General features: G+C 48.4%; 1 long non-coding RNA gene across 1 annotated transcript; it reads left to right on the top strand.

Annotated features, from left to right (window-relative positions):
• Window positions 1-3,008: 3,008 nt before the first annotated feature.
• Window positions 3,009-82,310, top strand: LOC147688569 (uncharacterized). The gene is made up of 2 exons (XR_015300703.1): window positions 3,009-3,205; window positions 80,446-82,310. It is a non-coding gene; the product is annotated as an uncharacterized LOC147688569 (long non-coding RNA).
• Window positions 82,311-124,589: the final 42,279 nt, after the last annotated feature.

The following is a 124,589-nucleotide window of genomic DNA, read 5'->3' as shown; positions in this document are numbered from 1 at the left end:
ACACAATCAACTGCTGATGAAAGATCTGCAAAGGCAAGATTAAGCAATTTATATTCAATCCCCTGTTTCTATAGTCCCCACTCCTGGGCAAGAACAATACTGTAGCTCTGAAATAATTGTGTTCGAATCTGCCATTCGTAGAGCCCGTTTAAGATAGTCCAGCCCCCTATTTTCACTAATAAGTGAAGTAGAAATATCGGGCAGTAACACACAAGATTCTTATGGTCCCCTTTTTTTTTTATAGATGTTGACTATATTTGACTCTGCCCAAGTTGCTATGTCAGCAGTCGCTGAGAACCAAAGTTAACAAAGGACCCTACTGGAGATGGGGCGACTCTGGACCAGATGAGGTAATATTATCACTCCCTGCATGCTATCTTTGGTTCTCTGTCTCCCTCTGGTACACGTCTCAGCCTCAAGGAGGCCAGAGGATCCTTGACTGGATCCATGCCAGCTGGATCCCCCTCGGCGTCAGTGACGCCCACTGGATCCATAGGCTGATCCATGTTGGCTCTGGTGCACAGCCCTTCTGGGTACCCACCTGCGACACCAGTGTCTGATCAGCCTCTCTGACGTCTACTTCGCCAATTGATGCCACAATATCTCTCCTCTCCGATGCCAAGGCATTGCCAAATTGATGCGAGTTGGCATAGTTGACGGTGCAGTTAATACCTTCCTCTTCCTTCGGAGGAGCTCCCTACTGCTCCTCCTTCAGGAGACCAGTGTTTTGTTGGAGATGAAATGGGGTTTCTTCAAACCATGATTGACACAGCTCACCCTCCTCTGGAGGCTGATTGGATGTCTGATCTGGGGAGTTTAGTGGCCTTGAGACTTCCCCTTCCTCAGGCTTGTTTTCTCCTCCCAGCCTTGCTACTGAGGCTAGCTTTGCTTTCGCTGAGCTTCTGAGGAGGGTAGCTGTGGTTCTGGACCTGCAGTTCCCTTCTGTGGAGGTGGACATTGACCCCTTAATTGAGGTGCTTCATCCGGGCCAAACGAGGATTGAGCCTGTGCTCCCCTTCAGTGAATATTGATATTTGATATTTTGATGGGCTGTTGGGCTAGACCCGTTTTGGAGGCCCTGGTAGACTTGTCCATAGCTCATAGGCACCGTCTTGCTCCAGGAGACCCGCCTGCCACCTCCTTTAATATAGGTTCTCTATAAAGTCATATTATGCTACCTCTCATGAGAGAGTGCATTTTTGCTTATGTTGCTGCGTTTTTCTTCTTGTCCTAGAGGGACCTTTACTTGTTTGTTACTTTGCAATGGTTAACCCTTCCTCCTTTGTGGGTTCTACGTTTAATAGTCCCAGAGGACTCACTGCTTTTTGAAAGTGTTTCACTTGACCACGAATGGTCTATGCCCATATTGTTGTTTCCACTGCTTTTCTAAAGCATTGATTGGTGCTCTCTACATGGCTTGTTAATATGGCAAGGAGCTTTGACTCAGTGGTATTGGCTATTGTCCTTGGCCTTCAGTTAATGGTCTGGCTACTATTGAAGAAGCTATGTTGCAATATGGTTCTTGAAATGTCTTTTCCAGCACCTGCTTCATCCTTCTGCCATGGCTGTCTTCCCATATTTGTTCACGGACTTCAGTTCCGTACCGGTTTTCCACAGTATTTGTGGTGGGATTTCTTCTTCCTCACCCACTTTCCTGACAGTCCCTCCTCCCCTCCACTCTCCCTCCTCCCCTCCCCTTCCCTCCTCCCCTCCCCTCCCCTTCCCTTCCTCCCTTCCTCCCTTCCTCCCTTCCTCCCTTCCTCCCTTCCTTCCTCCTCCCTCCTCCCTCCTCTCTCTCTCCCCTCTCTCTCTCCTCTCTCTCTCCTCTCTCTCTCCTCTCTCTCTCCTCTCTCTCTCCCCTCTCTCTCTCTCCTCTCTCTCTCTCCTCTCTCTCTCTCTCTCTCTCCTCTCTCTCTCTCCTCTCTCTCTCTCCTCTCTCTCTCTCCTCTCTCTCTCTCCTCTCTCTCTCTCCTCTCTCTCCTCTCTCCTCTATGGGGTTTATTAGTAGGATCAGTTCGCAGACCCTCCTCCGGGGAAGGTGACGAGAGCTCCGATTGGCGGTTGCTCCTTTAGCCTCATGGCCCCCAATCTCTGGAATACCTTTTGGAGTAACCAAGCTCTTTATACATTTTCAATCAATTGCTTGGGTATCTAGTTCAAAGGTAAGGAATCTGCAGCTAGATGTGTATCAGATGAATAAGATACTTATCTGGAAGAGACAGGATCTAGCTGCAGATCCACCCCCCCATCCTCCCCACTCCGCAAACTGCTTTAACTTTTTGTGTACCAGATGCCTTTCTGAGCACTGTTGTGCCTTTCATTGGGTAAAAAAAAAGGAAAAATTTACAAAAATGTTTTTTGGGCACAATGTTTCCATAGTAGTTTCTATAAGTGGTTCCGTGATTTTTTTTAATGTGGAAAACAAGTCACAGAATAAACTGACATCAGCATGTCAAGGGAGGACTTGTATGGACTCTGTCGTCTTCATATCTGGTGGACGATGTCGCTATGGAGGCGCTCAACGCCTTCTACCAACGCGTAATGGTACTGCTGTAGAAAATCTTTTGGATTCACTCTGGTGCCTGGGGATAATTCTGAGGTAAGGAATCTGTGGGTAGATCATGTCTCTACCAGATATGCTGTTACCAAAGGTAAGTAACTTATTAGTTTTGGGTGAAGAACTTGCAAGGTTAGAGTTTTGTGTAATTTTTAAAGCAGAGTGACAAAAGGGCAACTTAGTGTGTCTTGTGAGGTGAACCCACCTCATGGAATAATTAAAGTAAAGAGGGAAGAGGAAGGGAGAATCGTAGAAATGTGATTACTGATAAGCATTCTGAATGTTCACAGAATACGACATCTCTACTTCAGTATAAAAATATGCTTTGCCTGGATTAGACCTTATGGGTAGCTGCCATTGTACTTGATTTCTAAAAATGTTGTTGACTGGGAGGAAAAGGCGAACGGAGTCAATAGTAGTCTGTAGTAACGGTTACCTTTTTCTTGTTTTAAGTATTGGACAGCGTCAGTTGGTGTGTCTATCACGTGCTCTCCTTCGTAAGACCAAAATCCTGGTTCTAGATGAAGCAACAGCAGCTGTAGATCTGGAAACCGATGACCTAATCCAGTCAACCATCAGAGTTCAATTTGAAGAATGCACAGTAATCACGATAGCACATCGTCTCAATACGATTATGGATTATACAAGGTAATGTAGAAATAAAACGATATTTAAGTATTGAATTTTTTTATCGAGAAGATGAAGGAATTAAAGTGCATGCTTATCTATTCATTTAGTTACATAGTCGTTCTGATAGTCGGGGATTTAAACAGTAAATACTCTGATCAGCTATCACTCTAAAGATCTTAAAACCCCACACCACTAAGCATCCTAATCTTAAACAAATATTCCAAGTTGTATCTTGGTAACTGTCAACATCAGGATTTTTTTTTTTACCATGGCTAAAAAAAAGTGTATCAAGTTACCTTTCAGTAGGAATTCTGAGGATAAAAACATCCTGCTACAATTTTATTTTGCTTGGGTGCCATGCCAAGCCATCAATAACACACATTTTTTTCCAAAGGTAAAAGAAAGGGGTTATGTTTCTGTAACACAACTTCTCCATAATGGGAATTTTCACTAAATATATAAAGAATCTATATTGCATCACCCCCTCCCCCCGGTGGGATCCTGGAACACTTAACAGGAGATAATAAATGTATTAAAATCATATCTGAACAGTACCTTTGTAAATATAGTGTTATTGATCCTTTCAGAAATTCCTCACCTTATGAATATTCTCAGGACCTAAACTGAAGCTGAAATGTATTGCAGCAATGTATTCCAGTACCACCAGTTAGCACAATGCTGTCTTAGCCACTAATCTATATCGCCTCTTGACATAAAGACATGGTACATTGAGGTTCCACTCTGAACTGTAATCAGTTCGTTTTTTTCTGCAACCTGACATCACAAATCCAGAGCTTCTCTTATTTTCGCAATTCCTCCACCAATTTATCTTTGGTACATAATCTCTTCAGATGTAATGGTTCTATCCATGTAAGATATCCCACAAACTCCTTTTTTACCTCATCGCCATGCAAGTCACACAAAAGAGAACAATTTCAGGAAAGCTCTTCCCAACATAACAAATATCGAAGCTTAAAGAGCGGCCCTATTCTATCTTTAGGAAAATGTCCCATTCTCAGATGTTCAGCTTGTCAATGAAGCCATTATTTAACTTCGGATTGTTGTCTTCTGTTTGGCCTTTAAAAGGGGATGTGAAGGCTTTTGTGTTCCTCCGGCAACCTACCTCCATCAGCCAAACACATTGTCATCGTCTGTTGAATAATTCTTCCAGAAGAGTGATCACTTTATGAATATCTCCAGGTGCCAGACTGGATCAAGTAGCTTGTTTCCCAGCAAAAACATGTCACCCTCACTAGGACTGCCATACAACTTAAACCCCGTTTCTCATATCCAATCCTATGTTAATCTTATCGGGATGTGACAACAATAAAGCAACACAATGCACCAACTGGCGTGCTGGTATCCATTGGTTTTTCCGTGTTCCATCAGCATGGGTGTGGGACTTCCAGGGTGTTTCACCAATTACATTTGTCAGCTTTGGACACCGATTTGGTCGAATATATAACCTCTGATGATGAAGCTTCTGAAGAGTTTAAGTCCACAGGCAAAGAGCAGAAGGCCTATCCATTTTTGTCCAAGGCCCACACAAGCAAATCTAGGGGGTTCCCCTTCTTCAGATAATTCTCTTGACACCAAACAATCTCCCAGGAGGTTTTTTCCCCCCTATAACGGCAGAAAAGAAGAACATCCTTTTCTTCCTCAAGGAAGCTCTTCCACTCCTGAGACTGTTAAGATCCTTGATTAGTTTCCTCAATGCTAGTCTCTTTTTTGTCATCTGAGCCTATTCTGAATTTGAACAAAGTGAAGCTGGAATTTACAATGCGATCAACTGACCCTGCACACTTTTAAGCCTTCCAGCAGGCCATGCGTAATATTTTCCAGACAGCCCTGTTAACCTCTTGGCCACTTCACAAGGTTTGGTCCACTGTGCTGGTTTGCCAATTCCAGAGACTTAAACCCCAAAGCACTAAACTCTGAACATCTGCAAACTCTGGCCTGAGCCTCCCTTCCAGTGAGATCATTGACCTCTATGGCACCAACCCCCATGTGTTTGGGCTGCCTGTGATGTGATCACTGGTACTACCCTTGGAGATTTAATCTCTGCTTCCACCTTCAAAAACAATATATACTATCCAAGAGGCAAAAGAAAAGGTATGTGCTAGTTTTGCTGATGAGTCTCTTTTAGAGCACCCTCAAGGGCCCAAAGATTCACCCAGGTGGAGGTAGTTTTTGGTTCAGATGCTTTTACCATTCCTTACAGACTATGGTCACATAGAGGATGATGATTCAGAGCTGGATAAGCTTCCATCTTAAAACTCATAGTCTGACCTCTGCGTGGAATTAGAAAATGCATGCAGCCTCAACACATTCCCAGAAGGGGACATTACATGCCCATCTGAGTCTCCTCACAGGATGTCTCTTCTTTCATGTAGGTGGTAGGGAAAGCAGCAAAATCACTGGAACTAACCGTGGCCACAACATACGCAAAATCTAAAAGTTTAACTGGGATCCTACATCCTTCCTCTACCATCACAATTTCTGTAATCCTTCAACAAGGCACTATTGTGCCTGTACTTGGCTGCTTGGGAGAAACTGTTCCTGGACCTGGCAGTGCACTCCTTGACACATAGCTAGTTGATGAATATTTTCATCTTGTGATCCGAAATGTTCACGGTCTCATCCCTCTGTAGAAAACCACGTGCCTGATTTAGAGTCTGGTGGATAGGACCTTGCGTCACAAAAATGACCGCTTTATTACAAGTACATTATCGCCATTAGCACTTGTAATATGGCAGACGGAATATCTACCATGTTCGTGATAGATTATCCACCTGCCAAACTCTGAATCTGACCCCTGATGGTCAAGCTTTCCTCTGCAGAATTGACCCAAAATGCATTTTCTACAGCTCCTTCTGTCCGAGTTTAAGAGACTGGCTCTGTGTTGTGATAAGTCTTTACTTCCGACAGCCTTGCCCTTTGGAGTGTGAAAACCTTGTCTCTTGTGGGTCACTATTTTCACACCCTGTGGAAGCTGGCAAAACTGACCATCATCTGTTTATCTGACCACATAAAAAAAAATATTCTCCAATCCGGTTGAGTATGGTGTGTACCCTTCCAAAAAGATCCAGAAGTGCATCCTGAATTCCAAAGACACCTATGTTCAATCAATGGACATCGGTGTCTCATTATATTGCCCCACTTTGTTGTGTTCTATAGGTTTCTCTGGAGCTATCCTGGCAATCCTTATAAGCTAGTTCCTCGATGGCCAGCACCTATTCAGAGAGAAGACATACTCCTCTCTGGAACACTTAAGAAACAGCAGGAACGTGATGTGTTGGCTGGTCCTAGCCTCTTCTGTAAAATACTTCCAACTGGCGTATATAACGTTTTGAGGCTACTCTAGGACAAAGAGGTCTTTGCAGTGCCATCCTCCTCAGCCAATTTAATCACCTCCAACAAATGTACTGGACCTTTTTAGGCAGTGGTGGATCAAGAGGACACCGCCATCATCACAATCAGCTCCATTAACTATCTTCCTCCTACTCTGGTCCCTCAGCACCTCATTCACCTGCCGCCTCTGAGCCTCCAGTGGTGTACTTGTCTCCCATATGGATTCCTACCTAGAACTTCCCTGCCTCAACTTTAGAAAAAAGTTAGGAATGACTGAGTAAAAGTCATTTTGATTGGGCCAAGAGTGTTGCTCCCAGATCTCTGGAGCACTCGCAATGCAATTTGGATACCCCTTCCAGAGAAATGTCTGCCTCAGCAACAGGAGTGATTGCTGCACCCAGATGTTCACAACCTACACATCTGTTCATTGACATTGAATGGCGACATCTGCGCTTATTTGATTTGCCATTGGGGGAAACAGACTTAATGCTTGCAGTCAGACGTCTTTCAGCCATTTTATCTATTCCAGAGGCTGGGAAACATTTGTGGCCTGGTGTAGGGACTATGATCTCAATCCTCTGTAGGCAAAACCTTCTGATGTGTTATTTGTAGGCATTCAGGTTACAGTTAAAAATGTTTGTAAGCGATGCAAACTTCACTGAAGGAAAAAAATAAAATTCCAGTAGAATCTGGGAAACGTGATTTTGCTGCACATGTATTGCTTTGGCACTCCCTGATGTTAAACAGTGCAAGTGCAGTCCCTACCTTTAAGCACTTTTCTGTGATGGATGTTCCTGGGGATAATACCCACATGGGCCATGGTTCACTTCACATACATTCAGTTCACTGCATGTTACTGTGCAGATTGACAACTGAGCTCTGATCAGTTTATCATTCCAGGGCAGGCGGCACCTCCACGATGCCATGCTCCTTCACTTATAAAAAGAAGTGTTTCCCTTTCTGAAAGCTCCGGTATCAGGGTTGTGATAACCGAGATCACTGTGCCCACAAATTTGCTACATTCAATGTCCTCCCATTGAACACTGCAACCAACACTCCTGTTCGTTAGTTTAGAGGACATCAAATCTTTGAGGAGCAAACATATTACCATCTATGCACACCCTAAAAGACTTTCCCTAAACCCCACTGAAACTTTTCATAACTCCTCATTGGAGCCTTAACTTGATTCTGGTATTCCTCCGCACTCCTTTTGAGCCAATGCGCTTGTTCATTGCTGCTTTTAACTATCAAGGCAGTGTTCCTCATTGCGTTAACCTCTGCGTGTTGGGTAAGTGAGCTGCAGGTGCTGCGATTTCAGCCTTCGTACACCACCACCTTTCCAGACAAACTGGTGCTGAGGACCTGTGCCTCCTTTCTACTTGATGTGACATTGTTCTTTCACATAGGACCGTTAACCACAGTACCAGCTTTTTCTCGCCATCTCATGCTTTGAAAGAAGAGGAACTTCTTCAACTTGACACCAAGTAAGCCTTAAGCTTTTCAGTTGAATGCACAAGGACCTTTTGGGTTGGTGAACAGCTCTTCATGACTTTGCTTATACTAAAAGGGGAAAGGCGATACAGAAGAGGCCTCTATCAAGATGCATTGTGGTGTTTGTGTGTGTGTGTGTTTGTGTGTGTGTGTGTGTGTGTGTGTGTGTGTGTGTGTGTGTCTGTGTATAACATTGTGTTATGCCCTGCCCAAGAAGGGTTACATGTTCAAAGAGCCCCCTGATGACTTATGGGCTCATTCAATGAAAGCTGAGGCTGCCACCAAGGCATTAGTGGGGGTGTTACTTTGTTAAACACTGGACAGGCTGCAACATGGGTGTAAGTGCACACATTCACCAAGCACTACTGCCTTGACCGCCAGGTCTGTAGAGGGGGACATTTTACCCATTTGATACTGCTGGCCTTTTGGTTATATATTTTCTCTTCTGACCGTCCACCTATTGGTAAGTATTGATTGTATATATATATTCTTAAGGTGAGAGGTCTGTGGTTAGAAGTATCCATCAGAAGAAGGTTGCGGTCAGAAACCCTTTCAGAGGGCCACCTCCATGCAGGGGGCTACTGGGCCCAACTGTTGTGGTTAGGGAGACCAACTGGCATAGGTGCAAATTCAGGACGGTGAGTGTAAAAATTCAGGACAAAGGGCCAAAATTCAGGACAAAGGGTCAAAATTCAGGACAAAACTTCAGGACAAAAGTTAAGTTTTACAGACACGTCAGAGGTAGTCGCGCAATAGTATATAAGTAAGTAAATAGACAACTATCTAAGTACAAGTCAAAATAGGGTTATATTAGGTTGAGAAAATCATGCACTACATGGTTTTTCAGTATGGCCTCAGCTTGCTGCCTTAGACAATTCAAAATTCGCATCTCGCTCCAGCAGGTACATTAGTCACCAGTCCATGGTGAACCACACCTGAATATAAGTGAGGCCGCTTTTATTGTTGATTGAAAACTATTGGACATACAAGGAACTCTGCAGTGCCAGCCCCCAGTAACCCCCCCCCCCTTCCAGCCCCCCAGGGAAACACCCGATGCCCGGTCCGGCCAGTCCTACCTTGCTTCCACCCTTCAATGGTGCTCCTCATCTTCACATAGACTGTCTCTCATGTGCATTTAATTTCTCTTCTAGTGTTACTCATCCCAATTATGTGGGGCAGGTTGTCAAAGTGCGTTACATCACACACATTATATAGAGCCAATGACTCATATTAACGTGAAAGTCATTGTATGGGAAATGTTACTTAAGACAATGGGTGCTACAAGGTGTAATCATTCTTTCATCCATTATTCAGTCTTTCACCATTCATTCTGTCCTTCCATCTATGTGCCCATTTATATCCAAACATATTCAACCATTTGTAAACCTATCCACTATATATCCTTCCATCCATCATTTCACTCATCCACCCTTTCACTCATCCATCCATTATTCATCTACCCACCCTTTCACCCCATCCATCCGTACAGTCATCCATCCACTTGTACCCATCCATTTATTCACTCATCCATCCATTTACCCATTCACCCATGCAGCCATTCATTCATCCATCCACCCAGTCACTTATCCTTCCACCCATTCACCCTTTCAGTCATTCATCCTCCCTTTCTCTCTCCATCCCCCTTTCACTTATTCATCCATCCATCCATCATCCACCCATCCCTCTACTCATCCATTCATTTATTCCATCGATCCTATTACTCATCCATCCTTTCACTCATCCATTCATCCGTTCTCTCATCCATCCACCCTTTCACTTCTTCACTCATCTATTCATCCTTTTGTCCATCTACCCCCTTTCACTCATCCATCCATTCACCCTTTCACTTATCAATTCAATCCATCCATCCTTTCACTCATCTATCCACCCATTCACTCGCCCATCATCTAAGCTTTCACTCATCCATCCTTTCATACGCCCATCCACCCTTTTACCCATCCATCTACCCTTCCACCCATCCATCTACCCTTCCACCCATACATCCATCTATTTACCTTTTCCCTCATCCATACCTCCACTCATCCATCCTTTCTTTTATCTTTCCATTCACCCTTTCATTCATCCAGTCATCCTTTCAGTCATCCATCCAGCCATTCACACATTCCTTCACTTATTTACTCACCTTTTCACATTATGAGCTGAGCCTTTGTCTGCAGAGTTGTAGACAGAAGAGGCCCATCGAGAACTTCACCTCGCTGTAGTTCCTAAAGCAAGGGGTGGTGGAGGGTTCACTATGCCACTGCACCTAGGCAGTCTGAAAACGTAGAAGTCATGAGTCATGCATGATGCACAGTGCCAGGATGTGAGGTGACTGACATGGTGTTGTTTCCAGGACTTTAAGTGGTTAAAAACTGGGGGGTCTCTTCAAAGGGGGTGTTCGGTGTAATTAATAATAATAATAATAATAATAAAACATTTGTAAAGCGCATGGCTGCACAGCTGTGTATCCCCGCGCTGATTGCTGAAAAAAACTCACAGAGAATCAAGAAGGGAATGGAATCACAGGTTTATTGAGGAAAGAGATGGGTTTTCAGTTTGGCTCTGAAAAGGGTTTCAGAAGGTTCCATTCTTAAATGAACCGGTAGGGCATTCCAATGTTTCACTCCAAGGTAGCGAAAGGAGCGGCCACCAATTTTTGCTCTGTGGACGCGGGGGAGTTTGAATAAAGACATTCCTGAGGACCTAAGGTCTCTGGTAGGGCGTAGTTTAAAACACCTAGGCTAAAAATCAGCGCTAGCATAGTGTTCCACCCGACTGGTATGTTGTTTGTCATTGCATCCAGATATATATATATAATACAGCAAGTATCATTACACCAACAAAAACCAGGACTATTGGCTTTGTCAATGGTTGTTAGTTGTTAAAATAAACAAGCAGCAACCATAGCTTTGTTGAATATAATATTGAAAATACTTCAGTTAAAAAATGAGACAGTGAAAGAACGATAACCCGTTCTTTTTAACTTATTTTATAGGCTTCTTTATATAAACTGTTTTCTAACGTTGCTGAAGTTGCAGCATTAGCATTTTACCATTTATTTTACAGAATTCCCTGGTGTACACTGAGGCAGGAGGCGGCCGCCACATGCTTTACCAGCCCAGACTGCCCCATTGTCACTCTGTATGTGGCAATCATCAGCCCCATACAGAATAACAATGGGCGGGAGGAGCTGCTCTTGTGCTCCAGGAGGAGCGCGAGGCGCCCCATCAGGAAGGTGAGACCTCTCTCAGGGGAGCAGTGCTGCTCCCTGTGATGGCCAAAATTATGGACAAAAGGCGTCCGTAAAAGATATCCTCACAGACAACGGACGTGAGGTCCAAATTACGGACTGTCTGTGAAATTTGCGGACGGTTGGTCACCCTAGTTGAGGTTGAAGCATTTTACTCCTGTTGTCCTTGTCCCCGACCTACTATGGCTTCTGAGCAACTGGGCCAAGTACCACTACTGCACTTGACTATCAGTGGCAGCTGTTGACGAGCAGTCAAAGGCTCCCTCAGGTGGGGAATTGTAGATACAGATCTGAAAAACACGTAGTGATAGATTCCTTACCTTCGAATAACCCCCTGGCGTCAGCCTAGATCTGGAAAGTTTTTGTCGCAGTACCCCTGCGCATCGGTAGGCGTCATTGGCACCGAGATGCCGTAGCTGGAGCTACTTAGACACGCCCACGCGCACTGACGTCCGTACTTTCTTTTTCCACTCCAGCAAGCGCAGATCCGGGAAGAGAAAGTACCCCCAGTCACTTTTTGACTGAGTTTTTTCGAGGCCTTTTTGTCTCAATTCTTTCGAGTCGATCGACTCCTGTTGTTGTAGGGATGCTCGGCTTCAAGATCTGCGGGGACTGTCCCAGCATGATGTTGAAGGACCCGCACCGCGTGTGTCTCTACTGCCTTGGGTGTGACCACGACTCCAAGTCGTGCCCCGACTGCCGGACTATGGCACCAAGGACTTTGGGGAAGGGGTCCCGAAAGTTGCCAGAAGTCCGGCAGTCTACTCCGCGCGGCTCTAGGTCCCGGTCCCGAGGGAGGTCGAGGTACTGGTCACAGAGACGTTGCCATCGTTCGTCTGGATCGAAGTCTTTGCACTCTCGCTCACTAAGTCGAAGCATTCCAAAAATAAGTCAAAGAAGTGTCGTCCCGCCTCACCCATCACAGCTAAGGGTGCGGGTGGTGCCACACCTGTGGCTGGGGCGGAGCCTGCAACGTCGCTGCTTGCCTACCCACCCTTCCCAGGACCGTCGGCGACGACTGCTCAGGTGCAAGAATGTCTTGCTGCCATGGCCTGACTCTTTAAGCCGTCTTGCCCCGCTGGTGTGCCTTTGGGCCCCGTGGGTCTGACTAGGGGGCCTTTTCTTCCATCGCCGCCGGCTTCGGCGCCGCCACCGGCTTCGGCGTCGCAGAAACCCCTTGGATCCTGGCTCGGATCCCTGGCAACACCAGTTGACCTCATGCCACCTCCACCGGTGTTGACCCCCTCCTCCGGCACCAACTCCGACATCGTCCGGTGCTACCGCTGACGTCGACTCAGATTTCAGCCCCAGCCGGACACGGCGCCAGAATGGTGTCACTCGACTCAGATTCCGACGCAGATGGGGCCTTTATACCCCTATGTCCGTCCTCCTTATTTTCAGCCTGTTTCACAGACTTCGGAGGAAGGGGAGGACTGGGAGGGGTCTGAGGACCCTATCACACAACAGTGTGGTTATGATCCGGACTGGGCACAGGATTTGGGGGATGCCAGTGGTCTTGACACCTCACCTGACTTTGGCATGCTGTCTCCTCCTTCCGTGGCTCCAGTGGAGGGAGCAAGTTACGCAGTGGTGTTGCTTACGACGACCGAGGCCCTCCACCTCCAACTCCCTACAGTAGCCGTCAGGACTAACCTGACAGAAGTGCTTCAGCCGGTGGCTACCTCTGCGGAGCCACTACTGCCTTTCAATGAGCCAATCCTGGCCTGGCCTGGCATGGCCTGACGCCATTGCCCGGCTCCTTGCTACCCCCTCTTTCTCTCCCAACACCCCTCTCCTGAGAGCTTGGTTGTCCAAGCCACTGCCTCCCAGAGCGCGTGCCCTTCCGCCCCTCCGGATAGGGAATCAAAGAAGCTGGAGCAGCTTGGAAAGAAGCTGTTTTCATCTGCCAGCTTAGGGCTGCGGTCGGTGAATACTTGCATGCCTCTTGGGCCGTTATTCCCATTCTGTGTTGGTCACGGTTGCACAAGTGCTGCCTAACTTTCTAGAGGAGGCCCAGACAGTACTCTCCGAAATATTGCAGCTGGGAGAGACGTAGCTAAGTTAACCATTTGTTTTGGGGTTGAAACAGCCGACTCGCTGGGCAGGGTGATTTCCACAGCGGTGACGCTTCGGCGCCACGCCCGGCTGAGGACAGCTTGCTTCTCAAGGGATGTCCAGAACACACTCATGGACATGCCCTTAATTCGCCTCTTTGGCAATAAGGCAGATAGTGTGTTGGAGCTCTTAAAGGACTACCGGGCTACGGCCAAGTCCTTGGGCCTGTTGGCCACTTGGCCTCCTCCACCTTCTGCTTTTCGCTCCTTTCGAGGCCATGGATGGGGTGCACCAACACGTTCGTTCCGGAGCTACAGGCCTGTGCAGTAATAACTTCAGCGCGGACGTGGGAACCGTCAAGGCGGTTCTGGGGGCCAGCGGGCAGGTCAGTCCCCAGGTCAGTCCCCTTCCACCGCAGCATCCACTGCAAAGCCTTCCTAGTCTGGACTTTCAAGCCCATCAAACGCCAGTGAACGGCAGAATTCGCCATCATCACCGTTTTTCAGCTTGATCCATCAGCTGAAAAACGGTGATGGATCAAGCCCTGATCTTTGGACTGGGTAAGAGTGGTCTGCTTAATTCAGACACTCTGTTCATCACCACCCCCTTTTCTGAATCATTTTTGTCCACCATAAGCGTGGAAGGGTATACTCAGATGTGAGTCCCTAGCTCATTGCACCATCAGGATTCAAGCAAGCCGGGCCGAAGACGGCTGAAATGCCAGAAACCGGTCGCCGGTAGCTTGTTTCCTTCCCAGTAAAAGAATTGGCTTAGTAGTTTGGTCTGCCCTGTTCCCATGATGCACTGGGCCAGGGTCAGACTAATTTGCATTTAGCCAAGTTCTGAACTGGGATGGTGCAGTGAGCTGAAAAACGGTGATGGATCAAGCCCTGATCTTTGGACTGGGTAAGAGTGGTCTGCTTAATTCAGACACTCTGTTCATCACCACCCCCTTTTCTGAATCATCATCTCCCCCACTGGCGCAGCTTAACTTCGGACAAATGGGTGCTGCAAATTGTCCGAAGGGGCTACTCCCTCCCCTTCGTGACTACCCCTCCAGCCATGCCACCTCAGTACCACTGCATGTCGGTGGACCATCTTGCGCTTCTTCAGCAGGAAGTCACAGCCCTACTGGCTAAGGGGGCCATCGAGCGCATTCCTGGGCCAGAAGTAGGTTGTGGTTGTTATTCCCACTACTTTCGGGTCCCCAAGAAGGACAAGGGCCTGCGTCCTATATTGTACCTCAGGAACATCAACTGCTTCCTACGAAAGGACAAGTTCAAGATGTTGACACAAGCTCAGGTCTCGTCTGCCCTCGACCCTGGAAACTGGATGGTAGCGTTGGACTTGCAGGACTCATATTTCCTCTGGCGTTACGCAAGCACTTTCAGTTTACTACTTCTTAATCTCAGAGGGTACTGCGCGCCAACTGCAGTGGTGGCTAACAAACCAAGATTGGGTCAGAGGTGGATCCCTCTCCCTTCCCCAACCAGATCTGACGTGGTGACGGATGTGTCACTCCTGGCAGGGGGCGGCCACCTGGGAGAGGTGGAGATCAGAGGCATCTGGTCTCCGTCGGAGTCCAGTCTCCATATCAAACTTTTGGAGCTCTGAGTGATCAGACTGTGTAGGAAAGTAGGATCTGCTTTCATGGTGACCCCCACTTTTTGCTGTATTCATTATGTTTTCCTGACTAGTCTGACAGATATCCTGCTAATCAGGACCCCAGTCTCTGTGCTTCTTCCCTAAATTTGTCGTGGTGAGTACTTGGTTACACTCCAGATTGGCTATTGGTGTACCCTGAAAAGTTCCTAATATATTGTACTAAGGTACCCAGGGCATAGATACACCAGGGGTCTTTCATGGGCTGCAGCATGTATTATGCCACCCATGAGAGACCACTCAAATTGTGACTACAGGCCTGCCATTGCAGCCTGTGTAGGCTGGTGCTAGCACCACTTATGACAAATATAAATTTTCTTATATCTGAGGTCACTACACTTAAAACCTATTAGTCACACCAAAGGCAGGTCTTTCAATCCTGAAGGCAGGGTGCGCAGTTCCAAGTGTGAGGGTGCCCCTACATAAGCAGAGCACTTCTACCACCTTCGGAGTCCAATCTCTCGGGATGTAAGTGCATCAGCCATTATTAAATATAGAGTGGCCATACATCACTATGTGATGACTATCTCCAAACAGACTGTAACGAGCCCGGTCATGTTTGATATCAAACATGTTGGAATCATACACCCACACTGTAAACAGTGTAGGAGGTATGATTCCATGCACTGTAAAGCTCCTCCGGGAGACCCTCAATGCTCCCGGTCCCGGTCTTCCAGAACCTGACAGCAAGATAGGGCTGCTACTGACCTGCGCCAGGTTTCTGCCCTCCTCCTGCTGAGCCAAACTCGAGCAGGGAAAGGCAGAACAAAAAGTATTCTGTCACAGGGAGGTGTGACCACCTCCCAGACAGGATTTTGTGTTTTAGGACAGGGTGGGGGCACTTGCCAGCGTCACTGAGACTGCTTGAATGGCACACAAGGTGCCCTCCTTGCATACTCCAGTTCAAACCAGCTCAGGGAGCCGTTGGCTCCCGCTCTGGCGCGAAACTGGACAAAGGACATGGGAGTATCCTCTCCACTGTCCAGTCCTTCCTCTGGGAGGGACCCCTGAATTGTCCCACCCCATTTCTAAGGGTACTTAAGGGCTTACCTGTGAGTGGGTCCCTAGATTCATTGTGGGACAAGATTAAGATCACATACCACTTCAACTTCGCCCATCTGGACATTCTGGACTTCGCTTTGGGAACCGAGACTACACTGGGGAAGATTCCTACTGCCCCTGGTCTCATTGTCCTTCTGGTCTTCTGCAACGTTTGTGCCCGTGCTCCATACAGGTTCTTGACCAGGCCTGTGGATATTTACAACGCCCAAAGGAATCTCCCATGGAGTGACAGAGTCACTCCCGAGCATCTGCAGGCACTGCAATGCAGCTGATTGGTCTGCTGATCCTAGGTTTCCACGGACTCCGAAAGGCTCAGCAATACAGGTGATGGTTCTGCAACTCCTTCGAGGCCTTCACTGACTTCATGCCAAGTTTGAGGCCAGTATCCCTCATCAGAACCGCAGGAACAGAACCCCTGTGCACCACGTCAACTTGCCAAGGCTTGTTGAATGTCTCTAGAAATCTTTGGGCTCCAAGAAGCGCCAAACTCTAGCAACTTCTGCAACCAAGATCTTTGCCCTCACCGCTTCCTCTGCACCGTGGGCCTTCTTCATTAGTGAGCTGCTCACGGTCCTCTTGCGACTCCTGTTCCTTAAGCCCATGGGTCCTCTTGAGGGTCTTCTTTGGCTTCAGCGGGCTGCCCTGCTTGCTCGAGACCTGCTCTGACCTACCTGCTCGTGGTGAGCCCGTTGGACCTTGCTGCTTCCGACACTGCAACTTTTTTGTCGACTACATTGTTTGCCACTGCCAAGGCTTGTCGGTGCCCCTGACGGACACTGACCCCATGGCCTTCGGCATCCGACGTGGGAAAGCTCGTGAACGGCTCCTGGTCTTCTAAAGAGTCCCGTGGCCCGCACAACTGCAACTTAAAGGGCACCTTCATTTAACCTCACCTGCATCTCTGACATCAGTGGATATTAGTATCCCGTGCCCTCCTGGTCACTCCAGAGTAGCGCAGACTCTGTCCCCTCTGCTTGCAGGTACCTCATCTTCAATACACCTTTGGGTTGCACCAGATTCCTTAGTCTTCTTCTCCAGCTCCATCTTTCCTGAAGTCCTCCATTGTGTTTATTACTTGACGCTTAGGCACCCAGCTTCCCTGGTGTTATCCTGGTTCCTGGGGTATCTACGGATAGAGTGGCTCTCCAACCTTCCATCTTCCACTAGGTATCTTCATGGTCCGCTGAGAGGGGTCCTTTAAAATTGCAACCGCGACCTACCTATTGACTAACATTGAGCATGCGACCTCACAGGTGTTCCTAGATACTTACCTTGGGTGGTTCCTTGGGTCCCCGGCTCTTCTACGTCTTCTAGGTCCATTCTTGACTGGAGTTGTGGTTCGCATTCCACTGTTTTAGGATATGGTTTGGTGTCCCTCTGGAGATTACTGTGTATTCGTGCTACTTACGTACTCTATTTCCTAAGTATTGTGTTTATATCTCCGGGTAGGAGATATTGCAATGTGTTAGTGAGTTACAAAAATATGTATTTTATTACAACACTGTGTAATTCTTTTTCACTTAATCTATACCATAAGATTAAGTACTGGTAAAACAAGCTGCTTTACACTCGTTCTGGGCTATGCTTGAAGGCTGCTCTCATGAGCTACCACTTAGAAAGCGTTCCAAAGTTTGTCTAAGACCACTAAAATCACCATAAGGGTTGTCTAGATTAGTGCAGGGTGCTACACTTGAATAAGTGAGCACTATATACTAAGCCTGTGAAGGAGGCTTAGTATATAGCAGATACTTTGGGGACGACTTCATATCATACCGGCATGGATAAAAGGCAATAATCCTTAGAAAATACAGAAGACATTAGTGCTATTGGAAATCCATGCATATATATATAGATCACTAAGCTTGATTGGAGATTTTCATTAGCTTTTTCCAACTTTGATATATATTAACAAGACGTCATGAGATTCTTGGCTTTCAAGGTTTCACATTCTTAGATTGCTTTACTGATCTTCGTGATCCGATTCACAACCCTGATGAACTCCATCTATTGGACGAAACACGTTGGCTGGACTTTATGCTTCTGATTGGAAATAAAGAATATATGAAGAAAATAAATTTCAAGACTCCCTACTTTAATTTTGTTTCAATTCGCATGAATTTGATATTGTTTAAAATGTATAAATGCATTATATTTGATTATATGCTCCTTTTCATTATTTCTTTAATATATCCTATGTGTATAAAGCATTCTATAGGAAATGTTACACAAAAAGGTGAGGAATACTGGTGTGTGATCTGCATGGGATACGTTCTTTGCAGCAGGTACATTAACCCTCTGTTCTACATTAGGAGTCAAAAATGCCACGAGACAAAACTTCAGGTCTCTTCAGCAGAAACATTAATCACCTGCATTATCTTGACATTTTTACTGTTGGCTGAAAACTACTAGACAGCAAGTACTTTTAAAACCAAAAGTTATTATTGAGCACATCAGCTGCACCAGTCGCACCGCCCTCAAGCCGGCTCTGGGAAATTTGTTTGGGCCAGTATGGGCTTGACTTTAAGGGTTGTATGCTTTTTGGGAAAAAGACAAATTGGGGATTATACCGGAGGAGTATTTTGGCCATAAAATCCTCAGTTTTCTAGAACTTTATGCTGTACACTGCATCATTTGAACTCATTTTTTTCATAAAGCAATCTCAGTAAGCAAACACCGCCCTCTTTTAGTTTTCACTCATCCATTGTGCTCGTTCGCATGCTGTACTTGGATTGATACTTTCCTTCCTATCAAATTGAAGTGGGGAGGATGGGGTTTTATAGCCAGAACTGTTGATTTAGGAACTGGGGAGCCGGGGTTGAATCCCAGCCTTGGCGTATTTACCTAGAGATGGAGAGGAATAAACAAACACACATAGGGGAAGAAGGAAGGAAAAGGAAAACGAAAATAAGTCACGGAGGAAGGAGGAAACTGCAAAAGTGAGATAAAGGTGCAGGCTGTGGCTGGTAGTGGATCAAAGGCATGACAGATTACAAACCAACGCATTTGGAAAACTAGCATTTATTATTGTTGTCTTTGGGCACTTCAGCAGAGCTCTGGGCACCAGCACTTTTTTTTTTCTTTTTTCAAATTAAGCACTGTATAAGTGTGTGTGAGATGCAAAGTGCTCTGATATCCTGTGGTTAGTATGAGTAGCACTATAAAACAAAAGAAATGCATGTGAGAAAGCGACCGTGGAGAGTTGAGTGGCACTATTAGAAGGCAGTAGTGAGGGAGCCTGTGGAGATGCAGGTTATTGGGGGTGGGGTTTGGCCAAAAAAAGATTTTCGCACCAAGCGGCCTTAACTCTAAAGCTGGTCCTGCAACCCCCCTGTGTGTTTTTTACCTGTACAGCCTCCTATTCAGAGAGCACATAAAATAGTTGAGCTACTGTGCCAGTGGCTTGGAGAAAGGAAGCAGTCTCTCAAGCCTGCAGTTTTTTTGTGGAAACATAGAATAGATATATATATATAAATGACAGCAAATGAAATAGTCCACAAAATAAGATTTAAATGGCTTTTCACATTGGATAACCCTTGTGAAATGGAAACTGCAAAATGTGACGACCTCCTCAAATAGTGCACAATTAGCTTGAGATATGTCTCAACTGGTAGTGGTGGCAAGTTTTTAATCGACAGTCCACTTTGTTGCCGGGGATCCAGTGGCGGCTGCTGCAAATAAAGTGGTGAGGCGTGGGTGGGTTTATTAAAAAGTGAAAGCTATGGAAATAACCCACATTAGATACCAGTATAGTGGTGCAACTAGAATCAAATCAGGAAGGCAGCAGTGTGCTGAAGAAAGCAACTCCCTGCGTGCACACCTGCAAAACTATATTCAAGTTCGTCAAAAGCTTTCTTAGCACCCTTTCCCGAAATATTTATTTATTTATTTATTTATTTAGGAAGTTTTCTATAGCGCTGTCAAGACCCGGAGGTAGCAGAGCGCTTTACAGTAATTGAATGACAAAAATCTGTATAAACATATACATAGCATAAACATAACCTATGTAAGGTATAAGCATTCAATGAGTGATATTGTAAGCGGCACATGGGTGAGTTGCCGAGCTTCTTTGGTTATGGGATTCACTGTAGTCACATAGTTCAGGGGTTGCTTGCTGACCCCGGTTATGCACAGCCAAGGGAGCGGATCAGGAACAAGGATTTGAGTTGCCTTTTGAATTCCACAAAAGAAGGAATAGTTCTGATGTGTGGGGGGATGGAGTTCCAAATTTTGGGGGCGTTTCCAGTGAAAGAGCAGTCCACTGTTCTTTTCTTTCTGGTTTTGGGTAGGATGAGCAGGAAGGAGTTAGAGCTTCTCAGATTCCTGGCTTGACCTGCTTTTTTGAGTTTATTTGCCAGGTATTCGGGTTTGCCGGTATGAAGGGCTTTGTGGGTTAGGCAGGCCGTTCTGAAGTTACTACGCATTTCTACTGGGAGCCATTTGAGTTCCTTGAGTGCTGGGGAGATGTGATCCGATTTTTTTTATGCCGGTAATCATTCTAGCTGCAGCATGTAGTGTTGTTTTGATCGGTGCCTAGTTCGATTTCGGGATGCCTGTTAGGATTGCGTTCCCATAGTCTAGTCTTGACAGTACCAGAGATTGAGTGGCCAGTTTGAGATCCTTGTTAGGAATGTAGGGTTTGATCTTGTTCAACAGTCTGAGGTTAAAGAAAGCACCTTTGGCTGCATTCTTGATGTGTTTTACCATGTTTAGTTTAGGGTCTATGATGATGCCAAGAGATTTAACAGAGTCGGCTAGAGTAAGATTTCCATTAAGTGCATCGATTGCTTTTAGCCATTCAGTGATTTGAGGGTTGTCTTCCTTGTTCGAGGTGAGGAGTGTCTCATTTTTGTCTGGATTCAGTTTCAAGTGATTGTTTGTCAGCCATTGTTGAACATCTTTCAGGACCTCATTTAGTCTATGTATGTCAGTGATAGAGGAAGTTTCCAGATAGATTTGTGTATCGTCCGCGTAGAGATGAAAGCGGATGTTGGCTTTTCTGAGTAGCTTGGAACTAGGTTCCTTATAGATGTTAAAAAGCTGAGGCGAGAGCACTGAACCTTGGGGGACGCCCTTATTGACCTGTTGGATTTCGGAGGTGAAATTCTTGATTTTTATTATTTGTGTTCAGTTGTGTATGAATGAGGAGAACCATTTGAGAACTACTTCGCCGAGGCCAGCTCTTTCTTGAAGAGCCTTGGTGAGGAGTTTGTGGTCCACCGTGTTGAATGCTGCAAATAGGTCAAGGAGAATGAGGAGGCAGCATTTGTCTGAGTCCAGAGATCCGTGGATATCGTCTATGATGTTCAGCATCACTGTTTCTGTGCTGCATCCTTGTCTCAAGCCAGACTGGAGGGGGTCTAGGAGATTGATGTTGTCCAGATGATGAGTCGGTTGCAGGAGTACACAGCGTTCCAATGTTTTGGCTAGTAGAGGGAGGTTAGATATTGGTCTGAAGTTGTTCAGGTCTGTTGAGTCAAGACCTGTTTTTTTCAGCAGGGGGGTAACTTGCCCAATTTTTAGGCAGTCGGGGACCACTCCGTTTTTTAGGGAGCTGTTTATGATGTTGCCCCATATAGGTGCAAGCAAGTGTTTCGTTTTCATGATTAGTGAGGGAGGAATGGGGTCAGAGATATGGGATGATGGTTTGGAGGACGAGATCAGCGAGATTATCTCTGCGTCTGGGACAGGGCGGAAGCTAAGCCAGGGGGTGCTCAAAGAGCCGGGGGAGAGAGCCTGAGGTGCAGCCGAACTGCTCTTCTTGGGGTGTGAATTGTTGGGGTCAAGTGAAAGTTCAATTTTTGTGATCTTTTCGTTGAAGAAGTGGGCGAAATTGTCACAAAGATCCTTGGACGCTAGTACAGAAGAAGACAGTGGTTTGGACGTTTGTTGCCTGATGATACTGTAAAGCTCCTTCGGTCTATTTTTGGCTTTGTCCAGTGCCTCGCGGAAGAAGCTGGATTTTTTGTTTTTGATGTGGTTGTTGTATTTCCTTCGGGCTGCTTTCAGTTGATCACGAAGGATGGCCGTTGGGTTGTCTCTCCACTTTCTTTCCTTAGCTTTAGAGTTCTCCTTTCTGCGTTGAGGTCAGCGTTGAACCACGTTCTGGAAGGGATAGCTCTGCTTCTTTTGAGCTTCAGTGGCGCAAGTTTGTCAAGTATGGACACTAGCTCGGAGTTCTAGCAGTCGATGAGCTCATTGGTGGAAAGGTCCGCTTTATTGGCCGGTAGAAGAGAGCTTAACTGATCATCCAGGATATCCAGGGGTATTTGAGAGAGGTTTCTTGACCATTTGGGGGGGTCTTGGGCGGGTTTATGTGAGGTAATGGGGTGATTGATATGAAAGAGGATCATGTGGTGGTCTGACCAGTCGACGGGAAGGATGTGGTTGATCGTGATTGATTTCTTTTGTGAGATGATAGCATCCAGTGTGGCTCCTTTGTAATGAGTCTCCTCAGTGCAATGTTGTTGCAGGTTGTTATCATGAAGGAAGCTGGAAAACGATTGGATTAGGGGATTGTGTGTCTCGTTCCAGCGAAGATTCAGATCTCCAAGAATTAGGTTATTGGAGTCATCGAGTGCGCCTTGTGCAATCATGTCGGAAAGTTGTTCTCCAAAAGGTTTGTTTTTACCTGGGGGGCGGTAGAGCAGGTGGCACCGTAGAGAGTCTTTGTAATTGGTCTTGATGATGGTGGATAAGCATTCGAATGAATCGCAGTCAAAAGAGGTGGTTTCCGAGATGTCCAGGCTGTCCTTGTGGATGATGGCCACCCCTCCTCCCCTATGCTCTATCCTGTCTTTGGTAATGAGGGAGAAGCCAGGTGGTACCAGCAAGTCAAGGCAGGGAGGGGATATCTTATTTAGCCAGGTCTCTGTGAGGAACGCAATGTCAATATCGTGAGTGAGGATGGCTTTAACTAGTTCTGTTGCGTGCAGTGAGGCCGATCTACAGTTGATTAGCAAGCATTTGGAGAATTGCTCCTTGTTGCTGGCCGATTTATCTTAGATCTCCCTTGGTATGGCGGTGAGGACCGGGTATCCCTGATGTTTAGTGCTGGGAGGGACTGTCCGGTGACCTGTGATTACTTGGATTTTGGATTTGGGAGAATCTATGGCGGGGGTGTTGTATGTGGCTAGTAGGGCTGCTTCGCTGTCTGACATAGGTGCTGCTGATCTTAAAGGCCTTGAAGTCAAGTGTGTTGTGTCTGATAGGGGATTTGTAGGAGTGTGGGATGGAGTATGAGTCTTGGACCTAGTAAGGGGTCTCTGGTTTTTGCAGTCTGCTGTAGGCAGGATTCCGAGATCTTGTTAAATATAGAGTGGCCATACATCACTATGTGATGACTATCCCCAAACAGACTGTAACAAGCCCGGTCATGTTTGATATCAAACATGTTGGAATCATACCCCCACACTGTAAACCGTGTAGGAGGTATGATTCCATGCACTGTAAAGCTCCTCCGGGAGACCCTCAATGCTCCCGGTCCCAGTCTTCCAGAACCTGACAGCAAGATAGGGCTGCTGCTGACCAGAGCCAGGTATCTGCCCTCCTCCTGCTGAGCCAAGCTCGAGCAGGGAAAGGCAGAACAAAAAGTGAGCCGTCAGCGGGGGGCATTTGGAGTGTCTGCGGGCTTTGCCTAGGTTTGAGAGGATCTCCAGTAGGCCCTGGGTGATTGTGACAATCTGGTTTTGAGAGCCGCGAGGCGTTGCGACACAGAGTTGAGGGAGGGGATAGGGGTATCTGGGGTAGCACCAGGTGTGTTGTGTTTCGGGTTGGGGGATGGAGGGGTCCGGGGGAAGGGGAGGGGAAGGTACAGGGGCTGAGTGACTGTGAGCTGGGATGGGACTCGAGGGGAGGGGGTTCCTAATGGCAGAGGAAGGGGAGCGGAAGGGAAAGGGGGAGGCTTTGAATGACTGTGAGCTGGGATGAGGCTCATGGGATCAGGTTGAGGGATCAGGGTGCGGTTGATGGGATGAGGTTGAGGGAGCAGGGGAGAAGGCAGGGGAGGGGAAGGGACAGGGGAGGGCTTTAGGTGACTGAGCAGGGATGAGACTTGAGGGAAGGAGGGTTACTGAAAACTGAGGACGGGGAGTGGAAGGGACAGGGGGAGGCTTTGAGTGACTGAGTTGGGATGAAGTTCGTGGGGCGTGAGGTTCCTGGAGGCGAGGAAGTATTATCAGTAGGGGGATGAGGGAGGCGGTGACTGGGGGAGGTGTGGCTGTTGGAAGAGGGGATTGAAGGAGGGGGTTGGAGTTTCCTGTTGTGGCTGATTGGTAGTAAAAGCCCGTTGTGACACAACGGGGCGAGGGGGGGCGAAGCAGGCAGGAAAGATATCACGGAGGAGAGGATCATAGTCTTCTCTGTTAGTAGTGAGGGAGGGCGGAGAGGGGGTGCGGCGTGGTGAGGTAGGATTGGGGAGGTTGATCATAATGTGGAGAAAAGGGATTCGAAGGCTTCAACGTTCTCGTTATTGGCCTGGATAAGGACCGTGCCGTTGGTGTAGATGGTCACCGTAGTGTAGCCTCTACCGACCGATCTAAAAGGGAGTATAGTGGTAAGCTTGCAACTATGGGGAGTGGATGTGGTTTTGGCGATAAATAGTTGCGTTCTGATCAGAGATCCAGTAATCAGGTCTCTCAGTATGGAATATAATGTCCATCTTAGTTGGACCATTTGCAGACGAGTGATAGATGTCTGTGATTAGGGTTTCCCTATGTTGACGGATAAGTTTCTGTTTGAAAGAGCGTCTCAATTTAGTAGAGAGGAGGGGGGGAAGATGATGGTGAAGGAGTTACGGCTGTGGGGTTTCAGGTGGGTAGCTAATACTTGAGGGGAAGGAGAAGGTTGGTCTCGAGCCATCCTGAAGGTAGTGAAGGGCGTGAGAGTACCTAGTTTAGTTACGGTGTTCAGCTAGGTGGCTCGACTCACCAAGGTTGTATCTGGTGTCCGCGAGCCGGAGAGTCCTTGAAGACAGCCAAATTGTAGACGATCCAGCATCAACTAGAGGATTGCGGGGAGGGCGATGTTGACGGCTGAAGGTGGCTCCGGTACCTGTAAGTTTTGCTCTGGAGGTGTCCTGGGGTCACGGGAAGGCAGGGGAGCGTCGATCACGTTAACATGTGATCGGGCGGACAGTCCCTGCTTTCCGATAGCGTGAGTCAGGCTGCACTTCCTTGCTTAGAGGTGGGCTAGAGGGTCTGGAGCTGAGGAGCCATCTTTGTTAGAGGGCAGAGTTTGAGCGTTTAAAGCAGTCATAGTGCCCGAGTTGGGCCACAGATTGTGGAAAGGCTAGCGTAACTTCTTTGTTGACTGTTAGACAGGCTACGGTGACGCCCTACCGCGTCTCACGTATCTAACATGAGCACATGTTCGACTCGTACAAGGAGCGCGCCGGGCCTTTCGGGGCAGTATGTTCCTCATGGTTGGGTCTGAGCAGGCCGATCTGTATCTCCTTGGTGCGCTGCAGGTGAGGGAGGGGGTGGGGGGGTAGGGGGTAACTGGGATACTCTGGTTGCAAGTGTGTTTTTGTCTCTGCTGTGTGTACAGATTCCGTGAGGATGAGGCGCTCTTGCTTTAATTCCTGAAAATAAAACGTCTTTGCTCTCTTGAATTGGTGATTCCCATGTGGATAGAAGAGTTTGTGTAATAATGTAAAAATGAAAATCTATTTGAACAGCAGAAGGTGCCGTGCTCCAGGTTTTTTGTGTATAATTGGGCACACAGAGTTTTTCTCCCTGGCTCTGTTCCTACGGGCCTTGCTGAAACCCCCAGAGATCTTTCTTTACACTACAGAAGTATGGGCACGTCGTGCCCCATTGCAATTTTCTTGAAATTACCTTGCTCTGCATAGGTGCCAAGGTTTCAGATTGCTATGTGACATTTTCATAATTTCACTGTAATTGTGAGTGGCATTCAATGACTGATTGACACTTTCTCACGAGCAAAATTAAGCAGTGAAGATGAGGGAAATATAAATATCTGAAATTGCACCCATTTGAGCAGTGTGACTGCACCAGCAAAAGCACAATTTTCATGGCATACCAAGTCAGTGTAACAGTAGATCATGACTTGCACTCTCTTCCTGCACCGGGGCAATGGAGGTCTGACTTGTCACCTTAGCACAGTTAGTAAAAATGTGTTGTAATGTGACACACTGTACAACTGGCACCCACTGGCTGTAGGCATTTACCTGATCGTGCACTGCCAAAAAGGAATTTGCTAATTAACACACACACTCTGATGGCAAGTGCACCTCACAATACGCTGAGGCTAAATAAATCGAATTCTATATTTAGGCCTTAACAAGAAACATTTCAATATTTCTTGCCAGGTGACCCGGTGTGATCAGCGCTGCTCAGCTCACATTAATTAACTACATGATGTATTCTGGGAGATATAGTGCAGACCGGGTCCGGATTAGTTGGTCCAACTGAAGACAACACATTGCTGATTTGTAAAAGAAAAGTCCATGGCAGGCACGTATTTGAGAGGCAGGAAGGGCAGAGGTCTGGAGAGCCACAGGCCCTTTTCAAAATAGATTTGATTGAAATAATCTGCTGACTGCAAGGGCGCTAGAGTTTGCTGGTAATTTCACTAGGGTGGGCAGACGTTCTTTCCAAGCTTCCCTCCCCTCTCCCACATCAACTTTACTTGATGCATCTTATTCCATCGAGAAAAAATAACATTTGTACAGAAACAGAACCCTATTGCAGTTTCTGCTCACAATACCTTGCAAAACAGGGGAACAGAGAAGACATTTGCAAGCCTCCCAGATAAGAAACACTCTTCTGCTCCAGTAGGAGTGTTAAGCACCTTGTTTTAATCATATAGTGCAAGTTAAACGAAAATGAACTATACAGTGTAGTTATAAAAAAGTTATATGTATTATACACACTAACACATTGGTATAGCTCCTACCGGAAAATATCAACACAATACACATAATATTTCAAAAGCAAACAGGTAAGTGAGCACAAATACACATTGGTCTCCAGAAGCAGCCCAAACCATATACTAATTAAGTAGAATGTGAACTGCAACTTATGTTGAGACTTGGATCAGAAGAGCTCGGGCCCCAAGGACCCACGAAAGATAAGTACCCAGGAACTGCAAGGAAGCTGTGTGCAGAGTGGAAACACAGCCTCGCAATGAATGCAAGTCAACTGGAACTTCACGGTTGCATTTTTTAAGGACTCTTCCCATTGGCCCCTGAAGAATCTCTGTGGAAGATGGAAGGGTGGAGGGTCACCCCTCCCGTGGATACCCCAGGAACCAGGATACCTACACCAGGGATGATATGTGCAAAGGTATGTCAGAAACTCCCGGAGACCACAATGGAGGACTTTAGTACAGATGCGGCTGGCGAAGAAGGTGCAGGAGTCAGGTGGAATCAAGGGGTGAACTCTTGAAGTGAAGAACCTGTAAGCAGAGGGAACAGTTTGTGCCACTCGAGTAACCAGGAGGCACGGAAGACAAATGACCACCAATGACAGATAATGCAGGAGTGATGAAAGAGACCTTGTCACTGCAGGTGTGAGGACCAGGCAATGCTGTGGAAAATCAGCAGCTCTTCACGAGCTGTCCCCCCACGTTGGAGGTCAAGAACCAGGGGATCGGTGTCCTGCAGGAGCCCCAATAAGTCTTGGCAGCAGCAACTGACATGAAAAACTAAAAAGGTGCAGAGTTGGGACTAGCCAGGTGAGTCCGAGCAGGCCCGAGCAAGCAGGGGAGAGCCTGAAGCCAAAGAAGATCTTCAAGAGGACCCACAGGCTGAAGGCACTGGACTCTAAAGTGGACCTCCAGCAGCTCACCACAGACACAGGCCCACAGTGCACAGGATGGGGTAAAGATCTTGGCAGTAAGAAATGCTGGAGGCTAGGGCGACGCATCAGTTGCCATCAATGCTGCACTCCCCCCAGAGTATACTATTTATACTCTTAATCGTGACTCCAGAGGGGGCGGCATCGCTGCCGCTATTAAAACTAGGTATCCATGTACATGGAAGGCCATGGATATTGCGGGATGCGAAAGTGCCTATTTTTCATTTTCTGTCAATCCGCACTTTACTTTCTCTGGCTTACTCATTTACCGGCCTCCGGGCCCCGATGCTGCCTTCAGGGCCGCCCTTCCCGATGTAGTTAGCTCTCTGGTCTTGAAAACTGCTAATTTTAATATAATCGGGGCTCTTAACCTGCATTTTGACTCTCCTTGTCCTTCGGTGGCCAGTAGCACCTGTGCTGACTTGGAGGCTCTCCAACTCTTTCAATTAGTTCAACATGATACACATATTGGTGGTCATATCCTAGATCCTTTTTTTACTTCTATAACATCGGCCAAAGTATTGCCCCCTAGACCCATGGCCTGGACAGACCACCACCTAATTGAATGCCATCTTCTACTTGAAGATCCTCCTGTAGTCGCCTCCACTCCTGCCATTCTCAGGCGCTCTTGGAAAAAGTTGAAACTCAATGATTTTCATCAGCTGTTAGGAGAGGTCCCTTTGGCCCCTTTTACAGATGTGGAATCCGGCTACAACCTTTATTGTAGCTGGCTCACCAATGCGTTGGACAAGCTTATTCCTCTCACCCTGACTAAACAGCGCATCCATTCCAGTCCCTGGTATGATGACGCTCTTCGGCTATTAAAAAAAATCTTGTAAACAAGCCGAAAGACTTTGGCGCAAGTCATATGACCCGGTCAGGAAAGCTTTGTACCGTGCTACCACCAAGAAATATCAGAGCCATCTGTAGGGCCCGGGCCTCTTACTTCTCTCATGAGTTCAGTGCTAGCAACAACCCTAGCAAACTTATTTTCAAAGCATTGAAAGATCTTGCCACCTGTAGAACTTCTACTACTGCGATCTGTTCTTCCTCCCACTGCGAGGATTTGGCTGTTTTTTTTAATTAATAAAGTGGAAGGTATTTATCGTGCTTTTCCCAACCCTACTGGCCTTCGGCAGTGTATCACAGCCACTCCTAAAACCTCCATGTCATTATCCTATCTTCCAGAGCTCTCTATGGAGGAGTTTGATAAACTTGTTATCAGAGTGAAATCAGGCTCTCCGAAAGACCCTTTGCGGCCCTCACAATTCAGAGAATCTCCTTCCTTTTGCCTCCCCCCGCTTTGTGAGCTTATTAATTTGTCTCTGACTTCGGGTTCTGTACCTTGTGCCTGGAAACAGGCGCAGGTAGTCCCTATTCTGAAGAAACCTGCTTTAGACCCTAAAAAAGCTGAAAACTATCGTCCCATTTCTCTCCTCCCGTGGGCTGCCAAACTGACTGAGGCTCACGTTAATACCATTCTAGCAAACCATCTCCATTCTGCGAATATTTTAGATCCCACGCAGAATGGCTTTAGGCCCGGTCACAGTACCGAGACTGCGCTCCTGTATATGGCTGAACACCTTCGCATGCTGGTGGATTCGGGTCACACGGCGGCACTTGTGCTTCTCGATCTAAGTGCCGCCTTCGACACTGTCTCCCATGATATTTTACTCCAACGTCTGGTCGAGGCTGGGGTGGATAAGTTGGCTCTTGAATGGTTCAGATCTTTTCTATCTGATCGCTCCTTCAGGGTCATCATTCCCCCCTTCGAATCTAAACCACATGCGATTGCCCAGGGAGTTCCACAAGGATCGGCTCTAAGCCCCACTTTATTTAATCTTTATGTCCAGCTTTAGCTGATGTCGCCAAGCGTGGGAACCTCTCCATTGTGTCCTACGCAGACGACACTCAGCTGGCGGTTGCGATTAGTGGGGCTTCCGATCTCGAGGCAGCTAAGTTCCGTGAGGGACTTATATCCGTGGCCCACTGGATGAATGACAATTTCCTGCAATTGAACGCTAAGAAAACCGAGGTGCTCATTGTGGGGAAACAAACTCATCTGTGGGGCGATAGCTGGTGGCCTCAAGAGCTCGGCCCCACTCCTACCCCCGTTACTGAAGTAAAAAATCTTGGGGTGTGGTTTGACTCCCAATTGAGCTTCTCCATCCATACAAAAAAGACTGCTGCATCTTGCTTTGGGATTTTGCGTCAGCTTCGGTCCACCTTTAAATATTTTGACGCTCCCACCCGTCAACTTATCGTGCAAGCCATGATCCTGTCCAAATTGGATTATGCTAGCTCTCTTTTTCTCGGAGTCAATCAGGCTGAGCTCTCTCGCCTTCAACGCGTCCAGAACGCTGCCGCCAGGGCTCTGGTTGGCTTGCCCAAATTTTGCTCCGCTAGGAAAACCATTTACAATCTCCATTGGCTCCCGGTGGCACAGAGAATAAAGTTTAAATCTTTGATTTGACCTTCAAAATCCTTAAACTTTCTTCCCCTCAGATTCTCCAGCAACTTATCTCTCCCTACGTGCCAGCTCGCACTCTGAGGTCCTCTGTTCTTCATCTTGCCACAGTTCCTCGTTTTAAGCGATCTAGGATTGGCGGACGCTCCTTCCGAGTCCTTGCCGCCAAGTTATGGAATTCCTTGCCTGTCCATATTCGTGCCATCAAAAGCTCCTCGCTTTTAGGAAGGCGGTTAAAACCTTCCTCTTCCCCTTAGCACCTTAGCTCTGCTGTTGTTGTGTTGTGTTTTCTCTTTTTGTCCGGTTTTTCGGTTCTGTTCTCGCGCCAGGACGCCCCTTTGCTGGGGCATCTGCGCGCGTAATAAATCCGGATAACATAACATAACATAACAGGGCTTGTTGTTGCCAGAAGATCTCTGGAGAACAGTGTCAACAAGCCTTGGAAACTGCAAGTCGATGCAGTGCACAGGGGTTCTGTTCCAGCGTTCCGATGAGGGACACTTGCCTCAACTTGCTGAAGACAGTGCAGGCCTTGAGAGAGTTCCAGACCTACCACCTGTGTTGCTGTGCCTTTCAGAGTCCATGGGACCTCAGGAGCAGAAGACCAGTCAGCTTTGTTTCGGTGCCTGCAGATGCAGGGAAATGCCTCCTTCTCTCCAAGGAAGATATCTCTAGCTGTCTTTGATGCCCACCGGTCTGTAGATTAACCTGGATGAAGCACAAGCACAGACCACGCAGAAGACTGACAGGACAACAAGACCAGGAGCAGCAGGAGTCGTTCTTGATGCAGTCTCATTTCCAGACCAAGTCCAACGAAAGCCAAGGTGCCCAGACTGTTGAAGTTGATGTGGTTTCGAATATCAATCTTGTCCCACGACGAATCTGTAGAGCCACCCAAAGGTAAGCCCTTAGGTACCGAAGGAAAAGGGTTGGGAGGATTCAGGGATCCCTCCCAGAAGAGGGGCTGGACGGAGGGGAGGATACTCCCATGTACTTTGTCCAGTTAAACACCAAAGTGGGAGTCAACAGCTCCATGATGGGTCCAACTGTAGTATGCAAGGAGGGCACCAAATGTACCCTTGAAAGCAGTCTGGTTGTGCAGGCAAGGGACCCTACCCCAGCCCAATACACTAAGTCCTGTCTGGAAGGTGGTCACACCTCCCTGTGACAGGAAACCTATTGTTCTACCTGCCCCTGCTCAAGCTCAACTCAGCAGCAGGAGGGCAGAATCGTGTCTTGGGTATGCAGCAGCACTAGCTTGCTGTTAGACTCTGGAAGGCTGGTACTGGGAATACAGGGGGAGCCCCCAAGTACATTGATCATACATCCAACAATGGAATCGGTGTTGGAGTAAGATTCCAACATGTTGTATACCAAACATGACCAGTTTCAGTGCAGCCAATAGATAGTTAGACATCTCGTAATTAACTTGATGTCCACTATATGTATTAAATGGCTTACCACACTTTCAAAACCTGGAGAATCAACTCCGGGGTTTGTAGGGGGGTGTCTTGCGCGTGCAGGGTACCCTCACACTTATGTATATCTGTTCTGAGTGGTGTTAGCACCAGCTCACGCAGGCTAAAATGACTGGCATGTAGTCACACTTTGAGTGGTCTCCCATGGGTGGCATAATACATGCTGCAGCCCATGGGAGAGTCTTGGTGTACCCATGCCCTGGGTACCTTAGGATGATACTAGGGACTATGAAGGGTACACCATTAGCCAATTGGGAAGGTATCAAAGTACTTACCATAGTCAGATATAGGGAAAGAGCTCAGTAACTGGTGTCCTGACTAGCAGGATCCCAGTCAGACAAGTCAGAAAACAGACTAACACCAGCAAAAAGTGGGGGTAACCATGAAAAGAGATCCTTCTTTACTAAAGATTCTTAAACAAGCTTGTAGACCTACCATAAGACAATGTTATGCTGCCAAATGGAAGCTTAGTTTTATACTGCCAAGAGCAAAAAGTCAACCTTCGAAATGCACAAGTACAAACAATTAGCTCTTATTTGTTGCATTTCAAAAACGCCGGTTTAGCCTATACATCTGATAGACAGTTAGTTGTAGATTCCTTACCTTAGAATTTCCCCCCAGGCGTCGGTCTGGTTTCAGAGATTTTTAGGTCGAGCAGACCTACCCTCAATGCGTGAGCATTGAAGGTGTCTGCTTCAGACCTATTGTGGCCCGTATTTAGGAATGAGGACAGCTACCAGACGCGCGCTTTGACGAGGTCAGATTTCACCTCGGGAGCGAGCGTCTGGTAGCTGCGCATGCGCAAAGCAAATCTCTTGCTCTCACACACACAGGCAGCCCCCACCCCTCTGCATGCACGCACACACACACACACACACACAGGCGCGCGCATGCACACGCAGGCATACGACACACATACAGGCACACTATCCCCTACCTCGCATTCTCTCTCAATCACACACAGTCACGCATGCGCACACACATTCCATCGCGCACACACGCACACACGCGCGCACACACTCCCCCACCCCTCCCAGGCATACACACAGGCACGCACGCACTTCACTTCAGCCCTGGGCCCCACTCACCGATTGCGCTCTTCCGGCGGGCTCCTTGCGGCGCGTCTCGTCTCCTCTTCTCAATCGGGCTCGCGGACCTCGGGAGGCGGGACTTCCGGTCGGCCGCGCCCAGATTCGCCGGCCGGCCAAGAGCTTCCGGGTCGCCGCAGCCAGCGCGGCGGCACTCCTTAATGTGAACTTGTTCTTTTAAAGTAGCTATTTCCTTCCTTCCCCATTTGAAGTTGGACCTGGAAGCAGTGAGTAGTATAGGTAGATGATGATCTTTCTATTTCAATCGGTCTCGAATTCATCTGATAGGGGTGTTATTGCACAGGAGTCCCTTTAAAATATTAGGTTGCTACTGCAGTGGACGACGCCAAGTCTGTACAGATAGATCTTTCAGAGAACATGATGTTTCTTCATAGTTAACATTATTGAAATAACGGAGAGCGACGCGCGTGGAATGCGATTAACTGAACTCGGTGGACACTCTTGGGCTGGCATAAATAAACAGCACTATATACTTTAAGGGGTATTGTGCAGAGCTCTTTGACAGATCTTTTGCCATGATGGCTTCTCTAGCCGTGCCCCCGATTTTAATTTCACTATTGAACCATAATAGATTGTCAAGCTATGGCACTCTCATAATTAGTGGACCAAAGTGATGCTTGATCAACTCAGAAGACATTGTAGTCAATTGGGAACTTGAAACTTGATTCCTCTGTTTCGTTTTGGCCTTGTAACTTTGTGATGGCAAACTCTGGGCTTTTACCTGAGCATAGAAATGTTGTAAGTGTATTACTGATTTTCCGTATATAATTTAACTGTGGTACAGAGAGGAAGATTGGACGGAGTAAAAAATTATTAATGTGACCATCATTTCAAATGTGCCTTGCTTTCCCGCCATTAATTACAGCATGTTCCACTTTTACAATTTCCTATCTTATCAATTTTTGATTATTGGTTCACATTCCGTGATTAGTCTATGTGTTTGGTGAAAAGGATGCCTACGTGTTTAAAATGTTTTAAATTCCAACAAAGACCACATGACCAAATTACTTTTTTATGGCAAAAATGTGTTCATTGCACAATTTTACTTTATTTAATTTATATCCCAATACTAGCTAGAAATGTTTTTTTTTCCTCTAAAGTTGCTAATACTGAAATGGAAAGAAACAAATGAATGTGTTCACAGACTAACAACTTAAATTCGTTACCATGAACTTTCTTTTCTTGTAAATTTTAATGTTATTTTATTTTTCAAAAGGGGATTCAGGACAATTGTAAGATGGATTGGTTTTAGTAAGAAACCCTTAAAAGTGCATGTGTTCTGAATGTTGGTCATGCCACCGTTGGCTGTGATAGATACCCGGTTCTATGTACATACTTTAAAAAAATAAATGTTTTTTTTAGTTTATCAGCATTCCTGCCATTGTTTTAGTGATGACAACAAGCATCATGTATTTACATTCTATATTTTATTGGCACAATTTTACCTACGCAGAGACTCGAACCTGGTTATCCAGGTCAGAGGTTGCAGCTGTGGAGGTTACCCCACAGTCTCTCTCCTGATGGTTTATTTTTTCTTTTGCTTGTTTTATATTATTATTTACACTAAGCACTTTGTGCGTTGCGTTTCCCTTGCTCCCCGCCTCAACCTACTTTGCTCCTTCATGTCGATCTGCCAAGGTTGTCTGCTAGCTCATTAGCAGCATTCCTCTCACTGCTTTTAAAACCCCGCTTTCTCTCGCTCCCCCACACACCCCATTGCTGCTTCATTTCACTACACCATCCTCATGTCTGTTTCTTCCCCTACTCCTCCTCCTTATCAACCAGTCTGTGGCAGCCGTGGACAGGAGTTGAACAGCAGACACTAAATATGCAGCTGTGTACCAAAGCATTAAGCTAGACAGTTTGCTTCACCTGTGAGGAATGAAGGGCGGGCTACAAATGCCATTTTGCACAGTGTGTACGCGACATGTCGGTCTCACTAAAGATCCTCCTTAATGCGTTAACCAGATAATTCTGTTCATATACTTACGAAAACGGGGTTTGTAGGTAATTAAATGTTTATTTAGAGCATCTGCCAAAGTGAAAGAATTTTATAATACCCTACTGGCATAGTTCATTAAATATGATTCATTGACTTAAATTAAACAAGCATTTACGACGCACTAAGTCTTGCATTACTGAAAGTTTCAGCTATTGGTGTTGCAAATAATAATGCAACGCCAACATCCCTCAACGCCACAGCATCACTCAGCACCACTCAACGCCACAGCACCACTCAACGCCACAGCATCACTCAGCACCACTGAATGCCACAGCACCACTGAATGCCACAGCACCCCTCAACGCCACAGCATCCCTCAACGCCACAGCATCCCTCAACGCCACAGCATCCCTCAACGCCACAGCATCCCTCAACGCCACAGCATCCCTCAACGCCACAGCATCCCTCAACGCCACAGCATCCCTCAACGCCACAGCATCCCTCAACGCCACAGCATCCCTCAACGCCACAGCATCACTCAACGCCACAGCATCACTCAACGCCACAGCATCACTCAACGCCACTGCATCACTCAACGCCACTGCATCACTCAACGCTACAGCATCACTCAACGCCACAGCATCACTCAGCACCACTCCACAGCACCACTGAAGGCCACAGCATCACTCAGCACCACTGAAGGCCACAGCATCACTCAGCACCACTGAAGGCCACAGCATCACTGAAGGCCACAGCATCACTCAGCACCACTGAAGGCCACAGCATCACTCAGCACCACTGAAGGCCACAGCATCACTCAGCACCACTGAAGGCCACAGCATCACTCAGCACCACTGAACGCCACAACATCACTGTGCAACCATTCAACAACTGGTTCTAATATGTTCTCTCAATGTTTCAAGCTTTATTACAAATGTCACAAAAATGTGTTAATATTTCACTTCTGTTCTTGGATTTTCATCACAATAAAATACACTGAACATAATCTTCCCAAAAGTTATTTACAAAAGTTTAAGCTATTGCCATTGCCATTATAAATTACAATAACTTTTATTTAAGTATTAATTATTAAAAAAAAATAAAAGCCATTGTTATTTGTAATATTAATACATCTAAGTCATGTAACTACACCACATATTGCATTACAAATGTATAGGTGTCACGTTTGCAAAAGTTAAAACTATTGGCATTGTAAATGACAAAGCTATTAATTTCGCTATTTTCAAAACCAACCAACACATAAATAAAAAATGTCATTCACAATACCAATAGCTCAAACTTTCCTAATGTGAGACCTATTGCATTGCAAATGCTTGTTTCTTAAGCAGTCCCCTGCGTGTCGTTAGGTGTCGTCAGTCGACTCCGTGTCCATCATCTGAGTCGTGGGCGCTGGGATGACGTTGTGAGACCTACATAGACGGCGTCCATGCGCGCTGTCGGTCCTTTCCTTTTCCACGCCAGCCTTGTGTAGATTCAGAGAGAGCTACCCCTTGCCACCTTTTGGGCAACTTTTTTCAAATATTTGTCGATGCCTTTTTTGAGTCGGAGACTCCTGGTGCGTTGAGGATGTCTCAGCGAAGGACCGACTTCAAGCCCTGCGATTCCTGGCACCGGATTATGTGATGTATCCACACTTCATGTGCCTTTGGTGTCTGGAGGGCAACCTTGACCCGAAGTCATGCTCAGAGTGCCAGGCCATGAACCTGACAGACTTGTGTGAGCGTTCCCGAAAGCTAGGGGAGGCCTGGCGCTCAGCTCTTCATCGCTCACATTCGAGGTGAATGTCTTGAACTGTCACAGAGCCCACATTCCACACACTCTAATTAGTGTGGGAGATCTTCGGGTAAGTCAGGGAAACACTTGAAGAAGCACAGCTGTTCTATAACTTCTCCCCGTCGGTCGGCCAACGTGACGCGGTATCTCCAGCGTCGTTGTTCGAAGACTGAATCTCCGGAACCTACTACTGAGACGGCTCTGTGGCTCTCTCCCTTTACGGAAGCCGGCCTTGTTCTTCATACTTGGGAAGCCCGGCTCCACTGGCGTGCCTTTATGCCCTGCGGAGTCCGTCAGGGGCCCCGGGACTTTGACGCCGTCTGCTCCGGCCCGAAGGGTCTCATGGATCCATGCCTGGATCCGGATCCTTCCCCCAACGTTGATCCCGACGACAACACTGCTCTCTGTATCGACCGTGCATCCGATCGGCACCGACCTCATCCTCCTCCCCGAAGTAGACACGGAGCCGGACCGATGACAGAAGATGCAGGAGAGTTGACGGTGACCTTGTCGCTGCAGCTGTGAGGACCAGGCGAAGTTGTGGAAGACCATGAGCTGATCACGAGTTATCCCACGTTGGGAGGCGAGAGCCAGGGGGGTCGGTGTCCGGTGGGAGCACCAACAAGCCTTGGCAGCAGCAACAGATGTGGAAAACGACGCCGGAAGGGACTTTCATTACTTTGTTTATTCCTGGCGTTCCTTTAGGGGCAGAAAGTGAAGAAGAGGACTGGGAGGGGCCTGTGGACCCTTTAACTGACCAGCTTGCCGAACCCGACTGGAGAATGGTCCAGGGTGATGCCAGTGGTCTTGACACCTCCCCTGACACTGGCCTGCTTTCTCCCCCTACCATGGCTATGGAGGAGGAAGATTTCTATGCTGTGGCAGTGAGGAAGGCAGCCGAGGTCCCCAGCCTCAAGCTCCCTACGGTGGTAATCAGGACTAACCTCCTGACAGAGGTGCTTCAGCCGGAGGCTGCTTTTTCAGAGCCCCTTTTGCCGTTCCATGAAGCCCTTACGGACATCCTTCTGGGCACTTGTTCCATGCCCAGCACAGGGGCAGCTGTAGATAGGACAATTGCCCGCCAAGCACTCCGGGGCGACCCAACGTTCCTGACCACCCCTCCCCTGAGAGCTCAGTAGTCCAAGTCTCTTCATCAAAAGACGCATTCCCTTCTGCTCCCCCAGATGGGGAATCCAAGAAGCTGGACCATCTTGGGAAGAAAATGTTCTCTTCCTTCAGCTTGGCATTGCGGTTGGTGAATGCTGCATGCCTCTTGGCCTGCTACTCCCATACTATCTGGGATACAGCCGCACAGGTGCTGCCTCAGTGCCCGAAGGAGGCCCGGGCCGTCCTCTCTCAAGCACTGGTAGACCAGAGAGACGCAGCCAAATTCACCATACGATGTGGACTGGATACCACGGACTCACTGGGCAGAATGAGTGCTGCGTCGGTAGCTGTTAGACGATATGCCTGGTTGAGGACTTCTGGCTTCTCAGGGGATGTCCAGTGCCTTTTAATGGCACTCTCCTTTTTGCCGACAAAGCAGACTCAGCGCTTGAGCACTGCAAGAATTTCTGAGCTACAGCCAGATCCTTGGGCCTTGTGGCTACCTCACGTCCATCTTAGTTCCTTCGTCCCTTTTGTGGTTACGTAAGGGGCGCCCAGCCACGTCCTGTCCAGCCTAGGCACAGAGTCACGCAAACTGTCCAGCCACTGCGTCGCTGCGAACATGGGACTCCGCGTCCTCCTGGGTCGGAGCCAGCGGGCAGGCCAGCCAACCCTTTCACCCCTGCTGTGGCCTCTAAACCTTCCTAGTCTGATTCTTCAGGTCCATCAACGGTCAGTTGGAGGCAGGATCCATAATCACCTCCTCCACTGGCAATCCATCACATCGGACAGTTGGGTTCTGCAGATAATCCGAAGGGGCTAGCCACACCCATTCAAGACTACACCTCCCTTCATGCCATCTTCTTGCGATCTCATGACGGATGATCACGTGGTGCTTCTTCGCCAGGAAATATTTTCTCTCTTGACCAAGGGAGCTATAGAGAGGGCCCCTGTGCCAGAAGTAGGTCGTGATTGCTATTCCTACTACTTTCTGTAATCGAAGGAGGACAAAGGCCTGCATCCTAGACCTCTGGGCTCTCAACTTCCTTCTCTAAAAGGAGAAGTTCAAAATGCTCACCCAAGCCTAGTTCTGTCTGCACTCGACCCAGGAGACTGGCTGGTGGCGTTGGACTTGCATGTCACTTCTTTTCATATTGCTGTCCTGCAAGCCCACAGACATTAACTTTCGTTCACGGTGAACCACGAGTGATGGCAGTTGTCGGAGCTTATCTGTGCAGATCAGGGGTTCCCGTCTTCCCCTAACTTGATGACTGGCTGTTGAAGGCAGGCTCGACCCAGGCTGTTGTCTCCCACTTCCAGACTACAGCGTACCTCCTGCATTCGCTGTGGGTTCACTATCAATGTGCCGGACTCACGCCCTACTCCCTCTCAAGACTCTCCCTTTCATCAGGTTGGTTCTGGACACAGTGCAGTTTTGGGCCTATCCTCCCGTGCCACGAGTCCAGGATATTTGAGCTATGATACCCATGTTTCAGCCTCCACCCCAACTTTCGGTGAGAATGAATTTGAGTATGCTGGGCCTCATAGCCTCCTGCATCTTGCTGGTGGAACATGGCGGATGGCATATTCTGGCTCTGCAGGGGGACCTGAAGTTCCAGTGGGCGCAGCATCAGGGGAATCTTTCAAACTAAGTCCAGATCTTGAAGGGAAGTGTGCATCAACTGCAGTCGTAGTTAACGAACCAAGATTGAGTCAGAGGCAGATCCCTCTCCCTTTCCCAACCAGAACTAACAGTGTGTCACTTCTGGGATGGGGCGGCCACCTGGGAGAGCCGGACATCAGAGGCATCTGGTTTCTGACAGAGTCCCATCTCCATATCAACCTTTTGGAACTCTGGGCAATCAGACTGGCACTGAAAGCATTCCTTCCCTCTCTCAGATGAAAAGTGGTGCAGGTTTTCACCAACAACACAACCGCCATGTGGTACTGCAACAAACAAGGTGGGGTGGCGTTTTGGACCCTTTGTCACAAGGCTCTCTGCCTCTTGACATGGCTGTAACATCAGGACAAGATCCTGGTGGTTCAACACCTGGTGGGCTCCCTGAATGCCAGGACAGACAATCTCAGCCATCAGTGCCTAGTTGATCACAAATGGCGTCTCTATCTTGCTGGATGAGCAAGCTGTAGCCTTTGTCTTCTAAGCCTCCTTTTCTATCTGGATAAAATGGTGCTTCGGACCAAGCCTTCATTCCTTCCTAAGGTGGTCACGCCTTTTCACGTGGGACAGTATCGCTCTGCTCCACTTTTATCCACAAAAAAAAAGTATTTTGCCTGCGCACTCCCTTATCTGCTGCAAGTACTCAATTGTTCAAAAAACTATTTGTACTGTGTTTGTGTGCTGTTTGGTTGAAAGGCAGCCAGCCCCAAATAACAATCAACCGCTGGTGGAAACTCCACTAGTTTACCAAACGCACTCCAATATGTTTAAAGTATAACAAGTTTACAAAAAACTATAATCTAGTTTTTTTCAATTAATCACACAGAAAAGTACTTTTTGTACTATCAACCATGTATTTATATCATTGTTTCATTTAACAGCAAAAGATAAGAAAATATATAAACAATATTTTACAAATTGATAATACATCTGCAAAAATACAATTTTCATTCTCTTATTTGCGGAGGCAGTTCATAGTTATATATTTTCTTATCTTTTCAGTGCCCCTGAAGAAGGGAACCCCCCGAAATGCATTGGGCTTTTTCCTCAACTATGGTTTTTAGTTGCATTTAAACATGGTTTTGTATTGTAACTACAACAGCATCACCATGTTTTTGTGATATGAAGTCTATGTTTCCAAATTTTGCATTATTTAATCTATGATGGAAATGTTGAAACTGCAATGTTAAATGAAACAATGATATAAATACATGGTTGATAGTACAAAAAGTACTTTTCTGTGTGATTAATTGAAAAAAACTAGATTATAGTTTTTTGTAAACTTGTTATACTTTAAACATATTGGAGTGCGTTTGGTAAACTAGTGGAGTTTCCACTTTTATCCACCCCACATCCCTCCAAGGAGAGAGAGAGAGTCCAACGTCTTGACCCAAAATGTGCATTGTCGTTTTGTGTTGATTGCACAAAAGAATTTGGGTTTATGATCATCTCTTTGTTGGCTATGTGGGTGCCAAGAAAGGTCAAGCTGTTCAAAAACAGACCATCTCCCAATGGGTTGCACTTTGCATCAAAATATGCTATGCTTCAGCAAAGGACCCACCTGTGGGGCTGGGTGCTCATTCCACCAGGGTAACGTCGGCAACCACTGCAATAACACATGGAGTTCCAGTCCTTGACAGCTGACAGGCAGCAGCGTGGCCATCCTTGCACACGTTAACCAGACACTACTGCCTGGACAGCCAAGTCTGGAGGTATCGGTACTTTGCCCATTCGGTCATCAAGGATTTTCTGGTATGATTTTGGTTTGCAGACCGTCCTCCGGGGATGGTATCGCTGGGTGTAGGAAAGTAGGATGTGCTTTTTATGATCACACCCACTTTTTGCTAGCGTCATTCTGTTTTCTGACTAGATTGACTGGGATCCTCCTAATCAGGACCCCAGTCACTGTGCTCCCTCTCAAAATTGGGCAATGGCAAGTACTTTAGTACCTTCCTGGTGGTCCAACATCTGGCCAGGGCAGACAATCTCAGCCATCAGTGCCTAGTTGATCATAAATGGGGTCTCCATCCGGAGGTGGTGCAAGGTCTATTTCAGCGGTGGGGGGGATCCTTGGTTAGATCTGTTCGCCTCCTAAGAGAACTCACAATGCCAGCAGTTTTGCATGTTAGAGTTTCCAAGGTGGCACTCGCTCGGTGACTCTTTTCGTCGCGAGTGGAGCTTCAGTCTCCTGTATGCCTTTTTGCCTGTACCACTTATGCCTGGAGTGCTCAAGAAGATCAAGCGCGACCGGGCTCAAGTCATTCTTGTAGCTCCAGACTGGGCACGAGGAATCTGGTACCCTGACCTTCTGAGCATGGCCATTGATCCTCCGATCAGACTGCCCCTTTTGAGAAACAGTCTCCACCTCCTTGCGTGAAAATTGAGCAGCAGTGTTTGACAGCTTTCAACCTTCCACCCGAAGTCCGATATCTTGGCAGCCAGGTCTCCCTTCACGAAAACTGTATTTCCCTGTAGATGGAACTAATTTGTGCCATGTTGCACAACAAAGGTTGTTGATCCCCTTTCTGCTCCTCCTTCAAAGGTTCTCTTGTATATACGTTTTTTGGCCAACCAGGGTTCTGCCTTGGGCACTCTTAAAAGATATCTTGCAGGGTGAGCGAGCTGTATGCTTTGTCTCCTAAGCCTCCTTTTCTATCTGTCTATCCGGATAAAGGGGTGCTTCGAGCCAAGACTTTATACCTTCCACCTTTTATCCACCTTGCATCCTTCCAAGTGTTAGGAGAGACTCCACCGTCTGGACCCAAAACGTGCATTTTTTTGTCTTGATCGCACAGCTATCAGGCAGCAACGTGGACATCCTTGCACACGTTAACCAGACACTACTGCCTGGACAGCCTAGTCTGGAGGGATCAGTACTTTTCCAGTTCGGTCATCCAGGATTTTCTGGTATGATTTTGGTTTGCCGGCCCTCCTCCGGGAATGGTATTGCTGAGGTGTAGGAAAGTAGGATCTGCTTTCATGGTCACACCCACTTTTTGCTGGGGTCATTCTCTTTTCTGACAAGTCTCACTGGGATTCTCCTAATCCGGACCCTAGTCACTGTGCTCTCTCTCTAAAATTCCCCTATGGTAAGTACTTTAGTGCCTTCCTAATTGGCTGCTGGTGTACTCTTCTAAGTCCCTAGTATATGGTACTGAGGTACCCGGTGCATGGGTACACCAAGGGACTCCATGGGCTGCATCATGTATTATTCCACCCATGAAAGACCACTCAAACTGTGACTACAGGCCTTCCATTGCGTCCTGTGTGCGCTGGTGCTAGCACCACTCCCAACAGATATGTTTCCTCATATCTGAGGTCACTATACTTAAAACCTATAAGTCACCCTCAGGTAGGCCTTTCAACCGAAGGCAGGGTGCTTGGCCCCAAGTATGAGGGTGCCCTGCATGAGCAGGAGACCCCCTACAAAGCCAGGAGTCAACTCTGGTACAAGATTAGATCCAAAACCACTTCATCTTCGACTGTCTGGAACATTGATCTTTGTTGGACTTCCCTTTGTGAACTGGGATTGCATCTGGAATACTCCTGCTGCTCCTGGTCTCGTTGTCCTGCCGATCTTCTGCGCCATCTATGCCTGTGCTCCATCCAGGTTCTTCTCTAGGGCTGTGGGCATCAAAGACACCCGAAGGAATCTCCCATGGAGTGGAGTCACTCACCAGCATCTGCAGGTACCACAACTAAGTTGACCGGTCTGCTTCTTCCAATGTCCTCCGAACATCTCATGGCCCAGCAACACAGGTGGTGGTGCTGTAACTCCCTCGGGGATTGCACTGTCTTCGCACAGAGTTTGAGGCGGTATCACTTGTCGTGTTCTCTGAAACAGCACCCCTGTGCACCATGTCTACCTGCCGTTGCCAAGGCTTATTGACTCTCTTCTCCAAAGATCCTCAGGCTCCAGCCTCCTGAAGGACTGGGCTAATTTAAAGCCCAGCGGTGCCAGGGGACAACACCTGAAACCTTTGTGGGGATACCTGTTCCGGCGTACAAATTACAGAGACACGGGACACTTCCTTCGGCGTCAAAGATCAGCGTTTATTTACTGCAGGGACACAGAAATCGCTAGAAGTACAACATGTATGTTCAGAGAGTCTGCTTCAAATTGCAAAAGTGGATCGCTCCTTTTATACACGTTTTAGCCATTGCACAACATAACGAACAAAAGGTTACAACTCAGTTCCCACAGTAAACTTCAAAAGGATCGCGTTCATGTTTTCAGAAGCCCGGAACATAATTACAGAGACATGTCGGTTCCCAACTGTAAAAGCACACTATCCCACCATTAGGCACATTCCATTCTAGTCATAAACGACCTAAGAGAAGGGACAGAAACAGGTGCAAGGAAAACAAAGACAGACAACAGATTGAAAAGAGTGTAGGGGCAATATCGGAAGCGTGATCACAAGATCAAAGGATTCAAGCCTAACGTATGCAAGGCTGAAACAATAGACCGGCACGGCAAGATGAGCCTCGAGCGGAGCCATCTGCTTTCGCCGCGTCACTTTCCTAGTCATAAAGGCCCACTCAAAAGAATATGCTTCTTCCGCAAGAGCTTGGGAATCCCAGGGTCATCAAGCGGACATTGTCCGTTCGCCGGCTACGTGAGGGCAAGAAACAAAATGGATGCCATATCTGAAATGGAACCCGAAGGTTCAGATGAAAAACCCGTAAATAAGACGAACCCTTCCAAGTAGTGTAGCGAAAACACGTACATCTACTAATCTCGTCATTTACGGTTCGTAGATACCAAACTCATCCATATCCGGCCAAGCCCAAAACGTTGTTCCGATTCTCACCGAACCTCAGACGCTCCTTTTGCCCTCATGTAGGCAAGCACTAGTCGATATCAGAATCAATATCGATATTCATAAGATCGTTTAGATGTTGCTGGAGCATTATTCTATCCATCAATGTCTCTCTGGTAACAGATGGTCTTCTTATACACGTTGTAGCACAAAGGCTACATAAGGCTGGACCACACTGTACACAGACAACACGTGAACAACAACGTCACAACAACCCCTACAATCATCAGAATCTTCCAACCCCAAGTCGACATCAGACCCCAAAACCATCCTAGAAGCGTCCAATCACCTTCGTCCACGTGTATGGACTCGGAGATTTTATGCAACTTCGAGATGGCTTGATAAACAGTTGGAGCATTGTCAGGTATGAAAATACAGCAGCTCGAATGGATCACCTTGCACACACCACCTCTATCTGTGAGTACAACATCTAGAACCATACGGTTCTGCGTGAGTACAACATCTAGAACCATACGGTTCTGCAATGTCATCAATCTATCCGCTTGCAGCTCTGCTGTCAGGTTACCAAGAGCACTTGCAGTTATGTTAGCAGTCGATTCTACCACACGAGTCAGCTGTCTCAGGTTCCTACTATTGACCATAGGTCCCCAAAACGGTAGGAAACCCTTAAAGAAGTCTCCTGCTTCTTGACCGGCAGTGTCCTCTTCACTAATAACGCCTCTCACAACTCTCGTTTTGTGATCGTCTGAGGCAACTGTAAAATTCGGTGGCAAAAGATTTGCGATATAACAGGTGCCCGAGAAGTCACGGGGCAACCACGTATAAGCGCGATCATAGCACACAAAATAGGTACCTTTGGCAGTCAGAAATACAGGGGAAGAGAGCATCGGTAAAACGTACGTCTCAGTACAAGCACTCTTCCCAAGCTGAGCTCTCGGATTTCGACCAAGACCTTGCAGACAAAAATGGCCAAGGTGGGGTACAATCCGGATGGGAGACGAGCTTTTAAGCTGTCTATCACCTACCGAAATACTGTCCTCGGCCTCACTCAGATCCTTGTAGGCTCGCACCTCCTCCTCTGGAATAAGCGATGTATCAAATATCTCTATCTAGATCAGCAATCGCTATCGTCAAAGACTTGTGGTACGGGCCAGAACCAAGGTCTGTAGAACGTGGCTTTCAACGGGGGTAGGAATCTAGTGCACTACGGAACATGGTTTGGAATGCCCGAGCTGACCCCTGGGAGCTGTAGGGAAGAACTAAATACTGGATACCCTTATCCATGGTATGTGGCATTAACCCACACACCCAACAGTTGGTAGTGTTCATCACCAACTGATGCTGATGCAAAAGTTGGACAAAGGAATTGTTCATAAATTCCGCACGTCTGACCTGTTCATGTTGGGGCAGAAGATGAAAAGAATGTGGAGAGATAGTGGGAACGAGAACAGAATTCAGATCATGAGAAGGGGAAGTAGGTGAAGCGGAAGGCAACAGAGACTGAATCCCAAAATACACTCCACCCACCAATAACATAGACACAGTTAGGAACAACATGAAAATCTGAAACCTAAAACACTTTGTAAAATCTTATGCAACTTAGATCTTTGTGCCGACATCATCTCTCTTTCTGACAGCTTAGAGAACTCCATCCTCTAAAGACCGTCCGTAACGTTCTTGACGCACCTAATTCTGAGTAGCAATTGTCAATTCCCAGGAGTTCCCAGAAACCGACAAAAGTAACCGACCTAGTGTCAGAAACCTGCCAAACAGAAGTAGGTACCCGTACGGCCCTACGGCCAACCCAGATGGTAGGTTTAATCAATTAAGCATCCAATTTCATATAAGTCTCCTAGCTGCACAGAAAAGGAACACACGTAATATATAAAACAAAATTAAGGAACTCAAGATCAGGAAAAAATGCAAATGTCCACAATGTTCATAGCAACAGGGAGGGGGTAATGTAAATTCAGAAACAAAAAGGAATTTTTTATTTGTCCTTAGTCACGCGATCGAAGGAAATATCGACATTTTCCAGGTCGAGTTTGTTCTTCAAACAATGGTTCAGGTGGCAAGACAGAGTTCGATTGTTCAGGTAACAGTTCAGAACTTGAATTCTCTGATGCTGAAGACAAGGGTACAGTTCCAGATGATTCAACAAACTTATCTGGCTGAGCTGGATCGATCTCTACAGGTTGAGCATCACTAAATGGCACAAACTTCGTTATGACATCGGTTTCAGTCGAGGCAAACCCTTTCCTTATCCAATTATTTGCTGGCAATGGAAGCGGCACTCTCTTCGTGTGGGTGGCGTGCACCCAATGTTTCCTGCCGTCCAGCCGAACTGCAGTCCTCGTTGCCAACAAGACTTGGTAGGGTCCCACGAACCTTGGCTCGAGATTTCGTTTTCTCCCAAAGTTACGAACCAGCACCCACTCTCCAGGTTGGAGTCGATGTCCAGGTCCTTCTGTTTGTGCCGGTAGAGCTTCAAAAACCTGTTGATGAATCAAACTCAATTTAGCAGTCAGATCGTAAAGGTAGTCAATCAACATTGGATATTCAATTCTGCTAAATTCCTTAGGCCTTGGAACTCCCCAAATGTTCGCAGGACGGCCGAACACAATCTCATATGGGCTAAGCCCTACTCGAGAGTGCACAGTCGCCCTGGTTGACAGGAGTGCTAGAGGCAATGCATCAGGCCATGATAACCACTCGTTGCTTGGATTTTGGCAAGTTTCAGTTTCAGAGTACCATTGTACCCTTCGACCAAACCCGCCGATTGAGGATGGTTAGCACTATGAAATTTTTGGCGAATACCCAAACCCGCACACACACTCTTCATCACATTTCCCACAAACTCACTACCATTATCCGACCATACGATCCGTGGCATTCCATACCTTGGGAAATACTCTTTGAGTAGAACTTTTGCTGTGGACAGGGCAGTATTATCCTTAAGAGGGTATGCCTCAATCCATCTGGAGAACGCACAAACCACAACCAATACATATTTCAAATTATTGCATCTCTCCATATGGATGAAGTCCAACTGGATAACTTCAAAGGGGCATGTAGGAGGAGCAAAATGACCAGGTGGAGTGGGGGTGCCCTTGCCAGGATTATGCATCAAACATACCATACAGTTCTTAACCACTCTCTCAGCACACTTACCAATCCCATCATTCTTCCATACGGGAGACAACAACTTACATATACCTTTCGTACTAATATGTGACATGCTGTGGGCCATAGTGACAACAGCAAGCACATACGCATCCGGTAACATCCATCTCTGATACTCTGACAAATCAACCCAACATCCATTCATGTCTAACTTCCCCGTGCTTTCTTTCCACGTAGCCTTTTCAGTTTCGGTAGCCTCATTCTGAATCGCTTTCACACTCTCAACTGTGTCCTCACACATACCAGTCTCCGCCGGCCATCTCACTGAACGCGTAACATACATTCGATTTGTCAGATTCTTGGCCGTTTCCTTAGCAATCTCATCTGCACACGCGTTACCACGACCAACATCATCTGTAACCTTTCGATGTGCGCTGCATTTAATGATTGCCACTTGCTTAGGCAATGTAAGTGCATCCAAAAGATCGTTCACGAGCTGTCCGTGTTGAATCTTCGTGCCATGAGACGTCATGAATCCTCTCTCTCTCCACAATCGACCAAAACTATGTGCTACGCCAAACGCATACTGACTGTCAGTAAACACATTCACTCGCTTTCCTTTAGACAAAACACACGCTCTTGTTAAAGCAATCAACTCTGCCGCTTGTGCCGAATTCTGACTCAATCTCGCAGTTTCCACAACCGTACTCAACGTCACTACAGCATACGCAGTCGTCACATCACCATTCGGCAACTTGAAGCATGAACCATCTACATACAAAGTACCATCGGGATCTACCAATGGAGTGTTTTTCAGGTCAATACGACCCTTTGTCTCTTCTTCAGGTCTTAAGTAACAGTCGTGTGGTGCTACACCACCTGATTCCATATGAATCGGCAACAATGTCGCTGGATTCAACACATTACAACGTTTTATCTGTATATGACTTGCCAAAAGTGTCAACTCATAGCCGTACAACCTTGCACTCGTTCGATTGAAGGGAGTGTCAACTGCATGCGGAACCATCACTGTAAGCATATTATCCATGACCAGACCTGCGAACTGTCGAATGGACACCGCAGCTGCCGCTGTCGCCCTTAGACAACTCGGCAACGCTCTAGCTACTGGGTCTAAAGTCGAAGAAAAATATGCACATGGATGCTGTTTGCCGCCAAATTGTTGCGTCAAAACACTTAATGCACAACCTTCTCTCTCGTGAACATATAGTGTAAACGGCTTACTGTAATCAGGAGTACCTAACACAGGAGCCGAACACAACGCATCACGCAATTCAGAAAAACTTTTCTGACAATATTCAGTCCATGGCAAAGGAGTCGGAACATCCTTGCACGTGAGAGCTAACAATGGCTTCGCTAACAATGAGAAGTTTGGAATCCATTGTCTGCAGTATGACGTGATACCTAGAAAGGCACGTACGTCTCTGAGTTGTTGGCACAGTCATTCGAGCAATCGCTGCAATTCTTTCTGGGGTCAACCTTCTTCCCTCCTTTGACAATAAGTGACCTAAATAGGTTACTTCTTGACAACAATACTTTAGCTTAGAAGGTGACACCTTGTGATGTAAGTCACATAAATGCTTTAACAACGATACCGTAGCAGTTTTACAAATTTGCTCAGTGTCGGCAGCCACTAACAGATCATCGACATACTGAATCAAGGCCGCGCCAGCAGGTAACACAAATGCATCAAGTTGACTCTTAAGGGCCTGACTGTAGATCGATGGACTCTCTCAGTAGCCCTGTGGTGCGCGTTTAAACCTAAAACTGCGACCACCTTATGAGAAGCCGAATAGATCTCTGCTTTCCTCAGCAATCGGAATACTAAAGAAAGCATTCTTTAGGTCCATCACCGAAAACCAGGAGGCAGAGGCTGGAATCAGGGTCAGCTAAGCTGTAATGTCAGGAACCACTGGAAACTGTGGAATCCCGATTTTTTTCACTTCTCTCAAATCAATTACAAAACGGTACACAGGAGGCTTAGTTGGGTCAGTTCGTTTCAAAATAGGTAACACCGGACTATTACACACATTTCCCCTAGTTTCTTCAATAACATCCTTTTCGATCAAGTCATAAATGATCGCTAATAGCGCTCGCTCGCCATCAAGAGAGATACGATACTGGGGGATACGTGGTAATCTCACATTTGATTTCAATTGGACTACATAAGGTGGTATGTCCAATAGGCCCACATCATTGGGACCTGTTGCCCATAAAGACTCAGGAAGGGAACTCCATTCCGGCGGGAGCTTATCAGTTGACAAGTACATAGGAGAGATCACTCTCTGACCTATTGTAAGCTCCACTCCCGTAGGAGAGCAATACAGAGTCGCATATAACCGCTTCAACAAATCCAGACCCAAGAGATTCTCACCACAACCAGTAGTTAAAATCAAAGGAGCCTCTAGCTCACGTGTCCCGATCATAAGGGACAAAGGGCTAGAAACTGGATTGCTAACCGGGGCGCCAGAGAATCCAACGGAAACATTCGTTAAGCCAGACAAAGGTGCGCCAGGGAGTTTCGAATGCATGATGGAACTTTTTGCTGCACCAGTGTCCAACAGAAAAGGCTCAACTACGTCTGATGTGGCAACTGCGACGTAAGGCCCTCTCTGATCAACCGGAACTGATACTACTCCCTCTCTTTGTCTATGGCTGTCCTAATAATCGCCGTCTGCACCAATCTCATGCTCAACATAATAGTCATCCGCATGATACTGTGCAGATCTATCAGACGATGCATTCCGCTGATCAAAACAATTGTTCGTGTTCAATGGAGGAGCAGAACGCTCATTTTGATTTTGAGAGGTACCACGACCTCTACCTCGAGAGACCTGCTGATGACCACCATGACCTCCTCGAACCGAGACACCATTCGTTCGGTCACGTAAAACAGGACAATTAAACTTATAATGGCCCTCACCCTTACAATATGCACACTGATTACTCCCAAGCATAGATCTGGATGCAGAGTATTCAGAGCGCGGCTGCATCCTAGAAGACTGCGCCTGTGGTCGATACTGCACATGCTGCTGTTGCGAGTCATTCTGATTCGAGCACGGAGGATACGCTTGCTGCAATAAGACCTTAGTTTTTAGCTCCTTCGTTTTCTTTTCTGCACGATCATTCTCCTCTTTTTCTCTATTCTCATAATATTGAGCCGTTGCTAATATTTGAGCTGTGGTTGAAACAGCCCAAGCACTTTCAGAGTTTTTCAATTTGTTGCATAACTCAGGCAACAGATTGAACACGAACTTATCGACAAACAATCGCTGACCTCCCTCAGTGCTCATATCCTGACCACTATGATCAATAAATGCCTCCTCAAACCTAGTAAAGAAATCGGAGACACTCTCGTCTTTCTTTTGTTTGCAAGCAGACAATTTATCCCAATTCACCTTCATCGCTGGCATGAGTGTTTTCATGAGCGTAATGATTCTTTGGGGCAGATCCGTAATCAACTGATCAGGCTTGCCCCCAACAACTTGCTGTCCATCGGCCGCTACAATTGCAGCCCAATCAGCACCTAACTCAACTGCATGATTCTCATTACGAATCTTCGCCCAGATCGGTTGCGGTACAACATTACCAAACAACATGTCGATATCAGCAAGGTTCATAATAGAAGCATCCACAAATTGGGATAACTCCTTGTAATAACTTGCCGGATTCTTCCGTGGGTCAGGCAAGGATTGTTTCACCTGCAAGACTTCTGATCGCTTCCATGGGAGGTGTATCCAAACTCTCTGAAAGTGTGGCAAAATTGGAGGATTGACAGTAGCATCACCTGGCCTCCACACTGGGGGGACCTCTCGCATGGGATACTGACCAGATTTCATTTTGAGATTACCGGAGTCGTCGTCAAACGACACTCGTGAAGGCACTGTGGACCTAAAAGCTAACAATCGCTCTAATGCACGCCGTACATCACCACCTACAATCATACCGTTCGAAAACTGACTCTGAAGTTCAGTCATATCGGGCGGTACGATATCTAGCTCATCATTATCCCACTCTTCTCTCAATGATTTGCACATCTCTTCGAACACGAATCTCTGTGTGGGCTCATTAAACTGAGAGAACGTATCAAACTATGCGTTAAGTGTACTTAGCAGGGTGTCTAATCCACCTACGCGCCATAGATACCAACATCTCACTCTCCTTTACACCAGGCATTTGACTTCGTCTCTGAGAAATTTCAGAGGCATCGGATTCAAATAACGATCCGAAAAGTGGAGAATAGAGATTAGCAATAGAATGAGGGATACGTTTACGAACAGAAGGAGAAGAGGAAAGGAGAACAGGAGCAACAATGTTAGGACTAAACGTAGGAGCAGTGGAAGTAGCCAAGATAACAGGAGTAGTAGTAGCAGTAGACTGAGAAGTTTCGGGCAGAGGAGCAGTAGGAAGAAGAGGTGGTAAAGGAACAGAGCCCACTTGAGGAACAAGGGGACTCGGAGGAACAGGGCCAACTACAGGCTGACCAGCAGCCGCCGGAACAACAGGCGGAAGAACAGGAAACTATAGGGGCTATAGTACCCTGTACATAAGGGGGTGGTGACTTTAGTAAATAAGATAACAAAGGATCCTCTTTCGATTCTTCTTCCTTCTTTTCAGAACTCGACGGTAAAACCGGATAACATTTATCCACCGCCATACTATGCTGTCTGATAGAAACTTCCCTTTCCTTCTCTGCCTTGTCTCGCTGATGCTGTTCTGCACCTTGCATTACCGAAAGGACACCCTCTCTTATTTTTCTTAGTCAGCTTGATTTCTTTCTGTCTGGCCTCTTTGTGCCATAACCGAAAGGAATCAAACATTGCTGGCCTAGCTTTCTTTTTAAACAATTTCGCTTCGAGATTATCTAAAATCTCAGTTTCAAAGCTACCATGGGGTGGCCAACTAAGGACACCATCTTTTCTCGTATAACGGATCCAAAATGTGTTATATACAATGGGGCCCACTCCATGTCTACTATAGAGCTCATAAATCGGAGTTCCAACTGGAGGTATCGGGCACGAGTCCTCCAACCGGGAATCCGTGTTGCAACATCTGAGGAAACCAAACAAGATACTACGGCCAGGCATCGTGCACACTAACCGAAATTCAAACTTCAAGGGTTATCAAATTACAATATCCTCGCAAAAATACGAGACCCTCGGTTTTTGGCAATTGCAATTGTCAAACAAACCAACAACTAAGAACCAAAAAAAATGCAATGGAACCATGTAATCAACCAAGTTTCAACAACAACAACCAAGTTTCAAAGTACGAAGCAAATGTCAAGCAAATGCCAAGTTTTCAATTTTGAAACAAATGTTCCGAAAAGGAACCAAAGAGCTAACCTAAGAACTGGGAGCGACCCACAAATACTTAACTGAAAGAACAATGGCGTCACCAGGAAGGCCCGTCTATCGTCTCGCCGTACAAAGGACTACGCCAGGCGCCAAAACAGGTCGACAGTCAGGGCATCAGTCCGTCGCAGCCGTCGGGAAGCGGGAATCTTCGCGGGAAAAATCTTCGGACCACTTATTTCAACAACAGGATCGATGAAGCGGGGTGCACCTTCCCTCTGAGATTTCACACGAAGTTCCTCACGATCGTCAGGCTTTAGACCGGTACCACATGATGTCGCCCCACGTTGGGCGCCAACTGAAGGACTGGGCTAATTTAAAGCCCAGCGGTGCCAGGGGACAACACCTGAAACCTTCGTGGGGATACCTGTTCCGGTGTACAAATTACAGAGACACAGGACACTTCCTTCGGCGTCAAAGATCAGCGTTTATTTACTGCAGGGACACAGAAATCGCTAGAAGTACAACATAGTGTATGTTCAGAGAGTCTGCTTCAAATTGCAAAAGTGGATCGCTCCTTTTATACACGTTTTAGCCATTGCACAACATAACAAACAAAAGGTTACAACTCAGTTCCCACAGTAAACTTCACAAGGATCGCATTCATGTTTTCAGAAGCCCGGAACATAATTACCGAGACATGTCGGTTCCCAACTGTAAAAGCACACTATCCCACCATTAGGCACATTCCATTCTAGTCGTAAACGACCTAAGAGAAGGGACAGAAACAGGTGCAAGGAAAACAAAGACAGACAACAGATTGAAAAGAGTGTGGGGGCAATATCGGAGCGTGATCACAGGATCAAAGGATTCGAGCCTAACGTATGCAAGGCTGAAACAATAGACCGGCACGGCAAGATGAGCCTCGAGCGGAGCCATCTGCTTTCGCCGCGTCACTTCCCTATTAACATAACATGAGTATTTGTAACATGAGTATTTGTAAAGCGCACGTTCACCACTACGGGCATCTTGGCGCTGAAATAACAGATGTTTGTTGTCATAAAGGCACACTCAAAAGAATATGCATCTTCCGCAAGAGCTTGGGAATCCCAGGGTCATCAAGCGGACATTGTCCGTTCGCCGGCTACGTGAGGGCAAGAAACCAAATGAATGCCATATCTAAAATGGAACCCGAAGGTTCAGATGAAAAACCCGTAAATAAGACAAACCCTTCCAAGTGGTGTAGCGAAAACACGTACATCTACTAATCTCGTCATTTACGGTTCGTAGATACCAAACTCATCCATATCCGACCAAGCCCAAAACGTCGTTCCGATTCTCACGAACCTCACTCCAGCATCTCTTTCTACCAAGTTCTTCGTCCTCACCGCATCCTCTGCACCGTGGGCCTACATCATTGTTGAGCTGCTCGAGGTCCTCTTGTGACTCCTATGCCTTCGGCCTGTGGGTCCTTTTGAGGGTTTTCCTTGGCTCCTGTTGGCTCCCCTGCTTGCTCGGGGTCTGCTCTGACTCTACGGCACTTGGTATGTCCCTTTGACCTTGCTGGTCCTGACACTGCACCTTCTTCGTTTTCCACGTCTGTTGCTGCTGTCAAGGCTTGTTGGTGCTCCCACCGGACACCGACCCCCCTGCCTCTCGACTCCTGTGGGACTACTCTTGATCAGCTCATGGTCTTCCACAGCATTGCCTGGTCCTCACAGGTGCAGTGACAAGGTCACCGTCAACTCTCCTGCATCTTCAGTCATCGGTGGTCATTGGTCTTCCATGCCTACTGACATCTCCTGAGTGGCATAGACTGTCCCATTTGCTTGCAGGTACTCCTCTTCCAGAATTCACCCTTGTATTCCACCGGACTCCTTCACCTTCTTCGCTAGTGGCATCTTCACTGAAGTCCTCCATTGTGGTCTGTCGTTTTCTGACTTTATTTTGCACCTATGCACCTGGCTTCACTGGTGTAAGTATACTATTTCCGGGGGTATTCATGAGTGGGATGACTTTCAAACCTTTCATCTTCCAAAGGGTTTCTTAAGGGTCCTCTGAAGGGTCCCACTTTAAAACTGCAACAAGACGCCCCATTGACTTGTATTGAATACGCAACTGTGTTTCCTCTCTGCACACAGCCTTGGGTGGTTCCTTGGGTCCCCAGCTCTTCTAAGTCTTCTGGGTCCAGTCTTGACTTTGGTTGCAGTTCGCATTCCACTTTATTGGTATATGGTTTGGTCTCCCCCTGGATACCACTGTGTATTTGTGCTACTTACCTGTTCACCTTTTGAAATATTGTGTGGATTGTGTTTATATCTCCCGGTAGGAGATCTACCAATGTGTTAGTGAGTGTTTATAATAAATAGCTATTTTTATAACTACACTGTGTGGTTCTTTTTCGTTTAACCTACACTATATGCTTAATACTGGTAAAGCAAAGTGCTATTCACTCATTCTGGACTAAGCCTGAAGGCTGCTCTCCGCAGCTACCTCTTAGAGAGCTTACCAAGGTTGTCGAAGATCACTAAAATCACCATAAGGGATGTCTGGATTAGTGCAGGGTGCTTCACTTAAAGAAGTATCACCATATACTAAGCCAGCCTCCTACATGGGGTATCTATTCTAAAATAAGGAATTTACAACCACTTTCTCTATCAGATGAACAAACTACTTACCTTCACTAACAATGTATCTGGAAGAGACATGTTAGTTGTAGATTCCTTACAGCCCTACTCATCCTCCCCTCACTGCGAACTGATTTCTAGCGATAGGGACTTCCTTAAAGGTCCCTAGTTTTGACACACCAGTGGTCAGGGTCTTACATGGCTCTGTGCTTCTGGCGTGGAAAGTTGTATCTGAAAGAGACACGTTAGTGATAGATTCCTTACCTTAGAATATCCCCAGGTGTCAGACTGGATCCAGAAATGTTTGCGTAGCAGTACCCTTGCGCGTCGGTAGGCATCGTCTGCGGCTCCGCGTCCATCGTGGGCGCCGGGATAACGTCGTCGGAGTACTTAGATGCCGCCTCTCCGCGTGCTGACTTCAGTTCTTCTTTTTTCCGCGCCAGCAAGCGCAGATCTGGAAAAAGCAGTACTTCTAGTCACTTTTTGACTAACTTTTTGGATCATTTTGATCATCTTTTCGAAGTTGTATGACTCCGATCAGTGAAATAGGGATGCCTGGATTCAAGCACTGCGAGGATTGCGACCGCACGATGTCGGTCACGGATCCTCACCACCTGTGTCTAACTTGTCTAGGCATCGACCACGACGACAAGGCCTGCTTCGACTGCCCGGCCCTCTCTTCGAAAGCCAGGCGGGAGCGGTCCCGCAGGCGACTCTAACTCCGGCAGTCGGACCCGCGAGTGGTCCCGGTTCCACGGGAGGTCGAGGGACAGGTCGCGGGGTCGGAGCCACCACAGCTCCGAGAGTCGGCACCACTACTCTAGGTCGAAGTCGTCGTCAGGTAAGAAACACAAGAAGTCGAATAGGGGTCATCGCTCTTCTGACTCCCCATGCCGCTCGCGCGACGCGGCCGGGGGTTCAGGTGATACCGCCCACGCGGCTCCGTCGGAGTCGCGGGCATCGCGTCCAGCCCCACACCCTCCGGTCCCTGGGCGAGACACGACGCCGGAGGAGATCGAGTGCTTCCTCGTGGCCATAAGGTCCCTCTCTCCTCCGACGGGATCCGCTGGGACATCTGGCCCAGCGGACCCGTCTGGGGGCTCTAGCGAGTCAGGGGCTTCGGCCCGACGCTGTCGAGTGCTTCGGCCTGACGTCGCCGGCGCCGCAGTGCCCAACGGTCCCGATGCCGCAATGCCCAACGGTCCCGACGCCGCAATGCCCAACGGTCCCGACGCCGCAGGGCCCAACGGTCCCGACGACGGTCCCGACGCCGAAGGGCCCAACGGTCCCGACGCCGCAGGGCCCAACGGTCCCGACGCCGCAGGGCCCAACGGTCCAGACGCCGCAGGGCCCAACGGTCCCGACGCCACCGGCGCCTTCAGGCCAGGCGCAGCGGGACCCCACTGGACCCGCTTCAGGATCTGGGTCGTTGCTGGTGGACCTTACGAGCCCCCCGGCGTCGGACCGTCAGGTGTCCCCTCCGGCGCCGTCCTCGGGCGGCGACGTCCCCGATGCCTCCTTCGCTCCGTTTCGACGGCACTTGGGGAGTTTTGCTTCAATGAACCGGCCCCATTGGTTGACAACCCTGAATTTCAGGAGATGGGTGATGAGGAGTATTGGGAGGGGTCTGAGAACCCTCTGACCCGAGAGTGTCAGCCTTGAGAGGACTGGACAGGTGACCTCGGGGATGCCAGTGGTCTGGACACCTCTCCAGACACTGGTTTTGTCCCGCCTCCTACCGTAGCTTCGAAGGAGGGGGCAACCTACAGTGTGGTGTTGATGAAGGCTGCCAAGGCCTTGGGCCTTGAGCTCCCTGTCGCGGCCGTGAGGACTAACCTCCTAACTGAGGTCCTTAAACCGCAGTCATGCCCGACAGAGCCTATGCTGCCATTTAATGAGGCCTTGACCGACGTTATTTTGGGCACTTGGTCCAGGCCCGCTACGGGTTCACCCGTAGATAGGAACGTGGCCAGACGCCACCGCCCGGCCCCGGGCGACCCTTTTTTCCTGTCCACCCACCCCACCCCCGAGAGCCTGGTCATCCAGGCGTCCACTTCCCAGACCGCATTCCTGTCGGCTCTGCCGGACAGGGAATCCAAGAGGTATGAGATGTACGGTAAAAAGGTCTTCTCCTCCCTTAGTCTGGGACTGCGGTCTTCCAACACTGCATGCCTCTTGGGCCGCTACACCCACTCTCTGTGGGATACGGTTGTGGAAGTGCTGCCAGAGTGTCCGTTGGAGGTACGGGCCAAACTCTGCCAAGCCCTTGTGGAAGGCCGGGATGCAGCCAGATATTCTATCCGGTGTGGGCTGGATACCACCGACTCACTAGGTAGAGCGATGACAACGACGGTGGCGATTAGACGCCACGCCTGGTTGAGATCCATCAACTTTTCAGCCGATGTCCAAAACACATTGATGGACATGCCGTTTGATGGCCTTCGCCTTTTTGGCGACAAGGCAGACCACGCGCTTAAGCGCTTTAAGGAATCCAGGGCTACGGCCAAGTCCTTGGGCCTCTCGGCCCCGCGCCAGCAAAAGGGTGCCTTTCGCTCCTTTCGTGGCCAATGAAGGGGCGCCCCCACACGTGCAGCCAGCTACACGCTGCAGGCTAACATCCAGCGTGATGGCGGCCGTGGAAATCGCTGTAGAGGCGGTCGGGGACAACGGTGAGGCCAGTCCACACCCTCCCCCGCAGCATCGGCCTCTAAACCCTCCTGGTCCGTGCTTTTCGGCCCATGTGATGCCAGTGGGGGGCAGGGTTTGCCATAACCACTCTCACTGGCGCACTGTCACTTCGGACAGGTGGGTGCTGCAGATCGTCCGGAGGGGCTATTCCCTCCCCTTCGAGACGACCCCTCAAGCCATGCCACCGCAACACCACCGCGTATCGGGGGATCATTTGCGGCTTCTGCAGGAGGAAGTTTCGGCCCTCTTGGCCAAGGGGGGGCCATCGAGCGCGTTCCTGGGCCAGAAGTAGGACGTGGCTGCTACTCCCACTACTTTCTGTTACCCAAGAAGGGCAAAGGGGGCCTACGCCTTATCTTGGACCTACGGAACGTCAACGGCTTCCTCCGGAAGGAGAAGTTCAAGAGGCTGACTCTGGCTCAGGTCTTAGCTGCCCTGGACCCAGGAGACGGGATGGTAGCGTTGGACTTGCAGGACGCTTATTTCCACATCCCCGTCCTGCCGGCCCACTGGCGTTACCTACGGTTCACGGTAGGCCACGAGCACTTTCAGTTTACCCTGCTCCCCTTCGGCCTTACCAGCGCCCCACGGGTGTTCACAAAAGTGATGGCGGTGGTTGCAGCTCATCTGCGCAGGTTAGAGGTTTCAGTCTTCCCCTACTTCGACGACTGGTTGTTGAAGGCGTGCTCGCCCCAGACAGTCGTCAGCCACCTCCAGACGACGGCAGACCTCTTGCACCAGCTGGGGTTCTCCATCAATGTGCTGAAGTCACACCTGTGCCCCTCTCAGAAGCTCCTTTTCATCGGAGCCGTTCTCGACTTGGCGCAGTTTCGGGTTTACCCACCCGAACAGCGGGTTCGGGATATACAGGATCTCATTCCAATCTTTCAGCCTTTATCCCGAGTCTCGGTCAGGTTGACGCTGCGGCTTCTGGGGCTGATGGCTTCCTGCATCATTCTGGTGCATCACGCCCGTTGGCGGATGCAGGCTCTGCAGTGGGACCTGAAGTTTAAGTGGGCCCAGCATCAGGGCAACCTGTCCGACCATGTCCTGATCTCGGAGGGCACTGCGAGACAGCTGCAGTGGTGGCTCACGGACCGCGATTGGGTCAGCGGCAGATCCCTCTCCCTTCCCCAACTGGAGCACGTAGTTGTGACGGACGCGTCCCTCCAGGGTTGGGGAGGCCACATGGGAGAGGCGGAGATCAGAGGCCTCTGGTCTCCGGCGGAGTCCCGGCTCCATATCAACCTTTTGGAGCTGCGGGCGATTCGTCTAGCACTGAAGGCATTCCTCCCCTCTGTCCTAGGGAGTGTAGTGTAGGTGTTCACGGACAACACCACCGCCATGTGGTACTGCAACAAACAAAGCGGGATGGGGTCGTGGACCCTCTGCCAGGAGGCTCTGCGCCTCTGGCAATGGCTGGTACATCAGGGCGTGACCCTGGTGGTTCAACAAATGGCAAGTTCTCTGAACGCCAGGGCGGACGAACTCAGCCGTCGGTGCATGATGGATCACGAATGGCGTCTGAACTCTGACGTGGCGCAAGCTCTCTTTCTGCAGTGGGGAGAGCCTTAGTTAGATCTATTCGCCACCGAAGAGAACGCGCAATGTCATCAGTTCTGCGCGTTGGAATTTCCAAGTCGGCACTCGCTCGGAGACGCTTTTCGTCGCGAGTGGAGTTGCGGTCTGTTGTACACCTTTCCTCCTATACCACTTCTGCCCAGAGTGCTGAAGAAGATCAGGCACGACCGGGCACAAGTCATCGTTGTGGCTCCGGACTGGGCACGAAGGTGCTGGTATCCCGAGCTACTAAGTATGTCAGTCGATCCCCCTCTTCAGGAGGACCTTCCATCGCAGCAGCAGGGGACGGTCCTCCACCCGAACCTGTCCAGTCTCCACCTCCATGCTTGGAGATTGAGCGGCGACAGTTGTGGCCATTTGACTTGCCTCCTGAAGTCTGTAACATCATTCTGGCAGGCAGGCGTCCCTCCACAAAGTCTGTATACGCCTGCAGGTGGAACAGATTTGTGGCATGGTGCACAGCAAAGGCTGTGGATCCTCTCTCTGCCCCTCTTTCTGAGGTTCTTCTCTTTCTTCTTTCTCTTGCCCAGCAGGGCTCTGCTCTGGGCACTATCAAGGGCTACCTTTCTGCTCTTTCAGCCTTTTTGAGGCTGCCTGATCAACCTTCTTTGTTCAAGTCCCCTATTGTTAACCGATTCTTGAAAGGCATCACGCATACGTTCCCTCCTGTGCCCTTTGTGATGCCTCAGTGGGACTTGAACTTGGTTCTTACTTTTCTGATGTGCGCTCCCTTTGAGCCACTTCACAACTGTCCTCTTTGCCTTCTCACTTTGAAGACTGCCTTCCTGGTAGCCATCACCTCTGCCAGGAGAGTGAGTGAGCTCCAGGCTCTTATCCTCTCTTTCCTGCCCAAGGTAGTCACAGCCTTCCACATCGGGCAGTCCATCACCTTGCCCACCTTCTTTCCGCCTCCGCATCCCTCGAGAGAGAGAGGAAGAGAGGCTCCACCGTCTGGACCCAAAACGTGCGCTCTCGTTTTATCTGGATCGCACACTCCAGTTCCGGGTGGATGACCAACTCTTTGTTGGTTACGTGGGCGCTAAGAAGGGGAAAGCGGTGCACAAGCGGACCATCGCGCGGTGGATCATCTTGTGTATTCAGGCGTGTTTTTGCTGAGAAGGAACCCCCTGTTGGGCTGAGGGCTCATTCAACTCGGGCCACAGAGACTACAACTGCCTTGGGCCGAGGAGTGCCCTTGCAGGACATTTGCCAGGCGGCTATGTGGGCCTCGCTGCACACGTTTGCAAGACACTATTGCCTGGGCAGCCAAGTGCGCAGAGATGGCTTCTTTGGCCGTTCCGTCCTCCAGGACTTTCTGGTGTGATTATTGGTTTGCAGACCCACCACCGGGGTTGGTATTGCTGGGGTTTCTATTCTAAGGTAAGGAATCTATCACTAACGTGTCTCTACTCTACTACTTGTGTAACGATATATCTGTAAGAGACATTAGATAGTGATAGATTCCTTACCGACGCACCCATCCTCCCCGTTCTGCGAACCGATATCTAGGGCTAAGGTCACCCCCTTTCAGGGCCCTAGTTTCAAGGCACCACTGGTGGTTTTTAGCATAGCTCTGCGTTTCTGGCGCGGAAAAGCTGTGTCTAAGAACTGACATCAGTAGCGGGAGGCGGCGTTTAAGTACTCCGACGTCCTCACGGTGCCCATGACGACGGACGCGGAGCCGCAGACGACGCCTCCTGACGCGCAAGGGTACTGCTACGCAAAAATTTCCGGATCCAGTCTGACCCCTGGGGATATTCTAAGGTAAGGAATCTATCACTAACTAATGTCTCTTACGGATATATCGTTACACAAGTCTATGTAGGTCCCGCGACGTCATCCCAACGCCAACAGACTCCACCCTGTGACGCGGAGTGGTACTGCTGAAGAAAAAACCTCTGGATCCAGACTGACATCTCGGGGAAATTCTAAGGTAAGAAATCTACAACTAATATGTCTTTTCCAGATGCATCGTAACCGAAGGTAAGTAACTTGTTGTTCAATACATTTACACTTTGCTACGATTGCAGCTTACTTGAAAAATAGACAACACTTGTCTTTGTTTAGAATACCTCTGCTTAAAGCCTTTATGGAAGACTTAAGAATCATTCCCACTCGACTTCCTCCTACACCAGCATATAATTTAGATATTGTACTAACAAGACTTATGGAACCTTTGAGCCTCTACATTCTTGTCAACTACAATATTTGTGTTGGAAGTTCACTTTTTATTCGCTATAACTTTGTTTAGAAGAGTCAGTGAGATCCAAGCACTAACCTTAGAAAAACCATTCTTCCAGTTTCATAGAAACAAAGTAGTGCACAGAAACAATCCAAAGTTCCTTCCTGAAGTTGTTTCACCTTTTCACATTATTAAATAGAATTTCCTGTCTTATTCCCACATCCGGACTCTGTTGCAGAAAGGGCTCTACACACCTTAGAATGTCAAGAGCTTTAATGTCTTATATCGACAGAACTAAAGCTTTCAGAGAACTGAGCAAATATTAATTGCTTCTTCTCCACGCATTGGAAATGCTAATTCTAAATCTGGAATTTCAAGATGGATAGTAAAATGTATCCATACTTGTTAATCTAAAGCTAAAATATTTCTACCTGTTACCCCTAAAGCTCACTCTACTTGTAAAATAGTGGATTCTATGGCATTGTTAGGAAACCTTCCCATTGCTGACTTTGTAAGGCATCAACATGGTCCACTCCACACACCTTCACAAAACATTATTGTGGAGTGTATTAGCATGCCAACAAGCTCAAGTTGGTCAAGCGGTACTAACTTTTTCAAACAACTGCAACTCCACAGGTTAACCACTGCTTAGGGAGAGGGGCTGCTTTGCAGTCTTTGCACAACATGCATATCTACAGCACACATGCCTCAAACGGATTATGTTACTTACCCTGCAAGCATCTGTTCTTGGAATGTAATGCTGTAGATTCACACGTGTCCTCCCCGGAACCCAATGTAGGTGTCCGTTTACATACTTTAATTTACTTTATTTGCATGGAGATCACAATACTCATACATACTACAACTCCATTCTCACCCACCTGCGCCAAAACAATCGGACAATGAAGCAGATGCTCATGCGCTCTATCACCAAAAAAGATGAGTAGCACAACCTCGTGGCTTGAATAAACTTCATACAAAAAAACTTGTAATCATCCGAGCCCAACACTAGATGGCGGACTTATGCACAGTGTAGGAAAGTGTCCCTTTTCGCATGGTTGACCTCTAACTTTTTGCCAGATACCTGATGCCAAATTGCCTGAATGTGTGCTGGGATCCTGCTAAGCAGGCCCATCACCTGTGTTCTTTCCAAAACTGTTCCTTTGTAGCCACAATTGGCACATCTCCGGCCAAAGGTAAGACCCTTATAAAAGGTACCATAGGTACCTAAGGCACTGTAACCAAGGAATGCTGCAGCACCTATTGTGCCACCCATAGAGACCCTGCAACGTAATACACCTCAGTGCCAATGCAGGCTGCGTGTTTTGGTGTAGAGAAAAGTGAAGAGTCGACATGGCACACATCCCCGTGTGCCATGCCTGCAACCCACTGCCTGTGGCCTAGGCAAGTCACACCTCCAGCAGGCTGAACTAGACCACAGGTGGGGGTTCGGTTCCATGAGCACTGTACCCCTACAATGTCCAAGTCTATTCTTAGGCCTTTTAAGTGGAATAAAGTCATACAGAGTATATGGTCTGGGAGTTAGTCATTACGAACTCCACAGCTCTATAATGGCTTTACTGACAATTGAGAAGTTTGGCAGTAAACTTCTCAGCACATTAAACCCACACTTATGGCAGCGTGGAATATTATGTAAAATGCACTCCGAGGGCATCTTAGATAGAGGTGACCTCTGAAACACAACCAGGCCTGGTGTGGTTCTTGAATGGCTACCCGCCATTTGCCACCACCAGACAGGTTTATGGACCCCTGGGTAGAGGGCCTCCACTCTCTGGGTTCAGAAACAAAGCCCATCCTGGGCAGAGGTGTCATGCCTCCTTCCTCAGGATGGGCTGGGTCCTTGAAGGGAAAGCCACCTTTTTTTAGCTGTCCCTGCCTTTTGGCACTCCCAGCAACTGGCTCCCACCGGTTTTGACCCCCACTTTGGATGGAGAGAATGGATGGGAGAATCAGTGGGAATGCCATGTAAGGGAGAGAGGTGTACCCACCTTTGCCAACCCCACCCCTCAGGTGGGGGAAGTGCGGTGAAGCACACATCTTAGTCTCCTTGATTTTGAAGATGATAGGAACCAGCCAATAAGAGGGTGGCATAATAGGGGGTGTACTCACCCCAAGGAGGGGACCTACTGCTCCCAACCTGCACACCCCTGTAACGCCCATAAATTGAGTATTTAGGGGCGACGCTGAACCTTGCTCCCACAGACTCAAGAAGGACCGGAGTGCTGTGCTAAATGAGGAAGAAGAGGACAACCATTGCTTTGGTCCCTGCCCCGATTTTGACAGCGAGACCCCGGCGTGTCCAGCAGCCAGCAGTGGTCCAGAACCCGGAGGACCTGCCCTGCCTTCACTAAAAAAAGAATGTCTCCCGTGAGCACTGGATTTTCTCAACTGAAGACTTCTACAGAGACCCCAGGTACAGCCGGCTCTGTGGCTCTGCACCACTCTGGACCGGACACCCACACCCGGAGTTAGAGTGGCCTAACACCACAAGAAGGTCTCCCCCCGCCATCCTGAACTGGGATCTGGTGACCCCCAAACTGCCTTGACCTTCTACTGTAGCAGGGTTTCCGTTCTCCCACAGAACTGTGCATAGAGATCTAGAACCTCAGTGAGTTAGGATGATCCAAAACTCATCTCAGTGTCAGAAATCCCCTTACCTAGCTAGCTACAGTGTCTCATGGATCATTATGAAATGATCCATGTCTTAGACAAACCAGAACATGATCTTTAGAATACCTCAGGAATCGTGGAACACATGAACACTCTTTCGTTATATAATCATTTCAAACCAAAACTGAGAGTCAAAGAACACACGTGCAAGTTTGAAATATTTATTATTCAATGCAAGGTTCTCAAACGCAGTATCTTGTATAATACCAAAATGCAGATTATAAAAATCAGAGTCAGCAGCATAGTCACTAATCCATAGTAAGCAAATGGTGATAGCATGTTACAATGCAAAATCTATAGATATCTATATCACCTATATTTCGCGCACCCTATTTAGCATATTATTTTATATCTAAGAAGGTCTCATTCGGGCTTTAGCAGGGCGGACCCATACCTCTAAATGTCAGTAGGAGTAGATCACATCAACAGCTACCAGCTCTCTTCATGCGCAGCACCAAGTGTCTACGTTCATTTCGTGTAACTCTATCTTAAACCCGCGTAGAGCCCAAAATGTTGGCATCAACATTATTTGTGTTATGTCTAATGTGGTGCGAGGATCAGGCCTCCCAGCAACCTTGTGTTAGGTTATTCTTAGAGTGTGCAGCTCTCAGTGTGCAGACAGTTGTACCAAGTGTACCAGGCAAAGCTGATAGCATAGTAATAACATATTATTCTCAAATAAATCACCTCACCACTTCTAGGGTGAAAGCGACAACAACAAGTAGGTGTCGTGTGCAAAACTGAAGCCGAAGGAAAAATGGCTGTTTACACATGTAATACACTCATGCTAACTTAACGCAATATATGTAACGAAGTATCCATATGACACCCCCCCATTGATCCGAGCACCGTCAAACATAAGGGAAAAGGCAATACTAAATCAGATACATAAACTGAAAGCAAAGTTCAATAATCTTGAGCTAAAATAAGCAAAAAAAATATGTATGAATGAATATGTATGAATGCCTACAGTGGCCTCAAATCTAAAAATAAAAACAAAACTTTCGAACCAAAAGTTATCCGCCAGGTCTCAAAAATATAAAATGTAGGACCAGGTCGCATTAATTCAAATGTCTGTAAGAGAAAAAAACAAGGCACTTATCCGATATCCAAAGTCATGTGCCACATTGACGTTATTTTCAGCGACATCACATGATTGAACTCTCCATCATTTCAGCACAGTTCATCCCTCCAATCCAGCAAGGGGAAAGTCATATTCCATAACAAAGCAATCCTCCCAGGCATCTCACGATTGGACAGTATATGCAAAGTAAGTTGCAACAGCCTCCAGTATGAAATCACTGCCATCATCCGAAAATAGTTCAGCAATCCAATTCAGCAATGGGAAAGAACATACGTGCTCCTCCAGCATCGGATCCTCCTGTATCGTCAGAGGACAACTCGGTGGGTTCACCAGAACGCTGTGTGTCAGAAAGGCATGCGCCGCTGCAGAGATCTCCCATTGACCCAGTACTCCATTGATCGCTGCCAAGGCCATAACTCTTTCGCCAGAACAAATCAGCTCGTGAGCCACTACGGGACGCATTAGCTGATCAAAATCGACGTCAGGAGCAGTCCTCAAGCATAGGCACAAATCAATGGCCCAATCGAACTCGCAGCTCAGGCAGTGAAACACAGGTTGGACACACGTGAAGTCAGTGAACCGGAATGACAATCTATAAGCCGTGCTTAATGCTGCAAGCGGCAATGTTCCATAGTAATTTAGCATCCGATTACGGCACAGTGTCAGGAGGCGTTGAACGGCTTCTTGCGCAGGATGGGCATCCATGTTTTATAAAGAAAAACAATAACAAAAAGCCTGCAGCCACAGCCAGTAAAACAGGTAGTCCACCAAACAAACTTGAAAAAATAGAATGGAAAAACGTGGGAATGATACCAAAGATTTTTTCAAATGTAGTCACGAGGCCACTGCTAACCAATTTAAAAAAATGTGCGAGCCCAGTCGTGGAAGATGCATTAAAGATCTGGTGCACCAGCTCACAGAAATGAAACGGCAAGTCAGTATTTAAAAGCGCCTGCACCTCTGTGCGTGTGTTAGCTATGTGAAGGACATAATTTTCCCGGGCCGAACTCAGGGTCACTTGTTTTTGAGACAAAAGGGCCCTTATTCTGCTTAAACCATTGAACTTCGCCTTCAAGGTTGGTATCCGTGGCCAAATGGAGACATCTGGAGACCCATGCGTGGGTGGGTATAGAACATTTTTGCAACACACCACACGCTCTGATACAGTTACCACATAAGCCACACCAATTAATAACCCACAACATACCTCGTTGTTTAAAAGCAAATAACTACCATTAGTCAATAATGTAAATGTGGGAACCACAGCTGGAACTGGCGTGCCTTTTAAAACACATGCTAAATTTGGCCGGTCCTGATTACAAGAACCGTGTAACTGAATGTGTCTGCATATTAATGAATGGTCAGGTGACTGTGTGCATTCCTCACCATTAAGATTTACTTCTTTTCCATCCTTCAGACATCTGTATGTGTATGGTAACGACCATGCCTCATGGAGGAATGCATTGCCTAGTGTTTCATATCGTCCTATAGCAATATATCGCATACAATTAGTAAATTTGTATAAGGGAAATGGTAATGTAATTAATCCATGAATAAGCCACGTGGCAGTAGTGGTTTCAGCAACAGAAAATGGCAAGGATTCTAGCTTCTCAATATGTAACATAGAAAATGAAGCATCACGCATTGAAAGCATGCGCTGCTTTTCAGTCAGATTAAAAGGGGCGAAAAGGGACGAAACGTTCAATGAGTTCCAGGGAACTCGACCAGCCTTAAGTGTCTGTAGGGTCCATGCAAACTGCATTACAGAACGTAATTGATTTTGACCATGGTATAACGTGGACACTTCATCATGTACAATATCAACAACAGAAGAAACAATATTATCCAACGTGTAAATCCTGTAAGAAAGCATGTTAATACTGTTATCGACCACCGCAAGCACTTTTTCCAAATTTGCTTGATCAATAGCTCTCAGGCGTTTAGCTGCCTCAATCTGTGAAAATTTCCAAATTTCATTGTACACAGCATAAAGCCAGCGTTTAGATCTACCCCTAGCCGGGCCTTTTATAAAATCATTCAGCTCTATATTCTCATTCAACTGGGACAGATGCAGTTTAACTGCAGCCAAAGTGGAATGTTGTAACCAGTTCTGACACAATTTGCCTACTGAATAAGTAGTAACAGTGTGATCTGTTTCAAAACGGGGATCTGGCCTGATGTGTGTAAAACCTTCAGACAAACCCAAAAAACGACGTTGGCAAGAATCAGAGCTTCTTTGCCACAAAAGCCACCCCTCCGGATCAAAACTGGAAATATTAAAGGAGGAATTGTGCAAAAGTGCTTGTATCCCACTGATGGACAATGTTGTGAAATTACTCCAACCTGAATATTCTTCCAAATCAGGGATAGTAGGTGTATTTAATTTTTTAGATGTAGCCAATCCAAAGCATGTTGTTTGGGAAATAGTAGAATTTAAAAACAACATGTGATTCGGGATGAGACATGCACGATGCAAAGCCTCAGTGCCTTGTACCTGCCAATCTTTGGTACCCCAAACCGATTTTAAGGTCAATAGCCTCCCTCCATAACTCATAGCCATCTATAGCTAACCTGTCTAGAAAGGACTTCGAATACAGCAATTTTGTATCGGTAAGTCTAACTTTGGACATGAATTTCTGTTTCACTTTAAAATAAAACGACTCAGGATTTGATTGATTAAAATCTGTAAAATAAGAGAATTTTCCCAGAAATGTACTTGAGCTCCCCTGTAAAGGAGCAGGACAATGTTCCCACTGTGTGTAGTTCACAGGAACCCTCCTGGAATTTGTTTTGTGTAAGAAATGATTTCCATAATGTTGATAACAAAACAAATCACCATAATTGACAGAATCTAAGTACAAATCCTCAGCATCAAAGGCCGCATAATATTTCAAATCAGAGAACAATGCTTCTACGGCCTGAAGATCCCAATCATCAGAACGAATATCTTGCTTAATCACATCTCCCATGTTTACTCTAAGCACATTAGGAACATTAATAACTTCTGTGGGGCCATGTATCTGAAACCTAACCGCATCCCACACAATCCCATCAAGGACAGGCCAAGCAGTAATCTCTACTGTATTTAAGTCTCTTTTTAGTCTGTGTGCTGAATGTGAGGAGGAAAGAGGGGCCAATGTTCCATTAAGGTACCGAATTCCTGTTCTTTCTTTCACATAATGGCCATCGATCAAGCGGAAAAAATAAAACACAAAACCAATTGACATAAAAAGATAAAATGAAAATAGTATCAGCCAAACGTATGTCCAAGGTGGAATTAGAAAATGTTTTTTAAACAACGTGGCATATTTTGCAATAGTCGATGGTTTCTTTGAAAGTTCCGAATCAGAGTCAAAAGAGAATCTTGACTGGTTAGCCAAACGAGCTTGTGAATCGGACATAGATAAATCAGCAGGATCTGCATAGGTCAATTCATCAATGTTAGTAACAGGAATAGTATTTAATAAAGGACTGGATATGGCAGGCATCTCGAGGGACACCTCCTGTTCTGCACCAGATGTAATAGCCAGCACAGAGTGCCTCACCATGGAAGGACAGGATACAGCCGGTGTCATGCTATGAAGAATCGGCCACCCTGTGTGTCTTGACATTGTCAATAGAAATAAATCTGTTTTCTTTACGACCTGGAAGTGGTGGTAAAATGACTGTTCTTGTGCCCTTCACTCCAAGAACTCGAACCGGTGCTCGATATGAGGGACCAAACTCTTTCTTGTTATCGATCTTCTCTCGAACCAGTTCTCCAACTTGGGGTAGCCAGCCAACTACCGGGATCTGCAACGCATCATCCGACGTGGAGGGCAAGTGTTCCTTAGCAAGACTGTCTCTGGTCTTTTGTAGATCCTGTAAAACATTGCAATGTTCATCTACGCAAAGGCCGCGGCCTGGGCCTGGCAGTCTGCACCATCGAGGTCAGGGACGTACATCTTGATACCAAAGAGCATTTCGTATGGGGTCCGCCCACCCAGAGACCTTCTAGGGAGATTATTAAGCGCACGCTGCACGCCATAGAGGTGGGTCAGCCAGTTTCTACCAGTGCCTATAACTCGGGCTGTCAAAGATTGCTTTAAGTCGCGGTTCATTCGTTCTACTACACTATTGCCCTCAGGCCTGTAGGGACTTGAAAACTTGACTTGGACTCCCAACGAAACCATAGCATCCTTATACGCCTTAGAGGCGAAAGCCGGACCCTGGTCCAAATGGAAAGTACCACAGGCAAAGATTCCCACAAAGACACGCAAATCCTTAATGACAGTCCGCGAATCAGCGCTTCGATGCGGCCATACCCACACAAAGCGTGTGCATGAGTCAACTGCTACTAAGATGTATTTATACGCAGTATCAGAAGAAAAAGGACCGCAGTGATCCAAATAAACGCAACCAAGCGGTTTATTAGAGATGTACAACTGTGTCTGAGGCGGACGCGCAGCAGTAGAAGGCTTAATCTGCTGGCAAATGTCACACATAAGGACATAATCGCGCGTCTGTTTGTACAGTCCCCGCCACCAGAACCTTTGTTGTAGCTGAGTTACAGTGGCTGAGACGCCCGCATGCGCAGACGCCACACCTTCATGAGCCGCTGTAATCAGAGAAGCCCTGCGATCCGAGTTGGGAACTAGACGTTCGCCAACTTCAGGAATTTTCACATAAGGAACCTTATCAGGACTTAAGTGGTATGTGTACTTCGAAGGGAACCCCGCAGGATATGTACCTCCCTTCTCCGTGGCAGCAACAGCCGCCAAGATGTCATCATCTATTTTGCTTTTGGACCTTGTGACTGCTGCAACCAAGTATTTTGATACCGCAGACTTCGCTGCTTCATCAGCAAGCGAATTTCCAACAGCGTGGACCCCCACGCACTGATGGCCGAGAGTATGAATCACAAACACGAGCGGCAGCTTCTCATTAAGTTCCGCCACTCTGACCCAGATCATTTTGTTTTATTGTGCTACCTTTGGAATCACGAAAATCATTCTGAATCCAAAAGAACAAGTTCTCATTGTAAGACTGGACACAGTAGTAAGAGTCACTTACGATTAAAGTCGTCACACTTGGATCAGCGTACTCCAATGCGAGCATTAGAGCACGAAGCTCTGCTAATTGTGCGGTGCAGTCCCCTAGCGTTTGCGTGTGCACGACACTGGACTTGAACTCATCGTTCACCATGGCACCGACCACAATGGCGCAAGCGGAAACGTAGGCATGTTTAGAGCCATGCGCAACCTGCGCCGAACCATCAGTGTAAATGATACAATGGAAATCCTCCAACGGCCGCATCGCTAAAGGAGCCGGATGAACAAATTCATACTGTAAATACTCCTGCGACCGTAAAGCGGCGTCAAAAATAAACGTGACATCCTGGGATGTCAAGGATGTAGCCCACTGAATCCAACGAGGGTGCAAAGCTTTAGAATTTGGTACACTGGCTTTCGTGACTGCCTCCAAGGCAGGGCACGGGGTAACAACCAACATGCGCTTTCCCTGCGACAGGGCACGTTCCTTAAGAATTGCCATCTGCACAGCCGTTAAAACTTTCTCCACAGTGGAAAAACGCAGTTCAGCCGAAGTGTACAAGTGTGACTTGTAAGCAATAGGTACAGTATCTCCTTCATTAAAAGTCAGGTACGTGAAACCCACCGCCCCAGGGATAATTCTTATCACCAGGTTGGTTTGGTTATCACGAGTCTGTAAGTAGTCAGAAGCGAGCAAATCAGCCTGCAAAGACTGCAGAATGGCTGAATGCTCAGGCAGCCAGCATGATTTGGAAAAAGAGGGTTGTATCAAGGCATACAAAGGCTTGATACGCTGGGCATATTCCGGAATGTAAGTCCTCCCGAAATTTAAAAAACCCAGCAAAGACTGTAATTTTTTCAGCGTTGTCGGAGAGCGCAACTGCGCGCACTTCTCCAGGAAGTGAGGAGCCAACCCCTTTCCTTCGTGGTTAAGTTCATAACCCAGAAACAACACTGTGTACTCCGCAATGTGTGATTTTGCAAAGTTAAACTTGTAACCCATGTCTGCAAAGTTACAAATTATGCTGTTTACTCGACACAGATGCTCCCAAAGTTCGTCGTCTGTGAGATAAATGTCATCCACATAAGAACAAGCAACTGGATCGAAGCTCTCCAAAAGAGAGACTATGCGGGCGGAAAACACTCCAGGACTATTCTTATAGCCCATTGGGAGTCGTTTAAACATTTTTTGTACGCCGCCGCACGTAAAACTGGTCCATTGGGAACTTAGACCATCTAATCTGTGTGCATAAAAACCATTGGAAATGTCAAGCGTTGTTTTGAACCGTTTACGCTCAAGACTATTCACTAGGGCAGAGCCGTGAGTATTCTGTACTGCACAGTTACGGCAATGCGAGTTCAAATGCCGGTAATCCAAAACCAGACGATATGAGCCGTCCGGCTTGTTCACAGTAAAAAGGGGATTATTCATTGGTGACACACACGTTTCAATTACACCTTGATATTCCAATTGTTCAAGGATAGACGCGACAGAAGCTTTAGCTTCACGCCGTATGGGATACTGAGGTTGTGGCTGTGGCTGTGACCGTAAAGGAATCTCATGGCTAGGGGACAATTTATCCCAGCCACACTGATTTCGGTACACAGCCGGCGCAAGCGCTAGAGCCCACTCTTCTGCAAAATGCAGCGCTTCCACTCTCGATACAGTGTGCGCGAAACTGGGGAGGATCACCTCCTCCCCTCGGGGAGCTGCGAGAACAAAAGGTGGGGGCCAGTCAGCCTCCGAAAGCAAAATGTCATACGTAGACGAAAGATTTTCCCAAAATACCCCTTTTACAGTTCGCTGCATGTCACCTTCAATTAACAGGACAATTTCAAAAAGTCGTTCAGGGGAGCAACATGTGTATCAGCCGTTTCAATCACAACATTAGTGTCAGTCGCTGTCACCTTCAACAGTGGACGGAGGGCCTCTCTCACTATGGTAATCTCCGCCGCGCTGTCCAGCAAGGTCAGAGCCCACGTCAGATTCCGAAGCCGCGTTCTCACTATCTGGGGCATATCGATGCGCCGTTAAGGCTGCGACCTTCTTCTTGGCAAACTGCGGTCTCTTGGGCGTAGAGTCGTCCCGCTGATCCCCTTCACTTCGCGTGCGGGGCTGACCACGTCCTTGCTGGCCACCCCGGCCCCTGCCGCCCCCTCCACCACCGGTTGACGGAGCCGATGAGTCCTGAAAGGAACGAGGAGAGCGTTGGTCAGAAGCCTGAAATCTTTCAGGCGATTTAATCGTCGCACGATCGCGCAAATCATAAACTCGATCTGACTGCTCAGGTTGTGAAGGCGCCGGACTAGAAACCTGTGTCTGCTGTTGTTGTTGCTTACCCTGATTCTGCTTTTTTGGCCAATTTTGTTTTTTGGACTTGGGCTGTCCGCCCGATTCCGAAGACTGTCCCTGGGGCTGTTTCTTCTCCTTTTCAGAAAAAGCCTTTACACCCTTAGAAGTGCGGCCAACCATTTTATAAGTCGCCACAATAATCCTTGCTAACTGACGGGGTTTATCGGCATCGGGAATTAACGCCAGAGCATTGGCCACCTGAAAGTTCACTGCATCCCCCTTGACATTAGCAAGGATAAGACCGCAAACAGTCTCAAACGAGCCACTCAGGCGCATACCTAATTCAACCGCCGACTCTGGTCCGTGATCATCCTGAACGCGTTTAAGGACCGCAGAAAGGTTTGACACAGACGGGGTGCCATAGCACCTCGAGTAAACCGCTGCAAAAGTCTTACCCCATGTTTCACAGTCAGCAAGTTCAGGGGCTAAATCTTTCGGTAAACTGAGCGTAAGAATCCGGTGTTTCTCACCCGGAGTCGTATTAGGAAACACAGCCTCCAGCTGGTCGAATTTCTCGGCAAGCCAGTAAGGAAAATCATCCTTATCCTGGGGCTTCTTGCCCATAACGGAATTCACCAAGACAGGACTGATTTTCAAACCAGCCTGTTCTGCTCGAAGCTGCGCACCTGCGGGTGCTGCGCCATGAACATTACGACCAATGTAATGAACAAGCGCCCTAATCACTCCAACCGCGACTTCATGAAGACGCCGCAGGTCATCCACATTACAAGTAGCGCGATTAGGGTGAGGAGTAAATCCACCCAAAGCGGGCCAATTTGTGCCCGGAATGGACAAAGGACCTAACCTCGGAGCCGCCATGGAATGGGGTAGGGCGCCACCAAACTCCGTGCTGCCAAGCATCGATAGGTACTTCCAGTGCCCTGTACGGAGCATAAGCCGCCGGTACAGCCGAGGCAGTGTATGAATGGAAGACACCCGAATTAGCGTCCACTTCCGGAAACATCACCCAGGAATAAAACAATTCGTACGGGTACGCATGTTCCGCACTCACCACTAGAACCACAGCCAAGCCTTCCACAGGGACATTATATGCCCGCAAGTGGTCGCGAACCGCGATGCGGCTATGCTGCGGTATGTCCACGGCCATGGTAGCACAGGAAGAGAAAAAAGACAAAGAACACTTTGTAGCACAACTGGGTAGTAATTCAAAGAAACCGTTTTTAGAAAAATTCAAGCTTGAAAAGACCTATTTAAAAAATAGGTAGGTTTTCCGACACCACCGTTTACCGGAAACGGGAATGAAGGTGTCAAGGTTTGAATGATATACTACTCGAGTGTCATGATATAAGGCCAACAACGTACGGGCGCCATGTAGCAGGGTTTCCGTTCTCCCACAGAACTGTGCATAGAGATCTAGAACCTCAGTGAGTTAGGATGATCCAAAACTCATCTCAGTGTCAGAAATCCCCTTACCTAGCTAGCTACAGTGTCTCATGGATCATTATGAAATGATCCATGTCTTAGACAAACCAGAACATGATCTTTAGAATACCTCAGGAATCGTGGAACACATGAACACTCTTTCGTTATATAATCATTTCAAACCAAAACTGAGAGTCAAAGAACACACGTGCAAGTTTGAAATATTTATTATTCAATGCAAGGTTCTCAAACGCAGTATCTTGTATAATACCAAAATGCAGATTATAAAAATCAGAGTCAGCAGCATAGTCACTAATCCATAGTAAGCAAATGGTGATAGCATGTTACAATGCAAAATCTATAGATATCTATATCACCTATATTTCGCGCACCCTATTTAGCATATTATTTTATATCTAAGAAGGTCTCATTCGGGCTTTAGCAGGGCGGACCCATACCTCTAAATGTCAGTAGGAGTAGATCACATCAACAGCTACCAGCTCTCTTCATGCGCAGCACCAAGTGTCTACGTTCATTTCGTGTAACTCTATCTTAAACCCGCGTAGAGCCCAAAATGTTGGCATCAACATTATTTGTGTTATGTCTAATGTGGTGCGAGGATCAGGCCTCCCAGCAACCTTGTGTTAGGTTATTCTTAGAGTGTGCAGCTCTCAGTGTGCAGACATTTGTACCTAGTGTACCAGGCAAAGCTGATAGCATAGTAATAACATATTATTCTCAAATAAATCACCTCACCACTTCTAGGGTGAAAGCGACAACAACAAGTAGGTGTCGTGTGCAAAACTGAAGCCGAAGGAAAAATGGCTGTTTAAACATGTAATACACTCATGCTAACTTAACGCAATATATGTAACGAAGTATCCATATGACACTACCTGACGCCAGCAGCCTCAACCTGAGTGCTGCTGGTGGTGCCACTTGAGTGCCTCCTTGAACCTTGGGGAACCTTGGTTCTAACCCAAGACACCCAGCATTGTAAATTGTTGACTTAACTGAAAACCGATAACATTATTTTTCTCCATTGGAGCCCATGTTGTGGTTTTTCTGACATGACCTGCTTTTTGTATGGAACAAAAGTAACTGTGCTTTAAAAATTGCTTACTTACCTTTGAATTGTAGTACACACGGTGTAATATCTAGGTATATCACCCCGAATAGTAAAGCTAAAATTAATCCAACGTAATTTCAATGTAATCTGAACTGTTTAGAAACAAATACAAACCTGTAAGGATTCAATTTACATCTACAATTGCATTTCTGTGTACAGCCTTGCATTTGAAAGTATAGTTTACCTATCTGTGCCAAATTCAGCTTTTTTTTAGAAATCAAACATAAGTATACCATTTTTATACTTACCTAATTGGTCTGGATTCAGTCTAAGTGTGTGCCATCAATTCTTGCCTAAATAAATACAGTACAATACATGCTTAACACACCCTCTGATAAGCCTAACTGCTCGACCACACTACCACAAATAGAGCTGTTGTTGATTATCTAATTTAGCCTCTGCTATACTTCTGGGGATCCAATAGGGATACCTTGCTTTGGTATAGTATATACAGAGTCCGCTTTCTACACACAGCATGTGAATCTACAGCACTACATGCCAAGAACAGATGCTTACGGGGTAACTAACATAATTCTTATGGTGGATACTCTATCTTACCACAAACTCACCACTATCCCTCTTCCAAAAAATGTCAAAAATTAGGGAACTGCACACTGATACAGGTAATAGGTTTTTGGGTTCCGAGGGTGCGAACCAGTGTCAAGAAAGAAACTAATGTCTGTGAGCATGCGTGGTCCTTATATATGGCTCCATTGTCACTTCTGAGGCGTTATGAAGTCAGCGTGGAGCCGCATGCTGTCACCTGCTGGTTGCATGGAAGCAATGTTGTTTGTCTTCTGGGTTCAGTTTGGCACCAGGGGATATTCTAAAGGAGAGTAACCCGCGGTTATAGTGAGTATCCACAAGGAAAGTAACTTGATCTTGAATTTTTTAATGTTGCTTTTTGTGTTTGCCTCCCACTGAACTCTATTGACCGTTCTCAGTAAGGTTAATATTTAAATGTAGTCCTGAACAACACTGAGGCAATATAGAAGCTTGTTAGAACTGGGATTTCTGGTTGGCTAAGGCTTACGCCAAAGCCAGGCAGAAACCACCATTCTAGTCAGGGTAAGGGAGTCACACACCAAGATAACCCCTGCTCACCCCCTTGGTAGCTTGGCACGAGCAGACGGGCTTATCCCGGAGGCAATGTGTAAAGTATTTGCGCACACACAACACAGCAACAACATCCTAGGCACACCACAAAAGGAATTCCACACAAGGTTATATAAAAATAACTTTTGTATTGTCAAAACACATCAGATAGTAATTGCATAATGTACATTGTGCCAACTGGCACGGGCAATTTTCACAAGGGATTATTTACACCAGGACAGGGCCATGTGGGCCACTGTCAGAATCAACACTTAGTAGAACTAGCACTTAGAATAACTGTCAAAACAAATAACATTTCTAGATCACAACCAGTAACCACTGGTAGCAGGTAGGTACACACTACGCAATACTAATAACCATAGGCATAGATCACGCATGGACACATAACCTCTCTAGTATAAACTATACTAGGCAAAACAACCTCCTAAACATGAAAACACAGTTAGAGGTATCACAGGCATAATGGCATTGCACATTACCCATAAATCACATTTAGGCCTATGCAGTAAAAATACAGTAGGCAATCTCCTCACTAGTCTAAACACATTAGACCCTACCCCCTAAGAATAACTCACATTTAGGGGCGTAACTCAGTGAAGTAAACTCTCACCAACATAAACCTAGATAGGTAAAATAACCTCATAATCATAAACCCAAGTTTAGAGGTATCAAACACAGGGTGCGTAAAACATACTAAATGCATTAAATTTCCTAGCACCACATCACTCTAGCACATAAATCATATCAGGCAATTATCATCACAAACCTAACAGGTAGTCACATTGCGCAACAATCACCTTAGGGCCTTGCGCCCTACCCACATACCAGCCCCCTGGCCAACTGGCCATCTCAAGAAGGGGCTCAAATGCCCTGTGTCCAGAATGTCAGGGCGCACTGCCAAGGCAGCGCCAGTCAGGGGTGCGCCACCGGCGCAAACCTAAATGTTGCAGCTGCCCACTACTTGCTGGGCAGCTGATGACAATCACAAGGGCCTAAACGCTGCTGCTGGCACTAAGTGCTGCGCAGCTGTGACAGGCCAAGTTAGGGGTGAAGGGAGTGCGACTCACTCCGGGAATCACAAAGAACAGGTCCCCCTAAAAGAAACAAAAAGCCTAAACGGTGCAGCTGCCCACTACTTGCTGGGCAGCTGGAAACTCAAAACAGCGACTGGGGCTCGAACTAGCCCCTCTGGACAAACCTGCGCAAAACATGGGGAGCCCTGGGCTCTAGGGACATCTCACCAGGCAACACGTTGGAGCCACCTAGGCTCTGTAAATAAACATGCCCATCCTTGGGAGCCCTCTAGCTCTGGAAGGTCAAATAGGCCCAACCGGGGGTATCACTGCCCCCTGAGGACCCCTCTGGGTCCATTAAGTAAATATGTCCCCAACCACTAGCGCCTACAATAAGACCAAGGGATAGCCACACAGGCTCTCTAAACAACAATGCCCCAGTGGTCGTGGGAGCCTCAACAGGATCTATAAAATGCTGGGGCGGCCCACTGCCATCCGGGGCCACCCTAAATGCATCACAATGAAATATGCCCCTAATCAACCAGGCATGGGCCTCTCTGGGCCTGGGTGAACAATTATGGCCACGGTGCAGCTCACGGGGAGCTGTGAACAAATCAGACCCCCATTAAGGAAATATGCGCCTGAACTCGGGGAGGCGGCGTAGGCTCTGAGAATACTTAGGCCCAGGTCGTAGGAGCGTCCCTATGTCATGTGGGGCCGCTTGGACTGCCCAATGCATCGGAGAGTGCAGAGGAAGGCCCCTAAGCCCCCGTACTGGGACTTTTAAAACCAATACGGCCCGTCGTTGGACCCTTTGTGGCTCTAGGCTAAACAATCCCATTGTTGTAACGGCCCACTGGGCACATGGGGCCGCTTGGACTCCGTGCCTGCACTGGCACCACCAACGCCATTTGCTCCCGTGGGGGAGCGGAAGCGCCACCTTCTCCCCCCTTCTCAGCCCTACTCACCGGGCTGTTCTCTGAGGCGGGACTCGGGCGGCGGCCTTTTCATCTGTCCTCACAGCCGGGCTCTCTCTGCAGGCGCACCATCGCGGGGCTCTCCCCTCTGTCTGGGAGCTCAGCTGCACTGCTTATGCCGGCCTCTTCACCCAGTCCTCCATCTCGGGACCAGGGCTCCTCACCCGCATTCGAGGAGGCGGGGTGGGCTCCCAACCTCCTCCCTCACAAGCCTCTTCTCCTGCCGGGCACTACAGGCCCCGCCCACGTCCCTCTCACTGTGCCTGACTTCCTGGTCGCGGCATCCCCAATCCCGGGGTTGCGGCGGTGATTTAACAAGCTGAAAACGAGGGGTGGGCACCCTCGACGGGCAAATAAAACATAGAAGTAGGGTGACACCCTTAAAATAAATAAATGGCGATTAAGGGACTATAAATTATAAACGAAGACGCAAGGTGGGCACCTGCGCACTCGGGGGCATAAAAGGGCAGGAGCGCTTCCCTCCGAGGAAAAACGACAGCACTCTGCCCAGAAATGAAAAATAAAGTGCTCTCAAGGCGCTGGGGCACAGACAAGCCCACAGGAATGACCCCTACAACCAGAAGGGGTCCCAGAAACACAGCCCCCATTAGTGAAGGAGGCAGGAGGGCCCCACAAAGTCCCAGATCTCAAAAAGATGGAGCAAGCAGCTCCAAACAAAGGAAAGTCCATCAGGTGTCCAGGAGCTGGGCAGGGCCCAGGGAGGCAAGCCTTCCCCTGGGCCCCAGCAGCAGCACGCCCCTGATTGATTCCAGTCAGAAACAAGATCATCTTCAGGGTGTCACAGCACCTTTTTTATACAGAAAAGTCCTTTGTCTACAAGGTGCAGGCAATGTGAGAACCAGCTACAGCCGGTTCAGGGGAACTCCTGAGCACTTTGTTTTTGCTCTGCCCCTCTCTCCCTTTCACTAGCCAGGCTAGGGACATCAGACGCACCACAGGGGGTGGAGACAGAATTATGTACGGATTGCCCAGCCCTATTTAGGTCCCAGGTGTACCCCTCCCTCACATCAGCATGGTAATCTCTCCACTCACCACCGGGGCAGACCCATCCTGACTCCTGGAGCCAGCCTCACCAGCCAGCTCCAGCCAATCACACGCCAGACACAAATTACACTAACATGCCAACTTCTAGAAGTGGCACTTCCACACTAGACACAATCATGCCGCATACATCATTGTGCAGCATTCAATCTCACATACCAAACTCGACCCTGCCCTCCCCACACATCAGGAACTACCATGGTTACACATATTCCCCATGCATTCCTATGGGAGGGCAGGTCACTCACCACACACACAGAGAGCGCACGCACTTTACACTGGACCACAGTGAAAAAGTGCGCAGAGGCCTAAAATCACCAACACCAGGTTACAGAAACAGGCTAGGCAAAAGCAAAAAGTTTCGGGGTGAACCTGCCAAAAGGGCCGGGTCCAACAAAGCTGAAACCTCAGTAGTCTGTTTTATGCGATTATAAAATAAAATGAGGGCCTACCGCCATTATTGCATTTCATGACACATTGTTTATACTGAAAATTCATATGCATTTCTTAATATTTTTCTCTCCGACTTGTCATTTTTGCCGAAAACACCCCAAATACCTGTCACAGGAAGAATAGGCTTCAAGACCTTTTTTTACATACAACTTCTTGTGCTATATTGTTTGACAAATGTGCCTAAACTCTCCTCGCCTTGAGTACCAAAGTAGTTTTTGCAGCGTTCACTTACCCGGTTAAACTGAGTTTACGAGGAAGCAAGCCTTTGTAGTCCCTCGCCCTTGATGCTGCAGGTATTATAAATGTGGAAACTTGATGTGGCACACATCTCAAACATTTAGAGTCGTCATTCATCAAGTTGTGTGAAAGTAAAATTATGTTAATGCTGTCATTTTCTTTTCTTCCTAGGGTTATCGTCCTGGACAAAGGTCAAATTGTGGAGTTCGATTCTCCAGCCAACCTAATACAGTCTAAGGGAATTTTCTACAGTATGGCCAAAGATTCTGGCTTAGTTTGACTCATTGACAGTTGACATGCACATTTAGTTTTTTCTGAAGGAGAAGAAAGCCATGGCAGTCTTTGAAGATGTCGTGAACAGTAATTTGTGTATTTCTGTTTTTCAAACCAAAAGAAGGCACTTAAGAAATCGAGGCGGAACGGATCACCCCAGTGCAATGTTGCGTTTTCTCAAGGCTGCTTTATTTATATATCCATGTATAATAGCTACACCGTGCATACAGTTGGTGCGCTCACTGTGTGATCTTCAGTGAAATCTGCTTTACCGCAGCCAACAATGCCGTGCGAAGAGAAGAACAGATGTTATTTGCCATTTCTGTAGTGTAACATGTATGTCTTTGTTTATTCGAGGCTTATTTATTAATGTGTACGTTTTATTACAAGTGCCGATTTTTCTATATTGTTCGCTCAGACAGAACACTTATTTTTCTCTTGAACGACGCCTGAGCTGCACCTGTGTTTTTTAAAATTCTCATCATGATCTTGTAGAAGTGTGCCGCCTCGTTTGGGACAACCTATTTCTCCAGTTGTTCCCCTCACAAGGTGCTGCGTGCGCACAGGGACGTTCAAATAGAATCCACAGCATTGCTGATAAACACACTGCCTCGTTCTGGTGCTTCTGTTACATATTCCTTCCTAAAGAATTTGGAGGAAATTAGGGCATTAATGCACTTATATTCCTCAAAAGAATATTGAAAGTTTTTGATTTCACGTACCTTGAGTAAACACATTTTGTAGTGTTTTGAAAACTGTAGACGCATTTTAGGAACCTGAAAAACATCTAGAGTAACGCGTTTTGTTTATGGGTTAGGTTACCCTCTAGTCAGTGCATTGGAAGAATTATTTTTAAGGAAAAGTACACATAAACATAAGCTACTTTTTCTTGACACAGCTGAATGTTGATGCTACGCTTTTAATGTCATTGACTTGTACAATCCGTTCATTGTAATGACATTTACGGTTTCAGGTTTCCTCGTTACACAATGCTGCCTCATATGTGGTACATTTTAGAGGACAGTTTCTTTGAGAAAAAAAAGTTTATTTATTTTTACAACCATTGTTATGCCAAGAGATGCAATAGGTTTCAGATCTAGTGTTTTGTGTACCGAAATAAGCAAACATAAGAGTGTATTCCTTTTCCTTTCTACATGGTCAGTGTTGCGGTGTGATTATATATACTGTATAATATGTAAAATGCTCACCAGTGACCTCATTATCCAGATCAATAATGTGCGAAGTTAAATTAGACAAGCCGCTGTTTTATACTGTGTAGATATAATGTGTATGCATACCCAAATACTTTCATAGAATGTACTACTGCGTTAATGTGTGTATGCACAAAAATATAAAAACACAGGCATTCGAAGGAAATTGAGTTATTGGTAAAATGTTACAGAAAGGGTGTTCCTAGTTACCGTCTTTTAAATTGCAGATAAATGCAACATTGAGTTTTACTTTCACTCAGGAAGACATAGTTGGAAAGGTTTAATATTTGTGTTTGGTGAAAAAATATTGCCTGCAATGGGGTTTCAGTGGGTCTAGATGAAGATTTATACAGCATTCTTTAATTCGTTTGAAATGTGCTCTTTTTTATAATCTGATAAATTCTTTACTTGGAATGCAGTTATTTATTTTTTCGTAAATTATGCAATACTTTAACCTCGGAATAGAATATGGTCTTCATAATTTTTTGTAAACGACTTATTTGAAACGTAGCAATTTGTAAACCATATGTAATGAAAACAACGCATCTGAAATGTGATGGTGAATGTCTTTATTCCTAAGAATACATGTGTGTTTTATATCTCGTAAAGACTGTTTCAGTTGAATGCCAGATCCCAGGTAAAAAAAAAAAAATCTACCAAAACAATCAATGGTTAGGGAACTTCGGTTGGCCCCCTTTAAACCACTGCTTTATTGAAAGTGTGATTCACATTTTGGGACAGCCAGCGGGACAGTCATTTTTTTCTGTGGTGTCGTGTCTTCGATCATGAGTTAAGGAGGTTTGTCTCATTACGTCTGAGTCTCCTTTCACAAGGGGTATGCACCACACGTCAATAAGGAGTCCTGGCACCAAAACAACAAACAGCACACCTTCTGTTCAGGGAACTGTTGTATTTGCCGTGATTGGTGATGTTGGAGAGAGCAGCACAGTTCCTCACACAGAGGAGGACTGTGCACTGTCTCCCATAACATCTTTGAGTGGCAGAAATTTGTGAGGTGCATGCACAGACATCCATGTATGCACATAGCTTCTTTGCTGTTGCTTTATTTAATTCCCATGTGCATAGCCATCTGCATCTTCGGCCTCACCTCCTGTGCTAACATGAATAATGTACAGAGGATTAAGGCAATAGCAAGAGACAACCTTTTGTTGCGTGCTCTTGATGCACTGATGCAAATGTGTGATGGGTAGTGATCTGCACTGGAGTAGCTTGTGATGTGCTTCAAAATCACTACTCTGTAAGCTCTGTGATTCTGATGGAATGCTTCTAATAGCAGATTCCTTATCTTTAGAATATTCCCAAGCACAAGATTGGTTCCAGAAGATTTTCCAGCATAGCCTCCTGTCAACTGGTAGGTGGCAGTGTGTGGCTCAATGTTAATCAAATTGCACTTAAGAAATTACTGCTAAACTTAACCCACAAATAATTGCTGCCCAAGCGTACGATCATCAGGTCCTTTCTTGCCACACCTTCGTACATGGCTCCAGAGCTAGGTCCTAACTTTTTTCTCGTTTGTTATGTCCGATTGTGTAGCACATTAAATACCCATGAGGGTATCCAGGCACCTAAGCATGTGGGTGGGCTGGTGGTCCCCGTTGAGTTATTCACAGGGCCACTCCTTCAGCTTTTTTGCAGAACTCCAGAAGTGAGAAGGTGGCTCTGTGTTGTGGGAGGCTGTTCCACATTTTGAGCGTGATGTAGGAGAACAAGCAACCTCCTGCCCAGTTGGCAAGTTTTTTTTCCAATTTTTTTCCTTTGCATAAGGGAACATGACTCACCCTAAAACTACGGGGTTCAAATCTTGTGGGCATGGTCTCAATCACATGACCATGCCAGATCCCCACAAGTTGTACCTGTGGTGTTTGGATTCAAGCCAAGACTCCAAGTCATGTGAGATATGTACCTTTATGCATCTGAATGTGAACTGTAGATCGCAAAGCCAAGCTGTGCAGTGCAGAACACTGCGGAAAGTAGCATAAGTCCTGCTTGAAGTCGAAAGTGGTGACCTGTTCCCTCTCTTGGCACTGCTCCAGCAACAGGTCTTCCTCATGGTCCAAGTCTTCTGGTAAGTCAACGTTTAAGAAGAAACAAGAAGTCAAAGTGGGGCTTGTCCCAGCCGCACCAGTCTTCTTCTGAGAAGTTATATGGACAGTCAAGCAGCTCCTTAGTCTCGCTCCTAATTAACCACAGAGGAGCCGACTCTGCAGCTGATGTCAATGCACCCCGAATTTCTGTGGCTGTTGATGTTGCGACCTATTCATAGGTTTAAGGAAGTCAATTTGTGAATCTTTCGCAGTCTTTCGGCCCCCTCTGGCAGGCCTTCAGGCCCCATGGATCGACTAAAAGCCTCTAGTCTGGTTACCGCTGCTAAATCCATCCTTAGCACTGTCTGAACTTCTGAACTCATTTCATGTTCAGCTCTGACTCCAAGACAGACTTTGCATCAGGCACCACTATCCATTCTAGTACCTGCCATGTTGACACCGGCCCTGATGCCACCAATCTTATTTTCCTGTCTGACTCTAAACAGATTCCGTCTCTGGCGAGGTCCCACCCAGGAACAGTCCCGGGGTGACCAACCCCAGTTCCTTATGACTGACATAATGGCACCTGTACTTAGGAGCTGCCCTCAACGCTCCAACAACTTTCGGGTAGGACACTGGCTAAAGTCAACCAGCTTTTGGTGGAGATGGAGATGAATTTCCCCCAGAATATGAGGTCTAGATGTATTTTGACCTACAGGAGGCCAGTTGATTGAATGCTTCAGATGGAAGAGACAAATAAGTTACTTACCTTTTGTAATGCCTTGTCTGTTAAAGTCTGTCTAGCAGCAGATTATTTACTATAGAATAATCCTCAGGTGTCATACTGGGTCCAGATGTTTTTGAGCAGTATCCTTGCACGCAGTAGGTTGGGTTGTTAGTCTCCTTGTTGGCCGTCCTGGAAGTGACCTATGCAGTGCCCTTACAGGTGAACAGTCGCACTGACGTCAGTCTCTTTCATGACTTTCCATGCCACGAGCAGAGCAACAATGAGAACTGATGACTGGTCTGAAAACCTGAGACCCTGAGAAGGCTGTCCCTTACTCTGCATTGACTCACCGAGCGAGGAGTGCCGGTAAAGCAGCTTGGTAGAGTCTCTACCAGATGAGTCGTGACAGAAGGTAAGTAACTTGTTCATCTGATAGGCTTCTAACCACAGATTCCTCACTTTAGAATAGTTACCCAAGCAATGCCTCCCTGGGTTGGGTCACTGAAGCCAGTTTAAACCAGAAAGTCCTGTAGGACTGAACAGGTGAAGTGCCCATCACGACGTACCTGACTGGCCAGACAGTAGTGTTTCTTAAATGTGTGCAAAGATGCCCACGTTGCTGCTTGAGATATTCAGAGGGCAGGGATTCAGTGGGCTAATGCAGTGGTTGCAGTCTTAGCTCTGGTGGAATGAGCATGCAAACCCTTGAGGTCGTTTGGCCAGTGCACAGCAGATCTTGATGCAGAGCACGATCCCTCTTGAAATGGTCTATTTCTGTACAGTGTTCCCTTTCTTCGCTTCTACCTATCACAGGAAGGATTGATCGTCCACACAGAACTGTTTTGTGCAATCAAGGTAAAACGACAATGCACTTTTTGGGTCCAGACAGTAAGTCTCTCCTCCTCCTTGGAGTGGTGGGGCAGTGTAAAGAAGGTAGGCGGGGTGATGTTCTGGCCTACATGGAAGGGAGTCACAACCTTCGGATTGAAGGAGGCACGTGTCTGGAGGACTTGCTTGTCCAGGTAGGTTGATGTAGGGATGGTGCACAAACCGTGCCTGCAATTCATTGTCCCTCCAGGTCAATTTCATAGCCCTTAGATATACAATTTTGAAGGTCAATAGCCTAAGAGGGCAATTATGCAGAGGCTCAAATGGTGTACACCAAGAAGGTATGAAAGAAATTTTAGATCCCACTGAGGCATGATGAACGGCCCGTGGGAAAACATGCTGTACGCCTTTAAGAAACCTGGTCGCAACAGGTGACTTGAATAAAAAAGGTTGGTCTGGCAACCACAAAAATGCCAAAATGGCTAATAGATGACCTTTACCTGTTCCCAGAGCAGAACCCTGCTGGGCCAACGATAGAGCAAACAGAAGAACCTTAGAAAGAGGTGCAGAAAGAGGATTGATGTTGTGGTAATCCTACCATGTCACAAACTTTCCCCAATACCAGGTGTATACCATCTTGGTGGAAGGACACCTGGCTGCTTGAATAACATCACAGACTTTGGGAGGAAGGTCAAAAGCGGTCAATTGATAGCGCTTAATCTCCACACATGAAGGTCTCACAGGTTCAGGTGAAGAACCCTCCTTGATTGCTGCAACAGAATATACTTTCAAAAAGTGAGCCTAATTGGAGGACTGGTGGTCATGTTGAACAGCTCCGGATTCCAGACTCTTTGTACGTAATCCAGACCCACAAGAATAACTTGGGCCTGCTCCCTCCTGATCTTCATGAGACTTCTGGGCAGGAGTGGTAAAGGCGGGAAGGCATATAGGAGACAGCAGCTCCACTGTAGATGAAAAGCGTTTCTGAGCAAGAGTCTCCTTGAAAACTCCAGCTCTCGAAACTGTGAACATCAGGGGCGCATCCCTCCAACATAGTCCAGATCTCAGAGGCATCTCCGAAAGATCTGCAGTGGTCGCTGAAGGATGACGAATGGGTTAGTGGCAGACTCCTCTGCTTTCCTCAACCAACCCCAGCTGACTATGGTGACAGATGTGTCACTCCTGGGATGGGGTGGCTATCTGGAAGATTTGGGGATTTCAGCACTACGGTCTCTGGCGGAGTCCAAGCTCCACATCCACCTGTTGGAACTTCAGGCAATTCGGTTGGCATGGAGAGCCTTTATTCCTTCGTTCAAGGGATGGCTGCTGCAGGTGTTCAAGGACAGCACCACCTTCATTTAGTACTGCAACACACAGGGCAGGGTTGTGGAAACTTTGTCAAGAGGCTCTGCATCTCTGAACATGGCTGGAGTGCCAGGGCATTTCTCTGGTGATTCAACACCTGGCGGGTTCTCTGAACGTCAGGGCAGACAAACTCAGTAGATGCCTATTAGATCAAGAATCGAATCTCCACCCATAGGTGCGGCAAGGCCTCTTTCAGCAGTGGGGAAATCCTTGGATCAATGTGTTTACCAGTGCCGAGAATGCACAATGCTACGCCCACTGGATCTTCAGGTCCTACTGCAGGGCACACATATGCCAATGGGCATGAGTTACAAGCAGGATGCAGAAGGCCTTGAGTCCCAACAACATTAGTCATTCTCACCGAAATTCACAATAGAGGTTGAATCATCTGTATCATTGCTTGAATATCCTGGACTTGCTGCTCTGGAGGATAGGCTGAAACTGTACTGTTTCCTGAACAGCTCAGATGAAGGGGAGCGTCTGAGATGTGACTTTGGCACTTAGATCTTGAACCCCAGCTAGTGCAGAATCTTCTCAGTCGCCTGGAATAAAGTAAATATTCAGAACTTTAGGATTTTCCTTTCTGATGAATTTGTATTCATCCATGGTTAAGAGTCCCGCACTTTTCCACGCCACTAGCGTTCCATAAAAATCATTGCATATAGCTCTTAGTGCCAGTCCATTGCTTATTCGATAACATGCTCTATCATTCAATTGCGACATGGCTTCTTCAACATAAGGAAAACCTCCTCTCTCTTCAATAAAGGAAAGCAGAATTGCTTTTGTGCAAGGAAAGCTGCATATTAGCAGCTCCTGTTGCCCAAAAGCAATGCTGGCTCCTGCAGGAGGCGGGGAGCCGGCCAGGACAGTGGGGGCATTGGGGCTTCCCACCTCGTTCCTCAACTGAGAGGCCAGACCCCTGGGGATGGGGTCCCTGGGGCCAGAAGTTGTCTGGGAGGGGGGGTCACATGGCCCCCCTCCCCTTTAAAAAAATATATATATATGTAGATGTGGGCATGCCTCGGGAGATGGGTCCCCAAGGTGAATGTAAATTAATGAAAGAACTATTTTTTCTCCCAAACATTTGGAGTGGCTACCCTAGCTCGGCTTTCAGCACTGCCCCCTAGTGTGAACACGAAGGTTGTGTGGCTTCAGTGTGGCCCCCTAGAGTGAAAGCGATGTGTGCGCGGCTCTCTAGTGTGAACACGAAGGGTGTGTGACTCTCAGCGCAGCCCCCTAGTTTGAATACGAAGAGTTGCGCGGCTCTCAGTGCGGCAATCGAGTACTTCTCAGGTGTTTAAAACACAGAGGGGCATATTCTCAAGGACACGTTGGTGAGTTAACTGCACTTTATTGCAGCAAAAATTGTGATAAATGTAACACACCATTCACAAGCTGGTGCAAACAGCCCATATCACCAGTTTACCAATGATAGCAGCCTCAACAAACATCATCACAGATGACTCTGTCAAATATCACTAATGAGATGCAAAGTGGGCGTGCCCATGCAAAAAGCAGCTAACACACCACTTCGCAACATTCTCAACGACCCGCAAGATAGGGGAAGAGAACACTAAACAGTCGAGGTGCGTTAGCACCCCGAATTTTACACCTACTCTGACCTGGTGTAAAGTTGGACTACAACTTGCAATATGAAAGGGAGCCCAGCCCACATCCACACCTGAACGACCACAGATGCCATGGAGACTATAATCATGCAGCTCAGACACCCAAGAGTGCCCCACCACCACCCTCTTGTCCGCCATCCCCCCTGACCCCCACCCCTGCAAACAAATGTGACAGCAACCTTCCAAAATCTGAAACGTAACAAATCGTCTGAAGTCGCACAGTTATAATAATGAAGAACCCTGTGAGGTTGGACAAATGAGAATCACAGTCTTCTATGGATTTACATATTAAAGATTTTATTTACACAAAACAACAAAATAAAAGTAGGTACAGCCAGGGCGTGTCCTCCTTCTTCAATCTGTGAATCACAGCCTGCAAAACAAAAGGCAAGATAAGGTTGTGTGTCATGCGCCCATCAAAGGCGATAAAGAGAGCAAGAGAGAGCAAGAGTGTGAGAGAGGGAGAGTGAGTGCCGACACTGCAGACAAAACCCTCACAGCTCACCTTTCCGCCACCGGTTTGTCTTCAACCATGTGCCGGTACATACTGAAGCCCTCAAGCTCACTCATCTGAAACCTAGTACAGAATCAGTAATGGCAGAGTACATACAACTGCACACGCCTTCATTGCTGTCCCGCCCCTGTGCACCCAGGCTGCTGCACGCCATTCACCCCGCTGCCCAGAGGTGTCTGCTGCCCCTGTGCCCCCAGGCTGCTGCACCCCATCCACTCCCACTGCCCAGAGGTGTCTGCCCACCCCTGCGCTCCCAGGCTGCTGCACACCATCTGCTCCCACCGCCCAGAGGTGACTGCCCGCTGCTCACAAACAAGCATCTCTGCTCACCTTCCGCCACCGGCATGTGTTCAAGAGGGCCCACCACGTGCCGAAGCAACCTCCTCAGCCGTCGCTGGATTCCGCGGCACAGGCCCCAAGCGCATCCTGCTGAACCGTGCCAAGGAGTCTTGCCTGTACAGCCAGCTGCCTTTGGTGAACAAGCGGTCCAGCTGAGCTCACAATTCAAATCAGGTCTTGATTGCCAGGATGGTGTATGGCACCCACGCCCATTGACGCAGACTGCACACCCGCTCAGCTCTTGTGGCACTAAGTCAGTGGAACTCAAGTCATCGCCACGTGGCGGGAAGTCTGTGTCGGGGGGTTGGGGGGGCCGGGGGCAACAATCTGAATTACAGCCTGCATGACAAAAAGCAAGATAAGATTGTGCGTCGTGTGCCCATCAAAGGAGAAAGAGAAAGGGTGAGCGAGAGAGAGGATGGGAGAGAGAGAGGAAGACAAAAAGAGTGAGAGAGAGAGAGAAAGGAAGAGATTGAGAGTGAGTGCCGACACTGCAGACAAAACCCTCACAGCTCACCTTTCGACCACCGGTGTGTCTCCAACCACGTGCCGGGACATACTGCAACCCTTAAGCTCACTCATCTGAAACATAGTATAGAATCAGTAATGGCAGAGTGCATACAAATGCAGACTCCTTCATCGCTGTCCCGCCCCTGCGTGCCCAGGCTGCTGCCACCCCATCCACTCCTGCCGCTTAGAGGTGTCTGCCTGCCCCTGCACACCCAGGCTGCTACACACCATCCACTCCCACCGCCCAGAGGTGTCTGCGCACCCAGGCCTCACTGCTCACCTTCCACCACCTGCGTGCAGCAAAGAGGGCCCACCATGTGCAGCAGCAAGCCCCAAGTCTGGAGCCCACGGACAGGGCACCCTCCACATCCTGCAGCCCGCTCCGCAGGCCACCAGGTCTCACATTTGGTGCTGGATCTTGATTTCGCCATGGCAGAGGACATACCAGTGCACCCTGCATCATCGTAGCCTGCTCAGCACTTGCGGTGACACTAACTCTGTGACCAGCGAGGCCACGCCACGTGTCGGTAGGCCCCTGCTGTCTGATGGCTCAGGACTACACTGTGGTTCAGCAGGGCACACACAACCTAAGCTGTACAGACTGCAGGGACAGGACATCATCGCAGGCTGCACACCCGCTCAGCTCTTACGGAGCCCCTACCTCAGTGCACTGAAAGTCACCGTCCCGTGGCAACACTGTGTGGCATACTAACAACTAGACCTGTGACCAGCAGATCACTACAATGAAAACCTGGGCCTTGTAGCGTTTTCGTCCCTCCCTGTAAGCGTAAGCAGAGTGGGCTGGCCTGGAGTATTGCAGTCCTGCCTGAGGCTCTGAACCATGACTCCGGAGCTCTGGGCGTAGTTCCGTCCTGGGCTGAAGGAAGAATCAACTGATGCAGGTGTTCCTGTTGTAGTGCTGCCGCCACCTGGGCCGCAAGCGCCAATGTTTCACGCTGTGACCCAAGTCCCACAACATGGAAGGTAGGGGGGAACCACTGACCGTAAATTCATCCATACTTCCACACATGAAAGATAGTGGTCATAACACATCTGTGTGGATATGAATGTTTATTGCACATTCAGTGGAGTGTTGCAGCTGTAGCAATACAGGGCCATGCAAAGGCCAAATTTCAGTTTTTGGCACATGGATTAGAGCCAAGCTCATCCTCAGGTGTTAGGCTCTGCCAACATATGTACTTATCCAATCACTCCGCCAATCCCCAAGCACTTATAAATTCACTATACACTCTCCTTGCAGTACTGTAATGATCCAGTCTCTACCCATGTACTTATATAATGACCCAGACTAAGTTAAATAACAAAGTCTTCCCCACTGCCAGAGGTAACATGGTTGTGTGCACTGTGCACAGCACAATGTAATGTGGTACAGCCCAGGGGCATCATGCATACATAATGAACGCACAAACACAGATAGATAGTGGAGCTGGGTATGGGCACGCTCTGTCCCTTTTTATTACCAGCGTCACATGTCCAGTGACGTCTGTGCTGGATGCCTGTGGGGTGAGTGTAGTCCAGCCCTCAGGGAGTGGTTGGTGCTGGAAACAAGTACAACAGTAATCATCGAATCACACACAGAGATTCACTCATAAAGGGTCCATGACTTGTGATGCAGGGGCAGCAAATCTGAAATCATACACAAAAGATTCTATCATAAATGGTCCTTGAGTTGTGATGCACTGAGTCAGGGGCATCAAAAGCATTCAGCGTGTGCGCAGCCAGTGATGATGCATGGTGCGGACGGGCTGCACTAGGAGCTGTGCGTCTTGCCTGCTGGACTGCGTCATCTCCAATTGCGACTCTATCTGAATTGTGAGCCCTGCTGTCCGCAGTATAGATTGAAGGCAGTTAGCAGACATCAAGGAATGCTGAGGGCATAGAGTACAGTTCACTCTGCAATTAATAAATCAAAACTAAATTCGAACTATGAGCTCTGCTGTCCACAGTGTAGACTGCCAGTCAGTTTTCCTTTGGACTTGCAAGATGGATTCAGTTATTGTACTAAAGCTATAAGTGATATAAAACCAGTTCTTAAAGCAAGGATACTAAAAGGATATTGTTTGGATACACTTGGAGGATATTGACTTTGGTGCACCTTCCCTTTTATACATGGATTACGTTACAGTTAGCAAGGATACTAGAAGAAAGATGAGATGATGCATCCAGCAAAGGAGAAAGAAAGAGAGGGAGAAAGAGAGAGACAGAAAAAGTGAGCTTCAAGGAAGAGAGAGTGAGAGAGAGAGAAAGAGAGTGGAAGAGAAGAAGACCTAGAACGAGTGAGAGAGGAAGACAAAGAGAGAAAGAGTAAGATACAAGGAAGAGAGAAAGAATCTGAGGAAGTGCGAGATAGAGAGAGGAAAAGAGAAAAAAATGAGAGGAAGAGAGAAAGTGTGAGAGAGCGAAAGGAAGAGAGGGAGTGTTGACACTGGAGAAAATCTTTGCAGCTCACCTTTGTGCCACCTGTGTCTCCAACCACAGGGACATAGTGCACCCTCAAGTTTAGTGATCTGAAAGATAGTATAGAATTAATAATTGCAGGGTACATACAACTACACGCACGTAATTCTCTGTTTCGCCAGTGCGCACTCAGGCTGCTGCACCCCATCCACTCCCACTGCTCGGAGGCTGCTGCACACTATGCACCCCCACCGCCCAGAGGTGACCGCCCACTGCTGCAGAAAGAAGTCTCTCTGCTCACCTTCCGCCACCGGCGTGTGTGTAAGAGGGTGCACCACGTGCCAAAGCAACTTTCTCAGGTGTTGAGGATGCCCACGCATCATTGCAGGTTCTACGCGTGTTCAGCTCTGGTGGTGTTGGGGGAGAATGTTGATTCATGAATCAGTCTATTAGATAAAAAGCAAGATAAGATTATGCGTCGTGCATCCATCAAAGGATAGAGGAAGAGAGAAAGAAAGTCAGAGGAAGACAGAGAAAAAGAGAGAGGAAGAGAAAAAGAGAGGAAGTCAGAAAAAGAGTGAGAGACAAAGAATCCGTAAGAGGAAGAAAGAGAACGAGGAAGAGAGAAACAGAAGAAGAGTGTGAGAGAGAAGAGAGAAACAGGAAACGAGAGAAAAAAGAAAGAAAGTGAGCAGAAGACAGAGTAAGAGAAAAAGAAAAAGTGAGAGGAAGACCGAGTGAGAAAGACAAAGGGAGAGAAAGAGGGAAAGTGTGAGAGAAGGAGACAAACCGTGTAAGAGGGAGAGAGAAAGAGTGTGAGGGAGAGAAAGGAAGAGATGAGTAGGGACTCTGAGTACCCACACTTTGGACAAAACCCTCACAGCTCACCTTTACGCCACTGCTCTGTCTCCAACCAAGGTGCTGGGACCTAGTGTAGCCCTCAAGCTCCCACATCTGAAAGATAGTACAGAATTAGTAATGGCAGAGTATATACGACTGCGCACGCCTAAATCGCTGTGCTGTCTTTATGCATCCAGGCTGCTGTACCCCATCTACTCCCGCCGCCCAGAGGTATCTGCCTGCCGCTGCTCACCCAGGCCTCACTGCTCTCCTTTTTGCTGACAGGGCACCCTTCACATCATGCAGTTCTGCTCTGCAAGCCAACAAGTCTCACATATCGCCATGATAGGACATACTAGTGCACCTATCATCATCGCAGGTTGTACTCCTGCTCAGTGCTTGCGGTGCTACTAACTCAGTGATAACTGAAGCCACACATGTGGCGGTAGGCCCTCGCTGTTGGGCTCAGGCCTACACTGCAGTGCAGCAGAGCACGCAAAACCTGAGGTGTCTGGACCACCTGGACGGCCATCACCGTGGCGATGTAACTGTGCCGGGCGCAGTGCATGTGGTGCGAGCGACTCTAAAATTGGAAAGAGCTTGTGCGCCCGGTCTATTTTATTAGTAGGGTCACGTGTCCTGTGACGACTGTGCTGGATGGGTGTAGTGTGGGTGTATACCAGCAGTGAGGGAGTGGCTGTGGTGGCATACTAACAACTAGACCTGTGACCAGCAGATCACAACATGGAAAATCTGGGCCATGTAGCGTTGTTGTCCTTCTCTGTAAGCGTAAGAGGAGTGGGCTGGCCTGGCGTATGCCAGTCCAGCGTGAGGCTGTGGAGAATGACTGCGGAGCTTTGCGCGTGGCTCTGTTGTGAGCTCTGAGGAATCAATTGATGCGGGCAGTGTTGCTAGATTGGGCTAGATCACGCACAATTGGGCTATATTATTCCCGGTCGTGCACTAAAATTTTGGTTTGTGCTAGTTGCCAGATTATAAATATTTATACTGCGCTCCAGCAAAGTAGTATGTTGAAGCTCTTTATTAGACAAATATTTACTTGGCAGCCTGTTGCAACATCAATTCCAATGCGTTCACCGCCTGCTTGCCGCTGTCCCTGCTTCCTTAAAGTAGCAATATTGGGCTACTCTTTGGTTGGCTTAAAAAATCTGACAACACTGGATGGGGGTGTCCGTGTTGGAGTGCTGCCGTCACCCGGGTAGCAAAAGCCAAAGTGTCACTCTGTGAGCCAAGTCCCACAACATGGCCAACATGGTAGGTATGGGGAATCACTGACCCTACATTCATCCATAGTTCCACACCAAAAAGAGGGTGGACTCGACACATCTGTGTAGATATGAATGTTTATTGCACATTCAGTGGAGTGTTGCAGCTGTAGCAATACAGAGATATGGAAAGTTGAAGTTTCAGTTTTTGGCACATGGAGGGCAGCCAATTAGAGACAAGCTTGTCAAAGTTAGGCTGCGCCAACATATGGACTTATACAATCACTCCGCCAATCCCCACGCACTTCAAAATTAACAATACACTCTCCTTGGAGTACTCTAATGATCCAGTCTCTACGTACGTATTTGTACAATGACCAAGACAAAGTTACATAAATGAAGTTTCCCCCCACTGTCAAAGGTAAGATGGTTGCATACACTGTCCAGAGCACTATGTAATGTGATGGGGCCCAGGGGCAGCAGAGGGCCCTGGGGCAGCATGTTGCATAAATAATGAACACACGGACACAGATAGGTAGTGGAACTGGGTACGGGCACGTGCGCTCGACTCCTTTTTATTACCAGGGTCACATGTCCAGTGACGTCTGTGCTGGATGCGTGTGGGGTGATTATAAGCTAACCCTCCGGGAATGGTTGGTACTGGCAACAAGTACAACAGTAATCATTGGATCAGACCCAGAGATTCAATCATAAAGGGTCAATGATTTGTGCTGCACTAAGGTACGGCCATCAGAAGCATTTAGCGCCTGCGCAGCCAGTGATGATGCGTGATGTGGGTGAGCCACACTGAAAGCAATGCCTGTTGCCTACTGGACTGCGTCATCTGCAATTGCGACTCTGTCTGAATTGTGAGCCCTGCTGTCCACAGTGTAGATTAAAGGCAGTAGTCAGCACAGACATAGAGGAATGCTTTTTGTCACTTCCTTTTGACGAAATCCGAGGACATAGAGTACAGTTCACTCTGCAATTAATAAATCAAAACTAAATTCGAACTATGAGCTCTGCTGTCCGCAATGTAGACTGCCAGTCAGTGTTCCTTTGGACTTGCAAGATTAATTTGGTTGTTGCCTATTGGACTGTGTCATCTGCAATCGCGACTGGATCTGAATTGTGAGCCCTGCTGTCCGCAGTGGAGGCCGGAGGCAGCAGTCACCAAGGGCCCACAGCCATGTGGCGTTGGGTTGAGCTGTACAGTTAGTGGCACCAGAAGCACTCCACGGGTGCTCAGCCTGTGATGATGCGTGGTCCGTGTGGGCCGCACTGGTAGCAATGTCTTTTATCTAATGAATTCTGCCTTAATAAGGGTACGTGGCGATGATGTGTGGTGCACTGAGTTAGTGGCATGTGAATCACTGAGCGTATGAGCAGCCTGCAATGATGCGTGCTCCGGACGGACCGCACTGCATGTGAGGTTGGAGAAATGAGAATCAGTCATTTATGGATCTACATATAAAACGTTTTATTTAAACAAAAACAACAAAATAAAAGTAGGTACAGCCGTGTCATCCCTCGACAATCTGTGATTTACAGCCTGCAAGACAAAAAGCAAGATAAGATTGTGCGTCATGCGCCCATCAGAGGAGAGAGAGAGCGAAAGAAAGACAGAGAAAAACAGTGAGAGAGAGGAAGAGAGAGAAAGTTTTAGAGAGAAGGAGAGAGTGCCGAAACTGCAGACAAAACCCTCACAGCTCACCTTTCCACCACTTGTGTCTCCAACCAAGTGACAGGACATACTGCGGCCCTCAAGCTCACTCATCTGAAACATAGTATAGAATGAGTAATGGCAGAGTACATACAACTGCACAGGCCTTCGTGTGGCTCAGGGGTTAGAGGCGGCAGACCCGGAAGCTGAGATCGGCCCTGGACCAGGGTTCAATTCCCCGCCTCGGTGGGTCTTGGGCTAAAAAATTCCACGGACTCGATAATTCTCGCTCCGGTGCCTTCTCGACTCACGGGTTCACACTTTGCGACTCTGGGCAATAGCTTGCTTAATCTCCACAACGGCCCCTCGCGGCGGGATGCCTGGCTTTCACCTTGTGGATACCCTGCTGGGGTTATCTCACAGGGGAATACCAGGACGGGTTCCCTAAGCAAGCGCTTAGATACCGACCTCGGTCAGTGATTTGCGCTATATAAATACATGTACATTTACATCACTGTGCCGACCCTGCGCACCCAGGCTGCTGCACCCCATTCACTCCAACCGCCCAGAGGTGTCCGCCTACCCCTTCGCACCCAGGCTGCTGCACTACGTCCGCTCCCACCGCCCAGATGTGACTGCCTGCCGCTCCCTCTCAGCTCACCTTCCGCCACGGGTGTGTGTCCAAGAGGGCCCACGACATGCTGAAGCGACCTCCAAGGAAGGGGCCCGCGTCCTTGGGAGCCAGAAGGTCGCACATTTTATTCTGGGTCTTGATATCGCAATTGCAGAGAACATATCAATGCACCGTGCCGAGGAGTAATCTTTGTGTGGCGTACACGCGGTCCACCTGAGCTCACAATTCAAATCGGGTCTGGATTGCCAGGATGGTGTATCGAGGCCTACACATCATCTCAGGCTGCACACCCGCTCAGCTCTGGTGGCACTACTTCAGTGGAACACAAGTCATCACCACGTAGCGGGAGGCCTGTGGCGGGCAAAGTTCCTCAGCTGCCACCAACTCTGTGTACTTCAAGTCATGGGAGAGAATATAAATGGTGTCTAGCACGTGCACCCGGCCCTTTGTATTGCCAGGGTGACATGTCCTGTGACGCCTGTGCTGCATGGGTGTGGTGTGGGTGTAAACCAGATGTGAGGGAGTGGCTGTGGCATGCTGACAACTAGACCTGTGATCAGCAGATCACTACAGGGAAGACCTGGGACATGTACCATTGTTGTTCCTTCCCTGTAAGCAGAGTGGGCTGACTGAAACATGCCTCCTTCACGACTTTACCAATATGGCGGTTTGAATCCGCGCATCCACGCGACCCTATTTTCTTTCTCCCCCCCCCCCCCCCCCCAAAAAAAATATTTTAATATTTAATAAAAAAGAAGACATTATATACTTTTATTAACAAACACAAAAAATTACAAAAACTATTTTTAGGATATTAAAGTTACAAAATATCGCACACATTTTTTTTCAAACCATAGGTTTAATGAAAATTATAATTAGAAATTAACATTTAAAAAACCTTAGAAATTCACTGAAAAAACCCATAGGTTTCAGGGACGGTATAGTTAGAAATTAGCATTTAAAAAACCCTGGAAATTCACTGAAAAAACCATAGGTTTCAGGGACGTTATAGTTAGTTGGACATTTCACTCGTACAAAACCAGAGAACTCCAGCTGTTATAGTTAGTAGAGCTAACTATAACTCGCGCCCTGCAATGCACTACTGATGACGTCACATATTACATCACTTATGACATGGTCAGTGACCTCACTGATGACATCATCCATGTGATAATCTGATGCACCGCCTCACACCCTAATATAACCTTTATCTGAAAGAGACACGTTAGTGATAGATTCCTTACCTTAGAATATCCCCAGGCGTCAGACTGGATCCGGAAACTTTTGCGTAGCAATACCCCTGCGCGCCGGTAGGCGTCGTCTGCGGCTCCGCGTCCGTCGTCGGCGTCGTGAGCGCCGGGATGACGTCGTCGGAGTACTTAGACGGCGCCCATGCGCTCTGACGTCAGTTCTTCTTTTTTCCGCGCCAGCTAGCGCAGATCCGGAAGAAGCTCTACCCCCAGTCACTTTTTGACTGAAAAATTTTGATCCTTTTTGATCTTCTCTTTAGTCGACTGTCTCGACTATCGGTGCCAGGGATGCCCGGGTTCAAGCCTTGTTCGAAGTGCGGCCGACTCATGTCGGTCACGGACCCCCATCGCCGGTGCCTGAAGTGCTTAGGCCTCGACCACGACGATCGTACCTGCGCCGACTGCCGGGCCCTGACGTCGAAGGCTAGGCGGGAGCGGTCCCGCAAGCGTCTCGAGCTGAGGCACTCGGCCCCGCGCCGCTCCAGGTCCCGGTCCCACGGGAGGTCGAGGGACAGGTCGCGAGGTCGGAGTCATCGACGTTCCGGGAGTGACCACCGATCGTCTGGTTCCAAGTCCTCAGGTAAGAGGCATGAGAGGTCGGAGCGACACCATCGGTCCTCCGACCCACCCCGACGCTCGCTCGATGCGGCCGGGGACTCGGGCGACACCGCCCACGCGTCTCCGCGGGAGTCGCAAGCGTCGCCGCCTGCCCCACACCTTCGGGTCCCTGGGCACGGCGCGTCGCAGGAGGAGGTCGAGAGGTACCTCATGGCCATGAGGGCCCTCCCTCCTCAGTCGGTTCCCGTGGCGCCTTCGGGCCGATCGGCTCCGTCTGGAGGTCCTTCCGGGTCGGGCGCTTCGGCCCCGACGACGTCGGGTGCTTCGGGCCCGGCGCCGCTGGTCGACCTTACGACCTCACCGGCGCCGTCCCTTCAGGTGTCGTCCCCGGCAGCCGATGTGGTTGCCGCCCCCAATGTTTCCTACGGTCCTACTCAGGAGTCGGAAGGGCGCCGCTAGGCGCCGATTCCGACGGCCTTTGGAGAGTTCTATCTCCACGAGGAGGCCCTGGCTATTGATCCTGGTCTCCAGGAGCCAGGTGACGAGGAGCAGTGGGAGGGGTCCGAGGACCCTCTGGCACGTGATTGCCAGTCAAACCAGGACTGGACATATGAGCTTGGGGAGGCCAGTGGTATTGACACCTCGCCAGACACTGGATTTACGTCGCCCCCGACTGTGGCTTCGGAGGCGGGTTCTGCTTACAGCGTAGTGTTGACGAAGGCAGCTAAGGCCCTGAGCCTTCAGCTCCCCGTCGCGGCCGTGAGGACTAATCTCCTCACCGAGGTCCTCAAACCGCAGTCCGGCTCCGCGGAGCCCCTCCTGCTATTCAATGAGGCCTTGTGTGACGTTCTTCTGGGCACTTGGTCCAAGCCCGCCACAGGCCCCCCTGTGGACAGGAACGTGGCCAGACGCTACCGCCCGGCACCGGGCGACCCATGCTTTTTGTCCACCCATCCCACCCCCGAGAGCCTGGTCATCCAGGCCTCTAACTCCCAAACCGCATTCCCGTCGGCCCCGCCCGACAGGGAATCCAAGAGATATGAACAGTTCGGGAAGAAGGTCTTCTCGTCTGTGAGCCTAGGGCTACGGTCTGTGAACACCAACTGTCTCTTGGGCCGCTACACCCACACTCTGTGGGACACGGTTGCGGAGGTGCTGCCACAATGCCCTGAGAAGGTCCGGGCTAAACTCAGCCAAACCCTTGCGGACGGCCGAGATGCGGCACGCTTTTCTATCCGGTGTGGGCTGGATACAACGGACTCACTGGGCAGGGCGATGGCAACGACGGTGGCGGTTCGACGCCACGCCTGGTTGAGGTCCGCCAACTTCTCAGCCGATGTCCAGGCCACCCTCCTGGACATGCCGTTTGATGGCCGTCGCCTCTTCGGCGACAAGGCAGACCATGCGCTGGAACGTTTCAAGGACTCCAGGGCCACGGCCAAGTCCTTGGGCCTTACGGCCCCACGCCAGCAATCGGGTGCCTTTCGCTCCTTTCGTGGCCACGGAAGGGGCGCCCCACCACGTACCGTCAGCCACGCGCCGCAGAATGTTCAGCAACGCGGTGGCGGACGTGGGAACCGCCGTGGCGGTGGTCGGGGCCAGCGGCGAGGCCAGTCCACACCTCCCTCAGCAGCCCCTGCCTCAAAACCTTCCGAGTTTTCAGGCCCATGTGACGCCTGTGGGAGGCAGGGTTCGCCATCACCTCTCCCACTGGCATACAGTCACTTCGGACAGGTGGGTGCTGCAAATTGTCCGAAGGGGCTTCTCCCTCCCCTTCGAGTCGTCCCCTCCATCCATGCCACCTCAATACCACCGTGTGTCGGGGGATCACTTGCAACTTCTGCAAGAGGAGGTTTCGGCCCTCTTGGCCAAGAGGGCCATCGAGCGCGTTCCTGGGCCAGAAGTAGGACGTGGTTGTTACTCCCACTACTTTCTGGTACCCAAGAAGGGCAAAGGGGGCCTACGCCCTATCTTGGATCTGCGGAACGTCAACGGCTTCCTCCGGACGGAGAAGTTCAAGATGCTCACTTTGGCTCAGGTCCTGGCTGCCCTGGACCCAGGAGACTGGATGGTAGCGTTGGACTTGCAGGACGCCTATTTCCACATCCCCGTCCTGCCGGCCCACCGGCGTTACCTACGGTTCATGGTAGGCCAAGAGCACTTTCAGTTTACCGTGCTCCCCTTCGGCCTTGCCAGCGCCCCACGGGTGTTCACGAAGGTGATGGCGGTGGTCGCAGCCCATCTGCGCAGGCAGGGGGTATCAGTCTTCCCCTACCTCGACGACTGGTTGTTGAAGGCGGGCTCGCCCCAGACAGTCGTCAGCCACCTCCAGACTACGGCCGACCTCCTGCACTTGCTGGGGTTCTCCATCAATGTGCCGAAGTCACACCTGTGTCCCTCTCAAAAGCTCCTCTTCATCGGAGCGGTTCTCGACTCGGCGCAGTTTCTGGTTTACCCACCCGAACAGCGGGTTCGGGATATTCAGGCTCTGATTCCTGTCTTCAGGCCGTTATCCCGGGTCTCGGTCAGGTTGACGCTGCGGCTTCTGGGGCTGATGGCCTCCTGCATCCTTCTGGTGCGTCACGCCAGGTGGCGGATGCGGGCTCTGCAGTGGGACCTGAAGTTTCAGTGGGCCCAGCATCAGGGCAACCTGTCCGATCATGTCCTGATCTCGGAGGGCACTGCGAAGCAACTGCAGTGGTGGCTCACGGACCGCGACTGGGTCAGTGGCAGACCCCTCTCCCTACCCCAGCCGGAGCACGTAGTTGTGACGGACGCGTCCCTCCAGGGCTGGGGAGGCCACATGGGAGAGGCGGAGATCAGAGGCCTCTGGTCTCCGGCGGAGTCCCGGCTCCACATCAACCTTCTGGAGCTGAGGGCGATTCGTCTTGCACTGAAGGCATTCCTCCCCTCTGTCAGGGGGAGCGTAGTGCAAGTGTTCACCGACAACACCACCGCCATGTGGTACTGCAACAAACAGGGCGGTGTGGGGTCGTGGACCCTCTGCCAGGAGGCTCTGCGCCTCTGGCAGTGGCTGGAACATCAGGGCGTGTCCCTGGTGGTTCAACACCTGGCAGGCTCTCTGAATGCCAGGGCGGACGAACTCAGCCGCCGGTGCATGATGGATCACGAATGGCGTCTGAACTCGGACGTGGCGCAAGGTCTCTTTCGACAGTGGGGAGAGCCTTGGTTAGATCTATTCGCCACAGAAGAGAACGCGCAATGTCAGCAGTTCTGCGCGTTGGAAATTCCAAGGCGGCACTCGCTCGGAGACGCTTTTCGTCGCGAGTGGAGCTGCGGTCTGTTGTACGCCTTTCCGCCTATACCACTTCTGCCCAGAGTGCTGAAGAAGATCAGGCGCGACCGGGCCCAAGTTATCCTTGTGGCTCCGGACTGGGCACGAAGATACTGGTATCCCGAGCTACTCAGCATGTCAGTCGATCCCCCGATTCGTCTGCCTCTTCGGGAGGACCTTCTGTCGCAGCAGCAGGGGACGGTCCTGCACCCGAACCTGTCCAGTCTCCACCTACAAGCTTGGAGATTGAGCGGCTGCAGTTGAGGCCATTTGACTTGCCTCCCGAAGTCTGTGATATCATTCTGGCAGCCAGGCGTCCCTCCACAAAGTCGGTATACGCCTGCCGGTGGAACAGATTTGTGGCATGGTGCACAGCAAAGGCTGTGGATCCTCTCTCTGCACCCCTTTCAGAAGTGCTGCTCTTTCTTCTTTCCCTTGCCCAGCAGGGCTCTGCTCTGGGCACTCTTAAAGGGTACCTTTCTGCTGTATCAGCCTTCTTGAGGCTACCAGATCAGCCTTCTTTATTCAAGTCCCCTATTGTGAGTAGATTTCTGAAGGGCATCACGCACATGTTCCCTCCTGTTCCCTTCGTGATGCCCCAGTGGGACTTGAATCTGGTTCTCACCTATCTGATGTGTGCTCCCTTTGAGCCGCTTCATAACTGCCCTCTTCGTCTCCTTACTCTAAAGACGGCCTTCCTGGTTGCCATCACCTCTGCCAGGAGGGTGAGTGAGCTCCAGGCTCTTTCTTCTTCTCCACCTTTCCTGTCTGTTCATCCTGATAAGGTGGTGTTACGTACACGACCTTCCTTTCTGCCCAAGGTTGTCACGGCCTTCCACATCGGGCAGTCCATCACTTTGCCCACCTTCTTTCCGCCTCCGCATCCCTCGAAAGAGGAGGAGAGGCTCCACCGTCTGGATCCAAAACGTGCGCTCTCCTACTACCTAGATCGCACACGCCAATTCCGGGTGGATGACCAACTCTTCGTTGGGTACGTGGGCGCGAAGAAGGGAAAGGCTGTGCACAAGAGGACCATCTCTAGGTGGATCATCTTGTGTATCCAAGCATGTTACTCCATGGCGAGGAAGGAGCCCCCAGCTGGATTGCGGGCTCACTCCACTCGGGCCACGGCAACGACTACTGCCCTGGGCCGCGGTGTCCCCCTGCAGGACATTTGCCAGGCAGCTACGTGGGCCTCGCTGCACACGTTCGCAAGACACTACTGCCTGGACAGTCAAGTCCGGAGGGATGGCTTCTTTGGCCGTTCCGTCCTCCAGGACTTTCTGGTGTGATATTGGTTCGCAGACCCACCACCGGGGTTGGTATTGCTGGGGTATCTATTCTAAGGTAAGGAATCTATCACTAACGTGTCTCTTTCAGATGCACAAGTTACTACTTGTGTAACGATATATCTGTAAGAGACATTAGTTAGTGATAGATTCCTTACCGACCCACCCATCCTCCACTTTCTGCGAACCGATATCTAGGGTTAAGGTCATCCCCTTTCAGGGCCCTAGTTTCATGGCACCAGTGTTAGTTCTATCATGGCTCTGCGTATCTGGCGCGGAAAAGCTGTGTTATCAGAACTGACGTCAGCGCGCATGGGCGCCGTCTAAGTACTCCGACGACGTCATCCCGGCGCTCACGACGCCGACGACGGACGCGGAGCCGCAGACGACGCCTACCGGCGCGCAGGGGTATTGCTACGCAAAAGTTTCCGGATCCAGTCTGACGCCTGGGGATATTCTAAGGTAAGGAATCTATCACTAACTAATGTCTCTTACAGATATATCGTTACACAAGTAGTAACTTGTGCGATACACCCACTCTAAAATACAGTCTACGATTTTCAAAAGCAAAGACACACCAATATCAGTTACTACATATGCACTCACTTATTCTTAGGTTTACAGACACATCCACCCATACAGTAACTCATACATGCAGTCACTCATCAATACAGAACTAGCATATGTACTCATACACCTATACATACACTCATACACCACCACTCATGCATAGACTTACTCACACACATCCTCAATCATGCAAAGAATCAATTTCACCCATTTACTCACCTATACAGTTATACAAAGACCTCCTCACTTAAATATACAAATACTAACACATACTCTCTTATACAATCATTCATACAAGCAGACACTCGTCCATACATTCACTCTCACAATCACTCACTCTCACGTATGGTCATTTATATACCCCAAAACTCACACATACTGCCTTTCACATATGTTGTTGCTCACACATATACCACTGGGACATCCATTCACTCACCAACACACCCATAGACACACTCAACCACCCATACAGCCCTTCAAAGATGCACTCTTGAACCCATGCAGCCAGTGAATCACCCACTCCCTCATCTATGCACAGTCTTCCACCCCCACCCACTCACAAAGACACTCCGGCACCCATACAGATACTCAGACACCCAATCAAATTCAAATTCAAAAGACTTTATTCGGTTATATTTCATAAATAACCATAAAAGTACATCAGATCACATAAAAAGAGAAAAATATTACATCGTCATCATAACTCATAAATTTTAAAAAACAGTGTGCACAATGTAAACATAGACCAAGTTCATATGATCATTGTCTTGCGTAGATGAAAAATATTTTTAAGAAATGCCGCAACAGAAGCCATTGAAAAAATGTCCTCCAAGAGTTGATCCACATTCTGTCCATCACCTGTTTTGTTTGCAAATTTCGCCCTAAGTGCGCTGGGGATGCTCAGACGTGGGTCCCAGGCACTCCACACCACTGGAGTCAAGCTAGCCGGGCTGATGAGAGGTGTTACCTCGAAACCGGTCCGGTCCTCGGATGCTTGATTCCGTTCTGGGAAGGACATGGCTTTTGTAGTTCGGACTGGACTGTTCCCATGGGGCACAGGGTCAGAGCTGATTTGCATATCGCCATTGTCTAACCCAGGGTGGTGTGGAGTGCAAAAAAACGATGGATTTGGGCCCAGATCTTCGGACTGGGGTGAATGTGTGACATTGATCCACATTCTGTCCATCACCTGTTTTGTTTGCATGTGCTGAACCTACAGCAGGAATAGATATAGTTTTAAAGCCGCACATATGATATTCTTTCTCAGCCCATGTTTCTTGTAAACATATGTCACATTTATCAATGAAATGTTTCCAATTTGGATTGTCTAATTTCGCCTTGAGGCCGGCTATATTCCAAAATGTAATAGACCATTTTTCTCGAAACCTTTTGTTCATCCGTGAATTGTCACACTCCGTGCTATCTTTCAAGGTTTCAGCATTGCTTCCCCCCACGATTGTCTTACCTACAATAGTTTCATGGAGTTTTTTAGACCAGGCTCATTTGGTGGCCTGCCGGAATTAACTCGCCCTTGATCAGAACTTTTTATACCGTTTCTCCCACTTGGAGTTACTTCCCTTATCATTTCATCACCCGAGTTAATTGGGTTAACCATCCCTGGTACAAAGTTAACTGCCTCTACTAAGGTATGGGATTGTAACGTAGACTCACAAACAAATCTCTCATTGGGGATAGGTGGAATAAGTCATTTGTTGGCATCCATACCAGATAGAGGATGAAATAAATTGTGTAGTGGGATATTCCAATATTCCTTTGGGTCTATGGGGTGATAGTTGTGATCAAACGGGTAAGGATACCCGTTTGAGTGTTTGGGTGGGAAAAAAGGAAAGTTTTTATTGTGATATCTAGGGACGACAAAGTTCGTAATTTGATTAGGTCGATGGGGGACATCAAAACTGTGCAAAGTTGGGGGTTTATTTGGGGGCATCATCAGAGCTTCTGGGTAGAAGTAGCTCAGGTTTCGTGATGATACTCCTCCCTCACTTCTCCCTGGGAACCAGTCACTGATATATGTGACCACTCTATGGTCCCTAAAGTTTACTATTATCACATCCCCTTCAATGTCTTTTGGACGTAGGCCCACCCAGTTACACCGTCTCACTGAAACTATATCTCCATTTAAATGTAATGGTAACGGTCTATTGTTACGCAGCCAGTGGATAACTTTATTTTTGAGACTGATGTTATGTTCTGCATTTCCTACTGGCACAGCTGGGACACCTGTTAAAATAACATAATTGGACGATTCCGGGGGCAGATTGACTATATTTCTGTAGTTAGATTTTGCTCTGGTCATTTGAGTTACCTTAGGATGGGGATCATTTCTGATTTAGACGGTTTTAAGGGCACCTGGTTGGGTCTTTTCTCTACTTATGACTTTTGTGACTATTGTGTCTGCTGGTTTGATGGAATTTGTATCAGCAGGCATGTTTTTGGGTGTAGGGGTAACTGTATGTTGCCTAGTTGGATTGTTAATATGGTGGTTAATTATCGGACAAGCTTCACTTCGGTTAGTTGGGTTGGCGTCTTCTATCGGGTTGGGATCTGTCAAAAGGCGATCCATTTTTTCACCCAGCCTTTTCACTCTCTCAGTGAGTGGAAGTATGAGAGCTTTTAAGAGGCATTCGATAGCCTCCAATAATCCTTTGTTGGACATGGATTTCGAATTTATAGTTGATAGCCCCATTAAATCTTCCTTCCCTACTACATTAGGAGACTTGTGTACGGATTCCATTTCAAGTGGTGCCGTATGTGAGGTTCTAACCCTCTTTTTTACCCCACCCTTTCTCCTTCTTTTTCTTGGTGGGGAACGGAATACTCCTCTATTCTCCTTGGTAGGTAGTTTGTCGTGTGCTATGCTGGATGCAGCAGACGGTTGAGAATCTAGCATCACGGCTGCCTCTATTTGAGACTTTAACACAGGGGAAGGAGTATTTCTATTGGGGTGAGAGGCCGCATCTAAAGGTAAGGGTGTATTTAAGTCTATGAGGGAATTAGATGTAGATGTTGGCTCGATAGTATTAGAATCTAAAATTACTTCCATGTCGTCTGGTGCTGGCGGGGTATCTTGGAATATTAGTGGGATGTTTTCTGTGCTAAACAACTCCGCATCTATGTCAGTAGGCGTAGTATTGTGTGATAATACGCTCGTTGCAGCTTTCTGTGGCATAAGGAGAGGCTGTTTTTTGAGAAGTTCAATAGAGAAACGGCGCTCTGCCAGTTTCTCTGCTAGCGAAATCTCCCTATCTATATCTCTTGTGGCTCTAGCGAAGTATTTGTCTAGCGGCCCTAGTATGGATACACCTACACTACTGGGTAGAGAATTTGGAGCAGAAGTAGACATCCTTAGTGTATAAAAACAATTAAATAAATAATGTTAATCAGTCCTATAAAATATGAGGATTGACGAATGGCAACCATGTCAATTGCACAGGCAGTCAAGATACATAAGTAACGTAGCTTACTGTCGTTTAGTTCAAGGAGGGAGACTGGATCTGGAGCAATGCAACGAAAGTCAGTGGGGTGGCCCAGCCCAGCCTCCTGCAGCCCCTGACGGCCACAGACGGCCCGCCCTTGTCCCGGGCTTCTCCCGGGACGCTCCCGCGCGCTCCCACGCAGCGGCAGTAGGTTCTCCTTTTATTGGTTACGGGCCACGGAGGGGGCGGGGCAAACAGGGAGAGCAGGCCCGGTGTTAGCAATTGGCCAGTCAGGGACTCCTGGGATATGGAGTCCCTGTAGTTATGCTCCCAGCCCTGTGTTAAGCCCCAGCACTCCCCAGCCGCCACTCAGATGCGACGTCCCTCGGCGACCCCCTCTACGAAGCGGGACCCGCGCAGCGGGTCCGGCGAGGGGTTGATGTTAAGGATCAATTCAGGAGACAGCTCAGGAAACAATGCTGCACGAAGTCTAACAGGGTCTGCTCAGGTCAGGGTCAAAGCGTTATCCCGTGAAGGCGAGGGAACAAACAGTTTTTGAAGTTAGCCAGTGCGGAGGGGGCGGGGCAAACATGGAGAGCAGGCCAGGTGTTAGCAATTGGCCAGTCAGGGACTCCTGGGATATGGAGTCCCTGTAGTTATGCTCGCAGCCCTGTGTTAAGCCCCAGCACTCCCCAGCCGCCACTCAGATGAGACGTCCCTCGGCGACCCCCTCTACGAAGCGGGACCCGCGCAGCGGGTCCGGCGAGGGGTTGATGTTAAGGATCAATTCAGGAGACAGCTCAGGAAACAATGCTGCATGAAGTCCAACAGGGTCTGCTCAGGTATGGGTCAAAGCGTTATCCCAACGACACCCAATCAAGAACCCATATAGACAGTCTTGTAGCTACTCACCAACCAATGCAGCCGCTTATACACCAACTGATAGACATTCACACAGTTTACTCACTAACCCATGCATTCAGTAAGATACGCTTAATCAGTCACTTATACAATAAGTCACGCACCTACTAAATCAACCATTCTGACACTTATACACCCACTCATTCTTCAATACACCTTGGCATAAATATATATAAAACATATTTAAACTTGAAAGAAACACACATTCACTGGATGATGGCATCAATGATGTCATTTAAGATGGCATCAGTGATGTCACTGACCATGTCATGAGTGATGTAATATTTGACATCATCAGCAGAGCATTGCGGCTCTACTATCTATCATGGCCGAATTTCTATGGTTTTGTAGGAGTGAAATGTCCAACTAATTATAACGTCCCTGAAACCTATGGTTTTTTTCAGTGAATTTATATATATATATATATATATATATATATATATATATTCAAAGACTGGTGTAGCACAGCGTGTGGGGTCACGCACAGAGTGAACTCACAGCGAAGGAGGACCTTAGAGTGCAATCCAATGGGGGTATGCACCTGAACTTTCAAATAGGCTCCCAGGTGTAACATCTTGCATATGTGAAACAGGCACTGAAGAAAGCCGTCCTGGCTGAAACGCGTCTGCTTGAGCATTTCACAAACTGGAGATCTTACCTCTTTGCGCACTATTTTATGAATAAGCACCACTTTTAGTCCACCTGAGCCAGTGTTGGGCCCATTCTTCTGCTGATTGGGATTACCTACTGATGTCATAGTTACAACCTAGTTTTCATAGGAAAAGCCTTTTTTGATTTGCTAATAACTTTGACTAATCTTTGCGAAATTCTCCCCAAGGAAAGTTTATCCAAGTCAGCTCCTATCCTGAAAGGGTCAATGGTTTGTGCTGCACTAAAGTACGGGCACCAGATATGAAATAATACAGAAAAGATTCTATTGTAAAGGGTTCACGAATTGTGGTACACTTAGGTAGGACAGCAGATTTGAAAGTATACACAAAATATTGTATCATAAAGGGTCCATTTTTTGTGCTGCACTGAGATAGGGGCATCAGAAGTATTTAGCGTCTGCGCAGCCAGTGATGATGCGCAATGCGGACGAGCCACACTGAAAACAATGCATGTTGCCTACTGGACTGCGTCATCAGCAATCACAACTCGATGTGAATTGTGACCCTTGCTATCGGTAGTGTACATTGAAGGCAGTAGTCAGTACAGACATCAAGGAATGTTTTTAGTCACTTCCTCTTGACAAAGTTCGGGGACATAGAGCACAATTCTCTCTGTAATAAATAAATCCTGTCTCAATTTAAATTGTGAGCTCTGCTGACCACAGTGTAGGTGTATGGAACAAAAGATTAAACATTTATGGAATACACTGGAAATCTTGGTTCTTCTGAGTATAGTTAAGTATGGTATTCTGAAGCTGAAATCTGAACTGGTATTTCATCAAATCATCCACCTTTTCCAGTAGGGAACAGCTGTGGAAAACAATGAGCTTCCAAACTTGTTTCCCACACACTCATGGGAGTTCCTTTTACTTTTTTCATCTGGAACAATTCAATAGTATCTCCTATCAATTCTTTAGAATGTAGAGGGTGTATAGTATAATGTTAATACATTTCTTCTTTTCTTGAATTGTCCACTTTTTCTATTTGTCCAATTGAAATATGTGTTTCATCTTCTAAAGTAATTTTTCTTCTTCTGAGAAGCACTAAAACAGGGGTATAGGGCCAAGATAGCTGCACTCTATCCAATGTTTTACGGTACAGTTAGTTTGTTGTGGGTGCACACAATGGTTCAGCACCCCACACTATGTACAATTGACAATAGTAGTCAAAACAATAATCAAGAAAAACAATTCAGTAGGACTTAGTTTTCTTTCTTGCTTTTATTCAAAGTCTTCAAGTAAAAAACGTAGCCAACGCGTTTCGTCCAAAGGACTTCAGGGCGAAAGATATTGAGGACGTTTGTCGATTGGTTTTCTCTCAAGACTTTTATATTCAGAGCTTCAGGTGTACGTGGCATTAATGGCCTTATTATAAAGGACAGTAGTCAAATCCTTTCTCTCAAGACTTTTATATTCAGAGCTTCAGGTGTACGTGGCATTAATAGCCTTATTATAAAGGAGAGCAGTCAAATCCTTCTATACATCATAGTAGATAGGCCGTCAGAAAAGTTTTTTTCATTATCCACAACCCATTTGTATGGTGTCCGTGGTTATCTTGTTTTGAATCACGAACAGCGTGTGCGTTCTCTCTCGGTCCCGGTCTCGTACTTCTATTGTTGCCAGTAGGTTTCAGCATCCATTTTATATCAAAATCATAGCTTAGTTTGGGGCTTCGCTCCCCGTTTCTTATTTGCGCCTCTAGATTTCGGCATTCGTTATTAAACCAATCATTTACTTTGGTCTGGTTTCTCTGGTGTGTGTTATCCCCAGTTCTATTACCTTTAATTTCAACCCTTAAATAGTGGACAACATGGCTGATCATCCTATATTATTGATAGTTTTACTGCTTAATATTTGGTTCTGCTGAAATATGGCCAATTTTTCCATACAGTCCTCAGTGATTCTAGTAGTGAGATGCCTAGGATAATCCATTTGTGCAGGGATTACTGTATTTCTGTCTTTTTTTTTTTAACCTCCTACTAATTCAAGTTTAAGGATAATGATCTCTTCCCTCAACTTGCACCTCCTCGAAACTCCTTAGTAAAAGTTTCATGCATGCATGAAATATCTATAGGACAAGGTTGCAGACCTATCTTAAAAGTTCGATTAGCTGGAAGGTCCGCATCCGTCCTTCCATTTAAGCAAACTAATCCCTTTGAGGCCAAGCATTTTCCGAGAACCATATCTTGCGCTGCCTGACTAACATTTGGGAAGCTAGCAGCTTTTCTCTTGTACGGGGTCAATAACGCTTTACCACAAGAATGGGCTAATTTGTGGTTGAAATCTCCCATCTGGATGAGCAAGTCTCTGATACAGTTCACTCATGACCTCCATGTCTTTCTTAAAACTTCCCAGATCTGAAAGAAACAGGTTAGTGTTAGATTCCTTACCTTAGAATATCCCCAGGCGTCAGACTGGACCTGGAAAGGTTTGCGTAGCAGTACCCCTGTGCGTCAGTAGGTGTCGTCTGCGGCTCCGCGCCAGTCATCGGCATCGTGATCGCCGGGATGACGTCATCGGAGTACTTAGACGCCGCCCTCGCGCGCTGACGTTAGTCTTTCCTTTTTTCCGCGCCAGCAAGCTCAGATCCGGGAAGAGCAGTACTCAATTTTTGACTAAACTTTGTGATCTCTTTTGGATCTTCTCGAGTTGATCCCTCGACTCTCTGTGCCGATAGGGATGCCCGGGTTCAAACCCTGCGACGATTGTCCCCGCTTGATGTCGGTTACCGACCCCCAACGTCTTTGCCTTTACTGTCTCGGGGCTGACCACGATGACAAGTCGTGCTAGGACTGCCGGGCCTTGACCTCGAAGGCTAGGGGTGAGTGGTCCCGTAAGCGTCTTGAGCTCCGGCAGTCTGCCCGTGCCGCTCGAGGTCACGGGGCCACAGTCATCACAGCTCGGCGAGTCGACACCACTCGTCAGGCTCCAAGTCCTCATGTAAGTCGAGGCACAAAAAGTCAGAGAAGCGACACCGCTCTTCCGACTCCCCCCGACGCGGCCGGGGGTTCAGGCGACACCGCCCACGCGGCTCCGCCGGAGCCACAAGCACTGCGTACAGCTCCATACCTGCCGGTTCCTGGGCTGCATGCGAGGCCGGAGGAGATCAGCTCCTTCCTCAAGGCCATAAGGTCCTGCTTCCCTCCGTCGGAACCCACCGAGGCACCTTCGGGCCCCGCGGGTCCGTCTGGGAGCCCAAGTGGGCCGGCAGCTCCGTGCCCGGCGCCGTCGGGTGCTTCTGCCCCAGAGCCGTTGACAACTCCGGTCCTGACGCTGCAGGGCCCCTCAGGATCCAGGCCTGGATCCGTGACTTTGCTGGTCGACCTTACGACCCCTCCGCTGGCGCCGTAACCAAGGGTGTCTCCCCCAGCGCCGTCCCTGGTCCCAACCCCGATCCGGCGTCGGACCGGCGCTGTCTTCGACGCAGATTGGTGAGCCCTTCACCGACGACCTGGCTCCATCATTTGTTCTCGACTATCGGGAGATGAATGACGAGGAGGACTAGGAGGGGTCTGAGGACCCTTTAGCACTGTAGTGCCACTTGAGCCAGGACTGGACAGAGTAGCTGGGGGAGGCCAGTGGTCTGGACTCTTCGCCCGACACTGGATTTGTCTCCCCTCATACTGTGGCTATGGAGGAGGGGACTGCTTACAGCGTGGTGTTGACTAGGGCAGCCGAGGCCTTCAATCACAATCAATCACAGACATTTATATAGCGCACTACTTACCCGGAGGGTCTCAAGGCGCTTGGGGGGCGGGGGGGGGGTGCTGCTACTGCTCGAACAGCCAGGTCTTGAGCTTCTTCCTGAAGGAGAGGTGGTCTTGGGTCAGGCGCAGGTCGGTCGGGAGGGAGTTCCAGGTCTTGGCGGCCAGGTAGGAGAAGGACCTTCCTCCTGTTGTCGTTCTTCGGATGCGGGGGACGGCGGCGAGGGCGTGGCTGGCTGATCAGAGATGTCGTTTGGGAGCGTAGAAGTTGATGCGGTTGTTGAGGTAGCTCGGGCCTTGATCGTGTAGGGCTTTGTGTGCGTGGGTGAGGAGGCGGAAGGTGATTCTTTTGTTGACGGGGAGCCAATGCAGGTCTCTAAGATGTCCGGAGCTGTGGCTGTGTCGTGGCATGTCGAGGATGAGTCTGGCTGAGGCGTTCTGGATCCGCTGGAGTCTCTTCTGGAGCTTGGCGGTGGTTCCGGCGTAGAGGGCGTTGCCGTAGTCCAGTCGGCTGGTGACGAGGGCCTGGGTGACCGTCTTCCTGGTCTCGGTGGGGATCCACCGGAAGATCTTCCGTAGCATGCGCAGGATGTTGAAGCATGACGAGGAGACGGCGTTGACTTGTCTGGTCTTGGTGAGGGAGAAGTCCAAGAAGAAGCCCAGGTTGCGTGCGTGATCTGTCGGTTTGGGTGCGCTGCCCAGGGCGGGGGGCCACCAGGAGTCGTCCCAGGCGGAGGGCGAGGAACCCAGGATGAGGACTTCTGTCTTGTCTGAGTTCAGTTTCAGGCGGCTGGTCATCATCCACTCGGCTACGTCTTTCATCCCTTCGTGAAGGTTGGCTCTGGCGGCGGCGGGGTCGTTGGTCAGGGAGAGGATCAGCTGGGTGTCGTCAGCGTAGGAGATGATGTTGAGGTTGTGTTGGCGTGCGATGGCCGCGAGGCGGCTCATGTAGACGTTGAAGAGGGTGGGGCTCAGCGAGGATCCTTGAGGGACGCCGCAGATGACTTCGGTGGCCTCTGACTTGTATGGTGGTAGACGGACTCTCTGTGTTCTTCCGTCGAGGAAGGAGATGATCCATTCCAGTGCCTTCTCCTGGATTCCGACGTTGCTGAGGCGCTGCACTAGGGTGCGGTGGCAGACAGTGTCGAATGCCGCGGAGAGGTCTAGGAGGATGAGGGCCGCTGTTTCTCCGTTGTCCATCAGGGCTCGGATGTCATCGGTGGCAGCGATGAGGGCGGTCTCGGTGCTGTGGTTGGCTCGGAAGCCAGACTGTGAGGGGTCGAGGGATCCATTTGTCTCGAGGAAGGCGGCCAGCTGCTTGTTGACGGTCTTCTCGATGACTTTGGCTGGGAACGGGAGGAGCGAGATGGGGCGGTAATTCTTGAGTTCGGTGGGGTCCGCTGTAGGTTTCTTTAGTAGGGCGCTGAGTTCGGCGTGCTTCCAGCTCTCCGGGAAGGTGGTGGTGTCGAAGGAGGAGTTGATGATGTCCCGCAGGTGGGGTGCGATGACCGCGTCAGCCTTGTTGAAGACGTGGTGAGGGCAGGGGTCGGTCGGAGATCCGGAGTGGATGGAGTTCATCATGCGGATGGTGTCTTCGGTGCTGATCAGAGTCCAGGCGCGGAGTGTGGTGGTGGGGGGCGGTGGTTCGGTTGTGGCGTTCGTCGGTTGAGTGCTGAAGCTGTTGTGTATGTCCGCGATCTTGTTGTGGAAGTAGGAGGCAAGGGAATTGCAGAGGTCTTGCGATGGGGTGATGTCGTTGTTTCCGGCGTTGGGGTTGGAGAGCTCTTTGACGATGTTGAAGAGTTCCTTGCAATTGTGTGCGTTGTTGTCCAGCCGGTCCTTGAAAGCAGTTTTCTTAGTGGCGCGGATCAGTTGGTGGTGCTTCCGGGTGGCAAGCTTGAGGGCGGTCATGTTGTCGGTGTTGGTTCCCTTCTCCAGGCTTTCTCGAGGGCTCAGCAGTTCTTCTTGGAGCTCTTGAGTTCGTCGGTGAACCATGGGGCCTTCTTGCTGCCGGGTCTGCTAGGCTGGGTCCTCAGTGGGGCGAGTTCGTCCGCGCAGTTGTTGATCCACTTCGTGAGGTTGTCGGCGGCCTGGCTGGGGTTCGCTGAGCTGGCGGGGGGGTGCTGGCTCAGGGAAGCGGCGAGCTGGTCGGCTGTGATCTTGTTCCAGCTTCTTCGAGCAACCGGTTGCTGGTGGTGGTGGATCGTCGTTCTTCTGAAAGTGAAGTGGACGCAGCTGTGGTCCGTCCAGTGGAGTCCAGTGGCGTGGCTGAAGGCGATGTCTTTGCTGGATGAGAAGACGGCGTCCAGTGTGTGTCCGCCGAGGTGGGTGGGGGTGGATACCTTGGCTCGTGGGGGTGGAGGCCTTGGCTCTTGAGCTCCCTGTCGCGGCTCACTGAGGTGCTGAAACCGCAGGCAAGCTCCTCGGAGGCTCTAATGCCGTTCAACGAAGCCCTCATTGGCGGTCTGTTGGGCACCTGGTCCAAGCCCTCCACAGGCCTCCCTGTAGATCGGATTGTGGCCCCAGCTTCCTGTCCGTTTAACCCACCCCCAACAAGAGCCTGGTGATCCAGGCCTCTTCCTCCCAGACCGCATTCCCGACCGGTCCTCCAGATCGGGAATCCAAAAGGTACGATCAGTTTGGGAAGAAACTGTTCTCACTGAGTTTGGGGTTGCGGTCTGTTAACACTGCCTGCCTTTTGGCCCGTTACACCCACTCTCTGTGGGATACCGTTGCGGAAGTGCTGCCACAGTGCCCGGTGGAGGTCCAGGCAAAGCTTACCCAGGCCCTAGCAGAGGGACGGGATGCAGCACGCTGTTCCATTCGGTGTTGACTCGATACCACATACTCGCTGGGTAGGGAGATTGCGACGACGGTGGCGGTTCGCCACCACGCCTGGCTGAGGTCGGCCAACTTTTCGGGGGATGTCCAAACCACCCTAATGGACATGCCTTTTGATGGCTGTTGCCTCTTTGGCGACAAGGTGGACAGTGCGCTGGAGCGTTTCAAGGACTCCAGTTCTACGGCCAAGTCCTTGGGCCTCTGCCAACACCAGCAAACTTCTGCCTTTCGTGGCCAAGGAAGAAGCGCCCCCACATGTCCAGCTAGCCACAGGCTGCAGAACCAACCTCAACACAGTCGTGGACATGGTAACTGCCGTGGCGGTGCCGGGGGACACCGGCAAGGTCAGTCCACACCCACCCCCGCAGCATCTGCCTCTCAATCCTCCTAGTTCGAGTTTTCAGCCCCATTCAACACCAGTGGGGGCAGGGTTCGCCATCACCTCCTCCACTGGCGCTCCATCACATCGGACAGGTGGGTGCTACAAATCGTCCAAAGGGGCTAATCCCTCCCCTTTGAGGCAACCCCTCCAGCCATGCCACTGCAGTACCACCGCATGTTGGGGGGTCACATGCGACTTCTGCAGGAGGAAGTTATGGCCCTCTTGGCCAAGAGGGCCGTCGAGCGCGTTCCTGGGCCAGAAGTAGGACGTGGTTGCTATTCCCACTATTTTCTGTTACCCAAGAAGGGCAAAGGAGGCCTACACCTATCTTGGACCTACGGAGCGTCAACAGCTTCCTCCGGAAGGAGAATTTCAAGATGCTGACTTTGGCTCAGGTCCTAGCTTCCCTGGACCCAGAAGACTGGATGGTAGCGTTGGACTTGCAGGACGTGGATTTCCACATCCCCGTCCTGCTGGCCCATCGGCATTACCTGCGGTTCACGGTAGGCTACGAGCACTTTAAGTTTACCGTGCTCCCCTTCGGCCTTACCAGCGCCCCACGGGTGTTCACGAAAGTGATGACGGTGGTCGCAGCTCATCTGCGCAGATTTGTCAGGGCCTGCTCCACAGGATCCGATTGATGAACAAAGGGGTCCACCTCCTGATGTTACCAACACCCTGAAATGATACACAGGGGGTTCGAACCATCAGGCGAGGGATGAATAATGAAAAGAGACCGAAGAAGGGTAGGGGTCAGCAGGGACAAGGGATCTGAAACGACAGAGCATAAGTTTTATAACACCAACCAACGATAAGGCTACTCTCAATAATTCTCTCTAGACTTCTGAATACCTTGAGGGGCTGTACACATTCCTCCAGCAAGCATAAAAGAATATCAGTCCAGCTTCCTGAAAGGAAACACAATGGTTATCACAACATATAGCAAACTGGTTTATGATCTCAAAAAGAAAACCCTTTGAGAATACACACCATATCATGTGGAGATGGACTTTGTAAATGACCCCCAACCTATTGACTTGTTCCTCTAAATCAATCTTTGAGTACTTCACAAGTCATTGGTCCAGAAAACCTTAAAAGAGTTTGTAGAGTAAATCCACAGATTGTCACTCTATCAAATAAAGTTCTTTCCACTGAAATCTTAGAAAATCCCCTTAAACATGAAGAAGCAAAAACGTTGGTGTACACTTTTCAATATAAACTTCTACAAACACCATAACGGCAACGTGTGGTTGCGACCACCACTACGCTCCGCTATTTAGGTAGAATCAGAAGTGAATACTCTAGCCGGTAGTAGGTAGTTAACTCACCACTCTACTCCGGTCATTGCAGGACGAGGCCAATAACCCAGAACGAAGACAAACAGCGGTAACTAGCAGCAGCCGCCGCGTAGCTCCGTGTGACAAGAAACCCAGCGCAGCCGGTTTCGGAATTGACACGCATCCGCCGATGCGTTCTCTGATAACAACAAGGACTTCAAAACTACAAAGCAGGAAAGCGCGCAAGTCAGAAAGCTCCCAGCGGCTTTCCGAAATTACAGTACCTTAACACAGCGGGCAAGCAGTCTTAGAGGGCTCCCATCTGCAAGCGGCAGCAGCATGACGATAGACGGTCTTCACCCAGCAACGAAGGAAACACTAAGAACGGACTCAGGATTACGTGCAACTCGTTTCCTACAACCACCACCCATATACTTCCCCCTGCAAAGGTTCATGGGAGTTGTAGTCCCTGACAGGTAGGCGCAGTGATGCAGGAACCTGACAGTATGCCCTCCCTCCTAGCGCCTCCTAGGCCTGGCAGGATACTTCCGATGAAACGATCTGACAGCAACAGGAGCATGCACATTTACGGATGGCTCCCAGGAGTCGTCCTCAGCCGAGTAGCCCTTCCAGGCCACCAAGTACCACAATGCACCTCTGCGACGTTTAGAGTCTTTTATGCAGCGTACCACATACTCCAGACCATCATCGCACAGCACCGGAGGAGGTGCCCTCCGTCGAGCAGCCAAAGCCGGTTTCAACAAACTGCAGTGAAATACAGGGTGTATTCGAAGAGAGGCTGGAAGTCTCAGTTTATATGCCACAGGGTTAACCTGTTTCAAAACAACATACGGACCAATGTATTTAGGGTGGAACACTGAACGGAGTTTAAACCTGATGTTTTTGGTGGACAACCACACCCTGTCTCCCACCTGGTAAACAGGTCCCACACCTCGATGCTTATCGGCCCATTTCTTGTAATCCTGCTTGGCTTGGACCAAATGCCTGGACACTTTCTTTTGGACTGCATGTAAACGACGGACCAAACCCAACACCGAAGGCTGATTACCCACTTCCCCAGGAATGTTGATAGGCAATGTCCGAGCATCGAATCCATAGTTGGCGTAGAAGGGGGACACCCCCAACGAACTATGCCACGCATTATTGTAGGCAAATTCAGCTAGCCACAACAGGGACACCCAGGAATCATGAGCCTCAGCCGCATAGCAACGTAGATATTTTTTAAGAGTCTGATTGAGCCGTTCAGTCTGACCATCCGTCTGGGGATGGAAACTGGTTGACAAAGAGGCTTTGATCTTTAATGCCAAACACCATGACTTCCAAAAGCTTGCAATGAACTGAGGACCCCTGTCTGAAATGATGACTTCAGGGATCCCATGGAAACGGAAAACATTAGACAAAAGCAGCTGTGCTGTTTGACCAGCCCTGGGGAGGTTCCTGCATGGTATAAAATGACCCATTTTCGTAAGGCTGTCTACCACCACCAGCACAGCTGTATGTCCATGATCAGAAGGCAACCCTGTGATAAAATCCATACTGATACTCTGCCATGGTTTCTTCGGTGTGGGTAATGGCATACGTTTCCCCTTGCTCTGACCCTGCAAGGTCTTTGCACGTGCACACACCTCACACTGACCCACCCATAGTCACGTCTCTGGACAAGGTATCCCACCAGAACTGCCTCTGAACCAAGAGCACTGATTTCTTTATGCCTTGATGACCAGACATCGGCGAAGAGTGACACCACTCGAAAGCCTTTTTCCTGCTTTCCATGGTAGGCAAGAATCATTTGTTTACTACAAAAGGCAGACCACGGACGAGGGACCGTCTGGTGTCTTTACTGCTCCACAACCTCCAGGCCGCCTCGGTCTTTTGTCCTTTGATTGTCTCTAGGAATACATCCGCATTGAGCACACAAATCACCTTGCTAGGTTCGATGATGGCATCCATTGGAGGATCAGCCTTTACCTCCATTGTATCACCCAAGCGTGACAAAGTATCCGCCTTCCTGTTTTCAGCACCTGGACGGAAGGTTATCAGAAAATTGTATTCCGCAAAAAACAGCATCCACCGCATCTGCCTCTGTGACAAATGTCTAGCTGTTCTCATATATTTCAGATTACGGTGGTCTGAGAACACAGTCACAGGATACAAGGCCCCCCATAGGTACTGTCGCCATTCCTGGAAGGCCTTTTTAATAGCAAGTAGTTCTTTCTCCGCAATAGTGTAATTTCTCTCTGCTTGACTCAGCTTTTTTGATAGGTACGCCACAGGGTGGAGTTGTCCTGTTTGTATATGTCTCTGGGACAAAATAGCCCCTACTGCCTCATCCGAGGCATCTGCCTCCACAATATACGGTAACTCAGGTTGCGGATGTGCTAATATGGGAGCGGTAACAAACGCACTCTTGAGATGAATAAAAGCAGCCTCCGCTTCCTGCCACCAACAATACCCCACCCCTTTTCGAAGAAGACGAGAAAGAGGTGCAGCTATGCGCGAAAAGCCATCTATAAATCTCCTGTAATAGTTTGCAAAACCCAGGAAACATTGGATGTCTTTCACTGTTTTAGGTGTGGGCCAAGACTGTACTGCTTGCACCTTTCTTTCTGCCATTTGCAACCCATCAGGACATAGCATGACCCCCAGGAACTCCACAGTAGTTACACCAAACTCGCATTTACTAAGCTTACAATACAGTTTGTTCTCTCTCAGTCTTTGTAAAACCTGTGTCACATGTTCTTGGTGAATCCCTACATCACAGGAATAAATTAGGATGTCATCAATGTGGACAACCACACTGATGTCTACCAGATCCCTCAAAACATCATTCAGGAAGTACTGGAAGGCGGCCGGGGCGTTACACAGTCCAAAAGGCATAACGGTATATTCAAACAATCCGTAACATGTTTTAAAGGCCGTCTTCCATTCATCACCCTCTCTCATTCTCACTAGGTGATACGCCCCCCGAAGATCTAACTTCGTATAAATGCAGGCCTTCCGTACTTGGTCCAGTAGCACAGGAATGAGGGGGAGAGGATACCTGTTACGGACAGTGTTTTTATTCAGCATTCTGTAATCAACACAAGCCCTCAATTCGCCATTAGCTTTCGCTATGAAAAATAAAGGAGAGGCTGCAGGGGACTTGGAAGGGCAGATAAAGCCTATAGCTTGATAATGAGTTAGGTACTCTTTGAGGTGCTTGGTTTCAGGCACAGATAATGCATACACACGACAGGTGGGCATCAGGGCTCCTTCAACCATATCGATGCAACAATCGTATGAACGATGAGGGGGTATTTTGTTAGCTAGTTGTTCGCTAAAAACATCTACAAATGACTGGTATGCACACGGTAATGTTACCTCCTTTTCTGCAGCAGTAGCCACCTGAAAAGGAGTAGACAGCTCTCTCGCCTGAGTAACAGGATGTACTGACATGTGCTCTTGACATTCAGGTGAAGGAAACCTCAGCCTTTTCTCCTTCCAATCAATATCAGGGTTATGATATGAAAGCCAGGGCATGCCTAAAATCACCTCGTATTGTGGAGCCTCGATTATGTTTAGGATTAGCTTGTCCCGATGTTCCCCTTCTGGCAATTCTACAACCAACAACACCTCATCCGTCTGTTCTGTAATGATCCCAGATTTTAAGGGTTTCCCATCTACCGCCCACACTTCTTCTGGGTGTAGTCTAGGTATGCGTTTCAGATTTAGAGATGTTACCAACCCACTGTCTATGAAATTGCCCGTGGCCCCAGAGTCGATCATCACCAACACCTGATGGACCACTAGCTGACTCTCCAGACACATGGACAAAACAATGTGGGATACAGAATCTTGAAGAACCTCACAAACCAAAGAAGGAAGCTTTAAGGGAGTCTGGTCATCCCTATCTTCATTAACTTTGCTGTATGACTCGGTGCTAGATACCGCCAATCTTTTCTTAACCCAACTCCCTGAATTTTTTGGCTTGGAAGGACATTCCCTCACGTAATGGCCTTTCCTCCCGCAATACATACACAGCCCCTGGGTTCTACGGGTTTCTTTCTCTTCTCTGGTTAAGGGTGCCCTCACAGCTCCTATCTCCATAGGTTCATGGCCTTCACCTACTGATGACGGCCCCTTCTTACTAGGGTACTCAGGCCTAGGAGGACCTCTGTCCAATTTTCTCCTGTCCCCCGATCTCTCTGACATCCTGCCATCAAGCCGTAAGGAAAGGTTGATCATTCCAGCACATGTAGTGGGTTGGGGGTCTATTTGAGCTATGACATCTTTCATCCCATCCCGCAGCCCTTGATAGTAAATGGACATCTGTTTCTCTTCAGGCCAGGAAGACTCTGCCACCAATCTGTTAAAGGACGTTAAATAAGTAATCAATTCATTACGTCCCTGTCTTAACTCCATCAATTCCTTGTCAGCCCTGAATGTAGTGGCCCGTCTATCAAACACCCTCTCAAACTCGGTTCTGAAAGCCCCCCAGTCTGAAAGAATAGCGTCATCTCTCCTTACAAGTGGGACAGCCCAACTTGCTGCATCCCCTATCATGTAAGAGATGGCGAACGCTACTCGTGAATGGTGGTTGGGAAAAGACGCGGGTTTGCAAGAAAAATGCATCATTATCTGTGTAAGAAATATCTGTGTCTTAGATGAATCCCCTGAGTATCTCTCAGGGCTTGCCAACGGTATAGGAGGAGGTACCGTTACTTGTATACGGGGATTAAGCGTAGCAGCATCAAAGGGGTTGCCAGCCAACCTATCCACTCTTTCCCTTAAGGCTGTAGCTTCTGCTCTAGAGGCTACCAACTCCTGTTGAACTAACACCAGCGCCTGTAACACTTCCTCTAGGCTAGCCATGTTTGTCCAACAATCGTATCAGGTGGAGCATATATCGTGGGCACGTAATTCTGTCAGGGCCTGCTCCACAGGATCCGATTGATGAACAAAGGGGTCCACCTCCTGATGTTACCAACACCCTGAAATGATACACAGGGGGTTCGAACCATCAGGCGAGGGATAAATAATGAAAAGAGACCGGGGAAGGGTAGGGGTCAGCAGGGACAAGGGATCTGAAACGACAGAGCATAAGTTTTATAACACCAACCAACGATAAGGCTACTCTCAATAATTCTCTCTAGACTTCTGAATACCTTGAGGGGCTGTACACATTCCTCCAGCAAGCATAAAAGAATATCAGTCCAGCTTCCTGAAAGGAAACACAATGGTTATCACAACATATAGCAAACTGGTTTATGATCTCAAAAAGAAAACCCTTTGAGAATACACACCATATCATGTGGAGATGGACTTTGTAAATGACCCCCAACCTATTGACTTGTTCCTCTAAATCAATCTTTGAGTACTTCACAAGTCATTGGTCCAGAAAACCTTAAAAGAGTTTGTAGAGTAAATCCACTGATTGTCACTCGATCAAGTAAAGTTCTTTCCACTGAAATCTTTGAAAATCCCCTTAAACATGAAGAAGCAAAAACGTTGGTGTACACTTTTCAATATAAACTTCTACAAACACCATAACGGCAACGTGTGGTTGCGACCACCACTACGCTCCGCTATTTAGGTAGAATCAGAAGTGAATACTCTAGCCGGTAGTAGGTAGTTAACTCACCACTCTACTCCAGTCATTGCAGGACGAGGCCAATAACCCAGAACGAAGACAAACAGCGGTAACTAGCAGCAGCCGCCGCGTAGCTCCGTGTGACAAGAAACCCAGCGCAGCCGGTTTCGGAATTGACACGCATCCGCCGATGCGTTCTCTGATAACAACAAGGACTTCAAAACTACAAAGCAGGAAAGCGCGCGAGTCAGAAAGCTCCCAGCGGCTTTTCGAAATTACAGTACCTTAACACAGCGGGCAAGCAGTCTTAGAGGGCTCCCATCTGCAAGCGGCAGCAGCACGACGATAGCCGGTCTTCACCCAGCAACGAAGGAAACACTAAGAACGGATTCAGGATTACGTGCAACTCGTTTCCTGCTACCACCACCCATATACTTCCCCCTGCAAAGGTTCATGGGAGTTGTAGTCCCTGACAGTTAGGTAGGCGCGGTGATGCAGGAACCTGACAAGATTAGGGGTTTCAGTGTTCCCTTATCTCGACGATTGGTTGTTGAAGGTGGGCTCGACCGGACAGTTGTCTCCCACCTCCAGACTACCGCCGACCTCCTGCACTCGCTGGGGTTCTCCATCAACGTGTCGAAGTCACACCTGTGCTCCTCTCAGAAGCTCATTTTTTCATCGGAGCGGTTCTGGATTCGGCGCAGTTTCGGGTTTATCCTCCCGAGCTCCGGGTTCGGGATATTCCGGCTCTGATTCTGATCTTTCAGCCTTTATCCTGGGTCTCGGTCAGGTTGACGCTGCGGCTCCTGGGACTGATGGCCTCCTGCATCTTTCTGGTGCATCACGCCCGGTGGCGGATGCGCGGTACAAAAGGGGGTGGTGATGGACGGAGCATCTGAACCAATCAAACGCTCACACCCAGTCAAGAGATCTAGGTTTAATCCATCACCGTTCTTTAGCACACTCTGCCACCCCAGTTCAGACATGGCCATATGCAAATCAGTCTGACCCTGTTCCTCATGGGAACAGTCAAGCCCAAACTGCCAAGCCATGCCTTCCTTGGACCGGAAACAAGCTTCCGAGGTCCGGTTTCTGGCATTTCAGCCGCCTTCAGCCCGGCTTGCTTGAATCCAGTGGCAAAGTGAGCAAGGGACTCACGTCTGAGCATACCCTGCCAACGGCGAACAAAGCGGTACAAAAGGGGGTGGTGATGGACAGAGCATCTGAACCAATCAAACACTCACACCAAGTCAAGAGATCTGGGTTTAATCCATCGCCGTTCTTTAGCCCACTCTGCCACCCCAGTTCAGACATGGCCATATGCAAATCAGTCTGACCCTGTGCCTCATGGGAACTGTCCAGCCCGAATTGCCAAGCCATGCCTTCCCTGGACCGGAAACAAGCTTCCGAGGACCGGTTTCTGGAATTTCAGCCGTCTTCAGCCCAGCTTGCTTGAATCCAGTTGCAAAGTGAGCACGGGCTCTGCAGTGGGACCTGAAGTTTCAGTGGGCACAGCATCAGGGCAACCTGTCCGACCATGTCCGGATCTCGGAGGGCACTGCAAGGCAGTTGCAGTGGTGGCTCACGGACCGCGATTGGGTCAGCGGCAGATCTCTCTCCCTACCCCAACCGGAGCATGTAGTGGTGATGGATGCATCCCTCCTGGGATGGGGGGGCCACATGGGAGAGAGGGAGATCAGAGGCCTCTGGTCTCCGGTGGAGTCACGGCTCCACATCAACCTTCTGGAGCTGCGGGCGATCCGGCTTGCACTGAAGTCATTCCTTCCCTCTGTCCGGGCAAGTGTAGTGCAAGTGTTCACAGACAACATCACCGCCATGTGGTACTGCAACAAACAGGGCAGGTGGGCTCGTGGACTCTTTGTCAGGAGGCTCTGCGCCTCTGGCAATGGCTGGAACACCAGGGCGTCACCCTGGTGGTTCAACACCTGGCAGGTTCTCTGAACGCCAGGGCGGACGAACTCAGCCGCCGGTGCATGATTGATCACGAATGGCGTCTTTTCGTCGCGAGTGGAGCTGCGGTCTGTTGTACGCCTTTCCACCTATACCACTTCTACCCAGAGTGCTGAAGAAGATCAGGCGCGACCGGGCCCAAGTCATCCTTGTGGCTCCGGACTGGGCACGAAGATACTGGTATCCCGAGCTACTCAGCATGTCAGTCGATCCTCTGATTCGTCAGCCTCTTCAGGAGGACCTTCTGTCGCGGCAGCAGGGGACGGTCCTCCACCCGAACCTGTCTAGCCTCGACCTCCATGTGTGTAGATTGAGCGCGGCATTTGAGGCCACTTGACT

Source organism: Lissotriton vulgaris, chromosome 10 (assembly GCF_964263255.1).
Source record: "Lissotriton vulgaris chromosome 10, aLisVul1.2, whole genome shotgun sequence".
Classification (NCBI taxonomy): Eukaryota; Metazoa; Chordata; class Amphibia; order Caudata; family Salamandridae; genus Lissotriton; species Lissotriton vulgaris.
Note: the sequence above shows the minus strand (reverse complement) of the source record. Positions and strands in the feature narration are given on the sequence as shown.